A 106,916-nucleotide genomic window follows, 5' to 3' on the forward strand; every position below is an offset into this window, starting at 1 on the left:
AGTGGGACTGACTACGCCTGTGACATTTGGGACTGTTGACTGTGGGTGGTTGTGTAACTGTCTATGTATCTTCTCTGTGTGGCTGAATGTTTTTGTAGTTTCTTGTCTGTGTAATTGTGTGTTTGTGTGTATGGTACTGTATGACTGTCTTGGTTTTCTCTCTAGGAGTGACTGTTATCTTTGTGATATGACTAAATACATGTTTATGTCTGTGATTGTGTATATATGTGTCAGTGTCTTTTGCTCTGTGAGCTGTTGTGTGTAATTATGTGCCTGAGAAAGTGGCTTACTTAGCTGGGTCACTTTTAAGAACATTTGTCACCCTGGACAGTGTGGCTCAGTTGGTTGGAACATTGTCCTGTAGACCAAAAGGTCTGAGGTTCGATTCCCCATCAGAGAACATACCTAGATTGTGCGTTTGATCCCAGTTGGGGCATGCATGAGAAGACAACCAATCAATGTTTCTCACATCTTTCTGCCCTGTTTCCTCACTATAAGCAATGAGGAAAAATGTTCTCAGATGAGGGTAAAGAAAACAATAACATTTGTGTAATTTGCATTTATCTGGGTGCATCGTGCTTGACCAGCTTGACCATATCTGTATCTGAGTCCTGAGTCCTGCCCATTGCCATTTGGGGAAAGTAAGTGCAGAAAACAAAACAGATCTGGTCACAGTGAGCCAGGTGCAGAGCAGGGGCCCAGAGTTCCCAGGCCTCCCAGTTCCCAGGCCAGGCCCTTGCTCATCTAGGAACACTTCTTCCCACAGAGACACTCTCGGTAGTGTAGTGTGTCACATGCTCTGCCTCTGGGTATGATGGGAGTAACTGTGGGATTGTGTCTGAATGTGATCACAGGCCTGCAAGTCCCTGGGTGCCTGGGGTCTGGGTGCCCTAGATTCTCCTATTTTCTGGGCCCTTAATGTCTTTAATATCAAAATAAGATGGTTTGAATCTTCTTTCTCACACAGCAGGCAGTCCATCACCACCCTGAAACATTTGGGATTCTGCATAGCTCTTATTCTTCTGGACAACTTTCTCCTCCAGGAGCCAGGACCTTTCTCTTTCTACTCCTTCCTTTCCTCCAAAGCTCCCTGCCCTGGAGCTGTTGTGGGTGCTGGAGTTCTCTATGCCCAGGGAGCAACCTAAATATAGGCTCAGGTCTTCCTGTCCTTTGGTCCATAACTCCTACTGGCCACATCAGGTAAGAGGCCTTATTTCCCAGCCAAATGCCTCTTTCGCCCTGGACCTACTCTCTTGCCTCATCTTTCAGAGCTAAATATGCCTGTTTAGTGCTTTGTCCTAAACCAAAGAGATCTCTCCCTTAAAGAGACTTTGCTTTCCTCTCCAGAAAACCACTTTAATTTCAGCCATTTTGTTTTATTGAAGTAAAACTCACTTAACGTGAAATGAGCCATTGAAAGTGTGCAATTTGGTGGCTCTGGGCACACTCACAATGTTGTGCGACCACCACGTCTATCTAGTCCCAGAACATTCCCATCATCCCAAAAGGAGACCTTGTACCCATCAGCACTCCCCATTCCCCTCTCCCCCTAAACCCTGGCAACCACTAACCTGTCTCTCTCTATAGATTTTCCTATTCTGGATATTTCATATAAATAGAATCCTGTCATATGTAACTTCTTCCTTTTGTGACTGGCTTCTTTCACTTGTTTGGAGGTTCATCCACATTGTAACATGGATTATAACTTCATCCCTTTAATGAATGGCTGAATAATATATCCTTTGTATGAATTGACCACATTTTGTTTATCCACTCATCTGAGAATGGACATTTGGGTTGTTTCCACCTTTTGGCGATTGTGAATAATGCTGCCGTAAACACTGGTGCACAAGTATTCGTTTGAGTCCCTGTTTTCAGATCTTCACAATGTACCTCGGAGTGGAGCTGTTGGGTCATATGGTCTTAGTTTAACTTCTTGAAGAATCATCAAACTGTTCTCCACAGTAGCGACGTCACTTTATATTCCGACCAGCAGTATACTAGGGTTCCAATTTCTCCACATCTTTGACAACAATTGTTATATTCCATTTTTTCCCCTTATCGTCATCTTAGCTGGTGTGAAGAGCTTTTATCTTTTTTTAAAAATATATAATCTTTGGCTTTCCCCAGCTGGTGTGGCTCAGTGGATTGAGCACCAGCCTGCAAACCCAAAGGTTGCTGGTTCAATTCCCAGTCAGGGCACATGCCTGGGTTGCGGGCCAGGTCCCCAGTAAGGGGCACACCAGAGGCAACCACACACTGATGTTTCTCTCTCTCTTTCTCCCTCCCTTCCCCTCTATCTAGAAATAAATAAACTCTTAAAAAAAAAAAAAAAAACAACTTTGGCTTTTACATTACTTTTTGCCCCCACCCCTTGTGTAGTAAATGATAATTATCTTTTTTGTGCTTCATTTCTGGCATACTAATTATCATTGTGTCTGTGGTGATGTGTCTGCGTCTGGGCAAGGTTGTTTGTCTTTCCCTATCAGGGTGTTCAATTTTCCATGTTGGTGTAGTTGTCTGCGTTTGGACGAGTGCGCCCCCTATGGTTGGACATTGGTATCTGTGCAATTGTGTGACTAAATAATAACAGTGACAGTGACAGGTGGCATGACTACAAAACAGTGTAATTTTATATGGCACTGTGTGTGATTGTGTCAGCACCTGTCTGTGTGATTATGAATTCTATGTGTAAGGGATTGTGTGACTACAACATTGTGTAACCAAATAGGATATGGTTGTGTCTTCCTGACCGCGTGGTTTATGTAATGCACAGACGCAACTATATGTGCGGGGGCGGCATGGTCAGTGTGGCTGAGGTGACCAGGAATTTGTGTCACTGTGTAGTTGCATATTGTATGTGTGTATGTGTGAACGATATGTCTGTGATGTGTGTCCATGTTGCCCCCACCCTGGGTTCTCAGGGCACCACAGTGCAGCTCCCTGGTGCAGCAACTCGGACCCTGCCCCCATGTGGGGCTGGAATCAGGCAGCAGCAAGGTCCAGGGAGGGCTGGTGTGGGTCTCCTGCAGGTCAGATACTTCCTGTGGTCCAATCCAATGGTTCCACTCCATCCAGGTGAGGGGGCCAACTTCTCCCCAGACCCAGCTGCAGTGGCAACCAGCCTCAACCTCCACAAAGCCCCACTCTCTGCAGTAGGGGGTCCATGGTACACAATGGAGGCTGATTAGCAGGGGTCCTTCCTGCCACTGGGGTCAGACCCTGAGAGTTCATAACCCTGGCAATTTCAAGTCAAGCTAAAGTGAAGCCCCAGCTTCCAGCCCTGCCACTCACCAGAGACAGAGCTTTAGCTGTTCTGGGCCCCCACCTGATAGCAGCCGCCAACGTCTGGGGTGTCTGATAATGCTTGGCCTGGCAGGGAGCTTGTGCCAAGTCCCGCCATCAGCATGGTTGTTTCTGTGTTTTTTTTTTTGGGGGGGGGGTTGTTTCTGTTTTGGGGGATGAGGGCCCCAGTTGAGGGACAGGGAGATCTAGAAGCCCCTTCTCAGAATCCCCATTCTGTCTGTCACCCCTTCTCTAGGTGGGTAATTTAGAGAAGGTCCCCAAGTCTCTCCTTCTTTGGGAAGCTAGTGCCTCACTTTATCCAACACCTGAACCCCAAAACCACTGAGCGCCCACCCCCAAACAATTGATTGGCCTTTGGATACAGGGTCAGCCTTCAAGGCTCTGCCCCAAACAGGCCAAGGCAAGATCTGTTCCCCAGAAATGGTGACCCTCCTCCCCCCCGCCTTGCCTGACCCTTATCAGGGGCTGCAGCCAATCAGCTGAGGACAGAGTGGAGCCCTCCACGGGGCCATTGGAGCCTCAGAACCCACGAGGCCACAGAGGGAGAGGAGGCCTGAGGCCCTTGGGTGGGCACCAGCCAGCCATGGCCACAGCTGACACCACCTTGCCGTCCATCAGTACGCTGACTGCCCTAGGTCCCTTTCCAGACACACCAGAAGACTTCCTCAAGGTGAGGCCAGGCAGGGTCTAGGTGGCTGGCTGGGGTGCGTGGCTGCAATCGCAGAGCTTAGGGATCAGGTCTGCATCTAGCCCAAGAATCCAAAGACCTGGCTAGGCCTGGGGGTCCTCAGCCTGGTCCAGGGGTCTGAACGCGGTCTAAAGGTCCATTTCTGTCACGGAAAACTGAGGCTCAAAGCTGAACACCATGGGGGCCTAGGTTCAGTGAGACAACCCCAGGCAGGTATCAGGAGGAAGAACAAAGGTTTCTAGGGGACTCAAGTTAATCTTGTTGGAGGACTGGGAAGGAGTTGGAGATTCTGGGGGGAAATTGAGGCAAGGCTGCCCACCCCCACCCCCTGCCTTCCATTCTTGGCTTTGCCACCCCTTCCCCCATGCCTGAGTTCAGCTCCAGATAATGTAAGTCTTATCTTCTGTTGCCAGCCAGACCCTATCGACCTCTGTCCCTGAAGCTGTGGAGGGGAGGTGGGGGGAACAGAGGGCAGTGTAAGGAACTGGGACAGACATCACAAACAAGCAAAAAGACCCCTTTCGGGAGCCTCTGTGCAGGGTACCCTGGTTACCACTGAAGCCTCACGCTACCGGCTCTCTCCCGCAGTGGTGGCGCTTTGAGGAGGTGCAGGGCTTGGGCCCAGGTCCCCCGGACCCCACCCGGCCGCTCCTCCATGTGAGGCCAAAGTTGGAGGACGCGCCTGGGGAGAAAGAAGTTGACGATAGGGACGCGGCCACTGCCTGGGACCTGGATCTCTTCTTCACCAACCTGCCGGGCCCAGAGCCGGGAGGTGTGCTTCAGACCTGCGCTCTGGCACCGGGAGAAGGTCCCGGGACGCAATTCCCACCGCCACCCGAGACCCTGAGCGCGCATGGGGTCGGCCCGGGGCTGGTGGCTGGGCTCTTAAGTCCCGAGGAGCACCCGGGCTGGGCTCGCTCGGCCCCAAGAGCCCCAGCCCCTGACTCCTTCGTGAGCCCAGCTCTGGTCCAGGCCCCTGAGCCCAAGGCGCTGCCGCTGCAGCCGGTGTACCCGGGGCCGGGTGTGAGCTCCTCCAGCAGCTACTTTCCGCGGACCGGGCTTTCAGTGCCTGCGGCGCCTGGTTCCCCCTATGGGCTGCTGTCCGGGTACCCAGCGCTGTACCCGGCCCAGCAGTACCAAGGTCACTTCCAGCTCTTCCGCGGGCTCTCAGCTCCTGCATCCAGCTCTGCCGCGCCCCCCTCCTTCCTGAATTGTCTGGGACCCGGAACAGCGGGTGCAGGACTCGGGGTAACCGCAGGAGATTCAAGAGAGACCACGGAGACCGCGCCATCCAAGCGCAGTCGGCGCTCGTTGGCCCGAAGGAGGCAGGCAGCGCACACGTGCACGCACCCGGGCTGCGGCAAGAGCTACACCAAGAGCTCACACCTGAAGGCTCATCTACGGACGCACACGGGTGAGGCAGAGGGGCTCCGGCTCCGGCACCGGCTTCGGCGCCGGCTCGGAGGCGGACCTCGGGTGGAGAGGGTGGCCGTGGAGCGAGAGACAAGGGGTGGAGCTAGTGGCGAAGGACCGGCCCCCGGGGCGGACCTGTAATGACAGAGGGGTGGGGATAAAGCAGAATATCAGAGCAAGGGGCGGGACAGAGGGAGCTGGGAGCGGACCTGGACCCAGAAGCAGGGGCTAGGGAACCGGTAGCGGTGTGGGAGGCGAGTGGGGACACAGAGAGGAACTGGGAAATCTGACCAGTAAGACCTGGGCCTGGGCTGAGTAGCAGAAAGCCTGGCAAGTGGCGTAGGGGGTGGGGCTAGAAGAGGGACTGCAGGGAGGGGCCAAGCTAGGCAAGCCAGACACCCGGCCAAAGACACAGGGTTCGGGTTTGCTGCAAGCAGGAGGCAGAGTTAGGGGCTCAGGGACCGGAGCCGGGAACAATGGAGTAGGTTGTTTGCATAGAGGCGGGGCCAAACTGTAGGGTCCACGTCTGGAGCTCAGGAGGGAAGATATGGAGATAGAACCAGTTTCATGTGCCCAGATGCAGAGTCGGTTCCAGGAGGGTAATGAGAAATAGCCTGAAGAGAGAGAAGAGTGGGCACAAGAAAAGCCGGGTCTCAAGGAGAGGAAAACCGAGGCGGGGCTGTGGAATGGAGCTGGGGAGGAGGAAGACTGAGACCTATGATTTATGGCAGCGATTTTCAAGCTTTTTCATCTCATGGCACACAAATTACTAAAATTCTGCAGCACACCGAAAAATATATATATTTGCGGATCTGACAAAAATATGTATAATTCAGATTGATTTACACAATAATAGTAACCTACCCTTTTTGCTTCAAAACGACTTTAAAAAAAAAAATCAGGTGCCCATACTTTTAAGGATTTCTGGTACCAAGAATTAACCAGTCAGACACAAGCTTACTATGCCACCAATAAGATGCAACTCCATTATATGACCTACGTATTTATGGTTCAAGACAGGGCATTCACCCCAAACAGCTATTGCTGTCTTGGCCATTGTCTTTTTTTTTTTTTGACAATCTAAGGGAAAAGAAGTCAGTGCCCCTAACTAAAATAGTCAGGTATTGCATGTTTTAAAAATTCTCATGGCACACCTGTTGAAAATCGCTGCTTTAGGGGTCCGCATGAGGGTGGGGCCAGGCGTTGCAGGAGGAGAGGGTAACCACAGCTGGCAGGGCCTGGGACACCAGGTGGATTGGGGGGCTCTAAGGATCAAGGCGGGGGGGCAGGGTTGGGCAGCAGCTGGAGGGTGCCCTGGAGCAAGGGCGGGGCTGAACCATAGAGGACAGGGCCGAGGGACGAGGGTCGGATGCCTTTAGGATGCAGGGGCCTGGTTCCAGGGCACAGAGCGTAGGCCAGTGGTGTAGGGGATGTGACTTGGGCCCAGGAAATGAAAACAAGCATGGCGCCAAATGCCAAGTACAGACCAGAAGGGTCGGGGCCGCATAGGGCGGGACGTGGGGGCACGCGCCTGGGAGCGAGTGCCTCCTTAAATTTCGCACTTGAGGCGCCTCACTCGCCTCACCCTAGTACCGGTCAAGGCTGAGCAAGGGAGTGCGACCCCAAGCAGAGGGGGCCCGGGAGCGGGGTGGGGCGGACGAGGGCACTCACAGTCTCCTCGCCTCCCAGGAGAGAAGCCTTACGCCTGCACGTGGGACGGCTGCGGCTGGCGGTTCGCGCGCTCCGACGAGCTGACCCGCCACTACCGGAAACACACCGGCCAGCGCCCCTTCCGCTGCCAGCTCTGTCCGCGCGCTTTTTCGCGCTCCGATCATCTGGCCTTGCACATGAAGCGTCACCTCTGAGCGACCCCCCATGCCCCCTGCCCCTGGCATTTGGACCTTCTCAGGGACTGGGGACGGAACAACACAGGGTCCACACAGGGTGGCTTTCCCTCGGATGGACCCTCGCCCGGACACGCGGCCCCACAGACCTCCCGAAAGATCAAGGGCTGGCCCCCAGACAGACCTGGGGGAGCTCCGACGGAAGCGCCCACCTGTCCCCAGCCACAGGGAGCCACACAGAGACTTCCTTAGGGTCATACAGACCCAGCGAGACAGACCTCCAAATAAATGGACTCAGCTGGACACTCAGATACTTCGGACAGAGACACACCCTTAGAAAGCTGGACCCTCAGACCAGCTCACGGGCGGCCCTGGACGCGGGAAGGGGTTATGCGGTGAGGCTTCTCAGAGACCCTGGGTCTGGAAGCGGAACTTCACACGGAACTTCTGAAGCTCCGCATAGTGGCTGTGAATGGTTATGGGTCCTGTAACAATAACGATGCCCCTCCTAGATAAAGCTTCAGCTGTGGCATGACTTGTGTGAGTTTTGGGTGCTGAAAGATGGGAGGAAGCTGCAACTCCAGAGGTGATGGGGGGGGGCGTATACCCTCACACTCATCTCCTAAACTTCATCGAGCCCCCCTCGGGTACTCAGGCTTTGCTGCCCCTCCTCCCTTACTCCCAAATCAGGCTACATCCTCCTTGCCTCGTACCTTGAACCTCAGGGACAATCACAGGTATCGTCGCCCTCTATTTAAGAGCCCTCAGCCCGGCCCCGGACACAGCGCCCTCAGCTGTGCCATGATCCAAAGTGACCCCTTGGCTAGCTCAGGGGGCGGCCGGAAAAACACGCAGAATGTAAGGTAGAGGACAAGGAGCACAAACACCCCTTAAGAGACCCCAAAAGTCCCGAGCTGGACCTCGGGGAAAGCTGGAGAGAAAAAAATCCAAATTTGCGTCTCACCCAGAAGCGGGTGGAGGAGCAGGGTCCGCGGGAGAGTGGAGTAGGATTAGCCGGAATCAGAAGAGACAGGCGGAGCCTAGCGGAGGGACAGAGCGGTGATTGGAGAGGAGTCGGAGGCGGGACAAGGGAAACTACTTGGCCATAAAAGGGAGTGGTCTGGGCCAAGTCAGAGGGTGGAGCTCGGCAAGGGTCGAATCCACTGGAAGTAGGAAGCGACCTCAAGCTGGCTGGGTGGGGGCGGTACCTATGGAGAGCGACTGCCCAAAGGAAGCCCCACCTCCGGAGGACCCGGGATTGTCTTTTCAAATCTTCTTTTCAAATGTCATATCTCGGGGGTGGAGTTTCCTTCCGATGGGGTCCCGCCCTAGGATCCCAGACGGGTTTGGGGAAATGAAAGTCACCACGGATCGGGCCTGACCCAACTCGTGATCCAGTGCTCTGCGGTCCCAACACCGATTCCTCTCCTCCAGCCCCATGGCCTCATTGAGCCCGCTGCTCCTGGCCGCACTTCTATGGGTTCCTGCAGGGACCCTGAGCTGCTACGGTGACTCGGGGCAGCCTGTGGACTGGTGAGTGCGCAGGCGCCGCATCCTCCAGAGCCGGACTGGGTAGCGCTTTGCTCCTGGGGAAAGCTTTCACTTCTCCTTGCTCCATTTCTGTCCATTCCCCAACTGCCAGGTTCGTCGTCTACAAGCTGCCGGCCCACAGCGGTCCCGTGGATGGAGATCAAACGGGGTTGCAGTACAAATACTTGGATGAGGGCTCAGGAGGCTGGCGCGACGGCGCGAGATCCATCGACAGCTTGGAGGGAGCGGTAGGCCGCAGCTTGCTGCCGCTGTACAGGAACAGCAGCCAGGTGAAGGGGTCGAGGTGCCGGCAGAACCTGGGGTGGGACTCTAGGGAGGGCCCGGCCTGGGGGAAACACTGCACATCGCCCTGCCCATCCTCCCCAGTTAGCCTATCTACTTTACAATGACCAACCGCCTGCTGACTACAGGACTGAGAACTCTTCTAGCCGTGGGCACACGAAGGGTGAGTCTGGAATTGGAGACCGAGGAAGAGCCCCTTTTGCATTTTCCCCAGCTAACTAACTCCTGACCTGCAGGGGCGGGAAGGGAGCTCCTCACCTTTTATAAATATTATCCTTTCTCTGGACTGTGATGATGGTGGGCTGTGGAAAGAATTCAGCAGTTGTCCAGACACTGCCTACACCCTCCCCAAGTTCCCTGCAAACTGAGGATGTCCGTGGTCGCACGTGTGTTTGTTGGGGATGCCTTGAGCAGCTCCCTGATCCAGGCTTTTGGTTCAGGTGTGCTACTTCTGGACGAAGAAGGGGGCTTCTGGCTGGTCCACAGCATTCCCGGGTTTCCCACAAGTGCTGCATACAGTTGGCCTTTTCAGGCCCAAAAATATGGGCAGACCCTGCTCTGCGTGTCTTTTCCCTTCAACCAGTTCTCAAAGATTGGTAAGTGGGGACAAGGAGGCAGAGTGATTCTGGTTCCCAGGCCAGACTGTGGAACTGCCCCTCATTTTCTTCTCCCCTTGCCCTCCAGGCAGGCAGCTGAACTACACCTACCCCCAGGTGTATGACTACAATCTGGAAGGGACCTTCATTAAGAAATTACCTGAACTGGAGGAAGTGGTCAAGGGCCACCATGTTCACCAGGAACCCTGGAACAACAGTGTAACACTCACATCAAAGGCAGGGGCCACCTTCCAGAGCTTTGCCAAATTTGGGAAGTTTGGAGATGGTGAGCCCTGAGGTTGTGGGTTAAAGAAGTCTTTCTCTGCAGAGGTAGTGCCAGGTGTGTCCATGGCTGAGGGCAGGTCAGAGATAGGAACCTGAACACTTTCAGAGCCATGACACACAAGAGGTAGACAGACAACCAAAAGACCTGGGTTGAACTACTGGTTTCTGGTTGCATGGTGTGTGATTTAACTGGCCGTTCAGTTTACCCACCTGAAAAAGTGGAGGAACTCATATCTACCCTACAGGGTTGTTGTGAATGAAGTGACGCATATAAAGTGTTTCGTGAAGGCTGTTAGTACTGAAGCTGGCATTCCTCAGGAAGTTGAGCTCAGAGCAGGGCGGCAGCCTAGGGATTCCCTAGTGGTGACCCTGACCCTGTCCATGCCCTCTTTCTAACCTCTGCAGACCTGTACTCTGGCTGGCTGGCAGAAGCCCTTGGCAGCAACCTGCAGGTCCAGTTCTGGCAACACTCTGGTGGCATCCTGCCCTCCAACTGCTCAGGGGCCCAACAAGTGCTCGATGTGACCCAGATAGGTTTCCCTCAGCCCACCTTCAGTACCACACAAGACCACTCCAAGTGGTGTGTAGCCCCAGAAGGGCCCTGGGCCTGTGTGGGTGACATGAATCGAAACTCTGGAGAGATGCATCGAGGTGGGGGCACAGTGTGTACACAGCTGCCTGCCTTCTGGAAGGCCTTCCAGCCTCTGGTGAAGGCCTGGAAGCCCTGTGGGGAAGAGAGCAGTACCTTGTCTCCAGGAAGCCCAGCAGAGCATAGAGGAATTAAGGCTTAGGAGCCAACTCGGACTTCCATTTAAATACCAGTTTAGTCTCTTCCTAATTGTGTGACCTTAATTATGTGCCTTAACCTGTGACTCAGTCTACTTATTTGCAAAATAGGAACCACAACACCTGACTCAGGATTTGTGAGGAATAAAAGGAAACTGGTAGATGGAACTGTTAACCTTCACTTCAGGCGGGCACTGGGGCTCAGAGCAGCATTGCAGCTTGGGGGTCTGGGGGCAGCTGGCTCATGGGGGGACCACAAGGAAAGGTCCACGTAAGACTCACCTCCCCTCTCTATGGTAAGTAGGACTGGAGATCCGCGCCCAACAAGCAGACAGGCAAGGGGGCTGAAACCTTGCCTTGCCAGGGGAGGAGGGGCAAGCCCCAGAAAGCTCATGAAGCACAGATGCACTTTATTTATATGTGTACATATGTATAGTCGGCTGTACAGTGCAGGGCCAGCGGCCCCCTCGGCTATGGGCCAGGGGGTGTGGGGCAGGATGTCTTTTTGGTCAGGTCTGCTGGGGGCACAGCTTCAGCAGGGTACCGGGAAGTCAGCCCCACTTCAGGTTTGGTGGCCGGGACAAGAAGGGGAGCAGGTGAGGCTGGGGGCCCTGTGCTGCTTGATGCACTTTTCATGGGGGCTAGAGAAGAGGTATGGGGGTCAGGGGAGAGCTTGGGGGAGGTGGGCTTGGAGCGAGGCCCGCTCAGCGTGGTCCGATCCTGGACCACCTCCAGCACCCAGCGTTCCGGGTCTCGGGGGGCCTCTGGTGGGGGAGGCGCTAGGGATGTGGGTCCGTGAAACCCTTTAGAGTCCGAGACTGAAGGCTGAGACACCTGCGCCTTGGCCCCAGGCCGCTCAGGCTCTACGACAATGGACACTGGGGGCGTGCCCACCTCACCGGAGCTGCTGCGCCGGCCGGTCTCATGTTCTTGAACTGGGCTCAGTGTGGCCTTGGCGACGGTCCTGGCCGCCCCGCCCACACCATCCTCGGTCTGCACGCTCTGGTGCCGTGTACCGCTGGCGTCCCGCTCCAGGGTCCGGCCCCCTGGAGTCGTTGTACGGGCCTGGGTGCAGCCTTCCGCACCGCTAGGGGATTCCTCTTTACTGGGAAGGGTGCCCTCAGGAAGCAGCGGGTCCACGCCCAGGCTGAGGGGCGACTCCTGGCGGCCCAGGCGGCGGACAGCGACCTGCCGGGTCACACCAGGCCCCTCGACAGGGGGCGTCTCGCCATCAGACTCTGCCAGGCTATGCAACGCCAGTTCACCATGGAAGTCCTTACGGAAATCAGGGTGGCCCACCTCGAGGCTGTGTTTGCGCAGCGCCCCCTTCTTGTCCGCGCCAAGCGAGGCTCCCAGCTTCTCTGCGGACTGCACGCGTTTGAGGAGTGGCGAGCGCGGGGGCTCCGCACTCTTGGGGCGCGGGCGCACCACCGGTGGCGACGAATGCAGCTTGGCCGGGAAGCTCTGTGTTGTGTGCGAGCTGCCCACTGTGTGGCCAGGCAGCGGTGGCGGCGATGCCTGCGTGGGGGATGGTGTGTGAGCCAGCGGCGACAGAGGGATGTTGCCCGCCGACTTGCATCGCGCAGAGCGGTACTGGCGGTGCAGCTTCGGTGACAGGCCATGCAGCGTGCTGGGCCGGATGTGGTGCGAGGCAGACGATGCCGGCGAGTTAGGTGTGCTGGAGGCTGGCGAGCTGCTTTGGGATGAGGCACCTGTGGGTGGGGTAGAGGGAGTGTTGCACACGGCAGGAACCGCCAGGGGACCCGTCCCCTGCCACCCAGTGCTTGGCCTAGCATAGGCAGAGAGCTTACCTAGGTAGGCGGAGTCGGGTGTGGAGCGGTAGCTGTGGGTGGGTGAGCGTGCTGGCAGCCCGTGTGTGGGCGAGCCTGGGAGGCTGTCGCTGGACGACAGCGAGCGGTTCAGTGAGGACAAGGAGCGGCTAGTATGCAGCAAATTCGACTGCTTCGTGATCTTGCGGAAGAGGGAGCTGCGCTTCTTGCTGGGGAACAAGGAGAGGGCCACCTACCTGAGACCAGACTCCAGAACTCTCAGGCTTCTCCCACTTCAGCCCCTGGGACTCCCCACTCCTCTGGCCTCTCCCTCTCCAGCTATAACTACATCCCACCAATCAAAACCAAAAGAACTTGCCCTGGCTGTTGTGGCTCAGTGGATTGAGTACTGGCCTGCAAACTAAAGGGTTGCCAGTTCAATTCCCAGTCAGGGCCCTGACCACCTGCCCAAGACACTCCCACAATACTTTTCTTCCAGCCCAGGAACCTGGCACAGCTTCCTTTCCTATTTCCTTCCATTTTCCCAGCTCCTCCTTCTTTGTCCTCTTGTTTTCGCTCTTTACTCGGTGGCCCCCACACTTCCTTCTATTCTCACCTGTGGCCCTCCTGTCTGAACCCTTCCACTGTTCAAAAACTGGAGTATGGTCAGTTGCCTTCTGTGTATAGTCCCACCCACCGCACTTGCCCCACCCACCTCTCCTGGCCCTCCTTAGCTGCGGGTCTCCTGTTCCTTCGAGCCATTTTGGCCTTGTAGCTGCTGCGCCTTGCAGGGCCGATGCGAATGGAGGTATTTTCGAAGGGCGTTGTGGTCACCGCCACCTTGTTGCCACTCTGGGGGAAGAAGGGAGGTAAATGCTCTGTTGGAGGCTGTTCAGGAAGCTCCAGCTCCCAGGACCTCCCCTCCCCTTCCCCCTCTCCCCAGTGTGCTCCCTCCCTTGCACTCACCTTAAGGATCAGTTCTACGACCTCAGGATGTACCATACCATGCACAGGCTCCCCGTTCACGTGGGTGATGAGGTCTCCGGCACAGAGCCCTGCCTCCTGGGCTGGGCCCCCCTCCTCCACGTGCTAGGGGCAGGGCACCACACAGGCAGGGTTAACAGGATCAGTAATGAGGAAGCTCCCTAAGCTATGTGCCAGGCACCTAGCACTAGTAATTATTATTCCCAGTTTACAACTAAAGAAACTGAAGCTCAGAGGAGGAAGGGACAATGCAGGTCACAGGAGTCCCATCTAGGCTGCCTGGATCCAGAGACTGAGCTTTCTCTCACCCCTGGGGGTTAAGGGGGAAGGGACTTCTCTTCCTCCACCCCCCCAGCTTGGAACACAGACCCACTCATGAGTGCTCACCCAGACAATGTGGTGGACACTGTAGACATCCGAGTCACCCATGTAGACGCGAATGGCTCGCAGTGTGAAGCCATACTTCTTGCCAGAGCGTTGGATGGTAATAGGGGAGCGGAGCCCACTGACAGCCGGTGAGTAGTCCCGGCTGGGTGAGGAGTCCCTCGAGGATGGGTTGGAGGAGAGAGATCGTGGGGACATGGGGCTGGCCAGGGGTGAGCTTCCATGGGGGTCCACTGCAGACACAGAACCATAGTAAGAGGTCAGTCACAGCTCTCCCTGTACTGCTCCTCCCTCCTTCCTAGTCAAAGTCCTAGGTCTCTCATTGGTCCACCTCAGTGCCAATCACTATGGACAGTAAAAATGTAGTGTTTTCATTGGCCTGTCTTGGCATAGATGAGGACAGCCCCTCCCCTGCCAGGTGGGGCAGGCATCACCTGCAGGAATCATGACAGACAAGGCAGTGGCGGAGGCTGACTTGATGACTTTGCCCCCTGTTCGAGAAGGCCGCTTCTCTACCGCGGGGTCCCCTGACAGCTGCTGATGCCGAGCCCGGCGCAGAACCAGGTCATTGGTGGCCCTTGGGCCTGATGGGTCCCCATCCTTCGAAGGTGGGCAGAGATCTCCTGGGCGTGGTCGGTCAGCTGCAACAGAGCAGGTGGGTTAGGAGTCAGTCCAAGGTCGCAGACTTTTTGCATATGTTCACTCTGCCTGGAATGCTTTCCCCACTTCTCGCTTTTGTTCGAATGTGAGTTTCCTGCGAGCAAGTAACATATATCTGGCACAGCTCCTGGTACAGAGAGGTGTTCACACACATTTGTTGACTGACCAATCACGGACTGCAGGGTGTTCCTCATGCTTACGAGAACCCAGACTGGAGCGTGTAAAATATATGTAACCTTGCATAAACAGTACCAGTCTCATTGAATGCTCAATATATGGCCACTGGGGAACTAGGGAAGACGGCAGGAGGGGGCACTCACTGGCTTCAGGTTCGCCGGCACTGGCGGTGCCATCTTCTTGAGCTGCCTCTTTGGGGACCCGCGCATCCAGCGAACCTGGGGGATCAGAGCTGGGCCGCGGAGGCCTGCGAAGCCGGGCCTCATCCTCATCCTCTTGGGGGGCGCTGAAGCGGCTGGGCTCCAGAAGAGCCGAGAAACGGCGACGTGCACCCAACGGCGGACTGGCCTCCCCCTCCAGGAAGCTGGCCTCTGAGGCTGAGAAGCGCTTGCTGCTGAAAGGGGGCGTGGTCAGAGGCGACACGCTCCTTCATCCCCGCTCCCCAAATATAGCCCTGCCCCTGCTCACATCTCTGGGGAGCCCCCTCTCCAGCTCTTCTCGCGCAGGGTCAGGCTACCCAGGCCCTCCCGCTTGCCGGCCACCTTCTCCTCTAGACCCTTGGTGCTTGGCTCTCGCTTGCTGCCCCCCGCTGCCGCCACGGGGGTCTTGGGCTCGTGCTGCGACAGCTGCTCCATACTGCTATAAACCTGAAAGGGAGGGTGAGTGGTGACGGGAGGCAAGGCCGGCCCCCAGGTTCCGCCTTCGCTCCAGAACAAATCGGCTTCCCGCTACTGGACACGCTCCGCCCACCCAAGACTGGGCCCCGCCCAACTCTGAATTACCCCGCTACCACCTACAGTTCTTCAGCTCAGAACCCACCCCACACAATTAGGCCTTGCCCTATTCTAGACCTTATCCATATCTTGAATTTGCCCTTTCCTGCCCACCTTCCCAGGCTCCACCCAATCACGTGTACCCCAAGCTGGGCTTTGAACCCCACTACATTCTGCTCCTCAAAGCCAGGCCTGGTGCACACTTGCCCCGCGCCCACTGTTCATCCTCTCCACAAGAAGGTCCTGACCCCGCCTCATCTAGACCTAGCTCCGCCCCACTGTGAGTCCTCATTACCACAACTGTCCAGATTCTTAGATTCCACCCAATGCCAAAGGCCCTCCTATATACCCTCAGGCCCTATCACTCCCAGATTCCTGCTCCCCAGTAACTTCCCCAGCCTGAGACCTTGGGTCTGGGACCCTGATTCCCCCAGCCTCTTCAGCCTCGCCCCACCTCCATTCCCCTCTTGTAGACAAAGATCCTCCCCCGCCCAGGCCCCGCCTCCCGACCTCCCGGGCCCCAAGCCTAGCCCAGCCTTGGCTCACTTTGCTGAAGCGCGGGGAGCAGGAAGAAAACTGGCGGATCTCCACAGGCTCCTCCTCCGTCGTGTCATCCTCATCATAAGAGTTCACGTGGTGATACCTATCTGAGCGGGCTGGGGATGGGGGGGTGGGCCGTGACCAAGGACAACGGTCCAATCCTCAGATCACACCCTTACAGGAATCGGGTCCTGGTTCATGCCAGGGCTGCAGGGCCTGCCATGCCCCTGTCCCAATCTAGGATCTGAGTCAGGGCCCTGCGGCCAGGTTGGGTTCCAGCCCAACTCCCAGAGGCCCCATTTAGACCCGCCTCCAGAGGCCACACCTCCAGACCCCACCTGTGGCACTCTCCCCCCTTAGCTCCACCTTGGGCCAGCCCATGCCTCTGCCTTAGCTCTGGGTCCTAGCACCCTAGTACCCTAACCCAAGCCCAACTCCAGAACTCACCACTGTCCTGGCCCCACCTCTACCCCAACCTTCTTTCCTACCAACTTCTCAGACTGAGTCCTACCCCTATGCCAGGCCACTCTCCCTCCATCCCTCTCCTCTGTCTGGGAGGCTGGTCTCCTAGCCGGTTGGGCTCCAGTGCAGGTTGGGCTCCAGTGAAGGACTTGCCCAAGTGGCCCTCTCACCAGAATCCACCCCCTCTCCCAGCTCACTGTCGAAGTAGCTGGTGTCATCCTCAGACTCCAGGTGGGGGATGAACTCTGCCTTCTGCCTCAGCAGCCCTGTCCAGTCCAGGTCTCGGAAGAAACTGTGTTGCTTTACCTCAAAGGCACCCCCTGTGGAGGAAAGGGTGGGTGGGGGCTGGGAGGGAATTCCAGTGGCAGCTGATGGCCAGCTCAGGAACCCAGCCACCCATCCCTCTCTTCCACCCCCGGGACCACAGAACCTGGAGTCCAGCCCTCAGCTTCTCCCATCCAAGTACTAACCAGGCTCAACCCTGCTTAGCTTCTGAGATCAGGTGAGATTGGGTGCATTCAGGGTGGTATGGCCATGGACTGCCCTCAGCTTCTCTATAAGCAGACCCCTTACCTGCCCCAAGCCGGACCAGGGGGTTGGTCTGCAGGAGGCTAGATATGAGGAGCTGGGCATCTGTGGGCAGGGCCTCATCTCCTTCGGGCCACAGGATGTCATCTGCAGAGCAAGGTGGGACTGGGGGTCACTTTTGGAGTCCAGAGGCCCTGAGTCGGCCCATGTCCCCCACCGGCCCACCAAGGAGGCACGCACCACTGATGACCTGTCCGAATAGCTCTTCGGGTGTGTCTCCAAAGAAGGGCACGCAGCCCACCAGGAACTCGTAGAGAATGATGCCCATGGCCCACCAGTCCACCGGCTTGCCGTAGCCCTGGCGCAGGATGACCTCGGGTGCGATGTACTCTGGGGTCCCACACACCTGGGGGCAGGCTGTCAGCCTGCACCCTGGCCACAGGAAGGGCCTCAAGGGGGAGCTGCACCCTCCACCACACCCTGGGCCCCACGGTCCTGCTGGATAACTTCCCCCACCGTGACCCCTACACATGTACACACACCTGTTTGTCCAAGAATTCCCGGGCATCCTTCTCGATGTGGCCTTCATACAGGTTAGTGGTGAGGCTCATGAGCCCCATTTTGGAGAGGCCAAAATCTGTGAGCTTGATGTGGCCCATGGAAGTGATGAGGAGGCTGCAAACACAAGCACGGGTCTCAGAGGCAAGGCCTGCCCACTTCCCTCCTGGCCCTTCCACATCAGTGCCTCCAGAGGGGCATGGAGGTGGTGATCGGAAAGGTCAAGACTCACTTGTCAGGCTTAAGGTCACGGTGCACAATGCCATAGTTGTGCAAGTACTCAAGCGCCAGCACCGTCTCGGCAAAGTACATGCGGGCCATCTCCACAGGCAGCGCCCCGATGTTCTTCAGCAAGGTGGCACAGTCCCCCCCTGTGTGTGAAGGAGTAGGCCCATGTAAAGGGGGAGGTACCCCTGCCCCAGAGTTGAGCCCTCAACATGCACAATAGCACCAAGTCCTCGCCTCACATCACCCGTATGTTATAGCTAAGAAAAACTGAGGCACAGACAGGGTCCTCCCTCTCCTCAGGTTGCACAGGGAATGCCCTCTACCAGGCTCCTCTCATCCTCTTAACCATCCTCCAAAGTCAGTTTGATATGACACTCAGAGGTTGGATCATGCAGGGAATTGATGGTGGAGATGAGGTTTGGTGGATACCAAAGACTGCCTGCTTATCAAATGAGTCTGGTAGGCCCTGGATGGTGTAGCTCAGTGGATTGAGCATGGGCCTGAGAACCAAAGGGTTGCCAGTTCGATTTCCAGTCAGGGAACATGCCTTGGTTGCAGGCAACCACACATTGATGTTTCTCTCCCTCTCTTTCGCCCTCCCTTCCCCTTTGTCTATAAAAATAAATAAAATCTTTTTAATAATTTAATTTAAAAAATTGGTCTGGAAGTACTGCCCTTGATCTTCTGGAGTCTGAATCTTGAGAGTCTGGGCCTTAAAATGTAGATTTCTGGCCCCCACCAGGTTTACTGTGATCGTTAGGCTCCCCCAATATGCATCTGTCCTTTTTCTTACAAGGGCCAGGTATGCTTCCAAGGACAGCAGCTAACCCCTGTTGCTCAGCCCTCTGACTTATCACTTATTTTTTCACATAGATTGCTGAGCTAGCAGGATGCAAGTTGGGATCTGCTGGATGGCAACGTTGCTATATCAAGGCCTGTCTAGGTATAATTTTGATTCATTCACACTGGATGACTACTGTTGTGTTGGCTGTCATTTTTTAATTTGACAATCTAAGAAAAAGGGCAGTGCCCCTGACTAAATAGTCAAGTGTTATTGCATGTTTTAAAAATTCTTGTGGCACACCAGTGGAAAATCACTCAAAATCCAGATGCCTTCTCACTTAAGAGACTTAGTGCTTGGGTTCCCTCTTCCAGGTGCAGTGCAGGCCTCAGAGAGGCCCCCTGACCCTCTACGTCCCCATGGTCTCCTTGAGCCTTAAGGTCCTCATTACTGTCCTCACTAATACGAAACCACCTGATCACCTTTGGTTTATTTTGCTTGTTTATTGTCTATCTACCCAGCATATAACCTCAATGGGGGAGAGGTGTGCCTGCCTAGTCCCCACTGTGCAACCAGTGCCTAGCATAGCCTGTGGCGCAAGGGAGGCAATGGGGAGGGAGATATCTGTTGAATGAATGGATGGGTGACTAAGGCTTAGGGGTGGCATAGCTGTAGCCCCACGAGATCACGTGTGTGTCCGCATAACCATAGTATGCTTGTGTTTGGGCAATAATGTGTTAACATTCGGATCAATATAAGTATGTATGGATGGATGGATAAACAGATGGAAAATTTATGCATTGGTGGTTGGATGGATGGGTAGACAGATGGTAAATAGATAAACTGATAGATGAATTGTGGATGAATGGATAGAGATAGCTAGATGAGATGGCTGCTAGAACGGAGGTTTAGATGAATGAATAAAAATACAGATAGTAAATGGATGGAAGGATGGGTGGATAATGGATTAATAAATAGATATCAGTATTGGTAGATGGAAAGATATGAGTAGGTGGGTGAATAAATTGATGGGTGAATGAATGGCTAGATGGATGAGTGAAAAATAGATGTGCAACTCAGAGTGAATTCTAATATAAACTATGGACTTCAGTTAACAATGTATCAATATTGGTTCAAAAATTATAACAAATGTACTACACTAACGAAAGATGTAAATGATAGAGGAGACCGAGGGGGATGGGGGAGGTATGTGAGAACTCAATGTACTTCCCAATCAATCTTTCTGTAAACTTAGAACTACTCTAAAAATGAAGTCTATTATTTTTTTTATAATAGATGCATACTGGATAAACAGATGGAAGGATAGAAAAACATGGATTAACAAATGAATAGGTGGAAGAATGGAAGGGTGGATGGATAATTGGGTGGATGTATCTATATTGGATGAAATGAAAACAGATAGATAAATTAACAGATGGTTGGATAGAAATAAGCAGATGAAATGGATGACCAATGACTGGGTGGGTAAATAGGTGGACAGTCAATACAATGACTGGAGTCAGGAAGGCCGCCCTGACCAGCATGCATCCCCCCATCTTCTCTGCAGCACTGCAGGCAGCCACACCTTCCACGTACTCCATGACCATGCAGAGGTGGCGCCGGGTCTCAAAGGAGCAGAACATGCTGACCACAAAGGGGTTCTCGGCGAAGGTGAGGATATCACGCTCTACAAAGGCCTGCTGGATCTGGTTGCGCAGGATCAGGTTCTGCTTGTTGATCTTTTTCATTGCGAAGCGTTGCCTCGTGTCCCGGTGCCGCACTAGGTAGACGGCGCTGCAGGGGGAGAGAGCGAGGACCGGCCATCACCTCCGAGACACCCGGCCTCCGCTACCCTCCCCCCGCCAGAGCCCCGGGTGGCTCACCCGTAAGCACCATTGCTTATGAGCTTGATGGTATCAAAGTCATTCTCTCCAGGTGGTTTCTTAGCCTTTGTGGTGCTGCTGCGGCCCTGCAGGGGAAAGATGGAGACCACCACCATCATCATGATAACATTGGGACTCTTCTTATTCCATTTTACCCATGGGGAAACTGGGGCACAGAGCAGGTGTGTCCTTCATCCAAATGCCTCACTGAGGAAGTAACAAAATCAGGACTTGAACCCAAGACTGTCTAACTCTGAAGCCATATTCCTAACTTCTTTACATTAGGAATGACACCTATGAAATAACCACCCTCATATATAAAGAACTCTCAGAAACCAATAATAAAAAGCCTAACAACAAAAGTAGGCAAGATATGTGAACTAGGATTAGAGCTCTTAAACACGTGAAAAGATGCTCAACATATAGTGATAGAAGGGCAAATTAAAACAACCCAAGATACCATTTTTAACTTAGCAGATTGGGGGGGGGGGGTAGAAACCCACAGAGTAAAGCTGTGGGAAAACAGGCACTTTTATACCTTGCTGTTGGGAGTATAAGTTGGTACAAGTTCCATGGAAGATACTTTGATGTACATCACAATTACAAATGCACATTCCCTTTGACCAAGCAATTTCACTTTTGAACTAACTCTACAGATAGGATTGCACATGTGAAAATGATGTATGTACTATATGCCCTGACTGGTGTGGCTCAGTGGATTGAGAGTCATCTCGAAAACCGAAAGGCCACAGGTTTGATTCCTGGTCAGGGCATATGCCTGGGTTGCAGGCCAGGTTCCCAGTTGGGGGTTGGGTGTGTGCTAGAGGCAACTGATCCATGTTTCTCACACATGGATGTTTCTCTCCTTCTCTTTCTCCCTCCCTTCCCCTCTCTCTAAAAATAAATTTTAAAAAAATCTTTAAAAAGAAAAAAATGACATATGTACTATCTTGCTCATTGCAAATCTTAGAAACAATCAACACATGCATCTACAGGAAACTGGTTAAATAAACATGTGAGGAATACTGTAGGAAGGAATATTGTGCCCTGTTAAAAAGAATGAGGAATCTATCAGTACATTGGTTCAGAAAGTTCTCCCAAGTATTTCATTAAGTGGGGGACAAAAGCAACAAAATGTACTATAGGCTTCTATGTAAAAAAAAAAAAAGTGACAAAAGAGAACTAGGTAATCATACTTGGGGGTGCTCAGCAGCACATATACTAGTAATATTTGGGGGGACATAGAGCAGTAAAGGACACGGGCTGATGTAAGATTCTTCACTGTGTAACTTCTTTGAAAATTATTTTTATCTTTTTTAGGGACAAAAACATCATTTACAAAAATATTACACAAAAAGATCTATGAGATTTTTAAAATACTGAACGGTTGTTTCTTAGAATGTGGCCTATACCTTCCTCGGGGTGGTTGCACAGGCAGTGGCTATGAATAGCTGGACACAGGGCATCACATCCTGCAAGTTTAGTGGCTTCACACAGAAACCGGTGGAGTACGAGCCTCCTCCCACCGCTTATAGCCCACAGGGTCAAAGCTTGTGGTTTCCACAGCAGCACCACCTATTGTATTTGCCACACCAATGAAACTGACTTCTGGTTCTACTGCATATGATTACCCTGGGAAGAACAAAGTTCCAGAACGGCAGAAAATTTCCCAGAAATCAGATGTTGTACCATCCACCTGAAGTGGGGCTTGCTTGACCAAATGCTTTATCGGACCACCATGGCATGACAGTGGAAGGGGGGACCTTCTACTGCCTGATCACCCCCTTCATAGCCCAGAAACCAATGAGTCAGGCAGCAAAGGACTGGTTTGTTTTTTTGCATAAACCCTTTGAATTTTTATCATTTCTATAAAAAAGAGAATTAAACTTGAATGGCCTATTTAACATTCTGTGAGAAGAAAACAATAAGATAACATTTTGGTTTGTTTATGAAATGCACATGGCCTGTCAGAGCTGATTTGACAGTGAAAACTATTGTTCAAAGAAACGCTGCTGCTCTTCGAGTTTGGGATTTTTTTTTTTATTAAGCTTGATTGACTGTTATAATCAGTTGTGAATGTTTACATTTATTAATTCCGCACATATTTTTATGTCTTAAGAACTACTTTATTTTTTAAGGTTTTGTTTATTTATGTTTTAGAGAAATGGGGAGGGAGGGAAAGAGAGGGAGAGAAACATCAATGTGCGAGATACACCAATCAGTTGCCTCTCACACACCCCAACTGGGGGCCTGGCCTGCAACCCAGGCATGTGCCCTGACTGGGAATCTAACCTGCAACCTTATGGTTCACAGGCTGGCACTCAATCCACTGAGCCACACCAGCCAGGGCCAAGGTTGGGATGTTGATTTCCCTGAAGGTTCTGGATGAAGGTTGCACACCGGCTCATCAATGGCAGTCTGCACTGAAGTCCTGGGGACTTACAGTGGTGTTTCTGAGCATGGGGTACCAAAGCCTTTCTGATCTGGATGTGTCTGAAGAAGGAAGGCAAAAGCCAAGGCCAGCTGCATGAAACAAGGGGCTTGAATTTGTAGTTACCTTGGAGATTTTTCCATCTTGCAGTAAAATGTTAATAGACATTATTTGCAGCACACCTCCATTCATTGGGTAGTATGATTCAAAGCATTATTTGCTTCATCTCAGGTCTTTAATGAAATTTTCTGTGTAATTATTATGTATTTATTCCACCATGGGAACAGAACACCTATTTAGTGTTGCATTTTAGACTGATGCCTATTTTATTAAAGTGATTGTGACACAGAATCTCCTTTACCTTTTAAAAATGTTATAATGTTTAGATTATGATTTATTTTGATTGTGGAATAAATATATGAATGAAAAATTTATAAAAAGAATGTGGCCTAAAAGTATCTGACACAAAAATTGACAGAATTACAGGGAAAAATAGCTCAAAACAATGATTTAACACATGTCTTTCAGAAACTATGAGATCAATCAGGCAAGATAAATAAAGGAATAGGGAGATGGAAGATTTGAATCACTCAATTAACAAGTTTGATTGAATGGAGTTACGTAGAATCCTACAAATAACAATTAAAGATAAATACCTTTTTAGAGTTTTACACTTTTGAGTGATGTCATTCCATTACCTATTCAAAAAATTAAACAAACGGCATGTATAGTGAGATTCTTTTACATATATATGTTTACATATATATATATATATATATATAGGAAAGATGTGTGTGTGTGATTTTTTTCAAAAGAAGGCCCAACCCCAGATTTGAGGCAAAATCTTCTGATTTCTTTATTTTGCTTCAAATTTTGAATAACACTGGACACTTCAGAGGAAACACACGCATGTTATGGCAGGTAGTTTCTACCAGACACGTGGAACATCTTCCAAAGCATGGTTGGCCTGGCGGGGGCACTGAGACAATTCTTACTACACTGAGCTCTCAACACAAAGGACACTCAACTCACTCAAAACACCATGCATCGCTCCTCAATAAATTAAACAGAATGACCATATCACCCAGCAATTCCACTGCTAGGTATATACCCAAAAGAATTGAAATAGTTGTTCAAACAAATACCTGTACACAAATGTTCATAGCAGCACTATTCATACAACAGTCAAAAGACGGAAACAACCCAAGCGTCCACCAGTGGACAATGGATAAACCAATATGATATATCCATGCAATGAATTATTATTTGGTCACAAAAAGGAACGAAGCACTGATTCATGTTATACCATGAATGAACCTTGAAAACACTTTGCCAGACACAACACCCCACAGAGTCAATGATTCCATGTATATGAAATGTTCAGAAAAAGCAAATCCATAGAGACAGAAAGCAGGTCAGTGATTTCCAGGGGCCAGCAGGAGGGGGAATTGGAGAGTGACTGCCTATGTGGGACGAGGTGGCCGAGTGGAGAGTGACTGCCTAATGGGTACAGTTTCCTTTTGGGTAATGAAAATGTTCCAGAACTAGAAGAGGTGATGGCTGCACCACATTGTAAACGTACTAAAGACACTGAATTGTTCATTTGAAAACAGTTAAAATGGTACATTTTGTGGTATGTGTATTTTACTATGAAAAGAAAAAGGCCCATGGAAAAAGAACCCATTATTAACCCATCTGACAGATGAGGAAACTGAGGCTCAGAGCAGAGACCAAGAGATCTACCCAGCCTGACGGCAGAGAGCCAGGAGGTGAACCCCTGCCTATCCGGCCAGAACCCGAGAACTGACCGCTGGGCCACCTGGCCTTACCTCAGACAGGTCATCCTGCTCCGGCGTGTTGGAGCCACCACTGTCCTGTTCCTCCAGGTGTACCACATCTAGGAAGCAACTGAGAGTGAGTGTAGGCTAGGATCCCAGTGGGCTCGCCTCCAGCCCCCTGTGCCCACCAGCTGTCACCTGGAAAAGGGTCCCGGGTGAGGCCCAGCTGGCGGATGATGTAACGAGGGATGTCCGTCTTGACAAGATGACCCTCCTTGGCATGGCCCTCGGCTGCCTCTAGCAAGTGGTAGAACTCCTCGGGGTTGAATTCCTGAGGCAGGGCAGGGGTGGGCTTGCAGTGGGCTCTCAGGGGCCCCCGCCAGCCCCCCCCCCTCCTCCCAGCCCCCTCACCAGGCACTCCAGCAGCCTTGCAGGGCGAGAGATGATAATGAGCAGTTTCTTCACCAGCTGGGTGACGAAGGCCACCTCTAAGCTCTCAGAACGTTCATAGGCCTGGCAAGGAGAGCACATGGGGTGAGGGGGTTTACAGGTGCTCTGCCTCAGCCGGGCCCTTCTCCCAACCCCACCATTTACACACTGCTGCTATTGTGGCATTTTATTTTATTTTATTTTATTTTACTTTATTTTATTTTATTTCATTTCATTTCATTTCATTTCATTTCATTTCATTTCATTTCATTTTTTAACCTCACTCAAGGGCATGCTTATTGATTTTTTAGAGAGAGGGGAAGGAAGGGAGAGGAACATTGATGTGAAAGAGAAACATCAATCTGTTGCCTCTTGTATGCACCCTGACTGGGACCAAACCCGCAACCTAGATATGTGCCCTGACCGGGAATCAAAACCACAACCTTTTGGTTTAGGGAATGATGCTCCAACCAACTGAGCCACCCCAGCCAGGGCTGCTGTCTCATTTTTTAGGTGAGAAAACTGAGGCCCGGGCCACATGGTAAAAATAATGATCACTATTATTATAGCAGACACAGTCCTAAAACCTTCACTCTTGCAATTCATGTTCCCTCTGACTGACAGGCTCTCCCCTCAGATCCCTGAGTGACTCCCTACTTTTCCGTCAGGTTACCACTCAATTATCACCTCTTCACAGAGGCCTGACTTATTCTCCCCACCCCAGTCTGAAACTGCAGCTCACCTCCTGGTAGCAAACTCAGTCACAATGACCCTAACCTACTTCTTTTTTCTATCACATGAATATCCTTCAAACATGTCATATATTAATTTACCTATCATGCCCATCGGGGTGAGGCAAAGAGGCCCACCTTGAGACCAAAAACCTCACTCTTCAAGATCACTGATATTTTAAAACACTGCAAAATATGCAATGTTTGAAAAATCGAAATGAATGCCAAAAATCCATGACAAGCAAGAGAGCAGACTTTAAACAAAGACAGGATCCAGTGAGTGCTGTGTGCAGGCATGTTGGAGCTTAAAGCAAAAGGAAACGTGAGTGACGATCTATACGTGCTTTTTAAACATTAATGGTTTTAATAAAAATGTTATTGCCCTGGCTGTGTAGCTCAGGTGACTGGAGCATTGTCCCATACACCAAAAGTTGCAGTCAGAACACATACCTCAGTTTTGGGTTCGATTCCTGGTGGGGAAGCTTACAGGAGGCAACCAATTGATGTTTCTCTCTCCAATTGTTTCTCTCTCTCCCCCCTCCCCCTTCCTCTCTCCCTAAAATCAATCACTGAACATATCTCTGGGTTAGGGTTAAAAAACAAACAAATATAGTAGGTTGGAGTGTCCTCCCATGGACCAAAGTGCCTAGGTTCAAGCCCCAGGTGGGGAACATACAAAAAAGAAAAGGGCAACTAATAGATGTTTCTCTCTCACATCAATGTTCTCTCTCTCTAAGAGCAATGAAAAAATGTCTTAGGGTGAGGATAAAAAAATAAACATAAATACATAAATAAATAGTATATATTATTGTTGATGAGTTTGCTTTTATTAAAACCAGAAAAGTAAAACATTCTGGTCTAATTATAAATAAAAATATTTAGTCTAAAATAATGTTGTTTTAATATACTTACTTTTCAACTTTTTCAGTAATTAGTTTAATGTTCCCGGGGGGAAAAAGTGGATCACTCGCCTCATCCTAGTCCCAACTCTGGTGCCCAATGTTTACTTTCTGTTTCTTCTGGCTAGAATGTCAGCTCCCCTAGGATAGGGACTTTTATTTCCAGCTGATTTTCCAACTTCTAGGCCAGTGCTGGCCCTAGAATAGGTTCTTAATAAATATCTCTGGCATTAAAGAATGAGTGAATCCCATTTATATAGCAGAAGGCACAGAGAGATTAAGTGATTTGGCGAAGGCTGCACAGTAAATAAGTCAGGAGCTGGATGTGAATCTAGGCTGTTTGGAAACTGTACTCTTGACTCCTGTGGACTTAGTGGCAGAACCCAAACTCAAACCAGATCTGATGGCAAAGTATGTAATCATACCAACATGCTGTCATTTGGGGCAGAGGGCTGGGAACCCAGAGCTCCATATTCTGGTCCTTCTGCCCTTATCAAACCTCATCACCCCAAGACAGTGCAGCAACATGGCTTCTGTGCTCCTGGAATTTTCCAACCTGCTTCCTCACCTCAGGGCCTTTGCATGTGCTGTTCACCCTGCTCAACACACATTCCCTCCAGCTTTTCTCATAGCTGCCACCTCCTAATTCTTTTCCCAATTTCAATGTCACCTCCTCCAGGGAGGCCTCCTGGACTTTACAAGGGAGGCCCTAACACTCCAACCAGTTGCCCTTTCTATTTTTCTTTGTAGCCTTAAGCATCAGCTGAAATAATTGACTTCCTTGATTTGCTCGTTTTCATGCTCCTGTCCATCTCCTATAGTAGGATATCAGCCCCAGGAGGGCAAGAATATTTTCCTGGTTTGTTCACTGCTGTGTTCCCAGTGCCCCAGTAAACAATGCCCAGCACATGCTGAGCGTTCAATAAATGCTATCCATTATCATTGAATGAGGGCATCATCTCGTTTACTTTCATTTATTCATCCATTCACCCATCTATTTAATCAACACTTATTGACCACCTACTGTGTGCTGGACACTGTGCTGGGCACTTATAGTACAACAGTGTACAAATAGGCAACGTTACGACTACCTGTGGGACTGACAAGAAATAAGATAAGAAAAAAACATACATTATGACAGATGGTGCTAAGTGCTAAGGTAAAACCTGAAGAGGCAGTGGGTGATAAGTGTAAGCAGAGTTTGACATTTTAAATAGTGGGGTCTAAGAGGCCGAACTGAGAAGGTGGCATTTGAGTAAAGACCTGAAAGAGGTTAAATACCTGCCTCCCCCATCAGATCTAGAGCAGGCACTGCGTCCTTTTCTTCCACCCCTGAATTCTCAGCTCCACACCAGCGCCTAGAATGTGGTAGGAGCCCCCTGAGTGGATGTGGGGCGAAGGAAGGCATTGGCCCGATTTTGGGGTGCATTGTCTGGAATGGGGCCAGCCTGCCCATGCACTCACATCCTGCAGCAGCTTCTCTAGGTTCTCCTGCAATTCGTAGAAGTAGACCGTGGTTATGAGGCCGTCGCGGGACTTGGTCAGGCAGTCCCGGGCCAGCTCGATGATCTGGTGGTGAATGAAGCTGAGCACCCCGTCAGCCAGCGGCAGCACGCTGTCAGGTTCGTAGGCGCGGGTGAAGTCGCGCAGCTTCTCCTCCATCTGCGCGGTGGCCTGCGGGTAGGATAGAGGCAGGGCGGGGTTGAAGGCGCTGGGCTTAGCCCAGGGGCTGTGGCCATCAGGAGCCTACGCTACGCGCAGGCCACCAGGGGGCGCAGGGAGCTAAGGCGAGCAGGGAGGGCTGTGGCCTTGCAGCTTCCCCGCGGCCGTCCCCGCCCTGCCCCTCACCTTTGGGAACCTCTCCTTGTAGACGTGGTTCATCATCACGATTTCGTTGTCATAGGAGGAGGGGGAGCGCCCGGGGCTGTGGGGAGAGAAGCCCATCCTGTCCAGTCTCCTGCGTATTCGTGGGGACTAGAATCTTGCAGTGCACAAGACCCTAAACTACCGCCTTGGAGTTGGGGGATGCCGGCCCACCTGAGGCTCCGCGAGCGGGGCCGAACGGCCGGGGAGCGGCGGCCGCCATCCTCGTCAGTGATGCTTTCAGTGCTGCCAAAGTGTTTGGAGAGGAAGTGGAGTTCGTCCACGGTGGGCTGGTAGGGCAGCTGGTGCAGGCGCTCCTGGGAGGAGCAGGAAGACTGGGGGCAGGAGGTGGGGAGGGCAGTACCAGGTCAGGGCTACTGCGGACCCCCACAGCTCGGGACCCAGGGCTCAGATTCCCTCAGCTGATGGACGGCTGGTAAGGCTGGTATTAGGACCAGATTGTGATCCTGGGGTCTGAAGGCCCAGGTTATACTCTTGGCAACAGAGGGACAGGGACGGTCATATAAGAACAGACAGGTATGACTAGAGGGAATCTGTTAAAATGTAAGTCAAACCCTGGCTGGTGTGGCTCAGTGGATCAGGACTCGTTCTGCAAACCAACATGTGGCCGGTTTGATTCTCAGTCGGGGACACATGCCTGGGTTGTGGGCCAGGTCCCGGGTTGGGGGTTGGGGCAGGACAGAGGCAACAATTGAAATTGATCGATGTTTCTCTCCCTCTCTTTCTCCCTCCCTTCCCCTTTCTCTAAAAATAAATTTTAAAAATATTTTTAAAAATTAAAAACAAACAAACCTGAGTCAAGTCGCATCCCTCCTCTGTTCAGAACATTTCATGGCTCTCACCTTACTCAGGGTGAACACCAAAGTCCTCCCCACAGCCCTCAAGGTTCTGCATGAACGAACATCTGGCCCTGTCTCTCTATCCTCACCTCTGTCCACTCTCCCTCTCACTTGCTCTACTCCACCCACAGAGCTGTAGCCTCCTGGATAGACCTTAAACAAGGCAGGCACACTCCTGCCTCAGGGTCTTTGCACTGGCTGTTCCCTCTGCTTGGAGCACATCTACTATGGATTACTCCTCCTCTCTCAAATTTTTTCTCACATGTCATCTTTCAGGGAGGTCTCCTCTGAACACACACCTATCACCTCCTAATATTGCCCTATCTTGTTTCCCTTTGCTGTGTTTGTCTCCTGACTTATTGCATCTTTATTATTTATTCGTCATTACTGTCTGTTTGAGGGCCGAGGTTGGCTCTGCCTGGTCTCTGGTCAAGGTCTGGCATGCACCAGGGCAAACACAGATCCACAGACATCAGTGAAGAGACACAAGGACATCCACTTGATGCTGTAGGCAAAACGCTCTTTTTAAACATCACATCACTCACTCCCTTGCTTAAAACTCCCTACCCCATCAGTAGCTACAAAAATAACTTTTAAATGCACACACTCTATGACCTTCAAAAGCACAGTTTCAAACAGTTCAGGCTGAAATTGTAATACAATTTAATATAAAGCAAAAAAACTTTCTATGGCTTCCCCCTGCATTTAGAATAATATCTACCTCCGCCCCCTCCCCCTCTGGCCAACAGGCCCCAGCATAATCAGGGTCACTGCTTGCCTCACCTCAACTCTTCCACTTACAACTCAAAGTCCAGCCACACAAGGCTATTTCCAGCTTTCCCAGTGTAGCCAAGCTCTTTGTTGCCTCTGGGAGCTTGCACATGATGTTCCTGATTCCTTGAACACCCTTCCCTCCCTTCTTCCATCTGCCAACCTACTGCTGATTCTTTGTCTTGGCTTCAATGCCAACTCTTCCACAAAGCCTCATTTGACTCTGCCGCCACTAAGTCAGTTGCCTCCTCTCTGCTGTCACCTCCTCCTATACTACTCCCATCACAGTTCCAATCCCTTATGTTGTAAATGCCTTCTTACTGGTCTGTTTCCCTCCATGAAGGCTTTGTAAATCCCTGGACCCTCCTCAGCTTGTAGAGCCCACCCATCACATGACAGTCATGTGATAAATGTCTGCTGAACATCATACAATGGATGGATGAGAAAACCAGAGACACAGGTAGAAAAGGGGGCAGATGGAGAGAGAGAGACTTTGGGTACTGCAGTGGGTGAGCAAATAGGCTCTGGGTAAAGGGTGGGGACTGGCTTCGGCCAGCTGCAGTCACTTGGCAAGTTGCTTAATGTCATTATCTATAAAATAAGTCAGTGATGAATAGGATCCCCAAGAAGATATGTTGAAGGTGGAGAACAGGGCTGGGGTGGGGGCTGGGTTGAGACCTGCAATCCACCAATAGAGGGATAGGTGACACCCTTGGAGGACAAGGAAAACCAAGAGCACTCATTAATGCCAGCCTAGCTGCTGGCCTGAATGTGGGGCTTGGGGTTGAGGATCCCCTGCCCACCCATCCACCCGCCTGACACTCACCGAGACAGTGGAGCTGGGTGTGTTGGTGCCATAGCCAGATGAAGGGAGCGAAGCCAGAGACCAACGGCGTCCATCCGCCCTGGAACCCAGCCAAGGTGCTCAGAGGACACCAGGTCCCACCAGTCCCCCCCCCCTCACACTTCTCAGGTTGTGAGAGAAGCCAGAACAGGAATTGGGGGAGTATATCTATGTGCTCTGAGATTCCTGAAGGCCCTCCAAGTCAAGTAGGTAAGGAGGAAGTCTTTCCAGTCAGGTACTAGTCTCCTCTGCTCCTTCCCATGAACCTCCTCTCCTGCCACACTCAGCTCACACTAGCCCCTAGCATGGACGCCCCCCCCCTCCACCAGGGAGACCAGAAAAGCCTACTTGAGGAAATCATTCCAGAGGACCCCCCCCCATGAGAAAGCTCTCACAGGCAGACCCCTGGAGTCTTCTCAGACACACACACACTGACACATGCTTTCATATCAGTACACTCAGGTTCACACAAACACAGTCACTTTCCTGGACACACCCACTAGTGTTAAAGTGACCAGCATGGTCAAGTTCATGCACTCACAGTCACACACATGACTGGTACATGGACCCAAGTATCACACTTTCCCACAGTAGCACACAATGCACTTGCAAAACCAGACACCCAGTCACATATAAACACAGACACTTATAGAGACCCAGCACCCGCACTCTAAAACACACACAGCCAAAACTTCCTCACATACACGCTACACTTTCACATTCACGCTTATACTCAAGACGCCCTCATGTTCTCAGTCACACATTCAAACCCTCACGCAGCCACACATTCATTCACACTCCCACATAGAGTACACACATGAGACGCACTGGGCGGTGCATACTCCCTCACATACTCACATACATTTACAACCCTACAGTTCCACACTCACACACATTCATACTCACATGCTGATACATGCACATCCCCATGGACACATGTGCATGTGTCCATATATGCTTCATAGGCTGCTTCATATATTCACAATCCCACAAACTTACACCCCCACATACTGGCACACAGATTGCACAGTGGTGTGGACACACTCACTGGACTCCTCCTTCATTCCTCCCTCCAGGCTCTGCCGATGCTCAGCCAGCCTGCCTCCCAGCCCACCCTCCATGAAGGTGACCACATCATCAGCCATCTTTCTGGTTCCCTATTGCTGTCAGATGAATTCCATGGACAAGAGGGGGCCTTCCTGCCCTGGCTGGTGTTGCTCAGTGGATTGAGTGCCTGCCTGTGAACCGAAGGGTTTGATTCCCAGTCAGGGCATGTGCCTGGGTTGCTGGCCGGGACCCCAGTGGGGGGGCACATGAAAGGCAAACACACATTGATGTTTCTCCCCGTCTCTGTCTCTTTCCCCTCTCTCTAAAAATAAATAATAAATCTTAAAAACAACAACAACAACAACAAACAGGGCCCTTCCACCGCTCTCCCCAGGGAGCTGTCCCCACAGTCCCCTGTGACTCCCACAACACAGCCTTCACCAGTCTTTGCAGTGATCCTGGTTCTCTGGCCTGCCACTCCAATTCAATTCTGGGTATACAGGGGTATCATTCTCCCCTACACTCACCTCCCAGAGCACAGCATGTGTTCGGACAATGCTTTTAGAATAAGTTCAAAGAAAAAGAGGCCTGATCAAACATGCTGGTGACTCCCAGAAGTTTTTCCCCAAAACATTCAAGGAATCTCTTTGCGTCGCCCAATTTCTCCAAAGTCTCCATCAAATAAATTTAGAGATACTCCAGAAACACGCAGACATCCTCGCCCTAGAGGAAACCTGAGATTCCTCCTCTTTGGCCCTCGAGAAATAGCCCTAGGCGCCCTCCCCCACGTCGGGGATCCAGAGTCCCTCCACCAGCAACGCGCAGTCTGCGCTTGCGCACTTCATCTCCACTCCAGTCCTGTTGCTATGGAAACGGCAGGCCAGGAGCGCTAGGCGGGCGACAGACCCAAAGCTTTGAGGCTCTGCGGAGAAGCCCCGCCCCCTCCCCCCGGATTCAGCAAAGGCGTTGGCACCGCCTTCTTATAGGCCCCGCCCCCAAGGCTGGGCGCTGGTTCCCGCGGGGACATTGGGGCCCTCTGAGGGACCCTCAGGCCCTGGCTCAGGTCCAGTTAGGAGGGAAACAGATGGCAGCCCAGACGGTGGGTGGGGAGAGTCCGACCAGGGAGGGTTCTGGGGCCCTGCAGGCAAGGACTCACCTTCGGGAAGAGGCAAACGAGAAGTGGGCTGGGGTGTTGGGAGAGAAGTTGCGGGGACTATCCAGGGGACTGCTACCTGTGGCGGAAAGAGGGGGATCTTTAGGTCTGGGCTGGGTGGCAATCCCATCAGATTTCCTGATCCCCAAAACGGGTTGCAGGCAGCAGCCATTCTCTCTTCGGTCCCAAAGTGTGAGTGGGCCACGCCCCCTTCGCTGTGGCCCCGCCTTTCGAAGATATTTAGGTCACGGAGTTAGACCAGTGCCTTCAGGATGATTTTGCTTTACTCTGACACAGCCAACGCCCCTCAGGTACGGATCTTTCTTTCTGACCCACCCCCTTACCAATCCAGCTCCGCCCATCAATAAGTAACCCTCTGCTGGCTGGCCCCGCCCATGCAGCAATAGCCTCGCCTCTTGTCCAATCTGGGTTCTCTGCTATCCAGAGTCCGCCCACCCGTCCAGCAGCATGGACACACCCCTCTCCTGTGGCGACACCTCCTGTGGTCCACACCCATCACCTGTCTCACCCAGGTGTCCAGGCAGTGGGGAGTGGGGTCGCGGCAGCGTGGGCGAAGTGCTGGTCAGGATGAGGCTTTTCCGATTACTGGTGCGGCAGCTGTGGGGAAGGGGAGGCAAAGGGCCGGGCCACAGCCCAGTCAGGGAGTTTGTGAACCCAACCAGCCACACTCCTTTTCTGGGAAATGTCCCCAGAAAAACGCTACTCAGAGGAGGAGGCAGTGGAGGCCTCGGCAGGACTGTGTACGGGAGGGGATGCAGGTGTGGTGTGTATGCGAGAGACTTCGATATGAACCATGTGTGATCATGTGGGACATACTGTCAGTCACGGAGTGATAGTCATGTTGCCTGTGTGACACTATTGGAGGCACTGAGTATCTGTGTCTAGGTCTGTGTGTGACATTTGCTGCACATATCCACGTGTGGCAGGCACCCAGTGTGTGAGTTTAGCACTGGACACGGACTAGTGTGACACCATGTGTGACAGTCCTTGTGTTTATCTTGTGTGACACAACCTGTGTGTGCCTATGCGACACAATGTGTAATGCCATGGTGCATGACTTGATGTGCCGCCATGTGCTGTAACATCTGCGTGATGTGTGACTTCTGCTCCGTGTGTGTGTCTGTCTTTATGCGGCATTCTAAGTCTGTATGAGACACTGTCGTTGTGTCTGTGTGTGCTCTTCACCATGAGTGTCCACAAGTGGCATCTACTGTGTGTGGTTTAACACCCTGTGACACTGGGCATGTCTGAACATGCCACCAGGTGTGACATTCCATGTGTGAGTCTTGCATGTGATAATATGTGACATTATGTGTCTCATTCTCTGCAAGATTCCCAGTGTTTATTTTGGCACCCGTGTGATGCAGCATGTGACATGCTTAGGGTGATATCGTGTGTAATAGCACTGGATGCATGGATGTCATTGCCACACATGTGTCTGTGCACATCTCTGGTTGCATAATCCTGTGTCACCATACAGGTAACATCTTATTGGGTGTACACAAGTGTACACAACAGTGTACCTGTGGGTTTACTTGTTACTGTGTGAGGCTGGGGGTGTCCCTGTGTGTCTCTGCAGGTGTCCGACATATGGCCACTGTATGACCAGGTATTTGCGGTGCCTCCCAGGTGTATCTGGGCCACTAGGGCTGTTGTGTGTGTGTGTGTGATCGTGTCCTACGTGAAGCTGTGTGTCACTATTTTCCGTATGAGGCTGTGTTGGGGGGGAAGTTTGCGCCATGATAAAAGTACCCCCCTTCTTTCTGCCCTTCAGGAGACAACATTTCGAGGAAAGAGACCCCAGCCCCTCAATCCCCTCACCCCGCCCCCGCCGCAGTGACTGAGCATATTAGCGCGGCCAAAACATGCGGCGTGGGGGTGGGGGGGAGGCCAGGCTGCGGCTATTGTTCTGAAAGTGCCAAGCCCCTACCCTCCCGTTCCTCCCTTACCCTCTCTGAGCTGCCAGAGCCCACAGGGCCAGCAGACAAAGGCTCTGCACCCCCTCCCCCGCAGCAGCCCCCTCCCCCCGCAGCGGTTCTTTCCAGCGTGCCCCCAGCCTCGACCCTACAATGCCCCCCATTCAGCCCCATCCCTGGCAGAAAGGCGCAGCGCGGGCACCTCTGGCGCAGCTGGGCCGGGTGCAGCATCCCGGGCGCAGCATCCCGGGCCCCGCCCTGCGGTAGCGGCTCGTGGGGCGGCTTGGTCAGGGTCTGAGGGATCGGGGGTCTACCTCTTGGTGCGGCGGAACATACTGCTGCCAGGGAAGGAGGGCATCGAGAAATTGGAAAGCGCAGTCCAGAGAGAGTCAGACATGACCCGGCGGCGGCGACATGGTGGCAGGTGCGGCTGCAGCGGCGGCGCGGGGAGGGAGCGTGCGGGGTGGAGGCTGGAGCCGCAGCGGGCAGAGAAGGGCGGGGGAGGGGAGGGCCGTGCGGCTGCCGCCTGCCAGGAGGGGGCGCAGCGGGATTCCAGCGCACCAGGCCCCGCCCGCGAGCGCACTAGGCGAGGCCCCAACCCCCGGCCGGAGAAGGGGCGTCCAGCTCAGAGCATCTCTCCCCAAAGCTCACCTGCTGCTTTTCCGAGGCAGGGGCAAATCCTTCTGGAAGGCAAAGGAGCAAAAGGATAGAAGTCAAAATAAATAAAATCTTAAAAAAAAAAAAAAAAGGGATAGAGGTTAGCATTGGCCACTGCCCTCAAGTCTTCTCAAGAGAAATTGGATGGCACAGGCCCCTCATCAGTATCATCACCTGCACCCTTGGCCACGCGCTGAGGACTGGGGGGTGGCGGTGGGGTGTACCAGATTGATTCCTCCCCTCGACCCTCAGAGACCAGCACAGGGCCCCATAGAGAACTCCTAAGTTGGTATCTCAGTGTATGTATGTGCAAATGAAATAGGGGTCCATTTTACAAAATATTTCTTGAGCACCTACTGCATGCCAGGCACTTTGCTAGGCACTGGAGGCACAGCAGTAAATAAGACAAAAAATTTCTGCCCTTTTGTGACTAGCATTTAGAGGTGGGAAGGAGACAAGAACAATGTAGGCATGAATGACATCATTTTAGAGAGTAATAAGTTGTCATGAATAAAATTAAGCAAAGTGATGTGATGAAAAATGGCTAGGAGGGGTCACATGGCCTGAGAGGGCTGCTGGGGGAGGTGCCTTTTAAGATGCTTGATGTAAAGAGGAAGCAGCCTTGGGATGACCTGTGGAGAAAGCAACCAGGGTAGAGGAAACTGCAGAGGCTTGGAGGCAGGAATAAATTTGGTATGCTCAAGCATGAAAGGATGAATGAATGAATGATTCCTCCACACTTGGAGAGTTCTATCCCACTCTCCATCAGATCCACAGAGTGGGGGGTGGGAATAGTTAGGGTGGCTCAAAACTGAGGTTTGAATTGGGAATCAGGCAGTGGCTAGATGGTCTTTTTTTGATAATGGCAGTGATAATAACTGGTAGTCACGAACTTTATGTGTACACATCAGAAGATGGTCGTGTTCTGCTTGTCAGGCATACAGGAGGTCACTAAAGGGACTAGAACTTACACAGGTCTGAGCCCTTTTCCAAGAGCAATGGGGAGAGAGGGTGCTGCCTCCCAGCCAGTTCTGAGTCCACAGGCTGATGTAAATAAAGGGGATTGAGTAGGGCTCCGAGATTTGGTTGAGGGTTTCCTAAGCCCTTTTGTTGAGGACTCCAACCAGGAGAAAATTAATCCTCTTTGGGATCTCTGAAAGCAGAAAGCCGTGGGTTCAAATCCCAGTTTTGCCTCTTATAACCTTGGCAAATGACCTTGCAATAGTAGTGCCTCCTAGAGAATTCTCTGAGATGATATAGGTGCCTAGCACCTCAGCATGATGCCTACTACATAGTTAACACTCAATATTAGGTCATGGGAACAGGAATTATTGTGGATGGACACACTGCGACAGAAGATGGGCCAGAGGGACTTCCCACTCTCATGTACGAAGGACACAAGTATGATCGGGGTCAAAGGGCACACTATCCACCTCCGCAGACCTGCCATCCCAAGCCATTGGGTGACCCAAACTCCATACCGGGTTTTTCCCCTGTCTTTGCTGGATCAGCTTGAATGAACGGCCTCTTGGATCAGCCTAGCTGGTCTCACGACTGCAATGGCCCAAGCGAAATCAAGACCTGGATTTTCTGGCCACGGAGCCCAGGACTCCAGACAGGGGTACACTTGGCCTTCGAGGGTGAGCCCCTGGGGAACTTTTAAGCCCCTCTCGAAGAAGTCCTCAAACCTGGTCCCATTGGCTAGCGCCCCTAAACATGCTAAAGTAGAACAACGGGGCAAACTAGAGCCGTAGAGGATTTGGATCCTTGACGTCAGTGTAAAAAGACGCCACATCCACCCCCAGCTGCAGAGCGGCTGTGCCAAGCGGGTGCTACTTCTCCCTAGGATTAATGGACGGCTCCGCAGACAGGGCATTGGAATTCAGGGTGCTGTCTATATATACGATCCCAACTGCTCACAGGGAACCCTCGGGCGCACAGCGGTTGTGGGACGTACAGTTCCTAAACGGTTGCACCAGGGGCAGGGTGTATCTAGTACATCTAGGTAGCAAACTGGTTAACCCTCCCAGAGGAAAGAGGTAGGGGCAAGACTCCTGCGCCAATACCTAGGACTAGAGGTAGCCTCCAGACAGACTGGAGTGGGAGTGGGAGGATCCCGGGCTGGGGGTGGGGTCTTGCGAGAGAGACAGAAATCCCGCGTTGCGCTGAGCCAATGGAAATCGGCGCCTGCCTGGAGGGCGGGGACACACCCCGTACAGGCACCGCCCCTTCCCTCCTTTTTCTTGGAGACCCGAGGTCGAGTACCCCATCTGGCTCCTTCAGTACCTGCTCTGGCTTTGCCACAGCTCCTTCCCTCCCTTTTCTCAGAGCCCTTTCCCCTAAGTCAGCCCTGGAATGAGGAGGGAATCCAGGGAAGACCTGAGGATCCCAAGGCTCCTAGATGGGGCCATCTAGGCTCTGTTTGAAAACAAAATAGCTTTCCAACACAGGTCTGGCTCCAGCATCATCCAGACGCCTGGAAAGTCCTTCCTGCCATCTCACTCCGATTTTTCCTGCTGCAATGACTGATCAGCTTTCCTTGGTCTCCAACCTCAGGGGCGATGGATTAGAGGAGTCCAGAAAAGGACGAGGGTCTGGATAAGGATTTGAATCTTCCCCTTCTTTTCCCAAGCTTCAGGCAAGAGATGTAGCCTGAGTCTAGGTCCACATAAGGCTTTATGTAAGCTGCTCCAGATTATCTAGCATGGGGCTGAGCTCCAACGAGGCTCAGAAGGGCCAGATCCTAGGCAGGCCTTGGAGTGAAGCTGTGATCAGTTTTTCCTCTGGGGTCAGTTTGGGAGCAACACCAAACCCCTGTGTTAACCCTTAGACGCTCACACCAAAGACAGGAGAAGACCCTTCTCAGCGTCAGAATCCCCACCTATGTTGGAAGTGGGAGTTGCTGACGTCTGGATTTGTCCCTGCCTTCCTATACTCCACAACAATCCTCAGTGTCCCACTCCGTGCAGTGGACTCACACCTCCCGCGGCTGCGCAGCCTGGAGACCAGCATCTTCTAAGGCTGCAAGGAGCTAAAAATCGCTCCCGCCCACCCACAAGCTGCCCTGGACTTGAGGAAGGGGGGAGGTGTAGTAAAGGGGGGTGGAATGAAGAGTGAGGAGGAAGGCTGTCTAGGTGCCTGTCCAATTAGGTCAGTAGAAAGAATCCTGGATGCCGGGCAGGTGCATGGAGGTCTCAGGGGGGGGTCTCCACACCTCCAAAAGGGTCTCCTGAGTTGGTAAGGGGCGAAGCTGCCACACAAACATGTTTATGGCTGTGGCGGCGCTGGCGGCCCCAAAGGGCTGGAGCCCTTGGGCAATAACTTTGCTCTACACCCCCTCACCCCCAGCCTGGCAGAGTGCCAGGGCAATGACTTCGGTCCTAGCCCCCTTCCCCTCCGGTGGGCCAGGCGTGCCTGAGGCTGTCTGTCTTCGAGCTGGAGTGCGGCTGCACCTCCTCCTTCAGCTTTCTGGATCCCCGGGCGGCGCCTGAGGGGCGGGGTTCCCCGCGCGGCAGGACGCGAGGCCACCGAGTTCCCTGCTGGTAGCAACCCCAGGCCCGGCGAGGGGGCGCGGGGGCCGAACCTGGCGCAAGTTCTCCCGGCCCCAGCGGGGCTCCGCCCCAGGGCGCCGACCCCTTCCCCTCTACCCCTGCCGGGGCTACCACCTACCTGCAGCCTCCGGCGGCGGATCAGGCCGGAGTCGTCCATTGCAGCGTTGGCGGCTGCGTCCCGGGGGAGGGAGGAGGGAGGCGGCAGCGGCGGGAGGAGTGAAGAGGGAGGGAGTGAGAAGCCAAGGGGATCGCGGCGGCGGCGGGGGGGGGGGGGGGGGGGGGGGGGCGAGGGGGGCGGAGCGAAGTGGGGCGGGTCCGGCACCGTCACTGCGTCTGGGCGCCCGAGTCGGCCTTGGCCTAGGTTCCCCCGCGCTGGGAGGTGGGGGAGGGGCCTCGAGATAACCCGAGAGTGCCAAGCTACCGAGAGACCCCTGTAAGGAGACACCCCAGGGGAGAGACATGCCCCATGAAACATCTCAAGAGACACATTCTCACTGAGATGCTTTCCCTGTGCGACGCCCCCAGTGACCCTCTCGGGGAGACACATCCCCCCGGGGACAGTCTCCACGTGAGGCCCTTTCCAACCAGATCCTCCCCTCGCCCTGAAAATGATGCCGAAGACAGATGGTCTGTGCGAGGCGACACCTCCTCTAAAAGCCCCCTCCCCCAGAAAGGAACATTTCCGCATAGAAAAATCTCCATGGGTGACATTTCACGTGGGAGCCTAGTGTGGATACCCCCAATGAAAGACCCCCTACATGCTATAGTCTCTGTGGGAAATTGTCCCCACCCACAGACCCCCACATCCCAGGGAGAGACAGAGTGACATGTTCACCGAAGAGATCCGTCCTCACGGGAGATGCCCCCTCAGAAAAACATGGTACATCCATGTGCCGCCCCCTTTCCCAAGCAGAGCCCTGCAGCCCCTCTACTGACCCCTCCCTCATCGTCAGGATTCAGGAGCCAGGCCAGACCCGGCTACATATATGGGAGCGATTAGCAGGTCTTTGGGGAGGGGGACAGCTGAAGCGATTTCCAAACTGCCCTCCGCAGTGTTCCCACAGTTGAGGCCAAACCGACCGTGCTTCCCAGAGTCGGAGAGCAAAGTGCTGGAGGGCTCCCCACCCAAACTCCAGTCACTGGGAGACAGGGTAAGAAGGGGGCTGCCCAGAAGATCCGGTCCTTAACTGGCTGGAAAGCCGTGGAAGGCGCGTCACTAGACAGGAGCGACCCCTGCCTGTCAACGAAGGCAACAGCGAGGTCTAGGTCTGCGTGTTCCCTGGACGCCTGAATCCTCATCTCTACGTCTTTGCCTAAGTTATTGTTTCTCCCTGTCGGCATGTTTGTGTTGCCATCTCCTGGAGTCCGTTTATCATATTTCTGTGTTCAAGGACCAGATTCCACTTGTGTCGCCCCTTTTCACGCCTGCCGTCGCGAGAGCTCTCCGTGGTGCTGATCTCATGAGATCCTGTCCAGGGTGCTGAAATATGTGCGCAGGGAAGGGGGCTGAGGTCAGGGGAGGGGAATGGCTGGCGGGAGGCAGACCACAGGCTGGACAGATATGACCTACGAGCACCCTGGGCTACCCCAAGATATGCCGAGGGAAGGCTAAGTCCACGAGGTCTTGGTTGCTGGCGCCTCCAGGACATAAATGGGTGACCAAGAGGGGCCCTGAGACAGTGTCTGCAATCGGTTCATTTACTCAACTCATATTGAGCACCTACTGTGGGCAAATTAGTGTTTTGGGACCTAGGACTACAGCAGTAAAATAGACAAAAGCTCTGCACTAGCTCGAGAAGAAAGGGAAGGATTTGTGGTAATGGTCATCACCCACAAAAACACATATGCACAAAAACATATCTACGAGGACAGGTGCACACATGTACACATATGCTCTGCAAACATACACCAACACATGTCAGCAAACAGGCTCACATATCAAATCTACACACTCGGCAAACACATATTTCACAAACACACACACCCATACTCAGCAGATACAACAAACTCACATTCTGCAAATACATACTTAGAAAATGTAAACATACACATATACAGCAAGTACAAACACGAACAACACATACACTCAGCAAAGCGCACACACACAGTCCCCAAACCAAAGGAAGCTCAGCCACACACAAGCTCTCATCCATCATGCAGACACATCATCCTCCAAAAACAAGACATGGACACACACACACACACACACACACACCGCAGGGCTGTTTTTCTTATCAGGCTCTACTAAAATATCAGATCTATAAAGATTGAGATTTTCATGTCTTGGTTGCTACTGCATCCCCAGAATCTGACACACAGCAGGTGCTCAATAAATATTTGTTGAATGAATGAATGGAGGAAATGTTTTCAAGGGACACACACACATATTTCAGATGCAGACACACCCTTTCTACACATGACAACACCCCCTTGTTCACTCATAGTAAACATTTATTTATGGTCAACAACCTTTATCCACTGACGTTATCCACTTACTGATCCAACATTTTCACAGTACACCCGTTCTAACACAATCCTCCCCTCTCCTCCCCTACATTTATTACCTGATTCTTCCTCAACTGGACATACTTGGCTTGGGACATATACAGTCCTCCTCATCCAGATTTTGAACACACACACAATCACACAAGGGACACATATAAACTGCACACGACAAACATTTGACACACTACCGCACAAACACACTTCATCCGACACACACACACTTCTCACACATATAGATCCAGAGTTTTAGCCACAACCTCAACATAAAAGCAAACACAAGGATGTATGTATACACACCGGTCCAGGTTCTCCAGCCCTAGGTCAGCTGAACAGGGGGCGGGGTGGTGGGAAACACCTCCCCTGCATCAAACCACGCCCCTTTCTTCAGCCCCACTGTTTCCTGGACTTAACCTTGAAGTGTCTCAGCAGCGCTCTCGACCTCAGTCCGGCTAAGTGGTGAGAGGTGACCCCAAGGGGGCATAGGAGGGTAGGGAATCGTTTTGTCTCCAGACTCCCAGTTTCCTCCGGCCTGGGGTTTTTGAACCCCAGCGGCAGAACCTGACTCCCACCACAGCCAAGCTTGGCTCCGAAGGCCCAGTCCTGGTTGGCAGCCCCTAAGCTGATTGTAGGCTGAGAGAAGGTGACCATGAGAGGAGCCAGCAGGGACTGGGGGATTGAGAAGGAGGGAGGAGACTGGACAGAAGATTTGGAGGAATTACTGGACAAAAGCGGGACATTGAAATAGCTGAGGACATCCCCTTAATTTTGAGGACAGAGGGGGTTGCTTGAGAGCTGAAAAGATTGAGGTGTCCTGCTGGATGTGAGGGGGGAGGGGCAGCATGGTCAAACTGGTGGACCTAGAGAGAGGGAGGGGACACCATTCTTTTGGGAGGGGGGGCTCCTGGGTCAGAGACAGGTCTTGGTGGCACCCTGGAATTTTAAGGTCTTTGGCCAATGCCTCCTCAACTGCTCATTCTCTGTCCTGCCTGGCACCATCTCTGGGGTGTGCATCAAGAGTACCACCCTGAGTTCCCAGAATAGGATGGCCAAACTCATCCCATAACCCAGTTGACTCTTATCTCAGGTGGACATGGCCTGTAAGGGCTGTACTCAACCCAGAGGCCTGGTCTGGGCCCTGCAACTGACCCTGGCATGGATCCTGCTAGGGGCCTGTGGAGAGAGCCATTCACTCCCCACTAGGTCCCAGAGACACCATACGCTGACGGCTGATCTGGGCACAGGCCCGCTGCACCTAGCAGGTGAGCACTTCAGACCCAGCCTAACCCCAACACCCAAACACTCACACTCCAACCTAGCAATGCCAGAATTTTCTTGTAACGGGCTTAGGGTGACCAGGATGGGCAGCCTGGACTAGTGCTGAAGACTGCTGGTTAGAAAGCACAGGCTCTGTAGTGAGGCTGCCTGGGTTCAAATCCCAACTCTGCTACTGTGTAGCTTGGGCGCAGCTGGGCAAGTCACTTAACCTCTATCGGCCTCATGTGAGCCACTAATAAGGGGGAGAAGTAATAGACCTGCCTCATGGGGGTGTTGTAAAGGGGTTTATGCACGCATTTGAGAACTTATACCACTATCAGCAACATAAAAATAACTGATTAAGATAAATGATTATTATTACTTGAAGATGCATCGCACCTCAAGCAGTCTTTAAGTTTTATTTATGATTGGGAAGAATTACATAAATGGGGTCAACCCTACCTGAGGATCCAAGACCCCAAGTGAAAGGAGTTCCCTTCTCCATTGCCCTGTTCATTGTTTCTCAGAGATGGACACACCAGAGGCACTGGACCCTGGAATCTTCTCAGAGGGCTGTGGGGAGCCCAGCCCTGGGTGAGTAGGTCCCCGCCCCCACCGTGTGTATTTCCTTGCGCTTTTTGCTCTGTTTCCCCAGCTAGGAGTCAGTGGGTCAGAGCCCCCTCGCATCTTGACCCATCCGGGCCTGTCTCTCCCGAGGTCCAGGTGCGAATCCTTCCTGGAACACCTCCAAGTTGCCCTCCGCAGTCGTTTCCGCTTTCGGCTATTGGGGATACACCAGACACAGTCGCTCTGCACGGAGCTCTGTCACGCCTGGTAGGAGAGGCGGGGCTTGAGGCGAGTGGTCTGTCTCCGCGGGCCGGCAGGTGGGATCTGCAGCTTGCAGGTCTTAGTGTTTGAAGGGGCGCGGCCTGCCTCCGACTGTGGCCAAGTTCTAAAGGCTGAGGCTTAGTGTTTAGAGGTTAGGCAGAAAGGGGCGGAGCGTGTAGAGCTACTGGCTTTGAAAATTGGCAGCTCGTTGGCGTGGCCTCCCTTGGACCCGGTTCTTAAACAAAGGGGCGGGGTCTCTTTCTTGAAAAGAACATGAAAGGGTTGAGAGTTTAAGGGTCTGTGGGGGGCAGGGATGCGGCCAGTGGTGACACAGCCCTGTATATGTGTGGAGAATATGGGGCGGGGTGAATTCTGGAGGGTGGTGTTGGTACGGATACCGTCCTAAGCGTTGGTGCCTGGATGTGGGGGAGGAGCATATACCGCACGGATCCTTGGAGAGGAGGAATCCCACTGGAATGAAACTGCAGAGCCTTTACCCACCTTCTTTTCTCCACACACCGACCCCAGGTTTGCCACCTGCAAAAGTGATATCACCTGTGGCCCTCCTTGGCTGCCACTCCTAGAAAAGAGGGACTGCAACCTTGAGTGCAGAACCTATGGCCAGGTGAGCATGGGACAGGGCACAGGGAAGAGGCTGAAACCTCCCCTTAGTATGTGCTGTCTTAAACCACCTAGGCCCCACGGTTTGGCCTGGCACTCTCAAGTCCCCACCCTTCCCCCTTCTACAGCCCAACCCCCACAATGAAATACATACTGTGTATGTCTGCAGCCTCCCTAATGTCCACAGAGTTAGATTTTGTCCTTCCTAAGGGACTGTCTCTGCTCTAGGCCCACCCACAGTCTGAAGACCCAGAGGCCTGTCACCTTCCCCAAAGCCCCAGCCCCTTGGGACCCAGTAAGAACTAACTATTCGCCTTCCCCAAGTACCCCCCCAACTCCACTCCCCCCCCCCCCCGCCCTCGCCAGTGTGGCCCCTCCCCCAGACTCCCAGGAGGACTCAGAGGCTGGAATTGCCTGCCCCAAGACGCTCCTCTGGCCCCTACCGTCAATGGAACTCGGGGGCCTTTCTCTTCTCAAGGCCAAGGATCTGAAAAACTGCTCTTTACCTGCACCAGAGGGCCACATCCCCAGGGTATCTGCACTCCCCCCACTAACTCCACCTCTTCTCCCAGACCTTCACAGATGGAGTGGACCTTTGTCGCACAGTTCTTGGCTATGCACTGCCCGTGGCTGTTCCTGGCACTGGTCACTGCCTCAACATTTCCATCTCGGTGCTTCCGCATCCCAGACAGGGACGGAGGTCCAGGGAAACCACCTTCCTGTCCTCCCGCCACCCTCACACCTGGATCCGGGAGGCTGCAGGCAGTGGGAGTGGCAGTGGAAGCGGCAGTGGCCCCTAGGGGGCACTGCCCTTAGATGGGAGACAGATCCCTGTGCCCCTACCCCCATGCCTGGCCCCTCTAGACACTCAGAACTCTACCCCTCTCTCTCTCAGCCATGTAGTTTCTAGAGCCCTGTCCCTCCTCCCTGGAGCCCCAGACTCCAAATTATTAGAAAAACAATGCAACTCTAGCTCATTTCCTCCTTACCCCCCGACCCCGGAATAAAGTCACCAACTACAGCAAATGATGTGGCAGCTTCTTGGGGAAACAGGTGGGAAAGATAGTTGCCAGAGTGATAGGTGTTGCACTTCTAATCCTCAGGTCCTAGAGTTAGCGCCTGACTCACTAGAGTAGGTGTAAATGATGATGGCCTGTACTCTGGAGCACTTGTCTCAGTAACTTGGAATATTCAGATGTCAGAAATGGGGGGAGGGAGTCAGAAGGGCTGACCAGGGCACATGTGTTCCCACTGTGTGCCGCCGAGAAGAAGCCCCCTGACACAAGAGAAGTACCCTTCCTTCCTCCCCATTCCCCCAAATCACCAAGGCAAAGGGCTGCACTGGAACTCAGGATTTGGGTTGTAAGCACTACTCCTAATCCTTCTCCTTCTTCTCATCTGGAAAAGAGGGTTATTTATTTATTTTTCTTAAAGATTTTTATTGCTCTGGCTGGTGTAGCTCAGTGGATCGAGCACTGACCTGTGAACCAAAGGGTTGCCAATTAGATTCCCAGTCAGGGCACATGCCTGGGTTGCAGGCCATGCCATGCCCCTGATGGTGGGCGCGCGAGAAGCAACCACACATTGATGTTTCTCTCCCTCTCTTTCTCTCTCCATCTAAAAATAAATAAATAAAATCTTTAAAAAATTGTATTTATTTTTTTAGAGAGAGGGGTAGGGAGGGAGAAAGAGAGGGATAGAAACATTGATCAGTTGTTTGGGGACCTGGCCTACAACCTAGGCATGTGCCCTGACTGGGGATCAAACCAGCGACCCTTCAGTTCGCAGGCTGGTGCTCCATCCACTGAGCCACACCAGCCAGGGCAGGGCAAGGTTCTTTTAGTTTCAATAGAGCAAGATTGGTGGATGCCTCCTGTGTCCAGGCACTGCTGAACACAGGTTCATTCCCTGCCTTCAGTGCTCACTTACATTGCTGATGGGTGTGCCCATTGGGTACAAGCCTTTAAGGAGGGGAATTTGAAAATATCTCTTCTCCAAATTATAAACACAGAGATTCTCTAACCTAGCAACCCCACCTGTTGGAATTTATCCTACAAAGCTGTACACAAGAAATAGCGACATATCACCGTCATTCCCTATTACACAGATTTAACAGCAAGCTGAGCGATTACTCAGTGTTTATAAAGAGGCATTAAACTACAGAACAGTCATGTCACGCAGGACTCTTCAGCTATAAAGCAAATAAGGTCTTTAGATACCCATTGGGAATTACCTCCAAGATATATGTGGTGCAAAGAGTCATGTGCACTATCTAGAGTATAGTTTGTTTCCATTTGTGTAAAAAATGAAATTGCAGCCCTGGCTGGTGTGGCTCAGTTGGTTGAGTGTCATCCAATAAAGCAAAAGGTTGCCAGTTCAATTCCTGGTCAGAGTACATGCCTAGGTTGTGGGCCGGTCCCCAGCTGGGGCATGATTGATGTTTTTCTCACACATTGATGTTTCTCCCCCTCCTTCTTCCTCCTTTCCCCTCTCTCTAAATTAAAAAAAAAGAGAGAGAGAGAAATTTCCGGAGACAATGTATCTGTTCACACGTTTGTAACATGGGTTATCTCTGGAAGGCTGTAGGAGGCACCTGCTATGGTCTGAATGGTGGTGTCCCTGCAAGTTCCCATGTTGAAATCCTGATCCCAAAGATGACGGTATTAGGAGGTGGAACATTCAGTATGTGCCTAGGTCATGAGTGTGGAGCCCTCAAGAATGGAATTAGTATTAGTGGGGGGAAGGAATAAAAGGTCATGTAAAAGTGCAATAAAAAGTGTAAAAAAAAAAAAAGGGAATGGAATTGGTGCCCTTATGAAAAGGACCACACAGAGATCCCTCACCCTTCTCCCCACGCGAGGACACAGTGAGAAGTCAGCAGTCTGCAACCCAGAAGAGAACCCTCACCAGAACATGACCATGCTGATACACTGACCTTGGACTTCCAGCCTCCAGAACTTTAATAAATGTTGGGTGTTTTCTTTTTAAGATTTTGTTTATTCTTATTTTTTAAGATTTTTATTTATTTATTTATTTTTAGACAGAGGGGAAGGAAGGGAGAGAGGGAGAGAAACATCAATGCGTGGTTGCCTCTTGCGTGCCCCACCACTGGGGATGTGGCCCACAACCCAGGTATGTGCCCTGACCAGAAATGGAACTGGCGACCTTTGGTTCGCAGGCCAGTGCTCAATACACTGAGCCACACCAGCCAGGGCCAGATTTTGTTTTTTAGAGAGAGGGGAGGGGAAGGAGAAAGAGAGGGAGCGAGAGAAACACGGACTGGTTCCTCTTGCATGCTCCTCACTGCAGACCTGGCCCACAACCCAGGCATGTGCCCTGACCTGGAATTGGGAATCGAACAGGTGAGCTTTTGGTTTGTAGGCTGGTGCTCAACCCACTGAGCCACATCAGCCAGGGAAATGTCCGTTGTTAATACACCACGCAGCCCTGGCTGGGTAGATCGGTTGGTCGGAACATTGTTCCATACACCAAAAGGTTGAAGGTTCAATTCCTGGTCAGGGCACATACCTAGGTTGCAGGTTCAATCCCTGGCTGGTGCATGTATGGAAGGCAACTGACCTGATGTTTCTCACATCAGTGTTTCTTTCTTTCTCTCTCTCTCCCTGCCCCCCTTCCCTTCCTCTCTCTCCAAAATCAATAAACATATCCTCAGGTGAGGATAAAGAAAACCCTAAGCTACCCAGTCTGTGGTGTATTGTTATTGCAGCCCAAACAGACTGAGTAAGCCCCCCAGTGAGCTGGGGCAGGGTGCTTCTCAATTTGGTCCTTCTTAATTCTGTATCATACAAACATATATCTTAAAGTAAAATCAATCAAACATTGCCCACCTTGTTTATGTTGCAAAACTCGGTAGCTGGATCCAGCCACAGAGCACACCCCCACCCCATTCCACCCCAAAGTACAACCCTCACGCTTGGCTTTCCTTAAGCAATTTTAATCACAAACTGAGGGGATGGTAAAGGGGGTACAGGCTGACTCCTAGAGAGTGGTGGCTGACTCTAGGCCACGCTCCTGGAAGTACCGGTGGGGTAGGCGGGGGCGGTTTCGGGGGCTTTCCTTGAAATAGGATGTGATCCTCCCTAGTCCCTCCTGATCCCCTGTAGATGAGTCCTCCCTGTGGGTAAGAGATGATAACACTGACCATCTTTGGGGGGCAGGGGCAGCTCTCCCAGTCAGGGCTGAGCTCTAGCCGCCCTCCCTCCTCACAGCACCTCTGGGACACCCACCATATAACGTCTTCTGCCTCCTTCTCCAGGATGCTCTGGGCTGTGCGCCAACTGAACCGGACAAACTGGGGAAAGCCGAACACGGGCTCCACATGCTTCCTCAACCATGCTTTTGTCTTAGGATCTAGGGAAGGGGTGGGGTGGGCAATGGTGACAGCCATACAGTCCCAGATCCTCAGACTGCCATCTGAGGCCCTACCACCCCATCTCAGGCCACCTCTGGAGTACCTAAGGCACCTCCCACCGTCTGAGACATCTTCTTGCCTCAGGACCCTTGCATAGGCAGTTCCCCCTCTGACTCTTCCCTTGACCAACAGTTTGCTCAAGATACTGATTAAAAATACTGCCTCTGAGACATCTCTCTTACCCCTTAAGGACTACGTCACTAAACCAGTATGGGTGGACTTTGAGGTTAAAGCTCATCTTCTCCACGTTAACCATGAGCTCAGTGGGGTAGGGTGATCCTTGTTTGTCTTGCTCACAGCTATATCCCCAGGGCTTGGCCCTGCATGGTGTCTACCAGGTACTCAGTAAGCACTGAATGCTGGCCAAACTGTTTTTGGCCTGGACCTGGTTTCTTCACTTTGGCCTTACCTAAGTTCCAATCACAGACTGCGTCACCCCATCCACCTACCAGTCTTCCTGGGTCTTAGAAGGACCAGGGGGTTCCTTGAACCCAACCACAGAATCTTTGAATCTGCCCTTGTGTGCGTGTTGAGGGGAGCACAATCACTTCCACTTCAGAAAAGGAAACTGAGCCTCATCATGGAGAGAAAATCGATAGATTTGAGCTGGGGTCACTGGACACAAGCTGGTGCCACTCACTTTGCCCCCTTTCCCTTAACAAATGCACAGACACCCACCACGGGTCTCAATCCCTTACCAGGGCTCCAGAGAGACAGCAGAGAGGGAGGAAGGGAGGGAGGGAGGGAGAAGGGAGGAAGGAACCTCTTAGCTGGAAACCAGCTCTGCCACACACTGGCCATGAGCAAGTGGCCCCCAGTCTGGGCCTCGGCCTCCTCCACTGTGGAGCAGGGCAAGCAGAACCACTCTCAGGCCTGCCTTGCCAAAGTTATCATCAGCATCACTATCTCACGGCAGCTCCCAAAGCAGTCCAACCACCATCTGCTCACCATTGGGGTAACCTGAGCCATAATCAGTGTCCAGGTCCTTTAGTTTTTCCACAAATTTCCAGTTCTTCACAGCTTGGTCTCGGGCCACCTATGGGCAAGATAGGCACTTGGGACCTCCTTCCTTCAAGGCAGCCACACCCGTCCCCTGCCCAGAGGGATGCTGGGAGCCAGTCATGGACAGCAAGGGGGCTGACCTTGGCACAGATGCTGGCAGCACTGACCACGGGGTAGAGGGCATCTGCCTTGGCCTTAACTGTCACCTCAATGCTGGGAAAGCGCTGCTGCAGCCGCTCCTGGTATGTCTCTGGCAGTCCCACAGTGTCCACAAATACCTGTAGCAGTGATAGAAATGTATTAATTCAACAAATATTGGGATAAACAACTGTGCAAATGATCCAGCCTCATAGCCTTTGCCCACTGCTTGGAATATTCCTCTCTCATCTTGTCCCAGGCTGCATACTTCTCAGGGGTCTCAGCTCATGTATTATCTCCCAAGGAGGCTTTTCCTGATCAAGCTGCACCCACTGTACATTTTACTGAGCATGTACTGCATGCCATGGGCTGCACTTAATACTGGGAACTAGGCTGTGAACACACCAGACAAAAATCCATGTTCTCATGGAGGGGACACCCTGGTAAGGGCCACAGATAAGAAACGAGGTAAATAATACAGGATAGGAGACAGTTGGAAGAAGCTGTCACTTTTTAAAATTTTTATTGATAATTTTTTAAGAGAGAGAGAAATGTCAATTTGTTATTCCACTTATTTATGCATTCATTGGTTGCTTTTTGTTTGTGCCCTAACCGGCGATCAAACCCACAACCTTGGCCTATCAGGACAATGCTCTAATCAACTGAAGTATTCCCAGCCAGGGCCTAGAAGAGGTTGGCATTTTAAACAGAGGTGGGTGGTTCAGGGAAGGTCACACTGAGGTGATGGCATTGGAATAAAGGCCTGAAGGAGATGAGGGAATGAACCATGTGGATGGAGATCTGGACAAGTGTTTGAGGCAGAGGAAACAGCCAGTGCAAAGGCCCTGAGGTGGGACTGTGTCCAGTATGCTGGATGGGAATAGGAAGCCCCTGTGACTGGAGCAGAGAGAAGGTCAGGGAGGTAAAAAGGAAAGTGATCTCCACAGTAGTTACTGTTCTCAGAAATTACCTTTATTATTTGCTTACCAGCTGAACATCCATCTACCTGACTTGGTCATGAACTCAAGGGGACGGTCCTTGTTCCAGTACCGTATTGTCAACTCCACATCCCAGTTCTGAATCTCAGCCACCTCCTCAGCAAGGCTCCCTTACTCCCTTCCCTACCTCAAGTGTATCTACCCTTGTCATTCTCTCAAAACAGCTGGTTCTTTGCCTCTGAACATTCGATACCATGCCTACTTATACTTCTCTCTAGTAATTTAATCTCATTCTCCTCCCCCTGACTGTGAATTTTCCTGACTTAATTAATTTCCATTGTAATCAGAAAATCAAAATGTTTAGGTTTACATTTTGAAAAAAAATGATGGTCGGCGGCTGCTATATTGGGAGAAGATTGCAGGAGGACGGTGAAGAGGATGGGAAAGGTGTCCAGGACTGGAGGGTGCCCTGCACTAGGACAGGTGGACAGATGTGGGATTTGTTCTGGACACTGAGCCTTTAGATATGAGTGGGGCTGGGGGCCCCACCATGGTCCTCAGTGGGGCACACATTTAGGGTAGGAAAAGCAGTAGAAAGTAAACAGCAGCAACAAATATTCCTGAGGTACTTACTACAGATATGTCTGATGCTGAATTGCCCCCTGCACTCATACCCCACGTTATCCTAAGGTGATCAGCCAACAGTTAGCTCACCTGAGCAATTTTCACGCCCTGGTCCAACGCAAACTGAACCAGCCCAGTGGCTGTATCGTGGGACAGAGAGTTCAGGTTGTATTTGACCCTGCAATGGGGGACAGAGCCCAGTCAACCCCATTCTAGCCTTTGATCCCTTCCAGCCCACTTTGGCTGCCCCTCCACCCTGGCCCCTCCCAGGGACCCCTCACCGCCCAAGCATGCTGGTAGAGATGAGATTTGGAGACAGCACGTCCAGTGCCCAGCCCACAAAGTCCCCATCCTCCTCCATTTTCGCAAAGAGCCTGTCCCGCTCGCTCTCCGACAAGGTCTTTGAGTCTGAGGGAAGGGTTGGGAGAGGAGGAGAGTGGCTGGTTCTCCCAATTCCTGCTCTCTCTCCCCAGTTTAGACCTGCCCCTACACATGCCCAGGAACCCCCTTCCCAGCCATACATCAAAGGCTCACCTGCCACTTTCAGGGCCTCCAGATCTGCCAGGCGTGACAGGGGACAATAACAAATGGCATAGACCATGGGGCCTGCGGAAATGGGGGTCCCACTAGTGAGCCCATGAAAGTCGCCATCCCTGTTTCATCATCACATTTTCCGGTGCCATCACTAATGTCATGGCTATCACTACTATCACCCCCCACACCGAATCCAGTGCAATTCCGGCTCCCATTCCAGTGTAATTTGCATCCCCCCCCTTATCCCGTCCCTCCTTCAACCCGGCCTTTGGGGCGCACCCAGCACCGGGCCCCGGCCCGCTTCATCGACGCCCAGGACGCACGGCTCCTTGCGACACACTGAAGGGACAGGTGAGTTCAGACGACAGCGCCCCGTATTGTCTCTTTCCAGCTCTCTGAGATCCATGCCGCCACGGTTGCCGCCACCAGCTGCAGGAACTAGGTGTGCCAGCTCAGATCACGGCGCGTTTTCCCGCGGGGCCCAACCAATCAGCGTACAGGACACGCCTCCAACGCTCCCGCTGCCGTTGACGTTTGTGCAGCGGAAGCCTACGACACTGCCGTGCAGCTTCCTGGGAATCGTAGTTCCGGAGGCCGACCGCCGAGGTCTGAGTTTGGAAAACCAGGTGGGAAGGGTCGCTTTCGAAGCTCCGCTCCGAGGTTTCGGATCTCTGGACTCAGCTCTCTCCTTCCCCTCACCACCCTTAAGGACCAGACTTACGGCCCTAGTTCTCCCTTCCAGGTTTCCACCTCGTCTGCGCCCCCCATTGTCCTTCTTTTGTTGCCGCCCACTCTGGGGAGTTGCCAGACCACCCCGGCCTGCCTTCCCTGTGCCTGTCTCTCACCCAGACTCAGGGTCTCCAGTCGCAGTCGATCGGCTTGCAGGGTGAACAGTCCCGTTGCCGGCAGGGCCGCACCTGCACCAGGTTCTCGCGGTCCACGAACACCGGGCCCGGCGCTGTGCCCAGCACCTCACGGCTGCGCTCCTGCTTGCCCAGGTCGCAAAGACAGCGCCACTTTCCCCACGGGCCAAGGACTGAGTCCTCCACGTCTAAGGGATGGAGGGGCCAGGTCGGGGGCGGGGCACCTACCCCCAGGCCCTCCTCTAGGGCGGGAGGAAGCTAAGGACACTAACAGCCACAGCTCATGTTTGCAGCGATGTGCCTCTGTGCCAGGCGCCCTGCCATAAAGGATCTAATTTAGTCTTCCCATTAGTCCCAGGTGGAGAAACTGAGACCTAGAAAGAGCAAGCCATTCTTCTGAGCTCACACATCTGGCGAGTGACCCAGAGGGACTGCAAACTGACACTTCCCAGCTGTGCCAGTTGGGACTGTGGTACAACACCCTTCATGCCCACCCTCAGAAGCTGACTCCCGTCTTCAGGGACATAATCATAAGCCTTTCCAGCAGGCACCATGCCACCTGACCAGCAGGTCTGTCAGGTGGTAAATTAAATGATATAATTACCATAATAAAGATATTTAAAGCCCCTGCACTGTGCTAGCTCTTAGAACAAACACAATGAGTATGATCACTCTTAAAACAACTACAATTTACTAAGCGCTTAACCACTCCCCTTTACAGGGTTCTTTTTATGAATTTTCCCTAGCATCTATGAGACAGACTCTAACTCACCAAGCCTCCATCACATAACACTGGCATCTTTCCATCCTTCTGTCAGTCTTTTTGGGCCTTGGCATATGCTGTTCCCGCTCCCTGGCAACACTCTTTCCCCCAAATCTTGGCTTTTTAAAATTTTTATTTATTTATTTTTTATTTTCTTGTCATGCCAACAGCATTGGTTACCTATCTTCTTCAGCCAGGCCTTCTCAGACTTCGGAAGTTGACCTGCCACCTTCTTTCTTTATCTCCGCCCTTCCCATCACTTATCCATGTGTTTATGGATGTGTCTGCCTGGGTCCTGCTCACCCCCCCACCTCCCTGTGTAAGTTGCTTAAAAGCACTCTCTATTTCAATGTAGGAATGAGAAAAACTGAAAAAAGTGACCAGTCCAACGGAGGCCGCCAGTGCTGGGCTGGGCGGAGATCTGAAGTCTGTGGAGGAGGATCTGTTTGCAGCCACCTGACAAAGTGGGGCAAGGGGGCATCTTTCCACACCGTCACACCCGCGGCCTGGGGTTACCTTTCCCCTGAAGCTGCAGCCGTAACTGCTCCCAGGTGTCGCCTTCTCCCTGATCGCCAAAGTAATGGTAGTCGGGGGAGACCTGGACAGGCGTAGTCAGCAGCAGGAACATCAAAGGTGACAGCAGTAGCTCAGTTGGACTCCCGGCCATGCCGGAGTCCAACCGCCCCACCACGCTCCCGGGCCGAGCCCCGCGCGGGGTCAGTGGGACCCTCATTACTCTCGTGGTGGGCGCAGTGGGCGCGGCCCGCGGCTGCGCGTCTCACCCAGCCGCAGACCTCGCCGGCTCCACCCCCTCCACTAGGTTGGCAGTGGACCCGACCGCTCCTGTCGTCACCACCCCCGGCCCTGAGCGTCATGGTTCGGGCCTTGCATAAAAGGCTCCGCGGTCCTGCTAGCACTTGTCTCTGAGAACGCGAGTCAGCTAGTTTGCTTCTCTGTGCGTCCCACCCTTCCCCACGCAGGTAGGGACACCTGGGGCGCACCGTCCTGGGGAGAAGCCCCCTTGGAGCCTCTCCGGCGCTCTCCAGACTTCAGCGCTGGCCGCCTTTTGTTCTTCACCCAACGTGGTGGCCGCCTTTGTCCTTGGGGTGGGGTGGGGAAATCGAGGCTTGGGCCTTGGCGTGCTTCCGGTCCCCTGCTTGCTGGGATTTCCTCCCCCGGCGGTGAGCCTGCACCACCGCACGCTAATGGAAAGCTTGGCTGCAGCGGCTGAACTGCTCTTGCTGGCAGGAGGCGTGGGAGGAGCGCGGAGGAGGGGGGGCGGGTCTCCCGTGGTCTAAAAGCCTTGCAGAGTCGGTACCAAGGAGGGTTCGGGAGAGTGAGGTAGCCTCAGCCTCTCTGACTCAGTCGCCGGGCCCAGCACCCAGGGTGACCTTCCGGAGCGGGGACAAAAGGTCCTTCGTGGGCACACTGACCTGGCGGTGGGGGTGTAGGGGGGTCTCAGCTTTCAGTCATGGCCTCCGGAAACGCTCACATCGGAAAGCCCGCCCCGGACTTCCAGGCCACCGCCGTGGTGGATGGCGCCTTCAAGGAGGTGAAGCTTTCAGACTACAGAGGTGAGGGCGGCCTGGAGGGGCCCAGGTAGGGCGGATCCCTGGTATCGGAGGGGCTGGGCCCTCACTCTTCTATTCCTGCCCCCACCTCCAGGCAAATACGTAGTCCTCTTTTTCTACCCTTTGGACTTCACTTTTGTGTGCCCCACGGAGATCATCGCTTTCAGCGAGCATGCCGAGGACTTCCGCAAGTTGGGCTGCGAGGTGCTGGGGGTCTCTGTAGACTCGCAGTTCACCCACCTGGCTTGGTATGAGTGGGGACCAACAGGGAGGGATGCAGCCAAACCCACACCTCTACAGGGTCTGAGCTGTATGTTCGTTCTAGTTGCTGTCGCTCAACCTCCGCACCTCCTTTCCCATCTTGAAAATAATGGAAATAATGACGCCCAGGTCCTTAACGATGATGACGACAGTAATTAGCATGTGGAATTTAGTTAATTGGTGTGGAGTTACAAACACTTTATCTCACTTGGGGCAAAGCAGCCTCCCTCCCAAGAACTTTCAAGAAGGTGGCAACTGGAGTTCAAGGGCGTGAAGGGCTGGTCCCCAGGTCACAGCTAGAGAGGAAGGAGGTTGGGGGCTCTGTCCTAAGATGCCTCAGACCACAGCACATGTGAAAACACTTTATTGGAACGAGAGCATTAGTTAGTCTTCCCAGTTATGGAAACAACCCCCTGCACCCACTTCAGGGTGGAGTGGGTGGGACTCCCAGGGCCTTGCTCTAAAGCCCCTTATCTCTCTCCTCCAGCAACCCCTCTCCAGCCTTTATCACACCCAGGCCCACAGGGTGAGGACCCTGCTGTGCCAGACATCCTGAGGTCCCAGCCCTGTCTCTCCCACCCCCAGGATTAACACCCCCCGGAAGGAGGGAGGCTTGGGCCCTCTGAATATCCCCCTGCTGGCTGATGTAACCAGAAGTTTGTCTGGTGATTATGGTGTGCTGAAGAAAGATGAGGGGATTGCCTACAGGTACTGTGGGATGCTCGGGGGACCCCCATCCTCAGGGTGAGGGGACCACTCTTGGGCGATGCCCTCGTTGCCCCAAGCCTGTGACTGGCAGGGAGATGATGCTCCCTCCCCTGGCCCTACCAGTGGGAGCTCCCAGATCTTCACTGTGAACCCTTGTATCTTCAGGGGCCTCTTTATCATCGATGGCAAAGGTGTCCTTCGCCAGATCACTGTCAATGATTTGCCTGTGGGGCGCTCCGTGGATGAGGCTCTTCGGCTGGTCCAGGCCTTTCAGTACACAGATGAGCATGGGGAAGGTGAGTTGGCACACATTTACATGTGTTCACGAGTGGGCACATACGCAGCCCTCTCTCTGTCCCTTTGCGGACATCCACTGCCTGCTTGGTCACCTGTGTGACATAGATGTGAGGGCCCCAAAGATGATTCAGCTCAGGGCCTTATTTGCAGGAAGTTTCTAGTCTGGTGGGGGGAGATATCGCAATATGAGGGTGGGGAGCTGGGAGCTAATAATAAATATCTATAGAGAAGGTATTGGAGAAGTCATGTGCCAAGGCAGGCTTCAATAAAATTAGTTGGATCAGAGTACCTTCCTGGGTGCAGGGCATAGCCTAACCATAGTCTCTCAAAGTCAAGTAGGGATGAGGCTGAGTGGAAAAGATGGGGCGAAAGGGGCCAAAAAGAAATAAAAATGTCAGCCAGAAACGTACACCTGGTCTTGGGAGCTTCTGTCCACATGTGGTATGGTCTTGGGCCTGGGCCACTTGGCTTTGGGCTTTTTCTTCTGCACCCCGGATCTTGCTTCGCTTCTCACTGCTGCCCTGCTTTGAATATGGGACCGTAGCCTCACGTGTGCCTTCTTGTGTCTTCCCACAGTCTGTCCCGCTGGCTGGAAGCCAGGCAGTGACACAATCAAGCCCAACGTGGATGACAGCAAGGAATACTTCTCCAAACACAACTAGGCTGACAAACAGGCACCAAGCTTGGGCTCTTGGCCCCTATCTGGGTGCCCTGTGCTGGCCCAGGAAAGGCCAGATCTATCCCTTCATATTCCACAGTGTGTGACCCAGAAGGACTAGTCCCAGGCCTTTTCATATTCCTAGCTGAGTGGTGAATGGTGACCGATTCCTGGAGCTGCCCAACCAGGCACAGGCCTAGAGGTGACCAATAAAGTATTAGGGACAGATGTGAATCTGTGTTGGTGTGGTCTGTCCTGTAGACTCCCAGCCCACCCCTGTTTCCTTCAAGCTCTGGCCTGAGAAACTGGCGCTGTAGTTACTCATCTGCACCACAAGGTGGCAGTCGTACCCTATGTTCACTTTCATTTTTTGGCCTAAGGGCAGTTTACAGGGTGAGGAGGTCTCTTTGCCCCTTGCTGCAGCAAGTCCCTGTACTTGACCTTGGAGGGCAGTCCCCAGACCTCGTCATCAGCCAGGCTATGTTCAACTGTCATTTAAGAGATGTGATCCCTCCTGGCTTTCTTTAGCAGGAAAATGGTAATAAAGACAACCAAGCTAGATCATCATACATGTTAAAAGAGATCAAGTATGGGAAGCTTGGCCCAGTGAATGGTTAGTAGGGCAGGTTCCTGGGCCTGAAGGAAGAGTTCAGTCTTATGGGAAAGAGGGTGCATGAGCAGAACTAAGAATGAGAGCTGGAGCTACATGCACAGTGGGCAAGCTGTGTCCCACCACAGGTTGGAAGGGCTGCCTATTGCTGCCTGTCAGCCCATAGGGTGAAAGGGTGAGGGTTAGGCTAGGAGGCAGGTGTCAGGAGCAAGACAATTTTCCCAGGAAGGCAGTTGATAATATGTGCCCAGGCAAGTGGCGTTTCTACTCTGGGCCCCCACTTCCACAGAACTGGGTAGACAAGCTCATTTAATACGTAGACCCATTAATGCTATCCAGCTTAATACCCACTGAAGTCACTAATCTTAGCCTTGAAAATTTATCTATACTTCTCTTCAAGGCTGTGTGGTCTTTCCTGACCTTGTCTCCATCCTCCTGGTTTACTTCATTCCAGACACACTGGCTTCTTACTGTTCTTTAACAAGCTGATCTTGCTCTGGCCACAGGAACTGCATGTGTTCCCTCTGTGCAGAATGCTGTTACCCAGGATTTTCTCAGGGCTGGGCTTCAAATCTGGTCTTATTAAAGGCCCATGTTCCCAAACCATTCTCCAAAGCAGCTCATCTCCCCTGCCCATCACTACTACTATGACCTGTGTCTTCTCTTCTTAGCACTTAACCACCATCTACGAGTCATGCTTCCTTGTTAATTATCTGTTTGCCTGCTGTGGTCCGGACTGTGTCTCCAGGGCCAGGTTGTTAAGTAGTTTATAAATAAATTAATAAAGTGTCTGTTCTGCCCATCCCGCCCCTGTTGCCTGGTTTCTTTGCTGTTCTGAGTGCTTTCAGCTCCCAGGCCAGCCTGCCCCCTAGGGGGGCGCACCAGCTACCCTCATTCCCATTCCAGTTGCAGGAGGAGGAGCCCCGTGAGAGAGGCAAAGGCGCCCTGCGGCCAGAGCAGCCGCCTCGCCAGGACCAGACCTGGCAGTCGCCCCGATCCTGGCTTGGCACCGGGAGGGGAAACTGGCAGGCGGGCACCGCCCTTCCTGGCGAGGGTGAGGGGGACCGCGGCGGCAGGGACGTGCAGGCAGCAGCTACCCCTCACCCAGGTCAGGTCAGACAAGCGTGGGCGCGGTGGGGCCAGGGCGCCAGTCAGAGGAGGGAGGCTCTGAGTGACTCCCTGGACTCAAGAGCGCGGCCCGCCCACCTCGGACGCTCTGGACCCAAGCCTGGGGCTTTCCGGGCCCGGGCAGCCGCCCGCCTGGGAAAATCCCGGCCTCCTTCCGGGCGCCGCGGCCCTTGCCGGGCAGAGCGGGGGAGGGGATTCCCGGAATCTGCCCAGAGACCGCCGTCGCGTCACTAGGCAGCATCCACCCATATATGGGCAGCGCTTCCGTTGCGTAAGCAGGGAAAGCCCCGGCGCGCGCGGCTGGGCGGGGCCGCACCTGCGCACTGCATGTATCGCCCCAGGCATCAGGCCCCAGGTGTTGGGTGGTTGGACTGCATACCCGCCCTGGACCTTCCTACTCCTGGGATCAGGGAACACGAGGAGGGATTGCGAGATTCTTGGGCAGAGCTGGCGAGGGGACACACATACAGAAGCGAGCCACAAACAGCACTGGGGTGGAGACATCCCAATACTCTCCTCCCTACGTCCGCCCGGCTTGGAAAAAAAGACAACAGAAATTAATAAAGAACCGGTTTTTTTTTTACTTAAATAGATTCAATAAAAAGTCAGGACAACAAACTCACACACACACACAAACACATCTTAAAATAAACTATTTAGGGAGTAAGTTCGTGTTTCTTCTCCACAGTACAGTGCAGAGGGGGAAGGGTAGGGGGCGCAGGTCTCCTCCCCAGTGTCCCCGCAGGCTTGAGTACCGGACGGCGGAACCAGCTCCGCCGCGATCGCCCCCTCCTCCCCTCTCTGTTAAATACACAAATATATTATATTCAATATGAATCGAGTCCGTTTCCAGAAGAAAAAAAAAACATACAAAAAAAAAACCGTGAAAGGGGGGCTTGTAAACGTCGAGGTGGAAGGACTGGGCGCAGAGCCGGCGGGCAGGAGTCCAGTGTTGTTTCCGGCGCCCCCAAGCCCTGGGGCCGGTGCCCACCGCCTGCCCCCTCGCCCTGTGGGAGGCGTGCGTCCAGCCGTCCAGGCTGGGGGAGGGGGAATGTCCGTATGGAGAAGGGGTACTCAGAAGGCATGTCCCTTGACCCCAAGGAGCAGCTGGCAGCCATTGCTAACGTGGGTCATGACCTTCTGTTTGAGCTGGGCCACCTGCTCCCGGAGGAGACCCGCAGTGCTCGAGAGCCCTGCGTTCTCGGCCTTGAGCGTCTTCACCTTGTCCTCCAGGCGCGCGATGCGCTCCAGCTTCCGCTTCCGGCACTTGGTGGCCGCCAGCCGGTTCCGCAGCCGCTTGCGCTCCACTTTGATGCGCTCTTGGTCTTCCATGTTGATGGGGGACACTGGCGGCGTGGCGTCGCGGCTGCGCGCCTCAGGCACGGTCTGTGGTTCCTCCTTGAAGGTGGAGGCGCCGCGGCCCAGGCCCAGCTGCGCTGGGTGGCCGCCGGCGAAGGGCGGCCCGTGTGGGAGGTAGCTAATGGTGGCCGTCGGATACGAGCTGCCGGTCCCGACGGCGGCCCCGGCACCTCCGGAGGGCGCAGAGGCTGGGGAATAGCTGCTGAGGTTGGTGTAGACGGGAGGAGGCTCTGGGCCGGCATAGACACTCCCGGGCCCAGCTGGGGGTCCCCCGCTGGCGCCCAGGGACACGTTGGGGGGCGTCACGTGGTTCATCTTGTGCAGGTCGTCCAGGGCTTTGACAAAGCCGTCGGCAAAGCCCTCCTGCTCCTCGGTGACGCCGCCCCCTGCGCCCCCCGCACTTCCACCGCTGCCACCCCCGCGAGGGTAAAAGTACTGTCCCGGGGGCGTAGGCGTCGTCGTGATCACGCCGTTGCTGTTGGGGACAATCAGGCGCTCCAGCTCTGATGAGGCGAGCTTAAGCGACGCTCCTGTGTCCGAGCTCTGGCCGGAAAAGTAGCTGCCACCACCGCTGCCCTCTGGACCGGGGCCGCGCGCCCCGGGTGCTTTCAGACCTCGGTAAGGGTCGGTCAGGTTAAGCGCCAGGCTAGGTTTCAGGAGTTTGTAGTCGTGTAGAGAGAGGCCGCCCGGGGCCCGGCCGTATCCCGCCGTTGTGTATGAGTCGTCGTGGTAGAAGGGCTGTTCCATTTTAGTGCACATCCGGGCGGCCCGGGCGGTCTGGGGGTGGTCCCTGCGGGGCCGCCCCGGGCCTCGCTGCGGCGAGCGGTGCGCTGTCCTCGTTAGTGGCTTGACTGGGTGTCTGGAAGCGTGGTCCCGGGGACTGGCACCGGCCGGGAGAGGCCAGCGGGACGCCGTGCGCGGAAGCTGTGTGCGGCTTCGCGAGTCCCTCTGCCCCTCTCCGGCGCGCTCGCTTTCTTGGTGTCGCTTCCCCCTGCTTCCCGCTCCCTGCTGGCTGTGATGCTGGCCTGCCGCGCTCAAGGTCCCAGCCGCTCAGCCAGAGCCACACGCCTTTATACTGCGATTGTCAGCTGCGGAAGTGCGCTCCGATTGGCCGCCGCTCGAGCCCCCAGAGCCCCCCTCCTCGAGCGTGGGGAAGGGGAGGAGGCGGCTCGCGTCACTGTCAGGAAGCGCGTGTCCTTGTAAACAGCGGCCACGGGCTGGGTGGTTTGGCGAAGCTGCGGGGGGAGGGGCTCAGGGGACCCCGGGGCGTGCGAGGAAGGGGATGCTGGGACGGTCCGAGGCACACCGGGAGAGGCTCCAGGGAGGGTGATGATACCCCTGAGTACGCGATGGGGGGCTTGAGGCGCTGGTACAGAGCTAGTGTTTGTGTGTGGGGCTGCGGGGGGCCCAAGTTGTACACAGAAGGCCTGAAGAATCCGTAGTATCTGAGAGTGGCTGGAGTGCTATGGATAGAGAGACGGAAGGGTTAAGTAGAGTAAATGGGAGAGCGGTAAGGGGCGAGACGCCTGATTCAGGAATTGAGTGGGGGTCCCGAGTAGAGTGGGGTTGAGGGAAACCCAGGAAAAGTGTGTGTGTGGGGGGGGGGATGAAAAGGGTGTACGGGAAGGAGCTTAAAGACCCATTATGCAACATATGAGTAGGGTCCGGGAGTCCGTGGGAGAGGCTGATGTCCACCATAAATGGGAAGGGGGATCTAGATATGCATACAGTGAATGAGGGTCCTGGGGTGCAGTGAGTCAGGGAAAATATGTGTGGTAGAAGAGGGGGACACTGTCACAGGTTGGGGTCATCTGTGAAGCTCTGATGGAGAATTAGAAGGGCCGGGGCACATCTTCAGAGCTGAGATGACCATGACAGAGGGTCCTCGGTTGAGACAGGAGGGAGAGAAGGGTCTTTGAGGACCCCGAGGAACTGGGCTGCTGGATCTTCCATGGCTGGTGCCCTCTCTTGTGGGTGACTTCCAGGCGCCTGTATCCTCTGTCCCTATCCCAAAGGCTTCCCCCCAGAACCCTGGGCTTGACCGACACCACGTCGGCTCCCCGGTGCTTGGACCCAGCCCCAAGGCCGGGGCGCGGTCGCCAACCCCACTCCTTCCTTAGAAACAGGCCGGGGAAGAACTCGGCGGCAGGAAATGTGGCAACAGCCCTGGGGGAAGGAGCCCGGCCCAGTCTCCGTCACTCGGATCCTCCGGGACCTTGCACCCCGCCCTGAGTCGGGCTGAGTTCTGCGCCTCAGAAGAGGAACCTGGGCGCGGGACCCCCCGCAGAGGCCGGGGTGCACTGAACACGCCAAGCCTCAGAGGCTTCCAGTCACCATCCCCCCACTCCAGCAATGGTACCGCCTGCGGTGCCCGCGGGCAATCTTGGGGGCTGGCAGTCAGGGGACGATTCCATTAGCCCGACAGAGGGGGACGCGCAGGGGAGCGGGTCCTGGTCACCGTGGCAACAGGCCGGAGTCTGCGCTTGGCTGGGGGAGGGGGTCCCCAGGTCGTCCCCGACTCCCATATAAGGGCACAGGAAGGGGTGGGGCCAGTCGTGTCCCTGGGCCCCCAGCCAGGAGCCAGGAGCCCGGGTATCTGCCAGGTCCCAGGGCGCGCCCGGGCCCCCGACGGCTAGTCCTGACCAGCCCCAGCCTCCGGCCCCAGGGCCCCCACGGCCGCCTGGCCCAGCCCCACCCAGTCGCTCTGGAGCTGTGTCCTGCCAGGCCCGGCCCGGCCCGACCCAGCCCTGCAGGTCTCCACCTGCCCACGGGCCTGGGTCGGACTTCGCCCCTGGCCCGACCAGGAGTGGAGGAGGCGGGCCAATGCCTCCAGGCGTCCCTGGCGCCTGGGCCGGCTGGCACGGCTGCCTCCTCCCTCGGGCGGGGTACTCATCTTTTCTGCCAGGAGATTTGGGGCCTCTCCCCACAAGCAACTCTAGGCGCTGGGGTGCCCCTTACTCTTGTGGGCAAGGGCCCCTACTCCTGTTTTAGTCTGGGGGTATGGTCAACCATCCAGAACACCTAGAAGGGCTTCCCTCTCTCCCCAAGGCATCTCCTTCATCTGAGGTCTCCCCTTACCTCCAGTCAGAAGGGACCTGAAAATCCAAGGGGAGAATCTGGGGGGACCCAGAGGATTGGGTGGAGGTTTAGATGGTGAGGCTTCAAGTTAGACTTATGGTGGAACTTCCAAACAGTTGAAATGTGAGCCACTACAACAAAAGGTGAGAAGCTGAGTCTCTTTCTCTGAGAGAGAGACCTCTATCTTCTGGAATGATGGAAGTTTCCTTAGGGTAGAGAGATACTAAGGGATGGGGCTAGCCAGCCTTTGTAGGGCAGTCACAGAACTCACCAAGGGTGGGGGAGAGAAGGAAAATGAAAGAGGTGAAAGAGAAACTGAGCTATGTGGGGGCATGGGGAAGTCCAGTGGAGCAGTGGCTTTCGGGAGGAAGGTCCCATAAGAATCTGGGGGCATCCCTGTCTTTGGTCTTTTGAGGTACTTGTGACCCCTGGGTGCCTCCTCCCCTCCTCCCCTAGCATGAACTGCTCCCCTCCCTGCTCCAGGCTCAAGGGAGATTCCAGCGGGCCGCTGAGTCTGGCAGGCATGCTGCCAAGGCCTGTGTCTCCCGCCCATGCTAATAACTGCAGCTGACATCTGGCCAGGGCCCTGCGGGGGCGCAGTGGGCAGGATTGGGGGACTGGGCAAGTCTGGCCAGAGGGCAGCATCTCATGAAGCCAACCTGCAGGTCCCACGGGCCAGTAGGCCATGGTGAGTCAGCCCTGGCCAGTGCTGAGGCTGGCCAGGCCAGGGGAGTCTTGGAGAACTGTGAGGCTGGCACAGAGGGGGGCAAGATGAAGAGCAAGGACCCAGCAAGGAAAAGTTGGTGTATGGGGGTCAGAGTCAGAGCAGGGAGAGATGGCTGGAGAAACAAACTGGGGGCAGGGTTAGCGTCATGCAGACAATGAGCAATGATACTTATGATAGGCAGACAGAGAAATAATAATTATTATTTTAATAGCTAACACTTATATAGCTCTTGCCATGGGCCAGGCACTCTTCTAAGTGGTTTAAGTAGACTAACTAATTGCCTGCTTCCAACCACCCAGCAAAATGCATGCTATGTATCCCCATTTAACAGATGAGAAAACTGAGGCACAGGAAGGTAAAGAACTTGCCAGATGTCCCACAACTATGAGCGCTGGAGTTGAGATACAACCTGAGCTGTCTAGCTCCAGAGTATTAGCCACTATACTGTGGGCAATCAGAGGCAGAGAGGCTTTTATGCAGAACAACTGTATGCCAAGCTTTGCAGGCCCTTTCAGTTAGCGTCGTCTTTAATCCGGAGAGAAATGGAGTTGGGCACATAATGGAGGGTGCTGCTGGGTTGGGGGACAGGAGCTGGGCACATAGTGGAGGGGTGCTGGTGAGTGGGGAGGACAGGCCAGCACGTTGAAATGGGGTTGGGTAGCTCCACGCACTGTGCATGGATGTTTGAGCAGGGGGTGGGAAACGAGCCAGCCAGGGAGGGCGGAGCCCAGCACAGCTGGTACAGCCGGTTCCAGGCCCCTGCCAGTCTCACTCTTGTGGCCTGAGCACCACCCCCTCACACCGCCCTACTGGCTCTGCTGGCGCCAAGGCCCGTGGAAGAGGGTGTGAGAATAGCCCCCTCTCCCTTCTGGTCTGGGTGTCCAGATGCAGCTGGGGACTGCCCAGGCCTTGGGCTCCAGAGCAGCATCTGGAGGGGGACTCTCTGCCCAGGCTCCCCCCACACCCAGGGGCCCAGGGCCTGGGGTGGGAACAGGATAAGGGGGAAGTTCATCTACCCCCACCCACGGATCTCTCCGGGGCTTTCGACTTTGACATGAGGGACTTCTCCTTCTTGTTAATAGTCTAGTGACCCCCTCCCTCTTGGCCCCACTGACCGGTGGGGCCCTCACCAGGAAACTGGGCTGGGGGCTGCGAGTGAGTCAGCCAGCGGGCAGGCCAGGGCGAGAACCCACAAGTCATAGCACCCAGCCTCCCGCGTCCCTGCCCCTGGGTGTGGACAGGCAGCTGGGCAGGAAGAGGGTAAGAATCACGGAGGTCCTCCCCCAGGAACCCTTGGCCTGCCAGCTACCTCCCTACCCCACCTCCGTGGTTTGGGGGTCCCTCACCCGCTCTGCCAGAGAGGAAGCTGCTGGGTTTTCTTGGAAGCAGGAAGGAGAGGCTGTCTCCTCAGGCTGACTCAGCTGGGCATGAGGGGAGTTTCCCATAAAACTACTTCTGTCTCCCCGCCGCATACTATACACTGCTGGTGAAGTCTTGGGGGGCCTGGGCCTGGCTGAGATTCTGGGTGCCCCTTTTATAGAGGATGCACTGAGAAAACAGGTCTACAGCCCACTAGGGACTGAGGCAGCTGAGCCAGGCCTCCCAGGAAGTGACAAATAGCAGGGAGGGAGGGAAGTCCAGGCTAATGTTTGGAGAGAGGAAGCGCAGGGATGGAGGCGGGGGGTACAGAGACAGACTGGGAAGTCCAGAGCTCCACAGGAGCTCAGCATGGCCCAGGAGCATGTGTGTCGGCGGGGCTCCAGGGACACACATGCTGTCTGGTCGGCGGTGGGTCTGCGCATGACTGGCCTGTCAGGATCCGCGAGAGTACGTGTGAGGCCTGTCTCCCCAGTGCATGTGTCTGTGTGTCCGCCCAACCCTGCAGGGCTGTGTGGGGCCTGTCTGCTTTGTGGGGGGAGTGGTGGGTTTGTGTGTGGATGGTCCATGGAACTGGTCGCATATGGCTGGCCTATATGCATGTGTTGTTTTGGAGTTCATATAGCTAACCTATGTCTGTCTGGTGTGTGTGTTTGTGTGTGTGAGGTCCATGGCTTGCCTGTGTGAGGTCTGTGTGTGTGTGTGAGGTCTGAGGTTGGTGTGTGCATGTGTCCACGTGAGCTCTGGCTGTGTGCGTCAGGGTGTCTCTGTGCCAATGTGTTTGTGAATGTCTGATGTGGCCTGTCTGTGTCTGGTGTGTGTGTGTGTGTGTGCCTATGTGAACTCTGGGGCTGGGGTGTGTGTGTGCATGCTAGCCAACAGGTTCTGTCAGGTGTTCCTGTGTCAATGGGCTTGTGAGTATCTGAATGGCCTGTGTGTGCCTCTCTGTGCTTGCTATGACTGTCTGGCACGACCACATGTGTGAATATGTCAGTTTGTCTTCTCACATCTGTCCCACCTGTCAACGGGTCCAATATGTGACTGCTACCAATGCTGCCAGTGAGGCCGTGTGTGTCTGCAGAGCCTTCTGAGTGTGTGTGCAACCGCGGGAGGGGACTCGCTGTCATGGCCGGTGTATGTCCTCTCCCTCTGTCTCATCGTAGGTTTGTTTTTCTCTCGTGCTTCTGGGGGCCTTGACAACCTTGCCAGTGCATGTGGTGTGCACACACCGTGTTGCTTTGTGTGTCAGATCAGGATCTGACAGTGTGCGTCCAAACACCTCTTGTACAACTGAGGCACTGAAAGTGACTGTCCCTCTCTGAGCCTGTCAACATGAAGCATCACCTGCTTATGTCTGATGTACAGTTGTCTGTGCGTCTGTCCTGTGTGTCTCTGGCCTGTCAGATTTGTCTCAGCATGTGTGACCATGCCACTGCGTTAGCCAGGCTTTGTGCTCACCTGAATATCTCTCTCTCTGTGCTTATGTGTGACATATGTCCATCTTGCCTGAATGTTTGTCATGCACACAATATTTTTTTTCTTTTTTCTTTTGAGAGAGGGGAAGGAGAAAGAGAGGGGGAGAAATGTGTGGTTGCCTCTCACCTGTCCCCTACTGGGGACCTGGCCTGCATGTGCCCTGGCTGGGAATCGAATCAGCGACCCTTTGGTTCACAGCCCATGCTCAATCCACTGAGCTACACCAGCCAGGGCAGTGTTGACGGCTTTGTGTGTTTCACAGCATTTCAGTCTTGCTCCTGAGTCTGTCCTGCCTCTGTGTCCGTGTGTGACAGCCCACACTGGGTCCTCTTGCCCAGATGACCCTGTCATTGTGTCCTAGGGTAGCAGTCTCTCTGTGGCCAGGATGACAGGGGTTTGTGTGTCTGGACTGGCTCTCTCAGGGTGACTGTGTATGTGTATGCTCCTTGCCACCCCCCCAAGTCTGGCCACCCTGGGCCATGTTTACTCTGCCCCTAGCCGACTTCTGCCCAGCCCGGGGAGGGGCTGACCCTCCCGTCTGGTCTGTCCAGCCAGCAGTCCACAGGATGTTCCCTAGACGCTGTCTCCGCCAACATCCCCTCCCTGGGGCCACCCTTAGGTCAGGACCCAGGAGTCCAGGGCAGCAGGGGGTGGGGCTGCAGTGTGGGGGCCCTCTCAGGGCCACAGAATGAGGGTGAGGGGTGGGGAGGTGACAAGCCCAACAGGTTCCGCCTCATTCCTGTCCCGCCTCTCACTTCCTGGGTGTCTGCCCGGGGCAGGGGTGGACAGGATGAACCCCAAGGCCTCAGAGTGCCTGGGTGGGGCAAGGCCTGCTGGCATGGACTTGCTCCTGCTAGACACCCTGACACTGAGGCCTGAGAAACAGGAGGAGCCTGGGTCCTTCTTTGGGCCAAGGCCTCTTTCTGCTCCTGTGCCCAGCACTGGATGCAAAAAGTCTCATCCATTATTCACCTAATCTCCATAACGGCACAACGTGCTGAACATAATTATCCCCATTTTTAGGTAGGGTAACTGAGACCCAGACAGCAATGAGAGCAGAGGCAGGATCTGAACCCAGCTCTTGGGTATGCTACCCAAGTCTCCCAGCCAGCTCACCAACCGCCTAACCTTCTCTCTCTAAAAATGCTACTCGTGGGGTGGAGTATGAACGAGGTCCCCAAGAGGCTTGGCTCAAGGGGGCACCCAGCTTGCTCTGAGTCAAAAGGGGCCCCTGGATGAAATGAATAAGAAAACGGCTTTAACCGTTTCATCGCCACGACAGGCTCTGCCAAAACTTCCTGTGGGCTGTGGCGGGGAGGGCTGGGGGCTGGGTTCCCGGAGGCCTGGGGGGGACAGCCAGTTCCTAGGTGGGGGGAAACACTTCTAGTGACCTTGGCTAGGCTCAGGTAAAGGACGACACTGACCTCCACTGGAGGGAGACCTCCTCCCCGGAAGCACGAGGGTTCCTAGAACTTGGTTCTAAGCTGCCCCTTTCCCCCTCCCTGCCTTGAGGGGTCTTAGAGTCCGCAGGCCCCCTCCCCAGGGGCCTGAGTCACACAGGGGAAAGCCGAGAGGAATGAGTCACAGGGGCGGAAAAGGGGTAGCAAGGTCCGCTGCGGTCAGTGGACCACCAGGCTGGCCTGAGTCACGCATGCCCAGGCCTCACTGACCCCAGCCCCCTTCCCCAGAGACCGGGAGCGGGAAGCACGTGATCTGCAGACAACGGAGCTGGAGGAACAGCAGGAGGGGAGGGGGCACCCGCAGGCCGCGCGGGAAGCTCCAGTTCCTATGGTAACAGGGGGGTCTCGGTTCGACTGGGGTTCCTCCCCTCGGCAGGGACGGCCCCCAGGCCCCGGGGAAGGCCCCGCGCGCTCCTTCGAGGGGCCGTAAGTTTCAGGTCGGGCAGGAAGGGGTTAACGGCGGGCCCCTCCTGGGTTTCACCCGCGCCCCAAGTACCATGCCCCGTGCGCCCCCCATCCGCCCCCGTACGCGCGCACGCAGCTAACTCATCCCTGTTCCCCGTGCTCGCACGCACGACCGCGTAGGGCTCCACGCACGCAGCGATCCCCGTCGTGTCTCACGTCACGCACGACGCACGCGCCCCCGCAGCGCGGGGAGGGAGCCCTCCCATTAGAGAGCGGCAGGATGCAGCGCACTTGACATCCCCTGTGCACGTTGCTGCCTCCACTGAGTGCTCTGTCCCGTGTGACTTTAGTACGCCCCCTGGCAAGGTCACAAACTCTCCAAAGACCCACGGAGTTACACAGACACAGGATACACCTGCTACACGTTGGCACAAATCTCCACTAGTTTAGCCAGTCCTGCAGCGAACGCTGATAGGGTCACGTAGACACATATGGACACCCAAACAGTGACACAGGCACATCTGTCACCCACCATTTGTGGTGGGGACAGGGCCATCTTCATATACAGATGGCATACACAGGCACTCTGATAAAGCCACACCATCACCAGCAAGACAAAGAAAGACACAAAGTCTTGGACCAATCATTTGGTCATTTGGTCATCACAAAGAGGGTGCATAAAGTAGGGTCACAGAAACAAACCCAAAGACCACATACAGGGACATCCATATTTTTGTGGGGACATGGACAAACCAAGGACACGAGAGGGTCACAGTATCATAGAAAGACATGTGAAGGATAGAAAGTAGGACACAGCCACACAGAAACAACCTAAAGCCACACTGAGGTACTGATTGTTGCATAGTTCTCACACAAAGGACACAGGTTATAGACATAAAGCAAGGTCTCACACAGAGAGCATGTGTCCCAACCCTGACACCCTCCACCCCACAAACAAGTCACACAGCGGTAGACTGTAGCATAGATTCCCAGGGCCCCACGACACAGGTGGGTGCAGACACACACACCTATGTGCACACAATCACAGAACCACCCTGTCACACCTACAGGAATGTGAGCATATTTCACATGGACTCAAACACAGACACAAGGTGGGTGGGGGGAGACAAGATGGGAATTCCTGGAGGGATGTCAGTGTCTGCAGTGCAGAGGGCCTGTCAGAATCCACCGTGCTATGTGGCATGGTGTCCACCCTTTGGCTGTGGTCAGCCCTGGGGGTGGGGCAACATCCTGAAATTGTTTGAGCCCAGGGTCCCCATCCAACCCTCATGACTGGGTTTCTGCCCAGATGTGAAGGCCAGAGGGTGCGGGGGAGGGGGGGGCGTCCAGCTGTAGCCGCTGGGAGGGGCTGAGTCACCCGTTTCCCAGAAGTACTTCCCAGGCTGGGCCCAGCTGTTCCTGGAAACAGACAAGAGGGAGTGGGGTCCTCAAACCAGTTGGGGGCTGCTGGCCCAGACTGGCACACTCTGTCCCTACTAAATGGGGGCCTTCAGATCATCCCCCAAACTTTTGGGGCCTCCTCCACCAAAAATGAGGGGTTTCATCCTTCCCCCAAATATAGAGTCTCTGCCCCAAAACAAGGGCTTTAGACCTCTTTCATTGAAGGTTCCTGGAGCACCCAACAGTGTGACTCCCTGCATCCCATAGTAGCGATGACTGGTCTTCTCTGCCAGCGTTGGAGCTCCCTTACAGCCCAAACATGAGATTCCCGCCGCCCCAAATTGAGGTTCGGTGATCCTCTCCCAAACTGATGGCTCGGGGACCTTTCCTCAAATATGTGGATTTGGGTCAGTTGATATCTAGAATGCCCATACTATCATATCATCATTAGAATAATTCAAGTCCATGCTCCAAATATTCGAATTCTCATCTCCCTCCTAAACATCAAAATCTCTGAGGTTTTGCGAACATGGGGGACCTCATAGGGAATACTTGGTGATTCCAGCAAGTCCCCAAATATTGAGTAACCAGGGCCTCTCACATACACTCCCAGCCCCTCTCCTCTTCCTTGTTCAGGAACAATCCTAGTTCCTGGCTCACCTTCCACTTCTACCCAGGACCAGGACGGCCCCATTTCCCCCTGTTGGCATTCTCCTACGGTGAGTGCGGGATGCTGGAGTCGGTGGCACTGGTTCCCACGCCCGCCGGAAGGCAGCCTAGTCCGGAAGCCAGCGCAGCCTGCCCGCCCTTGTCCCCTTCCCCACTACTTCCCCTCCCACCCGCTCCTAGGAGCTGGAGGCTGAAAACAATACGGGAAGGGGATGTAGACGAGCCTCCGAGGCCCCTGCGTGCGTGCGTGCGTGCGTCTGCACATCTGAGTGAGCTGCAACCGCGTGTCTCCTGGTAGAGTGACTGTGTTAGTGCGAAGAGGCGTAGGGGCTCTGGCCATCTTGCCTAACCCGCTCCGGGGCAGGGTCGCAGAAGCCAGACTCAGAGCCCCTCCCCTCAGACCTAGGCCCACCCCCAATGCAGAGCCCGCCCTTCCCTCCGGGTGCAGCTAATAACCTTTAATTACTGCTCATTAAATCGCCCGCGCCTCGGGGGAGGGGCTGCCAAAGAACTTAGGCGTCAGAGGGCGCGGATCCGGGCTTTATCCCTCCTCCTAAATAAAGCTGGGTCCACCCAGGATCTGTGTATCCTTGCGTGTGAACCGGGAATCAAAACACCACTTGCCACCCAGAGTCCTGGGGAGATTTCAGACGCCTATTTATTTATTGCTTAAAAAAAGATTTATTTATTTTTAGGGGGAGGGGAAGGGAGGAAGAAAGAGAGGGAGAGAATCATTGATCGTGAGAGAGAAACATCGATGAGTTGCCTCTCGTAGGCGCCCGGACGGGGAGGACTGAACCCCCAAAGCTAAGCATGTGCTCTGACCAGGAATCCAACCTGCGATCTTTTGCTTTGCTGGTCGGCACCCAATCAACTGAGCCACACCGGTCAGGGCAGCTACCTATACATTTGAATCGTGAAGCTCAGGGACTGTATACTGTAGGCACTCAATAAATGGTGAATGCGATTTTATTAACTGCTCTTGTTATCATTTTCCTTTGAGCCCCCCCCAGTAGGCTGCGTTCCTGCGGTCTGAGCGCCCCCTTGTGGGCCCCTGGGACCCCAGCTGCCTGGTCCGGGTTTTGAGCCGGAGGACTTCAGCTCCGGGCTTCAGGAGGGGAAGGCGCGGGAAAGCTCAAGTGAAGGACGGATCCAGGCTGGGCAAATGTGTCTATCACCCAGGACAAATGTCTGACTGAATAATCCAGCCTTCCACCTAGGATCTCATCTATGTCCCCTCATCTATCTACCCGGGAGCAAGACTCCCAAGTCATCTTCACCAGGAAGACAGAGCCCGTTGCAGGATCCTCCCTCCAAATCCAAAGGATGTGTAATGGCCTTCCCCTACCCGGCGCAGATCAAGTCTCCGATTATAAAGGGATTAGACAGCAGAGTTTCTTTCAGCCTGTATGACAGAGTGAGGTAGTTCCGGCTCAGAAGAGGAGGACCGATCCTGAGATCTCTGCTACTCTCCTAGAGCCGGGGGAGGCAGGAAGCACAAAGGTGTCCCAGACCGTCCCCTGGCGGCAGGGCGGGCGCCCGAACACTGCCCGGATCCAAAATGGCAGTATTGGAAGCCTGAGCGGGCGCCGGGAGGAGATCACGTGTCCGGGGCGGGGCCTGCGTCCAGGGGGCGGGGTGGGGCGGCACTCTAGGCCGAGCGGGAGGTCGAGGTTGCGGACGCTCGCTGGTGACGGATCTGGTGGCGGCTGCTGTGGGGGCGCTCGGCGGTCGGGGTCGAATCCGATCGAGCCATGAGCGTGGATAAGGCTGAGCTATGCGGGTCTCTGTTCACCTGGGTAGGTCGGGGGTGGGGCCAGGACAGGTATGCGCCCGTTCTTCTCTCCCGGGAGCCCCGGCCTGGGTTCGGTTCACCTTTCCATCCTGGGGCTGGGAGGAGGAACGGGGGGTCGTCGGCCTGCTGGGCCGTTGGAGTCTGGCCTATGCACCCGCCCCTGTCACATAGAAGGTCTGCGTGGACAGGTGAGGTCCCGCCTCTTCGTGGCTGGTCACGTGGGACGATGGCACAGGTGAACTGGCCTCGTGACGCATCGCCTGTGGGGACCAAGTGATTTGGTTCCGCCCTGACCAGGTCGCGGGATGTTTGTAGGACAGAGGTGAAGTGAGGCCACGCCCCCTCTGGTCCCAGTTGAGCAGAGGTCACTCTCCCAAGGACTTGGGGAGCAACAGGCCAGTTCCTGTTCAACCGTTCGCATTCAGTCGTGTGAGGTTTCTCCTGACCGTAAAAGTCTTCAGAAGGGCAGTGGTTCAGTGATCCCAGGCCCTGACGCTGCTTGTTGCGCTTTCCTCTTCCCCACAGTTGCAGACGTTCCACGTCCCACTCCCCTGTACCAGCCCTCAGGACCTGAGCAGTGGCCTGGCCATAGCCTATGTGCTGAACCAGATGTGAGTGGAGCTGAGCGGGAGGGTCCCCCCAAAAGTCCCCCAGCAGCTCATCTCACCTTCTCACCCCCAGAGACCCTTCCTGGTTCAACGAGGCCTGGCTCCAGCGCATCTCAGAGGACCCAGGTCCCAACTGGAGAATGAAGGTGACAGGTGGACTTGACTGGTGAAGAATGATCAGGGAAGGGTCAGCTAGACATATTTCCTGGGTGATAGACCTGGTTAGGGAGAGGGACAGATGTCTTGTGATCAGCAGATTATTTATTCTTTCATTCATCTATTGAGCAGGCCTGGGCAAGCAGCAAGGAGTAACAAAAACCTGCATGCATAAACATAAATGTTAACTACCAATGGCAATAAGTTGTATAGACAATAAAGCAGGCCATGAGTGAGAACAACTGGGGGTTGGTGGACGGTTACTCCCAAATGGGCTGATCTTGATGTAAGATTTGAAGGAACAGTATCCCACGCTAGGAAACAGCAGATGCAAAGGCCCTGAGTTGGGGATAAGCTTGGTGTGATTGAGTCAGAACAAAAAGCAAAGGAATGGTATGTGAGGTCATCAGGGGCCTGGCAAGGGAGGTGGATTCTATTTTAAGTGCTGTGCAAAGTCAAGAAGGTGTTTTAGCAGAGGAAAGGCACAACCTGGCTTGGGCTTAGAAAAGCTTCCCCTGACTGCTTGGAGAGGAATGGAGAGTGGAAGCTGAGACAGGAAGCTGGTGCAGTACTCCAGGGGAGAGATGGGGGAGAGATGTCTAGGGCAAAATGTTGGGGGGGGGCAGGTGGTGAGAAGTGATTGGGTTCTGGGAACATGTGAACAAGATGAGCAAGTGGATAAAAAGGGCAAGCAGCCAGAGAGATCAGGCCTAGGAGAGGGGACATTCAGACAGAGAATGAGGTGAAACAGGATAAGATGACCAGGACTTGGCAGGGGAGATGGAAATAAAGAATGGAATAGATTCAGGATGAGTGCCGCCTGGCCCATTCTGGGGGCTCTGGGACCCTGGACACAATTCCTTGTCTCTCCTCAGGTCGGCAACCTGAAGATGATCTTACAGAGCCTGGTGGAGTACTCCCAGGGTGTGAGTAACTGTAAAGGGGTTTAGGGGGCCGTATTGGGAGGAGAAGTGTCTGTAAGCCCCTGATACCCAGCCACTCACCCCTCCTCCCACCCCTCCTCAGGTCCTAGGACATCCCATTTTGGAGCAGCATCTCCCAGATGTGAGCCTCATTGGCCAGTTCTCAGACTCCGGAGAGCTTGGCAAGCTTCTTCAGCTGGTGCTGGGTTGTGCCATCAGTTGTGAGAAAAAGCAAGGTATGGGGGTTACAGGGTCCTTAAGGGAAGACCTAAGGAAATCCTCCTCCCCAGGTCTCAGTATCCCTAACCTTGATCCCCAGAGCACATCCAGAGAATTATGACGCTGGAGGAGTCAGTTCAGCATGTGGTGATGGAAGCCATCCAGGAGGTAGGTGGGGGTGCCCAACGTGGCAAGGAGCTGCAGGACAGAGGCAGTTGGGCACAGGCTCTGTCCTGGTATGGTCTGGGTTCTGCCTGGAAGTCAGCTAGCCAGATTTCCCTGTCTCGTGCCTGCCAGCTCCTCCCAGCTCTAAGTCTCAGTCTAGCTCTGTGACAATCAAAGGACCAGGCTTCCTTGTGTGCTGGACACATGGCAGGGGGTAGGGGGCAGCCTTCAGACTGGGGATATAGGGGAGAAATGGCTTTGTGGACAGGGGGATGGAGAGGTTCTCAGGATGGATCATGGAGGCCTTGAAGGCTGCCCTCAGAGGACCCAGCTTATCTCAGTGCCACCCCATGTCCCTCCAGTTCTTGACCAAAGAAACCCCTGATACCTTGTCACCGGAGACATATGGGAACTTTGACAGCCAGGTAAGGGTTTGGGGGGCCTGGTCAGGGTCCTGACCCCATTACTGATTCTCAGGGCTGCCTAACAGCAGGAAGGGCTTATTTTTAATTCTGAAAACTACCCTCATCCCTCAGGGTCCTAACTTCTTTCCTTGACGGTTCCCCAGGGTTCCTGAATCACCTTCCTCCAGTACCCTGGGGTCCCAGCCTTCTCTTCTTAGATCCTGAGGGTTTCTTGGATTCCTCCTCTCTGCCCCTAGAGATCCCAGCCTCCTTCCTCCAGTCTCCTCCCCTGGATTCCTGAGTTCCCTGCCCCTCCTTACCCCCGACCCCTCTCATCAGTCCCGCAGGTACTACTTTCTGAGTGAGGAGGCTGATGAGGGGGATGAGCTGCGGCAGCGCTGTCTGGACCTGGAGCGGCAGGTGCGGCTGAGGTGGGGGGACCACTGGTGCTTCCAGGGTAGGGTTACCTGCAACGCTCCCTCCCAGTTCTAGCTCACTGCACCTACTGCCCACAGCTGGTGCTCCTGTCAGAGGAGAAGCAGAGCCTGGCACAGGAGAATGCAGTGCTGCGGCAGCAGGTGGGCCAGTCAGAGGGTGAGGTGGCCACGGGCCTCACTGCCAAGAAGCTGCTGCTACTACAGTCCCAGCTGGAGCAGCTTCAGGAAGAGAACTACAGGTGTGGGCAGCTGGGGCTGGGGCCAGGCAGGCCAGGGGATTGCGGTGGGTGCAGTCCCCTCATGTGCCCACCTTCACACACCCCCAGGCTGGAGAACGGCAGGGAGGACGATCATCTGCGATGCATGGAGTTGGAGCGGGAGGTGGCTGAGCTGCAGCAGCGGAACCAGGCACTGACCAGCCTGGCCCAGGAGGCGCAGACCCTGAAGGATGAGATGGACGAGCTGCGGTGAGTGGTGGGTCCCTGGGTCTCCACCACACACCCCATTGCCAGAGTGCCCTTCTGATGCCAAGTACCTCTGTAACCCTGAAATGCCCAGTAGATCCCTATAATACCCTCCAGATTCCACAGTGCCATCTGAACCTCACACACTACCTGGACTCTGCTGTGTTCGCTGGCCCCCTGGATCCATGGTGTGTCCCCCAGGACCTCCCCAGTGTCCCCCTGTTATCCCACATTATTTCACCCAGGCCTCATAGCATCCCTGTAGCATCCCCCAGCAAGCCGAGGACCCTGCACAGTTCTCCACGGACCCCACTGCACCATTCTGGGTCTTATCATGTTCTAGGATCCCATGGTGTCCTCCGGGACCCAACGGTGCAATACCTTGCCATCTCTTGTAACCCCTACTGTGCCCCCATGACACGATTGTACTTTCTTATGACTCCATAGCACCCCAGTAACCCCAGGGTGCTTGGTGTGCCCCCGCAGCACTCACCCCCTTGACTCACTGTGCCTTCTGTAACCTCAAAGGTCTCCCCTGTGACCCCATGGCACCTCTGTAATGTTAAAATTCAAGGACCCCATAGTGCTCTGACCCCAAAGCTCCCCCATGACCCCTCTATTGCCCCTGCACCCACAGTGCCCACGTTGACCCCACAATCCTCATGACTAAAAGCGTCTTTGGGGGCTCCTTGATCCCTCTGGGCCCCATCATTCTCCCCATAACACTACAGCCATTCTCTGTCCCCACAATCCCACACCTGAGTATCCCTGAGTATGACTCTGGCTAGCACCGACACTTAGGCTCCCTTTATGCTCCCTAATGACCCCAACAGCACCAGATGCAGGATGACCCCTAACCTTCAAGACCCACCATCCCAAACTCAAATGCCCCCAGGCTGACATGACCCTTTCTGCCTTAAGGGCCTCACATCCCAGCTGAACCTTGACTTCAGACCCCAGCCATCTCTCCGCACTTGCCCCCTCCCCCAGGCAGTCCTCCGAGCGTGCTGGGCAGCTGGAGGCCACACTGAGCAGCTGCCAGCGCCGCCTGGGAGAGCTCAGAGAGCTGCGGCGGCAGGTGCGGCAGCTGGAGGAGCGCAACGCGGGCCACGCAGAGCGCACGCGGCAGCTAGAGGAGGAGCTGCGCAGGGCTGGCTCTTTGCGTGCCCAACTGGAGGCTCAACGGAGACAGGTACGGCAAGGGCTGCGGTGCCAGGGAGCCTGGGATCCTGTGCCTGTATATGAGCAGGGATGGAGGGGCCCCCATGGCTTGCTCCATTCACCTTGGGGACCCTCCACGTGGTGCTGAGCCCCTCGGAGATGAGTGCTCTCTCTTGTTTATATATATATGTGTGTGTGTGTGTATATATATATATATATATATATATATACACACACACACACATATATATATATAAAGTCACACCCTTTAGGCAGGCCAGCTTCTCTCTAGGTTTTAGGCCACGCCCCTCATCTTAAGCTCCACCCTCCAAGTTTTTGAGGCTGGGTCCTCTGGCCTCTCCCCTTTAACTTGAAACAAGTCCCTGCCCCTCCTTCCCACTCTGCGGTCCTCACACCTCCCCTCTGTTCAGGTTCAGGAACTGCAGGGCCAGTGGCAGGAGGAGGCCATGAAAGCTGAGAAATGGCTATTCGAGTGTCGCAATCTGGAGGAAAAGTATGAGTCCGTGACAAAGGAGAAGGAGGTGAGGCTGAGGTCTTACCACCCAAGCCCTGCCTTACTCATCATGGGGTAGCCCACTTAAGTGGGCCTCAAGTGGTGTCTCAAACCCCTTCCCTCCAGCGCCTGATGGCCGAGCGGGACTCACTGCGGGAGGCCAATGAGGAGCTGCGCTGCGCCCAGCTGCAGCCTCGGGGACCCACCCAGGCTGGTGAGTTTGGGGCCCATCCCAGGTGGTGTGTGTGGCCTGGGGGTGCCGTTAGGGCAGGCAGACGAGGCAGTGTCTTGGGCTTATTTAGGCTGGGAACAGAGCTAGGCCATGCTGGAGGGACACTACTGGGGAAAGGTTATGAGGGCCAACAGAAGGCAGGTGCTGTCCTCCTGAGCTCGGGGTGTGTCCAAGCATCAGGACTTCTTATCAGGTGGGGGTGGGGGTGGGGGCTTTTGTCAGGCTAGGCTTTTGGCCACACTTGAGCCCTCAAAGAGGATTCTTGGGCCCTGGCTGGTGTGGCTCAGTGGATTGAGCATTGGCCTGAGAACCAAGGGGTTTCCAGTTCGATTCCCAGTCACTGCTCATGCCTGAGTTGTAGGCCAGGTCCCAGTTGGGGGTGAGCAGGAGACAACCATGCCTTGATGTTTCTCTCCCTCTCTTTCTCCCTCCTTTCCCCTTTGTCTAAAGATAAATTTAAAATATCTTAAAAAAAAAAAAAGATGATTCTTGGAAAAAGGATCCTGGGGATGGGATCCTGAGCTGTGCAGCTACCTGAAAACTTTTCTTATCTCATATTCTTCAGACCCCTCGTTGGATCCCACTTCACCGGCTGTGGAAAACTTAGCAGCAGAGATGCTACCTGCGGAGCTCAGGTATTCTGGGGTCACTCAGAACTTTGGCCCCACCCTGGCCTGCCAGTGCCCACCCTCAGCCCTGCCCCCAGTGCAGGTATCTATCAGAGCCCAGCCAGCTTGGCTCCGTTTCCAAGTCCTAGGGGGGCTCCTAGGCCCACCCACTCATAATTCTGCTCTTACCTGTCCAGGCTGTAGCCCTATTGGTGTCTTTCCTCTCCAGGATCCATCCTCAGGGCACAAATTAGGCCCAATCCATCTGGCTCCAGTAGCCACAAAAAGTCCTATGCCCCAGCCCTGCCTCAATCGGGCCCTGACCCCCCAGGGCACAGCCCTGTCCTCTGTGTAGCTCCTGCTAGGTTCAGTACCCTGTGCCCTGTTCAGATGGGCTCTCCCTCCCCAGCTCTTCCCATTTCTGCGTCTTAGCTTACGCCTAGCTTTTCCGCAGCCCCTTCCCCAGTGTTTAAACCAGTTCCTGTACCCTCGCTCTTGCCTGGCTCCGTCCCTAGGCCCAGCTCATAGGCCTGCCCACTTGGGTTACACAGAACTCCGCTCACTACACCTAGGCCCAGTTCTCAGGATTAGTCCTACCCCACGGTCTGCCTGGGCTCTTCCCTAGGGCTCTGTCCCTTTCCTAGTACCCTACACCGGGCCAGCGGGGTGACTGGTCTCCAGCTCTGTTCAACTCCCTCCGGCCCGCAGGGAGACGCTCCTGCGGCTGCAGCTGGAAAACAAGCGGCTGTGCCAGCAGGAGGCGGCCGATCGCGAGCGGCAGGAGGAGCTGCAGCGCCACCTGGAGGAGGCCAACCGCGCCCGCCACGGGCTGGAGACACAGCACCGGTGAGGACAGTTGGAGGGCAGCTAGGTGCAGGCGTGGAGACAGGCCGAGGGCGGGCGCAGACACTGAGCGGCCATCCACCCCCGCAGGCTGAACCAGCAGCAGCTGTTAGAGCTGCGGGCCCAGGTGGAGGACCTACAGAAGGCACTGCAGGAGCAGGGGGGCAAGACCGAGGAGGACGTGAGTGCCCACCTCCTTCCTGCTTGGCCCTGCCTCCTGACCCCCAGTAACCCTCTTTTCTCTCCCCACTTGCTGCTTGATGCCCTATGCAGTCCATTGTAAGTACCATGATCCCAGGGTGACACTCCTGCCCTTACCCCGGGAAGTGGTTGGGACCTCTGGACACCCCAGAAGAGGCACTCACCCCATGCCTCTTCTCTCTTCCAGTCCGTCCTGCTGAAGAGGAAGCTACAGGAACACCTGTGAGTCCCAGAGGGATGGCACTCCTGGTGGTGAGGGAGGCTGGAGCAAAGGTGTGGGGTGTGCAGAGTCATTTGTGGAAATACAGACTGAAGGTTTAGATCTGGGTCTTAAAGGCCAAGGGAAGCAGTAAAGACTGTTTTGGGGGAGCCATGGGAGAGCCACATTCCCTTGCTGAGGGAATCTCAGCAAGGTAGTCTTGCCTTGTTGAAAGTGACAGTAGCCTTTTACTTTTTACAATGTTAAAAAAGAAACTATTTTAGCCCTGGCTTGTGTGGCTCAGTGGATTGAGTGCTGGTCTGCAAACCGGAAGGGTTCTGGTTCAATTCCCAGTCAGGGCCCATGCCTGTGTTGCCCGCCAGATTCCCAGTTGGGGGTGTGTGAGAGGCAACTGACTGATGTTTCTCCCACACAATGATGTTTCTTGACCTCTCTTTCTCCCTTCCCCCTATCTCTAAAAACTAAGTAAATAAATCTTAAAAAAAAAAAAAAGAAAGAAACTATTTTAAATAGTGATCACATTTGTAGTTTAAAAACCAAAATGTGTACCTCCCTGAACCCGCAGTTGGCTCAGCTCCCACCCTACTCCACTGCATTCCTATTCATTTGTTATGGGAATCCCTCCAGAGTTTTTTTTATTTTCAATTACAGTTTACATTTAATATTTTGTATTAGTTTCAGGTGTACAGCATAATGGTTAGACCATCATTTACTTTACAGAGTTTTTCTCCTTCCAGAATTTTAAAAACAAATGCAAATAAATATGAATGTAGATTTTTATTTTCATTTCTTGTTTACACAAAAGGTAGTATAATATATGCTAGCCCGCACTCGCTTTTCCTACTTAAAATGACAGGGAAATTTCTACAAACGAACAGCCATTCTTTTTTATGAATATAACAGCCTGTATTAACTGGGGTCCATGGGGGAAACTAGGCCTCACTGGAAATGATTTGAGTGGTTGTTTTCTCAGTTTTGGCCAACGATGGAATGTAGCTGAGTCTGACCCAGAGTACAGAAAAAGTTATTTCCTTACAGATGCTGGTTACCTGGAAGCATTAGTGCTTAATTCTCCTGTAGAATTATTGTCCAGAAAGGCTAGCATTTTTTGTGAATATCATAATGTATTTAACCCATTCTTTCTAGGTATTTGCAATTTCAAACAAAGCAACAAAGTGTAACACCTTGCATATGCATTGTTTCACTTGTGTGCAAGTATATCACAGAAGTGTGATTGGTGGCTCAGAGGGCACATGCCTTGGTCATTTCAGTGGACATAGCTAGTAGATGTTATACTATGTTTCATGTTCAATACATGATAATAGTGTCACCTACAGGGATGTTATCAAATCTTGTAGCATTTTCTTTTGTTGTAAGAAATTGGTATTCTAGAAAGATCGCTGGCTGCTGTGTGGAAAATGGTACTGAAGGGTTGAGAATAGAAGAGGCTGGCAAGGGGTAGAGGTGGCTAGATTAGCATGTGACCTCTGGAACAGGAGAAGTGGATAGATGGGGGGCTGGCCCAGGGGCCACCTGACTAGGGGGCTGGAGGGTTGTGGCTCTGGTGGTGGAGGAGGTGGAGGGGCCAAAGCACACAAACCCTGTGCTTGTGAGGCAGGCACAGAGGTCTCTGTGGCCGTGCAGGGGCACTTCTAGCCAGCTGGGAATGCCTTGGTAACCACCACCACTGCTTGTCCCCTGCCCCCAGGCAGAAGCTGCATGAGGCGGATCTGGAGCTGCAGCGGAAGCGTGAGTACATTGAGGAGCTTGAGCCACCTGCTGACAGCAGCAGTAAGTGGGGTTTGGCATTGAGATGAGTGGGGGGAGACCTGAGCTTGACGTGGAGCTGAGAGACCACCTTGCTCCTGCAGCAGCCAGGCGTATCGAGGAGCTTCAGGACAGCCTGCAGAAGAAGGATACAGACTTGCGGGCCATGGAGGAGCGGTACCGTCGCTATGTGGACAAGGCACGCACGGTGAGGATGCTGAGTGACCTTCTGCCCAGGTTGCTGCCTCATTGGGTCACGCTTCCTACCAGTTTGCACATCTTTGCTCCCCACCTCCACACCTGTCATACCACATCATGTCACAGACTTCTCCACCACGGCCATGAGTTCTCACACTTAAAATACCCCAATGCATTGAACAACCCGTGAGGCCAGAGCCAAGGCTGTGTCTTCCCCAACCCCTAGGTCATACAGACCCTGGAACCAAAGCAGCGGCCACCCAGGGGGGCGCTTCCGGAATTCCATACCTTGAGGACGCAGCTCTGGGAGCGGGAAGTCCGAATCCGGCACCTGGAGGTGGGTGCCCTCATCACTTCTCACTGCCCTCAGCACATCCAGGCCCTTGACTGTTGCCTCCTTGGCAGATGGACTTTGAGAAGAGTCGAAGTCAGCGGGAGCAGGAAGAAAAGCTGCTCATCAGTGCCTGGTATAATATGGTGAGTGTACCATCACCAGGGCTGGAGTGTTGGGGGTATCCCCTGGGCTCATCTGATGTCAACCACACCCCTCCCTGCAGGGCATGGCCTTACAGCAACGAGCAGGGGAAGAGCGGGCACCCGCCCATGCCCAGTCATTCCTGGCCCAGCAGCGCCTGGCCACCAATGCTCGCCGTGGACCATTGGGACGCCTAGCATCCCTGAACATGCGCTCCACCGACAAGCACTGACGTACCTCAGGATCCTGCCACCTGCCCAGCCAGTCAGGGCTTGATCCACCCTGGATTCCCTCTGGATTCCCCCAACTGCCCTGGGGCCCAGCATCATGCCTGGGTCAGCTGCTTGAGAGCCTTGAGGTCATGACCTGTGCCTTTTCTTCTCCCAAATGAAACAAGGGTACAGGACATGGTGGGAGGCAGGTACGGGGCTGTTCTTTTTAGCAATGTGATTCTTATCCTTAATATTCTCCCTGGAGTTAATGAGCTGCCAGGGTAGAAAGAGTGATTTTATATTTGAGAAGAAAAATAATAAAGACTTTCAATCTATTCTGGCTGAACTCTAGTGAGGGGAAGAAGATGGGCCAGGGATTCAAACCACTGCTTTTAAGAAAGGCCTGGCTTGTGGTCTCACTAAAGTGTGAGTAAGTGATATCACCCAGTGAGGGGTGAGAATCATATCTGTGTTTGTGTAATTGTGCATGTGTGATGGGTTTTGAAGACGCTTCAGACAAAAATCCCTGCCTTATGAAGCTGTTATGTCCAATGAAGGAAGACAGACACAGTAAAGGAAATAGATAAAAGTTTGATGTGAGAAGTGCTATAAAGAAAAATAAAGCAAGCAGAAGTGATGGGGTTGCAAGAGGTGGATTTGGGAGGTGGTGATTTTATTTTTTGAACTTTGATGAAAGTTTATTTGAGCCAGCCCTGACTGGTGTGGCTCAGTGGATTGGGTGTCATCCCACAAACTGAAAGGTCACCGGTTTGACTCCCGGTCAGGGCACATACCTGGGTTGCGCCCAAGCCCCTACCCAGTTGGGGGCGTGCGAGAGGCATCTGATCCATATTTCTCTCACACATGGATGTTTCTCTCCCTCTCTTCCTTCCTCTCTCTCTAAAGATAAATAAAATATATATTTTTAAAGTATTTGAGCCAAATTAACAACACGCTGGAGAGCAAGATCTCAAATGCTCCTGGAGGTGGTAATTTTTAATAAAAGGCCAGCAACGAGAAGACCTTACCAAGGAAGTGACATAACTTAAATAGAGACCCGAGAGAAGGGACGATGGGGCCATGTAGATGTCTAGAGAAGAGCAATCCAGCTGGACGGAACAGCATGTGCAAAGGCCCTGAGATGAGACCTTGCTTGGTGGGTTAGAGGGGCAGTGTAGAGTCAGAGAGGAGAAGGGAGGAGACGAAGACAGGGAGATTGTTCAGGGCCTCCTGAGCTGTGTGGAAGACTTAAGTTTTTATTCTAAGTGAAGTGAGAGTCAGGGAGGGTTCTAAACAAGGGAAGGATGTTACCTGATTCAGGTGTTCATAGGCTCCCTTTGGCTGTTGTGGGTAGAATTGACTGGGGTGTTGGGACCAGAGCTGGGAGACAAGGACAGAAGTTACTAGTCCAGCTGGGTGGGTGTATGACAGTGGGGTCTCTAGCCATGGTGGGGGCCCTAGAGGAAGGGGGAATGCCTGGAGTCTGGATACAATTTGAAGACCAAGCCAATGGGATTTGCTGCTGGGTTGATGTGGAGGGGTGAGAGAAAGAGAGGAGTTAATGACTCCAGGGTTTGGCCTCATTATTTGGAAGGACAAAGCCAACAAAGAGAGGCTGGGGACCCAATAGGGAGCTGGTTCAGGGACATGTTATGTCCCAGATGCCTGGGAGATCCCCACATGGAGACATGGAGAAGACAGTTGGATCTATGGGTCTAGAAATGGCTGGACTTCTAAATACAGGAGTCATTGGCACATGATTGAATTAAGACCAGGAGCACTAAAAGGGTATCTGAAAATTCAGGGATTTGGGGTGGAGAGGTTGTTTGCAGAACCACAAATCAAGGCTGATAAGAGGAAGCTGTGGTCCTGGGACTGTGACTGGTACATTGATAAATGGATAAAGTCGTGCGCACTGATGGGGCCATTTCAGAGAGCAGAGTTTGAGAAGTATCAGGGCATCAGATGACCTGGACAATTTCTCAGATCTGACTTAGCACAATGCCTGGCAGGAAAAGTCATGCTAACAAAGTAGAAACCACTAACATTTTATTGAGTACCTATTATGTACTGCACACTTTAAAGCTATCATTTCATTACCATCCTCATAATTCAAAGATGTAGGCACTCACATCCCATTTTAGGGAAACAATAAAGGCAGGAAACACTGAAAGAGGCCTCTCAGGCAGTACGGGGTGGGAAGTAGAGCTGGTGGGAAGGATGAGCTGATCAGCAGCTGAAAGAATCCCCCACCCTTAGCCCAGTGCCTGGCCCACAGGAGATGCAGGACAGATGTGAAGGCAGGAGCACAGGTAGCAGGAACTGGTCAAAAACCAGCAGGTGAAATCCACAGGTGGCTTATGCAGACCCCTACTGCTGCCTGGGTGCGGTGTGGGTCTTGGTTCCCTGTTCTTGGGCACCCGGGGCCCGGGCCCGAGAATCTCAGGCGAGACTCTCCTCCTCCTCACCAATGGGGCTGGGCAGCCAGGGTGGAGCGGGCCCCCGGAGCCCCGGCATGGGCATCGTGGTGAAGGGCTCAGCAGCAGGTCCAGGGGCTGGCGGCTCTGGCCCAGTGGAGGGCTCAAGGTCCGACTCTCGAAGGCTGGAGTCCAGTACTAGGTCCCCACAGCTGCACTCCGAGGCCGCGCCATCCAGGGCGCTCGTGCAGCTGGCGGCCACTGATGCCTCCGACACGCAGCTGTTCTTGCGGCGCAGCAAAGACAGTCGCCGGCCCAGCAGGCCTCCCGTGGCCATGCCCGTGCCTACCGGCAGGAGGCGCTGCAAAAAGTCAATAGGCGCCTCGCCCAGCGACACGTCCACACTATCGGGCCGCTGGAATTGCATGTCCTCCTTGGCCAACCTGTGGCACGAACAGCGGGTCAGCACTGCAACCTTGCCCCTCTCCTTGGTTGAAAGAGCTGAGACAGAGGCCTGCTTTTCCTAGCTCCACCCACACATTTGTCTTACCTGCCCCAAAATAACTTGACCCCTCACTGGAGGGCCTGCCCTTATCCTTTGGCTCTGGCTCTGCTCAAATTTAGTCCTCAAAGCCTTAGTTGCGGCATCGTATCGCCTCTGGCCAAATGTCCAGTCTTCATACACCTTAGCCCTTATCTCTGACTCCAATTAGTGGCCTGGTCCCAGACCTTGACCCCAATCCCTATCCTCATAGACTTTAGCCCTTAGACCCAGATCTCGAGTCTAGCCCTTAGCCCTGTTGTGGTACCCCGCAGCCCCTTCATTCAGACATTCCTTGCAGAGCCAGAAGCTTCTCCTCAAGAGGCCCCGCCCACCCCATTGGCTCACGTGATATCAAAGGTGGAGCCCTGGAAGGAGGGCTGCTGTCTCTGAAAGGCTGTGGCCGTGGTGTAGGGGGCTCGAGCCTCCGCGGTGTCCCAGTACAGGTCCTTTTCCAGCATAGCCAGGTCGTCGTACATCTCATCCACAGCCAGCATAGACACCTGCAGGCGCGGACAGTGGACTAAGTGGGGAGGAGGGGTAGCAAGGCGCGGGGCACCATGGGGTGGGTAGGAGTGTGATAACAAAGAGAGAAGGATGGCTCAGAGGCCACACCTGGGTAAATTGTGGCATGGTTGGGGCCAGGGCTACTTTGGAAGCCAGGGAATGGTCACAACTGAGTCTCACCTGGAAGTTGCGGTCGATGAGAAAGTTAGTCTCAAAATCGTCGTCATCTTCTCCAAAGGGGTTGATGAGTTGTTCTGCTACCTTAGTGGGCAGGAGGGAGATAAGCAGAGACCTGAGAACCCCTGCCCACTCCACTCCTGGAGTCCCAGCCTGGTGGTGCTGGGGAGGGGGGCACGCACCTTAAGCCAGCCCGCGTAGAAGAAGAACTGCAGCAGAGTGAAGACTGGCACAATCAGATCAAGATTGTGGTCTTTGTAACCCTGCGCAGGGTCTAGGAACTGGCGACCGATGAGGCAGGCCAGGAAATAACTGTACACTGCGATGGTCACCACCTAGGGGAGGGCAGCTGCCAAGTCAGGGCTCTCCTGGCCTCAGGGGTTGTGGAGAGACCAGGGCTAGGATAGGGAGTCACTGTGATGGGGTCTTAGCTGCCCCTCAGTTTCCCCTTGAGACCAGTGTACCTGACAATGGATCTAAATGGGCATGGTGGGGTTACCTGGGTGTAGACAAGGGGTACGCTTATCCAATCGTAGTGAAAGAGCATCGAACACTTGCCCCGAAACACAGTCAGCTCCTGGGGGTGGATACGAGGTATGAAGGGGCCTGATGTGAGCTCACACGTGGGGATTAAGGTGGGTACTTGGGACAGAGGTGACTGGCCACCTGGTGGAAAGTGATGGCTTCTGGGAGCTCTGGGGAGATTATTTAATGGTGACTGTACACTTGGGGTGGGGGACCCATAGAGATAGATGCGCACCAGGGACTGCTAGGTAAGAGTGTTTCCAATCAGCCTCGTGGGAGGCATGTGGCAGGCTGTCGTCTGACACAATTCCAGGAGAGTGGGGTACAATTTCTCCAGTATTTTGGATGAATGACCCAGCTGGTGAACTCACCTCGAGCAGCAGTTTAAGGGCGCTGTTGTCGCGGATGCGGCCCTCGCGCCTGGCCTGTGCCGCCAGGTTAGAGAACCAGACGCAGGGCACCCAATACTTGTTGTAGGATGCGTTCAGGTTCTCGAACTTCTTGCGCTCTTCACGGGTCATAAACCCTGGAGGAGTGAAGTTGGGGTTACTTGCTCACCGTCTCGTCCTTACTGGGGTTATACGCCCAGCCCTCTGTCATGGCCCTGCCTCCCCCTTTCCCCTCCCCACTCCCCAGCCCGCCTTACTTCCCGCCCCGGGCCTCACCAGCCTCCACCACGTGGTCTATAGTGGGGAAGCGCTTGAAGACGGCGGTGCTGACGGAGCGCAGGATGAGCACTGCCGAGAGCCCTGCGTAGCGCATGAGTGTGCGCCGGTAGAGGCGGCCACGCTCGTCGCGTCCGTGCACTGTGCCCGATACTGCGCACATGAGGGCATCGGGCAGCGGCATGCAGAGGTACTGATTCCACCAGCGGTGTACCACCAGGTTCACGTAGAAGCCTGCACAGAGCCAGGAATGGGGGGCTCAGTGGGGACACTAGGGCCAGGGGTTCGGCGGCCCAGGTCGTGGGAAGAGGAGTGAAATAGGGTCTGCATCAGCGACACGGGGCAGGCTGGTCACTCTGACCACGCGGGGCCACTTGGAGTGGGAACTTGGGGGTCTAGTCCTGAGGCCACAGTTGCTGGAGCAGTCTGGGCTACCCTGGCTACTAGGAGGTCACCTGGGATGGGGCGCTGGGATTCCTGCATGGGGGCAAAGGCACAGGGCCCCGCCGCAGGGAGCCCCTGAGCCACAGATGTGAGAAGGGGTTGCGCACAGGATCTACGTCAAGGGTCCTGGAGCAGGCTGATCATCCACGTGGGCAGAGAGCAATGGGAAGGAGGCTGGGGGTCGGGACTTGTCAGAGAAATTCTTCCTTCCTAGGCTGGACTTGAGAGGATGGATTCATGAGGTCCCTGGAGGACGTCCGGTCTCTGGAGCCCAGGATGCAGGGAGGGGGCACTAGGAATCTTATGCAGACACCGGTAGGAGTGCCTGAGATGCCCAGGAATAAACATATGGGTGAATTGGCACTCTCTCAAGGGGCACTGTGACCAGGTGATAGCCAAGGGGCCACAGCCGGCATAGAGGATACAGAAAGGGAGGTCAGTGGGGCTGGACTTGAGGGGGCTCTCAGGGGGGCAGGCATGGGGGGATCTCCAAAAGGAATGAATGGGTTTCTCCGGATGGAGGAATGGGGAACTGGGAGCGCGACACCCTGGAACACACCGAGCACGAAGGACAGGGGGATGAGACTGGCGTACTGGTCGCAGTAGATGACGAGCTTCTCGAAGTAGCGCTTCTGCTCTTCAGTCAGCACGAAGCTGCAGGGAGGGGTGCGTGTCACCGGTGAGCCCTCTCAGCTGCCAATCTCTGCCGGCGCCCCACACCCGGGCCTCTTCCCAGCCCACTCTGACCCACACGCTCACCCCCGGCCGCCTCACCGATAGGCAGCACTCAGCACCATGTAGAGCCCAAGAAAACAGAGCAGTTCCCTCCACAGAAGTTTGTAGATGCTGCCGCGCCACAGCAGTAGCAGCTGCGAGAAGCCTCCGAAGCGTGCGTTGGCCACACGGGCTGTGTAGGTGACGGTCATCGCGGCGCCGTCCGGTGGGACCAGAGAAGGTGAGGCCAGACCCCACCCCCACCTGTGACCGACAAACAGGGGACCTGGAGGGAAGGGCTGGGGGCACGGCGGGCGGTGGTAGAGAGGAATGGGGTGATTCAGCTCAACGTTCCCGCCCTGCCCAGCCACCTCCTCAGTCCAGTCTCCTCCCAGTCTTGCTCCGTCCCACCCCCAGCTGCCACTTCTCCCCAAACCTTCTCCCGTGGGCCACCCCTTTTTTGGACTCTCGCTTTCCACATCTTGTGCCCACCTCCTCAGCCCCTCTCACCAGCCCCAACCGCCCAAACCCTTGAGTTAACCACGGTGTCTTCAATCCCATCCCATCCACATTACCTGGGCTCCATCTGAAACCTCCCCCATGCCCCTAGTCCCCAGTGCCTCCCTTTCTGGATTTTCAAGGCTCTGACTGCCCCCCTACACCATTCCTCTCATATCCCACTTCTGTCTCCCCCCACTCCCCTAGCTCCCAGTCTCTGCCCTCCCTCCACCGCCACACTCTTTTGAAGAAGCTGTACAAAGCCCTGTCCTCAAAACTCCAGGCTACCAGTTCCTCTCCGACACTCCCTCTGCCTCAAGCAGGACCCCTCTCCTGCGCAGCTGCCCCAGCCTATCCACCCTCCCCACTTCATTATTCTTCCCCTTCTCCTGGGTCCCCCTTCATCTTTCCTCTGTTCGTGTCCAGCCTTCTAAGCTCTCCACTCTGTACTCCAAGGATTCTGATGGGTTCATGCCTGACTCCTGTCCACAAGTCCACCTGTCCTCAGAGTCTCCTATTCCCCTGGGCCCTTCTCACCTGATGGTGGGTGCAGGACACACGGGGACAGGGACAAGATGGGCAAGTGGCTTCAGCATTGGGTGGGGCTGAAGTCAGACCCTGGGGTGGGAGGGGGCTGAGGGATGGGTGTGGATGGTCCCTCCCTGGCCTTCCCCCCTGAGCTGCAGCCTCAGAACTTTGGAGAAGTCTAGCCAGTTTGTTACCTGGATCAGGGGGAGAAATCCACCCAGGCCTCCCTTGCTCCTCCCCATCTCGCTTCCTAGCATTCACTGGTAGGTTCAAGGAATCCTAGAACTAGAGCTGGGGGAGGGAGCAGGGACCATGTCCTTCCCAGCCTTAGACACACACACACACTGCTCAGAGGGGCTGGTTCACTTCACAGTCACTTGTAATCATACGCTGTCACAAAGATGTACTCTGAAACACACACCACAGACCCAGCCACATATTCAGCTTTCCTCAACACTGACACAACCATCATGATCCAGAGAGCAGTAGGTTCTGTGACAGAGAAAGTCACAAGTCACCTAGCTCTCACATTCAGGTATATGGCAGATGGACCCTATCCCAGCAGGATCCCAGCCACCAGTCACCCAGGAACACATGGGCAGGGGCCCAAGGCCCAGCATTCCCTCCTGATTGCACCATGGAACAAAGGCACATTCACAATCAGCTAAGCGCAGACCCCACCCAGAGCCCAGAAAGCGTGCACACACACAGGTGCACACCATCCCACAGAGGGCAGTAGCACCTTCCCTGCACAGATACACCCATGCTCACACACCAGATGCGGGAATGCCTGCCCTCTACACAACTGTACACACTCCAGGGGGCCCTTAGACACACTCACAACAGTAACCCCTCAAGAGTCCTGAAGACCCTGAGGGGCACATCCAGACGGGGTCACGTTCACAAGCCCTCATGAAACTCACCTGCATTTGCACACTGATAAGTAAGACACCTCTCCCCTTGCCCCCTCACTGCGGTGTGTAGGCATCCCTTCCCCCATTTACACGCACCTCAGATCTCAGATCCTCTCACACAAGCTTGTGTGCCACGAACACACAAGCTTGGGGACACAAAAACTCATCCCTACATTTGGCATGGACAGAGGACAGACATTTACCCCTTCACAGACACGCGCACAAAGGGGTCACTCCCAGCCTGGCACAAACAGCTTCTCTATCCCATCTTTCAAACACACAGCCTGGTGTGGGAGTGGTGGAGGCTCAGGAGTCCACCCTGTGTACTAGAAGTGCAGATGTCTTTACATGGCCCCACCCAGAAGCCCTGCCAGCCAGGATACTTTGTTCTAAGGCTGGCAGACGCCTGCCCCACCTGGGGTAATTAGGAACCAGCCCAGGCTGGCCATCCCCAAACCCGCTCCTCTCCTGTCCAGCTGCTGGACAGTCAATAAAAGTGGATGAGGGGTGGCACTGCCAGCTATGGGCCCTGGGGAGGCTTCAAGTTGGTGGGGCTCTATTCCCGACCAGAGTCCTCCAGTCTCTAGGGTGTATTTTTTTTTTTTAAAGATTTTATCTTTTTTAGATAGAGGGGAAGTGGGGAGAAAGAGAGGGAAACACCAACATGTAGTTGCCTGTCCTGTGCCCCCAGCAGGGACCTGACCTGGCCTGCAACCCAGGCATGTGCCCTGACCAGGAATCAAAGTGGTGACCCCTTGGTTCACAGGCTGGCGCTCAATCCACTGAGCCACACCAGCCAGGGCTAGAGTGTATCTTTTTTGAAAAAAAAAATTATAAAGAGGGGGAGAGAAACATCAGTCTGTTTGCCTCTCAAGCACCCCCTACTGGGGACCTGGCCTGCAACCCAGGCATGTGCCCTGACTGGGTATTGAACCAGTGACCTTTTGGTTCACAGTCCAGTGCTCAATCCACTGAGCCACACCTAGGATGTATCTTTATACACACTGCAGCCAGACTCCTCTTCCCCCCTCCTTGTGCTCATTCCGTCCTCTAGTTCACAGTGTCCCCATGCAGTTCTGACTGCTGGATCCCTGCTGGGCTAGGGGCAGATTGCCCAAGCTAGTTCACATGCTTAAATGTAACAACGAGTAACAACACTCTGGCAGGTAAATGCCTGGTGCTCTCATAAAGAGGTTACTTATTTCATCTCATTGAGTCCTTACAAGCAGGCTTATGAAATTGGTGATTGTCACTCCCACTACCTGGGACACTGAGGCAAAAAAGACACAGCCCTTTCAGTGCACAACTGGGATTTGAATCCAGATGTTTCAGCTGGGAACCTGGGGTCTTTGCCACGGGCTGCACCACTGTGTTTGTTTATAAGTGCCACCTGGACATGCCCACACCTGCTTGTGTACACCTAGCGCAACCAAGTCAAGGACACGTCTGGGCTGGTGGCTGGGTTCCCCTTACATGCATGCACACACACCCTGACACACCCAGACCCTGGGTGTACAGTTTGAACACCACTTCCTGACTCATATGCATCCTCAGGCACCTCTTGTCCATTTTCCCCTGCCCCCGCAAAACAACAGCTCTGGCTTGGAACCTGCAAATGCTGGAGGTCTTCCCAGTCCTCTGTCTCCCACGGGGGGTGGGGGGGCGGATGAATGCGGCTGTCCAGGCAGCGGCAAAGGGAGGAGGGAGAGGATAAAGGGGCCCACTGGGTGCCTTTCAGGCTGCCATGTTGACCCTGCAAGGGTCAGGGAAATCTGTCCTTCAGCTCTCTGAATGGCCACACTTGTGTCTCCATTTTGGGATGAAGCTCCAACTACAACACGAGGACACTCAGTGAGACGACTACAAGAAGAGCAAGACTTCAGGGTCTCTCTGGCCTGTGTCCTCCGCCATCCTGTCCCCGATCTGCCGGGTGTAGCTGTGCTGGGAGGAGCTGATGTCACCCCACGGGGGCAGGAATTGGGGGGTGGAGACTGTTAATCCCCAGTCTGGCCAGCCCAACCTCTGCCCAGGGTGCCCACTAATTTCCAAAGCAAACAGCAGGCAGTGCTGGGCCGCTGCCGGCCTAATCCACTCCCTACCAGCCTGGGGCTCTCCAAGAGGCCTCCTGGTTCCCACGCTCTGAGCCTCAAAGGAAGGGGATATATGTCCCTTCCACTCTACGGACACCGCTACCTACAGAGAGCTAAAAAAAATCACCCCTTACTGAAGACACCCACCTTCCAAAAATGCTAAACAACACCTTCGTTAGGTCTGTTGTGACTGTGCCCCTTTAAACGTGACATCTTTGTGTAACGTACAATCTGTGCAACTCTATATGGAGGCGCTGACTCCCAAACCCTTGTATGGTTTAAGATAACTTTTATTGAGGTGCAAGAGGCGGGGAGAGGTGGGGGCAGCTACAGCCTCCCAAGCCCCACCAGGGGGAACAGACCCCCTCCCCGTCTCCCACCTCCCAAATGGCTCCCCCTGTACTATGGGGGGACTCTGTGCAAACTCTCTGCCCCGGTGGGGTGGAGGGTGGGTGGAAATGGTAGCAGCTGGGGCTGGCAGCAGTGCTACTGGGCGCTGGGTGGCTTGTAGGGCTCCAGGAGGAGGGCAGAGAAGGTGTTGACCTTGTCTGCCCCACGCACCTCATGGGGCAGCAAAGGCAGCTTCACAATGTGGAAGTCTTCATACAGGTCCTCCATCTGTGGTCGGGGCAGAGGGCAGAGGTCAGAGGCTGGATGCAAGGCAGGGATAGAATATGGGTCGATTGAAGGGATTAGGCTGGGGGCCTCCCAAGGTCAGAGGCTTCACAGGGTCACAGGTAGGAGCGCCAGTGAGGTCAGAGATCCCTGCGCTGGACCTCCAGTTCCCCAAGGCCAGAGGTATCCAGGCCAGCCTTGCCACAGTCCTCCAGTGCCGAACTAAAGGGAAAGGTCTGAAGTAGAGGTGAAGGGTAGGAGGCTAGGGCAGAGGTCAGAGGTTGGATGAAGCAAAAAGAACATGGAGTAAATGGCTGGCAGGCTGTGGCTAGGCTGGGCCCGGTCCCCACTGCCAGGATCAGAGGTGTGAGGGCTGGGTGGGCAGCTGGGCATGCACACCTGGTCCAGGTACTTGGCCTGGATCTTGTGGCGGGCCTCACACATCTTGCAGGGCTTCTCAGGATCTGGGAAGACGAGCTGGTTGACAATGATGTTGTGTGTGTCAATCTTGCACTTGGCCAGCTCCTGGATCAGCCGCTCTGTCTCATACAGGGACAGGAACTCAGCAATGCACACGCAGATGAACGTCGTCTGCTCCTGCAGGGCATGAGAGAGGACAGTGAGGGCCAGGTGCTATCCCTGTCCCCGAAGCCTCTCACTGTCCACCTGTCCCATGACTCACAGGGTCCTTGAACTGCTCGCTGACAGAGCGAATGACGGGCAGCGTCTCCTCCAGCTTGGAGGCCAGCTGGTCTGCGTTCATATCCCCTAGGCCCAGCATGTTGCACATCTGGGGGAAGGACACGGGAGGGCTCGAGGCTTACCTGGGGCTGTTATACCTCCTGGGTTGGGGGCTTGCTAAACACCCAGGGTGGATGGCTCCTAACACCTCCCAGTGGTTAAAGGTGTGGGCCCTTGAGCAGCCCAGAGGGGTCAAATCCCAGCTCTGCCTCTTCTGGGGGACCATGGCCAGGTGGCTTGACCTCCTGGAGGCTTAATTTCCCCATATGCAGACCTTACCTCCAACAGCTGGTATGCTAGATGAGTTGATACACGTCACATGCTCAGAACAGTGCCTGGCACAGAGTAAGTTCTACAAATATGACTACCTGAGGCACAGATCCCTACTGGGGGACCACACACACCACTTGGGGGCTGGAATGTGTACATAAGTGTGTTCGTCAAGTTGTCATGCTAATAATAATAAATGGCAAGACTCACATGCTCTCCATTAGACAGGCAAGGAAGGTGAAGCCCAGAGAAATTAAGTGACTTGCCTTTGTCACACAGCTGTGTCACACTAGAGTGCAAAGCATTTGAACATGGACCACCTGGCTGTGAAATATATGCTTTCAAGCTCTGTCTGGGGCACCCAGTAGGCGGGGGCGGAGACACTAAGTCCCCTAGAGGGGGAACAGTCCTCCCATAATGAAGAGCCCCCCAACCTATTAGGAACTGTGGACCCAGAGGGATTGTGTGTGGTAAAGGCCTTTGTCATCGCATATCTGGGGGCCTGGGAACTGGCTCCCAATCAGGGGAGACCTGGATGCCCTGGGGCCCTGCCTGCCTGTGAGATGAAGGGGCTGATCTGGTTCTTGATCTGCATGAGGCGGCCTAAGCCCCGCTCCACGATGGTGGGGAAGTTCAGCAGCCTCAGCGTGTGGCCTGTGGGCGCCGTGTCAAACACCACCACTGAGAAGTTCATGCCCTTCACCAGCCTGCAGGGAGATGAGGGTCAGGCCCACTCTGCTCCTTCTTCCATCCCAGCCCCGGGCGGCACTAGCCCGCTGGACCTGACCTCATGACCTCCGCATAGCTCATGGCCTCGTCGATGCCTGGGAAGGCGCTCATGGCTTCCTGCATCATCTTCTTGCCCATGCTTAGCATGTTGTCCTCCTCAAAGAACTCGTCAGGCAGCTCTGCCACGCCAAGGCTGGGGTCAATCTCCTGGGGGGGGAGGGTGGCAAGGGATTGAGACTCAGGCTGCTGCTGCTGCTACTCCCAGGGCTTTCTCTCCTGGGTGGGCACCAGGGGAGCCTGTAAGAGGCACCAACCTTGGCCCTGCATCAGGTCCTTCAGGGAAGAGACTGGGAAACCCCCAAGGTGTCATGGCCTTCCCTCAGGCACTAAGGTCTCCAGACCGCACAAAGGGTCAAACTATTTCAGTAACAGATGGAAAACTGCCAATTTCGATCAGTGTCCCCAGAGGGAATCCCAGCCTGCTGCAGGGCTTTTGTCAGCTATTTCCCCCACCCGGGCCCCTGACTGCTTCCAGATTATTCCTCTAACATGAGTCTTCCCTCACCGTCTCATCTAACAGTGCACCTGCAGCCCCCACTGCCCTGCCTTCCTTTCTCCTTAACACCCAGCCTTTCCTCACATGACTGACTTACTACCTTTCTCAACTGTGCCCCCAACCAGAATGTCAGCCCCATGAGGGCGCCAGAAACTGTCTGCTACATAGCAGGTCCTCAACATGGATGTGGAATCTACAAAGGTACGACCATCCCCGGTGTCCCGGGCCAGTCCTGGACTTGATGCCTCGTTCTCTATCCTCCTATGGCACCTCATCTTGGTGGCCTCATGGGTCCAGTGATGACGCTCCCCTCATTGGCCTCGGAGGTCCATTTCCCTGCATGGAGCTGGCCTACCCATCACCCCCCGTCACCCCCAGTTACACCCTTGATGGGTTATTCCTAGTCACTGGATCACCTCTGAGCTTATACACCCCATTCTCTGACATGGGACTCTTTGCCTCCTGTCTCAGTTATTTAAACATCTTTGATCCACCTTGACCCCTCTCCCCTGACCCCCGTTCACTGTTGGTGTCCCTCTTGGCTGGCACCCATATCCAGTCCGGGCTCCATAGGTTGCTGCTACAAACCCTTTTCCCTCTGTGGTTAGCAAAGTCCCCACCTGGTTATTGCTGGCTCTCTGGTGTGGCTGCGCTGAGCTGAACATCAGGGGAACATACCTGACAAATAGTTCCCACCTTGCTCCCCATTTCTAATCACAAACTCCCATGGGCACTAGGCAGCCAGACAATCCACCCTCGGGAGTGTTTATATCACATCTTACCCCTCCTCAAACCCCTTCTGTCCCATTTTCTCCTTGTTCTCTTCTGAGACGTGTGCCTCACCTGGGTCTCAAAGAGAAAGAAAAGCCACTGGCTGTCAACACCCTTATCTCTGGGAAATGTCCCAGCCCCCCTGCCTTGCCCTCCCATCCCTGGCCTTGAGGAGCCAGGTCATGGGTCTGTGCTCTGGATGGAGCTTATTCCCACCGGAGGACAGTCCTCTGCTGGCACCCTCACTCCCTCCTGCAACATCGCTTGTCCCTCCCTGTTGGAGCATTTACATCAGCAAACATATATGCTCCAGCAGCTCCTGTCTAAAAGAAAGAAACCCTCCTTAACCCCTCTTCCATCTCCCTCCAGTGATGACTCCCTTTCTCAGCCCCCATCATGGTGATCACTGTCTCCACCTTCTTGGCTCATGAACTGCAGGCTGGCTTTTGCCCCTCACTTCCAGGGTAGTCTCTTTAAAAGTGATATGCCTGCTGGAGCAGACCTCTTTCTGTCCAAGTTCCTTTGTTCTCCTGGAGATCTGGAGCCCATACCTTCTGGCGCTCTCACCTCCCTGGTGGCTCCTTCCTGGCCTTCTTCACTACTGGACCCTAAATGCGGATGTGCTCTCAGATCGTTTCTGGGCCTCTCTGTTCTCTCACACTCTCCTTCACTTACACAGCTTTAAATACCATCCTTGGGGCCATGACCCCCAAATCAATAACAACTTCCTCTGAGCTCCAGGCTCACATGTTAAGCCACTGTCCTGGTGTCCACACTTACATGTCCAGTGGGCACCTTGGACTCCCTGAAGTCAAAATGGAATTCCTGATTTGTCTCTTCTAAACCTGCTCTTGTCCTAGTCTTCCCCACCCCAGCTGCTCAAGAGCTGACTATGAGATGTACTTAATTCATTTCTTTCCCTCACACATTACAACCAAGCAGATACAGCACTTTATTTCCAAGCGACATCCCGATCTAGCCATTTCTCCCCCAACATTCTTCCTCCATCATCTTGGCTACCATCATCTCTTGCCTGGTCACTGACCCAAGCTCCTTACTTCCAGCCTCAACTTACAATCCAGTTTCAGCATGGCAGCCACAGGGAACTTCCGAAAAAATGAATTTGGCTATGACATTGCTCTGCTCAAAATGAACAGAATCCTATTAAACCTGGAATCAAAACCAAACTACTCCCAGCAGCCTACAAGGTTCTATACCACATGGCTCTGACTGACCTCTCTGATACCTCCTTCCCCTTGCACACTAAGCTCCAGTCACTCTGGCTTCCTTTCTGCTCCACAAGCATTCCTCAGTCGTTTCTCTCTGGGTATGGCGAAGAAGGGGTGAAACTGGAGAGACAAAGGATGTAGACTGGGCGAGATACTGTAGTTGATGGTAGGTGTTCACAGGAAAGGCCTGAATGGGCCTGTGCCAGAGTGGGGAGCTGAGCCTTACTCACCATGGCAAAGAGGTTGTCATAGCCTTTAACCTTGGTGGGCACCTTGGAGAACTTCTGGTCAAATGCATCGGAGATGTTGTGGGCTGGGTCTGTGGAGATGATCAGAACACTCTCCCGCCCTTTGGATAGCTGGACTGCCAGGCTGCAGCTGGGCAAGGAAAAGGTCAAAAGGCAGAAAGTAAGGGATCGGTCTCTACTCTCTAGGTCTTCATGGGGTGATGCGGTGCCCAGTAGCAGGGGCCTTGAGAATATGGGTAATTGTGGGATCAAGCCTCAGTACCTGCAGAGGGATCCTCTTAGACCTCACCTACGACCCCTGGACCTGGCTAGAGTGGTGAAGTTCAGTCCGGCCCGATGCCTACTTCTTTGCTGGCACAGAGTGGCATGGTCCACCTGTTCAGTCAGCATAGATAAGGGGGTCCCTTGCACACCCTCAACGCTAAGCTAAGGGGTACTATGAACTCTGCTAAACTCAGGATGGTTCAGTCTACTTGCCCAGGATAATTTGCCCCAGGGTTCCCTCCCCCTCCTACCGGCTTAATGGAATAGCCTAATCACGTGCCCTTTCCCCATTCTTCCACCCCCACCCCTTCCCCATGTGGGCATAATATAGCAAGGTTCACCAGACTAGGATGGCTTGCCCCGGTACCTCTCCCCCTACTCTGAGCTCACTCGGGCATGGTCCAGTTGATTGGGACATCTAAGTGCTCTGATGGCCCCCCGTGCACTGGGTTCAATGTGGTTCGGTCCCTGAGCCCCAACACGGATGACCCAACTCAGAGATTGCCAGGCCTGCATTCAGGAGTTATTTTCCATTTGTTCCAGGGAACTTAAGGAGAGTACAACCCCGAAGACCCGGTCCAGCCTCCGTGTCTGGCTCAGGGTGGAAGAGCCGGTCACTGGCCTCCCCTTCGCCCAGTGGTACATCCCACCGGTGTTCCCGGCCCCCACCACAGCCTCTTTACCTGCAGGTGGTCTTGCCAACGCCACCCTTGCCCCCGACGAAGATCCATTTAAGGCTACGCTGCTCGATGATGTTGCTAAGCGTGGGTTCTAGCGGCTCTACATCAGGCGCATCCTCGAACTCTTCTGTCTCAACCCCCCACCCGGCCACCCCAGCCGCCATCTTGGAACCGGCTCACGTGATCAAGCAGAGCGCACCACGCAAGGCACCTACAGGGGAAACTCCCTATCATATTTCCGTAAAAGCTAGGAGCCCGAGTTAATTTCCTCTTAGGCCGAATTTTAAGCGCCAATAGAAGGTATATTTTCAATCTTTTCCTTTTCCAGGGTTTGCCTTGTCAATCTGTCGACCGTGTTTCCTCAAAGACGCCCCCTGACTAATTAACATATTGGCACGTTCCAGAATACTCCCCTTTACTGATTGGACCCTAAGTCTCGTAGGTCTTTTTTCATTGGCTATGTCTTTTTTTTTTTTTTTTTACTTTCACCAATCACTCTCACGGCCTGGTAGCCTCCAACCTGTCCTTAGCAACCAGCCAAACACTCGGTTCAGGCCCTTTCGGTGAACTTGTATCCCAGGTCCTCCCTGGCCTGATTCCATAGGCTCAACCTCATGTCGGTCTTTTACCCCTTATACTCCAAATTGGGTCCAAACCCCCTCTTAGGTCCGTCTCCTGTGAGCCAGATGGCTCCTGACGCAAACCTATCCTAGACGAATTGTTTAGTTGGCTGAAGACAGGTCCCGGGACTGTGAGTGGGCTAGACGGAGAACGACTCCAGTTGTGAGCAAGGTCCGCAGACCCTTGCCCAGTGCTCCCTGAACCCCCATGCAGGTCAAACCAGGGCAGGGACTGTACCTGCAACTGTGCTCCTTGTCTCGGAAGGGACCCTATTCCCGAAAACCTCCTTGCAGTTTGCCCTGTGGGAGGGGAGACTCCAGCGAATTCTGTTTGAACCTCTGCGCTGGGTAGAATTACAAGCTGGGACCCAGGCCCTTGGCGGACACTCTTAATTTTAAACCAGGGGACTCCAGTTTAGAAATACCTCTGGCTTCATCTGTGTATGCTAGCCCATAAAATAATAACCTGATTCTCGGATGGGGACCAGAGCTCCACAGAGCTAGCTGTGTCCGCATTCCCAAATGAGAGCTCCATCCCAGAGACAGGTCCCCAACCCAGAACACTCTCATTTCTAATCCGGGGATTCCGGCTCTAGAGACCTAGTTAGGAATCTATGTTCCAAGGTGTGAGTTGAGCGCACAGCCTCAAAGGGGACGGGATACTTCCCCTCACTGAGATTATCTCTGGTGCCAAGAAGGGGATTCTAGTCCTGGATATCTATACGACCCCAGTCCCAAGCGGAAACCTCACTCCGGAGAGCCAGCCACAGCCCTAGACCGCGTCCTCATTTCCCGGAAGTCCGTGGCCGCAAAACGCCTGCGCAAGGCAGCCCGCGGGTCAGCTGCGCCAGATTTTACCCCTTATTCGCCCCGCCCCTCAGGTCCCGCCCCCACTGCAGACGCATGGGGGGGGGGCCAGACCGCTCTTCCCGGCATGCATTGCACGGGAACTGACAAGTCGGGCGCCAAGCGCGGGGCTGAGCAGCCTTCCCGGAGTCCTTTGCGCGGCACCTGGTGACAAAATGGCCGCCCGAGGGAGACGGGCGGAACCTCCGGGCCGGGAGGCGGCGGGCCCTGCGGCTGGCGGTGGCGGCGGGAGCCGATGGGCTGAGTCGGGGCCCGGGACATCGCCCGAGAGCGGGGACGAGGAAGTGTCGAGCCCGGTGTCGGGCGGCGTGAACTTGTTCGCCAACGACGGCAGCTTCCTCGAGCTGTTCAAGCGGAAGATGGAGGAGGAGCAGCGGCAGCGGCAGGAGGAGCCGCCCCCGGGCCCGCCGCGACCCGATCAGCCAGCTACCGCCGCCGCCGCGGGTTCTGGGGATCCGAAGAGGAAGGGCGGCCCAGGCCCCACGCTCAGCTTCGTAAGGAGCCGCGGGGGTGGGGGCGGGCGCCAGGGCCTTCCTTGGCAGGGAGAATCGGGCCCCAGAGAGGGGATCGGGGTCCAGGTATACCCTCCAGTCCCGATGAGGGGGCATCCAGGTTACCCGCTGAAGATGCGAAACCTGGATTCCCGACGAGAGAGGTTTGGGGGCGAACTCGGGCACCCCCGTAGCCTGCTCGCGAGAATCGGGAGCCGGGGATGGGAGACCAGGGAACTAGAGATTCCTGTTTGAGTGGTACCGGAACTGTGGATACCGGAACCGTGGATACCGGGACAATGAACCATTATTTGGAACAGGAGCAAACTCAGATTTAGAGTCTAAGATGCATTTGGATTAGAGAGTCAGATCTCTTACTGTTACCTCAAGAAATTTGCTTGGCTTCCCTGAGTCTCGTTTGTCCAGTGTGTCGAGCACCTTACCTTGTGTTGAGCATTGTGCTAGGTGTTGGATAGGCCCTGGTGAACATGACAGAGAAGATCGCTGCTTTCCTGGAGCGTTGGGGATGGCCTACCTTCATTTTTTGTATTCGGAAAAATGGACTTTATCTTTTCTGATGTGATGAGAGTTCATTGAAGCCATTCTGGAAGAGTGGTTAGCATGGGGCTTGTCTTACAGAAAGGGCTGAACCAGTTATTTTCAGTTGGGGGTGATCTTCCCCTGTAGCAAAGTGGGAAGACATTTTTGGTTGTCAGAACTGGGGGAGGGTAGGCTACTGAAATCAGAGTGGAGACCAGGGATATTGTCCAATATTCTGTAATGCAGAAGTCTGCTCTCCTCATGCCCCCACCCCCAACAAAGAATGATGCAGCTCCAAAAGTCATTAGTGCAAGATTGAGAAGTTTTAGGCTAAATAAATAGCATCTATATAGATTGTTCACTCTGGACTTGTTTTGTCTCTGGTGTTGAGATCAAGTCCCTGTAGTGTGGAGAAAAAAGTTTTGACTTGAGAATAACAGACTGGGGGTCAAGTTTCTTCATCCACCAAAAATGGTTGTGAGATAGTCCCATCAGGGTAGGTTACTTAATGCCTGGTTGAGGGGTGGAGATGGGATGATGACTGTCAAGCCTGTTGCAGCTGATGGGGCACAGAAGCCATCAGTCAGTGGGAGAACATGGAGGACCAGGACAGAAGCCCAGAGTGAGACTTCTGTTTGGGGAAGGGGAAGTGTCAGGAGCTGGGTTGGTGTGAGAATGGTATGGAATACGAGTGCCCCTTTTTGAGTGGGAGTAGCAGTAGTTATTACCGCCTCTTCATTTATTCATTGAAGGGCTGTTGGGGGAGCACCCTCAAAGAGTCCAGGTCAGTTTAGGTGTGGGGGACACAGTGTTGCTTGGTGGTTAAGGATGCTGCTCTTGGCTTGGACTCCCCTGATCCTGAACTCAGCTCCATCGTTTGCTGCCAGCATGACTGAGGGTACAGGCCTCTCCTCAAAGATGTGTCTTAGGTATAAAATGAGGATGGTTGTAACTGTGAAAGTGAAAGGAGACGATACATGCCAAGCACTTGGCACAGGACTTGATGTACAGTAAGTGCTTAATAAAAGCCTGCATGGTCACCGGTAGGGGTGGGTGAGGATGAGCCCGGCCCCACTGATGTGAGGGTTCTTCTCGCTCCCTGGGAGCCCACGACTACCTGGGCATAATGGGCCCAGGGCAGGCGCTAAGAGTCGTGTGTGCTCCTCTCTGATTGCTGCGCAGGTTGGCCGGCTGGCGGAGCTGGGCGTGGCGTCGGGACGGGCCACCCGGCCGGGCTAGGAAGGTGTAGTGGGCCTCAGCGCCGCCAAGGGCGGGCCCGGCTCCTGTAACCGTTGCAGTCTTCTGTCCCTTCACCCAGGTGGGCAAACGCAGAGGCGGGAACAAACTAGCCCTCAAGACGGGAATAGTAGCCAAGAAGCAGAAGACGGAGGATGAGGTGAGCAGGCTAGATGTCTGGGGCTTCCCACCAGGCCTTTCCTTTCCAACCTCTGCATCTGGCTAATCAGCCCTGTCCCTCCCTGTCTAGCATCTGGGTCTTGGATGGGGGTACTGGGTGGGGGAGGAGGGCTTTCAACAAGGTCCCCAGATAACTTGACCCTGAATGTCTTTACCCCAAATCCAGATCTATGGGGTGGTGACACGGGGGGTGGGTCAGTTGTCTCAGGACAGTCCTGACTTTAGTTCCTGACCTCCTTGGCATTCCCTTTCCAACCTCCTGTGTGTTCCCACAGGTATTAACAAGTAAAGGTGACGCGTGGGCCAAGTACATGGCAGAGGTGAAAAAGTACAAAGCCCACCAGTGTGGCGATGATGATAAAACTCGGCCCCTGGTGAAATGACCCCCTTATTCCCCCGCCTGCCCATGGCCTGGGACTCTCTGCGATGTACATAACTATTTAATGCGGCGGCAGTGGCGGCAGCCTTTCCCCCCAAGGACTTAAACACAGAAGGAAACCGAGATGCTTCCCGCAGCCGTGGACGATTCTCCAGGACTCTTTTTTTACCTTGAGCACTTGCCTCCTGAGACTTCATAGAACAGTGGTTTACTGTCCCCTCTCCCCCACCTCCTCGCTCTCTCTGGCTCTTTCTGTCTTCCTTTTCTCACCCTCCCTTTCCTCTCCTTAGCCATCACTTCTGGGAAGTAAAGAACTTGACTTAGTGCCGGAGCTGTGTGATTGGTTTGCCTTCTTTGCTCCTTTCAACCTAAACCTTTCCTTGTGCTCACCAGAGCCTGGATCTGGCTTGATTGGGGGCGGGGGGGTGATGGGGGTGTGCTCCGTCAGCAGACCTGGACTCTTACCAGTACCCATTTTCCCCCACCCCTGACTGTACCCCCACTGTTGCTCCTCATGTTCAGGGGCTCTTAACAGTCCCATTTGGCTGGGCTAAAGCTGTCATTCAGCAGACACTGAGCACCTACTGTGTTCCCCGGGCTGGGTCCTGGGGCCCCAGAAGAGACCACTCAGGCTTTCTGTCCTTGTGGAAGGAAACAGACAAAAAGGGGAAGCCATTTTGGGAGGTGCCTGTGAAGATGTACAGGGTAGAATTTGGGGAACGGAGTCTATTTTCACTGACATCTGATCAGGGTCCTGAGGGAGGTGAGGCAATGAGTTCCAGGAAGAGGGAACGGCCAGTTTAAAGACAGGAGGGGAGTGTGTGGCCCTTTTGTGGAACTTCCAGGAGGCCTGTATCACTGGAGCCAGGTGAGTGAGGAGGGTGGGTGTATTACATACAGAGCCTTGTATGTTAGGGTGAGAACTTGGAACTTCATTCTTAGTGAAAAGAAGCCTTTGGCGGTTTTGAGCTAAGAAGCAACCCATTGTGTCTTACATTTTAACAGGATCTGCCTGGCCAAAGTGGGGCTGGGGTGCAACCTGGGAGCTGGGATGCTGGGCTGTTGGCAGTACAGGAGGTGAGGACAGCTAGAATCTGGATTCCACTGCAGCTGCTCTGTCCTAGCTACTTGCAGTCCTTCCAGGGAGGCTGGGAATGATCCTGCCTGGCTGTACATGATCAGGAGAAATACACGGGTTTATTTGTCCCACCTGTAGACATAACGACGTGTTAGAGTACAGAGTGTCCTAAAGGAAGCCTGACTCCCCTAGTGTTCCTCTAATGCTCCATGTACTTCTGTACCCTCCTGGCCCCTTGGTTCATCCTGTTGGAGCTGGAATGTTTTAAGATGCTGTTGCCTTCCAACCCCTTCTCAGGGGTTCCCAACCCCTCATAGACCTGGGGCTCCCAACACGGCCCCACCTCTTAGGCCCTTCCAGGCCCGAATGCTGAGCAGCTCAGCACTCCAGTCTGTGCTAGGGTCAGGTTCCTCTCCCTTCCATCAGGGGAGGGCCAGGACTTGGAGGATCATGGTGGTTACTGGGACCTGTAGAGGCAGAGGGAGGAAGGGCAGACTGCTGTGGTCCTGGGAAAAGGCTGAGATGACAGCTGTTTGGCTTCAGATTACCAGAATCCAGCCTGTGGGGGTTGGGGTAGAACACCAGTGGAGGTGACATTATAGTTGGGGAAAAACAGGTAAGAAACAAAACAGCACATCAGATGATTATACATCCTAGGGGGAAAAATGAAGTTTGAAATGGGGACTGAGATGAGAGTGGAAGAGATGGCAATTATAAGTAGGTCAGGATGGCCTGCCTCCCTGAGAAGGCAGCATTTGTCCCAAGTTCTGAAGGAGTTGGGACTGGCAATGAAGTCTTTGGAAGTGTTCCAGGTGGAAGGAACAGCAAGTGCAAAGACTCCAAGCTGAAACCATACCTGACGGTGAAGAGGAGGCAGCCAGCAGGCTTTGGAGCAGGAGACATATCCCCTCTCATCTAATATACAGTAAAGCTTGTCTCGTTTATTTTCCACATTGGCTCAAAGTGCTTTTCCTACTTTGGGAATGCTAAGCTGGCCCATATGTTGACTTTAGCCATGAGGATATGGGAGGGGGGGGGGCATAGCCAATGGAGCCATCTTTATCTCCTCCCATCAAAGCCATCAGCAGTGGCTGGATCTTTAAAAACACACACGAGGGAGAAAGTAGGTCGCCCCTGCAGCAGCTCAGCCTCTAGTTTGAAGTTCCGAGGCAGGAGGAGCTGGTGGAGTCCTGTCACCTCCCTTCATGGTGCTCACCAGCTCTGAACTGGGGAAAATCTGAAAGGGGAGGAAAACCAAATACCAGGTTTTGGTGAGTCACATAGCCCCTTGCTTCAAACTATCCTGATACCTGTTAGCTGTGTGATCTTGGATAAGTCACTAAGCTTTTCTGTGGTTCAGATTCTTCCTCTATAAAATAGGGGTAAAATGCAGAACCATCTCTAGAGTCAGGTTCAAATACAAGGGCAATGTTCATATAGTAGTGTTAACCCTGACATTGCAAACAGCTGTCATTACTTTTCTGGGTGAAGCAACTGGCTTGTGTTTGATGGTTGTGTTTGAGAAAGTGCTGAGCTTTTTAATCTTTTTTGAGATAACTTGAATTTATTAAAATCAATTTATAAAGTGTTTAACAGACCGAAAAAAAAAAGTACAGATTCCTCAACATTTAGGCAAGGAACTCTATTCTTAGAAGTGTTTTGCAAGAAGACCAAATTCTTTGCTCTCCCTCCAAAAACAACAAAAAACCCCCTTCTGTTTATACTTTTGATAATGATGCATGTATTGCATCACCTCTCAAGAACAATCCTGTTGAGATCCCCAAACCTTCGGAGAGTTAAGAGAACCTCCAGAATGTAAAGACTCACCACCTTTAAACGCGGGTACAGTCTGATAACGTGCTCAGGCAGGGAGGCTATTGTAAAGTGATAAGCGTTTGTCCCCTATCTCGTATTCACGGTTGGGCATCAGCTCCTTGAGTTTCATTTGCCCTGAGAGCTTCTACATGAAGTAAGTTTGTTGTGCACATGGCTGTTTATAGAATTACATTTGGAAACCTGACTGGCAGTAGGTGCTTAAGAAATGGGGGCGGGGGTTACCCAAGTCAACACACCGGCTGGAGAGAAGAAAGACTTCCGTCAGTCTCAAAACTGTGGACCATACAGACAGCAGGGGCCACATGATTCCACCCCCATGCACTCTCCCCGGAGGCTTCCTCAGAGTCTCTAGAAACTGCGTGTTAAAAAAGGAGGTGAACCCTAACAAATTATTTCCTGCGTCTCTAACCCTTATATGGGGCGGCCCCTAACCCTGAGCAGAAAACTACCTGTCCTACGCTCTTCGGAAACCTCCAAACCTAGTGTCAACCGCTCATCCTAACTCTGCTCTACGCCCATCTCCAGGGCCCTCCAGATACCTGCCTAGGTTTTGAGCCCCTAAACCCGCGCGCGCGGCAGGAAGGAATTTGTAGTTCAGGCAAGTTCCGGCGCTACCGAAGGCCATTGCGCAGGCGTCGGCGGCGGCTCCGCGCACGTGTCTGTCGGGTCCGGTGTTTGTGCCTCCTAGCTCGCAGAGGTGGGAAACCTTCGGGGAACCCGACTGTCAGGCTGGAGCTAGGTGCCAGCAGACCTTTCCCAAAAACAGTGCTCCGCAAGAGATGTCTTAGGTTCCAGTTTTTTATGAACGGAGAGAGCCAGGACCGACTGCCAAAGGGAAGTGGACTGAG

The 106,916-nt window shown here is 54.1% G+C and overlaps 12 protein-coding genes across 30 annotated transcripts; 6 read left to right on the forward strand and 6 right to left on the reverse strand.

Moving 5' to 3' along the window:
* The first annotated feature begins 3,805 nt into the window (after nt 1-3,805).
* KLF1 (KLF transcription factor 1) lies at nt 3,806-8,283 on the forward strand. The gene is made up of 3 exons (XM_024556959.3): nt 3,806-3,976; nt 4,583-5,408; nt 7,097-8,283. The coding sequence occupies exons 1-3, from the start codon at nt 3,890-3,892 to the stop codon at nt 7,270-7,272; spliced, it is 1,089 nt and encodes a 362-aa protein (XP_024412727.2). The 5' UTR covers nt 3,806-3,889; the 3' UTR covers nt 7,273-8,283.
* A 263-nt stretch (nt 8,284-8,546) lies between these two features.
* On the forward strand, nt 8,547-10,919 carry DNASE2 (deoxyribonuclease 2, lysosomal). Its single transcript, XM_024557008.4, has 6 exons — nt 8,547-8,784; nt 8,894-9,071; nt 9,169-9,247; nt 9,525-9,680; nt 9,769-9,966; nt 10,371-10,919. The coding sequence occupies exons 1-6, from the start codon at nt 8,690-8,692 to the stop codon at nt 10,754-10,756; spliced, it is 1,092 nt and encodes a 363-aa protein (XP_024412776.2). The 5' UTR covers nt 8,547-8,689; the 3' UTR covers nt 10,757-10,919.
* A 222-nt stretch (nt 10,920-11,141) lies between these two features.
* MAST1 (microtubule associated serine/threonine kinase 1) lies at nt 11,142-39,619 on the reverse strand. 8 transcript variants are annotated; one of them, XM_053910533.2, is made up of 27 exons: nt 39,548-39,619; nt 35,873-35,901; nt 33,763-33,902; nt 33,288-33,363; nt 31,067-31,145; nt 28,784-28,944; nt 28,595-28,670; nt 28,211-28,420; nt 25,099-25,200; nt 24,886-25,018; nt 24,739-24,806; nt 20,479-20,564; nt 20,181-20,389; nt 17,819-17,957; nt 17,571-17,703; nt 17,269-17,434; nt 17,074-17,175; nt 16,698-16,820; nt 16,045-16,154; nt 15,194-15,372; nt 14,869-15,119; nt 14,323-14,529; nt 13,892-14,121; nt 13,487-13,609; nt 13,236-13,372; nt 12,563-12,750; nt 11,142-12,463 (listed from the first exon to the last, which is right to left on the reverse strand). In XM_053910533.2, the coding sequence occupies exons 1-27, from the start codon at nt 39,584-39,586 to the stop codon at nt 11,223-11,225; spliced, it is 4,737 nt and encodes a 1,578-aa protein (XP_053766508.1). In that variant the 5' UTR covers nt 39,587-39,619; the 3' UTR covers nt 11,142-11,222. The 8 variants fall into 8 exon arrangements, with proteins under 8 accessions (XP_053766508.1, XP_053766512.1, XP_053766507.1 ...); XM_053910537.2 differs by having other exon boundaries at nt 33,814-33,902; nt 35,873-35,904; XM_053910532.2 differs by having other exon boundaries at nt 35,873-35,904.
* Nucleotides 39,620-42,293: 2,674 nt separating this feature from the next.
* Nucleotides 42,294-45,776, forward strand: RTBDN (retbindin). Of its 4 annotated transcripts, none has more exons than XM_045192477.2 (6): nt 42,294-42,390; nt 43,019-43,193; nt 43,716-43,782; nt 43,906-44,022; nt 44,545-44,641; nt 45,210-45,774. In XM_045192477.2, exons 2-6 carry the CDS (start codon nt 43,025-43,027, stop codon nt 45,435-45,437), a joined length of 678 nt encoding a protein of 225 aa, XP_045048412.2. In that variant the 5' UTR covers nt 42,294-42,390; nt 43,019-43,024; the 3' UTR covers nt 45,438-45,774. The 4 variants fall into 4 exon arrangements, with proteins under 4 accessions (XP_045048412.2, XP_045048415.2, XP_024412747.2 ...); XM_024556979.3 differs by having other exon boundaries at nt 42,295-42,390; nt 43,912-44,022; nt 45,210-45,770; XM_045192478.3 differs by lacking the exon at nt 42,294-42,390 and adding an exon at nt 42,397-42,574 and having other exon boundaries at nt 45,210-45,776.
* On the reverse strand, nt 43,548-52,837 carry RNASEH2A (ribonuclease H2 subunit A). Of its 2 annotated transcripts, none has more exons than XM_024556977.4 (8): nt 52,585-52,837; nt 52,306-52,377; nt 52,053-52,179; nt 51,862-51,949; nt 50,212-50,349; nt 50,018-50,105; nt 48,885-49,008; nt 43,548-44,553 (listed from the first exon to the last, which is right to left on the reverse strand). In XM_024556977.4, exons 1-8 carry the CDS (start codon nt 52,709-52,711, stop codon nt 44,307-44,309), a joined length of 1,011 nt encoding a protein of 336 aa, XP_024412745.1. In that variant the 5' UTR covers nt 52,712-52,837; the 3' UTR covers nt 43,548-44,306. The 2 variants fall into 2 exon arrangements, with proteins under 2 accessions (XP_024412745.1, XP_024412746.1); XM_024556978.4 differs by lacking the exon at nt 43,548-44,553 and adding an exon at nt 48,577-48,772.
* On the reverse strand, nt 52,781-54,772 carry THSD8 (thrombospondin type 1 domain containing 8). The gene is made up of 3 exons (XM_045192482.2): nt 54,448-54,772; nt 53,151-53,356; nt 52,781-52,913 (listed from the first exon to the last, which is right to left on the reverse strand). Exons 1-2 carry the CDS (start codon nt 54,662-54,664, stop codon nt 53,157-53,159), a joined length of 417 nt encoding a protein of 138 aa, XP_045048417.2. The 5' UTR covers nt 54,665-54,772; the 3' UTR covers nt 52,781-52,913; nt 53,151-53,156.
* Nucleotide 54,773: 1 nt separating this feature from the next.
* On the forward strand, nt 54,774-57,660 carry PRDX2 (peroxiredoxin 2). Its single transcript, XM_053910538.1, has 6 exons — nt 54,774-54,911; nt 55,383-55,505; nt 55,597-55,750; nt 56,349-56,471; nt 56,637-56,767; nt 57,345-57,660. Exons 2-6 carry the CDS (start codon nt 55,403-55,405, stop codon nt 57,428-57,430), a joined length of 597 nt encoding a protein of 198 aa, XP_053766513.1. The 5' UTR covers nt 54,774-54,911; nt 55,383-55,402; the 3' UTR covers nt 57,431-57,660.
* A 2,065-nt stretch (nt 57,661-59,725) lies between these two features.
* Nucleotides 59,726-61,582, reverse strand: JUNB (JunB proto-oncogene, AP-1 transcription factor subunit). Its single transcript, XM_024556929.4, has one exon. It carries the CDS (start codon nt 61,280-61,282, stop codon nt 60,239-60,241), a length of 1,044 nt encoding a protein of 347 aa, XP_024412697.2. The 5' UTR covers nt 61,283-61,582; the 3' UTR covers nt 59,726-60,238.
* Nucleotides 61,583-72,763: 11,181 nt separating this feature from the next.
* On the forward strand, nt 72,764-83,053 carry HOOK2 (hook microtubule tethering protein 2). 6 transcript variants are annotated; one of them, XR_008425173.1, is made up of 22 exons: nt 72,764-72,941; nt 73,437-73,522; nt 73,593-73,665; nt 74,551-74,601; nt 74,702-74,834; nt 74,918-74,985; nt 75,345-75,407; nt 75,726-75,806; nt 75,902-76,062; nt 76,150-76,290; nt 77,278-77,479; nt 77,880-77,990; nt 78,089-78,176; nt 78,760-78,829; nt 79,511-79,648; nt 79,736-79,826; nt 80,034-80,068; nt 81,779-81,857; nt 81,938-82,041; nt 82,258-82,368; nt 82,437-82,508; nt 82,589-82,654. XR_008425173.1 is itself a non-coding variant. In XM_045192572.3 (22 exons), the coding sequence occupies exons 1-22, from the start codon at nt 72,894-72,896 to the stop codon at nt 82,736-82,738; spliced, it is 2,160 nt and encodes a 719-aa protein (XP_045048507.1). In that variant the 5' UTR covers nt 72,764-72,893; the 3' UTR covers nt 82,739-83,053. The 6 variants fall into 6 exon arrangements, 4 of the variants coding, with proteins under 4 accessions (XP_045048507.1, XP_045048508.1, XP_024412823.1 ...); XR_008425174.1 differs by having other exon boundaries at nt 81,941-82,041; XM_045192572.3 differs by having other exon boundaries at nt 81,775-81,857; nt 82,589-83,053.
* Nucleotides 83,054-84,770: 1,717 nt separating this feature from the next.
* On the reverse strand, nt 84,771-89,048 carry BEST2 (bestrophin 2). Of its 2 annotated transcripts, none has more exons than XM_024557074.3 (9): nt 88,769-89,048; nt 88,554-88,648; nt 87,551-87,784; nt 87,257-87,411; nt 86,860-86,937; nt 86,543-86,695; nt 86,364-86,444; nt 86,025-86,179; nt 84,771-85,578 (listed from the first exon to the last, which is right to left on the reverse strand). In XM_024557074.3, exons 1-9 carry the CDS (start codon nt 88,918-88,920, stop codon nt 85,161-85,163), a joined length of 1,521 nt encoding a protein of 506 aa, XP_024412842.2. In that variant the 5' UTR covers nt 88,921-89,048; the 3' UTR covers nt 84,771-85,160. The 2 variants fall into 2 exon arrangements, with proteins under 2 accessions (XP_024412842.2, XP_045048468.2); XM_045192533.2 differs by having other exon boundaries at nt 88,754-88,836.
* A 3,966-nt stretch (nt 89,049-93,014) lies between these two features.
* GET3 (guided entry of tail-anchored proteins factor 3, ATPase) lies at nt 93,015-99,404 on the reverse strand. Of its 2 annotated transcripts, none has more exons than XM_024557062.4 (7): nt 98,845-99,404; nt 97,880-98,027; nt 95,152-95,300; nt 94,921-95,071; nt 94,036-94,143; nt 93,753-93,950; nt 93,015-93,388 (listed from the first exon to the last, which is right to left on the reverse strand). In XM_024557062.4, the coding sequence occupies exons 1-7, from the start codon at nt 99,003-99,005 to the stop codon at nt 93,323-93,325; spliced, it is 981 nt and encodes a 326-aa protein (XP_024412830.2). In that variant the 5' UTR covers nt 99,006-99,404; the 3' UTR covers nt 93,015-93,322. The 2 variants fall into 2 exon arrangements, with proteins under 2 accessions (XP_024412830.2, XP_024412829.1); XM_024557061.4 differs by having other exon boundaries at nt 93,015-93,356; nt 98,845-99,360.
* A 1,026-nt stretch (nt 99,405-100,430) lies between these two features.
* Nucleotides 100,431-103,485, forward strand: TRIR (telomerase RNA component interacting RNase). The gene is made up of 3 exons (XM_053911909.1): nt 100,431-100,822; nt 102,678-102,755; nt 103,051-103,485. The coding sequence occupies exons 1-3, from the start codon at nt 100,484-100,486 to the stop codon at nt 103,156-103,158; spliced, it is 525 nt and encodes a 174-aa protein (XP_053767884.1). The 5' UTR covers nt 100,431-100,483; the 3' UTR covers nt 103,159-103,485.
* Nucleotides 103,486-106,916: the final 3,431 nt, after the last annotated feature.

This window comes from Desmodus rotundus, chromosome 9 (genome assembly GCF_022682495.2).
Source record: "Desmodus rotundus isolate HL8 chromosome 9, HLdesRot8A.1, whole genome shotgun sequence".
NCBI classification, from domain to species: Eukaryota; Metazoa; Chordata; class Mammalia; order Chiroptera; family Phyllostomidae; genus Desmodus; species Desmodus rotundus.

Coding starts and splice junctions, on each gene's coding strand:
- MAST1 (XM_053910530.1), bottom strand. CDS start 35,618: ATGTCTGACTCTCTCTGGACTGCGCTTTCCAATTTCTCGATGCCCTCC. Junction 16,821..17,073: donor CCTGGTCCGGCTTGGGGCAG/GTAAGGGGTCTG, acceptor TTTCCTCCACAG/GGGGTGCCTTTGAGGTAAAG. Junction 15,373..16,044: donor GCTCCCCGCGCTTCAGCAAA/GTGAGCCAAGGC, acceptor CCTCCCTTTCAG/GTTTATAGCAGTATGGAGCA.
- RTBDN (XM_045192477.2), top strand. CDS start 43,025: ATGGCCTGTAAGGGCTGTACTCAACCCAGAGGCCTGGTCTGGGCCCTG. Junction 44,023..44,544: donor ACGGAGCTCTGTCACGCCTG/GTAGGAGAGGCG, acceptor CACCGACCCCAG/GTTTGCCACCTGCAAAAGTG. Junction 44,642..45,209: donor AGTGCAGAACCTATGGCCAG/GTGAGCATGGGA, acceptor CTCTTCTCCCAG/ACCTTCACAGATGGAGTGGA.
- GET3 (XM_024557061.4), bottom strand. CDS start 99,005: ATGGCGGCTGGGGTGGCCGGGTGGGGGGTTGAGACAGAAGAGTTCGAG. Junction 98,028..98,844: donor GTTGGCAAGACCACCTGCAG/GTAAAGAGGCTG, acceptor TTCCTTGCCCAG/CTGCAGCCTGGCAGTCCAGC. Junction 93,951..94,035: donor GCGAGCAGTTCAAGGACCCT/GTGAGTCATGGG, acceptor CATGCCCTGCAG/GAGCAGACGACGTTCATCTG.
- PRDX2 (XM_053910538.1), top strand. CDS start 55,403: ATGGCCTCCGGAAACGCTCACATCGGAAAGCCCGCCCCGGACTTCCAG. Junction 55,751..56,348: donor CAGTTCACCCACCTGGCTTG/GTATGAGTGGGG, acceptor TCCCACCCCCAG/GATTAACACCCCCCGGAAGG. Junction 56,472..56,636: donor GATGAGGGGATTGCCTACAG/GTACTGTGGGAT, acceptor TTGTATCTTCAG/GGGCCTCTTTATCATCGATG.
- DNASE2 (XM_024557008.4), top strand. CDS start 8,690: ATGGCCTCATTGAGCCCGCTGCTCCTGGCCGCACTTCTATGGGTTCCT. Junction 9,072..9,168: donor TGTACAGGAACAGCAGCCAG/GTGAAGGGGTCG, acceptor CATCCTCCCCAG/TTAGCCTATCTACTTTACAA. Junction 9,967..10,370: donor ATTTGGGAAGTTTGGAGATG/GTGAGCCCTGAG, acceptor TAACCTCTGCAG/ACCTGTACTCTGGCTGGCTG.
- HOOK2 (XM_045192572.3), top strand. CDS start 72,894: ATGCGGGTCTCTGTTCACCTGGGTAGGTCGGGGGTGGGGCCAGGACAG. Junction 82,042..82,257: donor ATGTGGACAAGGCACGCACG/GTGAGGATGCTG, acceptor CCCAACCCCTAG/GTCATACAGACCCTGGAACC. Junction 82,509..82,588: donor TCAGTGCCTGGTATAATATG/GTGAGTGTACCA, acceptor CCCTCCCTGCAG/GGCATGGCCTTACAGCAACG.
- THSD8 (XM_045192482.2), bottom strand. CDS start 54,664: ATGAGGGTCCCACTGACCCCGCGCGGGGCTCGGCCCGGGAGCGTGGTG. Junction 53,357..54,447: donor GCTGCAGCTTCAGGGGAAAG/GTAACCCCAGGC, acceptor TCCATCCCTTAG/ACGTGGAGGACTCAGTCCTT.
- BEST2 (XM_024557074.3), bottom strand. CDS start 88,920: ATGACCGTCACCTACACAGCCCGTGTGGCCAACGCACGCTTCGGAGGC. Junction 86,696..86,859: donor TACCCCTTGTCTACACCCAG/GTAACCCCACCA, acceptor GCCCTCCCCTAG/GTGGTGACCATCGCAGTGTA. Junction 86,445..86,542: donor TCTACGCGGGCTGGCTTAAG/GTGCGTGCCCCC, acceptor CTGCCCACTAAG/GTAGCAGAACAACTCATCAA.
- TRIR (XM_053911909.1), top strand. CDS start 100,484: ATGGCCGCCCGAGGGAGACGGGCGGAACCTCCGGGCCGGGAGGCGGCG. Junction 100,823..102,677: donor CAGGCCCCACGCTCAGCTTC/GTAAGGAGCCGC, acceptor CCCTTCACCCAG/GTGGGCAAACGCAGAGGCGG. Junction 102,756..103,050: donor AGCAGAAGACGGAGGATGAG/GTGAGCAGGCTA, acceptor GTGTTCCCACAG/GTATTAACAAGTAAAGGTGA.
- KLF1 (XM_024556959.3), top strand. CDS start 3,890: ATGGCCACAGCTGACACCACCTTGCCGTCCATCAGTACGCTGACTGCC. Junction 3,977..4,582: donor CACCAGAAGACTTCCTCAAG/GTGAGGCCAGGC, acceptor TCTCTCCCGCAG/TGGTGGCGCTTTGAGGAGGT. Junction 5,409..7,096: donor TCATCTACGGACGCACACGG/GTGAGGCAGAGG, acceptor CTCGCCTCCCAG/GAGAGAAGCCTTACGCCTGC.
- RNASEH2A (XM_024556977.4), bottom strand. CDS start 52,711: ATGGATCTCAGAGAGCTGGAAAGAGACAATACGGGGCGCTGTCGTCTG. Junction 52,378..52,584: donor GGGCCGGGGCCCGGTGCTGG/GTGCGCCCCAAA, acceptor CCATTTCCGCAG/GCCCCATGGTCTATGCCATT. Junction 50,350..51,861: donor AGGGCGTGAAAATTGCTCAG/GTGAGCTAACTG, acceptor TCACTGCTACAG/GTATTTGTGGACACTGTGGG.
- JUNB (XM_024556929.4), bottom strand. CDS start 61,282: ATGTGCACTAAAATGGAACAGCCCTTCTACCACGACGACTCATACACA.